At 48.8% G+C, this 140,933-nt stretch overlaps 7 protein-coding genes across 13 annotated transcripts in view; 3 read left to right on the top strand and 4 right to left on the bottom strand.

Annotated features, from left to right (window-relative positions):
- Nucleotides 1-5,621, top strand: part of CILP2 (cartilage intermediate layer protein 2) — a gene marked incomplete at both ends in the record, with an annotated part of 6,237 nt that extends 616 nt beyond the window's left edge. Inside the window, 7 exons of the mRNA XM_080928369.1 lie at nt 95-196; nt 369-641; nt 1,081-1,236; nt 1,972-2,250; nt 2,435-2,543; nt 3,025-3,182; nt 3,274-5,621. Coding sequence (XP_080784495.1) covers nt 95-196; nt 369-641; nt 1,081-1,236; nt 1,972-2,250; nt 2,435-2,543; nt 3,025-3,182; nt 3,274-5,621 — 3,425 coding nt within the window. The remainder of the gene's footprint in view (nt 1-94; nt 197-368; nt 642-1,080; nt 1,237-1,971; nt 2,251-2,434; nt 2,544-3,024; nt 3,183-3,273) is intronic.
- An 8,531-nt stretch (nt 5,622-14,152) lies between these two features.
- On the bottom strand, nt 14,153-41,436 carry PBX4 (PBX homeobox 4; the record flags this gene model as incomplete). Its single annotated transcript, XM_080928702.1, has 8 exons — nt 14,153-14,314; nt 15,603-15,709; nt 16,129-16,282; nt 19,171-19,306; nt 20,323-20,513; nt 20,796-21,034; nt 25,722-25,795; nt 41,294-41,436. 8 exons carry the CDS (start codon nt 41,434-41,436, stop codon nt 14,240-14,242), a joined length of 1,119 nt encoding a protein of 372 aa, XP_080784828.1. The 3' UTR covers nt 14,153-14,239.
- A 5,244-nt stretch (nt 41,437-46,680) lies between these two features.
- Nucleotides 46,681-49,720, bottom strand: LPAR2 (lysophosphatidic acid receptor 2; the record flags this gene model as incomplete). Its single annotated transcript, XM_080928933.1, has 2 exons — nt 46,681-46,994; nt 48,988-49,720. The coding sequence occupies 2 exons, from the start codon at nt 49,718-49,720 to the stop codon at nt 46,681-46,683; spliced, it is 1,047 nt and encodes a 348-aa protein (XP_080785059.1).
- A 1,890-nt stretch (nt 49,721-51,610) lies between these two features.
- GMIP (GEM interacting protein) lies at nt 51,611-64,360 on the bottom strand (the record flags this gene model as incomplete). The annotated part of the gene is made up of 21 exons (XM_080928591.1): nt 51,611-52,587; nt 52,693-52,759; nt 54,993-55,380; nt 55,649-55,845; nt 55,938-56,075; nt 56,166-56,354; nt 57,066-57,220; nt 57,300-57,377; nt 57,717-57,794; nt 57,866-57,972; nt 58,739-58,935; nt 59,135-59,272; nt 59,366-59,536; nt 59,619-59,699; nt 61,480-61,587; nt 61,676-61,740; nt 61,822-61,947; nt 62,321-62,378; nt 62,467-62,554; nt 63,274-63,404; nt 64,169-64,360. The coding sequence occupies 21 exons, from the start codon at nt 64,358-64,360 to the stop codon at nt 52,208-52,210; spliced, it is 3,132 nt and encodes a 1,043-aa protein (XP_080784717.1). The 3' UTR covers nt 51,611-52,207.
- Nucleotides 64,361-65,892: 1,532 nt separating this feature from the next.
- On the bottom strand, nt 65,893-82,431 carry ATP13A1 (ATPase 13A1). The gene is made up of 26 exons (XM_080928527.1): nt 82,042-82,431; nt 79,489-79,578; nt 79,209-79,399; nt 76,884-76,956; nt 76,549-76,704; nt 76,383-76,452; nt 76,197-76,303; nt 75,744-75,873; nt 75,590-75,645; nt 75,038-75,164; nt 74,830-74,967; nt 74,620-74,740; nt 74,080-74,237; nt 73,625-73,800; nt 73,439-73,549; nt 72,600-72,725; nt 71,732-71,840; nt 70,317-70,516; nt 70,140-70,236; nt 68,244-68,401; nt 68,059-68,173; nt 67,780-67,976; nt 66,712-66,854; nt 66,509-66,620; nt 66,283-66,426; nt 65,893-66,202 (listed from the first exon to the last, which is right to left on the bottom strand). The coding sequence occupies exons 1-26, from the start codon at nt 82,426-82,428 to the stop codon at nt 66,092-66,094; spliced, it is 3,603 nt and encodes a 1,200-aa protein (XP_080784653.1). The 5' UTR covers nt 82,429-82,431; the 3' UTR covers nt 65,893-66,091.
- Nucleotides 82,432-90,623: 8,192 nt separating this feature from the next.
- Nucleotides 90,624-118,515, top strand: LOC308429659 (uncharacterized protein; the record flags this gene model as incomplete). Its single annotated transcript, XM_080928590.1, has 10 exons — nt 90,624-90,694; nt 90,833-90,983; nt 96,932-97,058; nt 98,217-98,277; nt 98,910-99,571; nt 102,114-102,157; nt 114,370-114,496; nt 114,687-114,747; nt 115,129-115,432; nt 118,489-118,515. 10 exons carry the CDS (start codon nt 90,624-90,626, stop codon nt 118,513-118,515), a joined length of 1,635 nt encoding a protein of 544 aa, XP_080784716.1.
- Nucleotides 118,516-131,443: 12,928 nt separating this feature from the next.
- Nucleotides 131,444-140,933, top strand: part of LOC308429562 (uncharacterized protein) — a 10,513-nt gene continuing 1,023 nt past the window's right edge. The window contains exons 1-6 of one of the 7 annotated variants that reach the window (XM_080928456.1): nt 132,026-132,052; nt 134,048-134,252; nt 136,090-136,432; nt 138,614-138,740; nt 138,907-138,967; nt 139,552-140,933. The exon at nt 139,552-140,933 is cut by the window's right edge and continues 1,023 nt beyond it. In XM_080928456.1, the coding sequence (XP_080784582.1) occupies nt 136,394-136,432; nt 138,614-138,740; nt 138,907-138,967; nt 139,552-140,914 (1,590 nt within the window). In that variant the 5' untranslated portion in view covers nt 132,026-132,052; nt 134,048-134,252; nt 136,090-136,393 and the 3' untranslated portion in view covers nt 140,915-140,933. Of the gene's footprint in view, nt 131,570-131,922; nt 132,053-133,658; nt 133,790-134,031; nt 134,253-135,560; nt 136,433-138,613; nt 138,741-138,906; nt 138,968-139,551 lie in introns of those variants that run through there. The other 6 variants (XM_080928455.1, XM_080928459.1, XM_080928460.1 and 3 more) reach the window with 6 other exon arrangements.

Here is a 140,933-nt window from a genome sequence, read left to right as displayed (position 1 = left end):
TCTCAGATCCCCTGTTCCCTACCCCATAAAATGTGGTAGAACCAAAAGGGAGGTCTCAATAGTCCCTATCTCGTGCCTCCTCGAACTCCCACAGACGCCACCCCCACCGAGGAGCACACAGCAACCACCGTCAGGGGTCTTCAGGGACGGCCGCCAGACCCTGGCCAGCCCTCGCCAGCCCTGGAGGACTGGGAGGGTGAGTCACCTCAGCAACCCGCCTGTGTGATAGCGGTTTGGTGGGATTGGCGGGGAGGGTAGGGAGAGTGGAATCCTTGGACATCACAGCTCCTGGAGACCCTGACCTCAAGGCTCCAAGCTGGAGGGACTAGCGGGAGGTGAAACCCGGGCTCAGCGTACGATGCCCGCAGAGGCCAGCGAGTGGACGTCGTGGTTCAACGTGGACCACCCGGGAGGAGATGGCGACTTCGAGAGCCTGGCTGCCATTCGCTTCTATTATGGTCCCGCGCGCGTGTGCCCGAGGCCGCTGGCGCTGGAGGCGCGCACCACCGACTGGGCGCTACCGGCTGCAATGGGCGAGAGGGTGCACGCCAACCCAGAGCGCGGCTTCTGGTGTCTTAATCGCGAGCAGCCACGAGGCCGCCGCTGCTCCAACTACCACGTGCGCTTCCGCTGCCCACTGGGTAAGGGCGAGGCCCATAGGCTTGGGTAGACCGGTACAGTGCGACCCTGAGGAGCAAGGCCCAATGATGGCAGGGCGTGGGTGTGTAGAGTTGTGGTCTTGTCTTAGATGAGACACTCCCGTCAGCACCCAAAATGTGATGCTGCAGGGAGCTGGGCCCAGATTGTAGTAAGTAGTGCACTGACATACCAGGATCCCTTTGGCCCACCCGGAACAGCTCGGTGTTACAGGATGCTCTGAGCCTCATCCTCATCGTATTGTACTGAAATCCGATGGGGAACATCAGGGCTAATTAGGAGCGCACCGGGTGAACTCTGCAGAACTGTTGTCTGCCTCTGCAGTCAGGGAGGGTGTATGCTGGAGGAACCGGACTCAAAAAGTCCAGAAAGCCCGCTGCCCAAGGTGGGCAGATCCGCCTCATCTTCCTCCTTGCTCTGCAGAGGCGGCGTGGGGCGCCTGGGGCGCCTGGGGCCTCTGTTCCAAGAGTTGCGGGCCAGGCCGTCGCCTGCGCCGCCGCAGCTGTCAAAGCTCATCTGGGGACATGTGTCCCGGGAGTCCCCAGGAGGCACAGAAGTGTGTGAGATCCCGTTGCCCAGGTAGGAGGGACGGGGCCAGAGGAGGGGATGGTCGGGGTTGGGACCCACATAAGAAGGGGCCCAGAGGACTGGACCAGTTGAAGTGGAGGCCATGAGGAGGAGGGAAGGAGACTATACAGAGGTATGGGAAGACCTGAGGGTTATTTCCTCTAGTGTACACACTCTGGATGCACGCAGGCAGCCGTCAGTCTCTGCCTGTTCTGCTCACCCACGCAGACATGATGGCCAGGCCCTCCCTGTGCCAGACAGCAGGCCAGCCAGGAGGGGACTGGAAATTCCACTCGGGCCTGGGCTCCACAAACATGGTCTGTAGACAGCTGCAGCAGGCGCTCCTATAGTGGTGGGGACCCCACCCAGTGCCTCTGCCCTTAAGTTTCCACTGCTACTTTCCACTTTGTGGAGAAGCAGCAGCGCTGGAAGTGAGACAGATGTTGTCCAAGACAGCCCCTCCCTCCCAGCCCCCACCTAGGTATTTCTGCCAGATGAGCCCCTACCATCTTTTAAGAACCATCCTTTTTGGTCCCCTCTTGGAGCTTCTTCCCAGCATCTATGGACTCACCTTCCTCCAACTGCTCCAGCTCTGCCCGCTTATCCCGTCTCCAGATTCACCTAAGTCCAGCTACACTGAAGATTGTGGGCATTCATGGGAGGCGGGGTTACATGTGTGTCAAAAGACTGCGTGCAAAGCTCTCCCCAAGAGTTCTCTTTACCCTCACCGCTTCCATGTTCCCCCAGGGTGTAGCTCGGACACCTGCGGGTGCCCCAACCACACCCTCTTGGGCTCGGTGGTCACCCCTTCTGGGCAACCGCTGTCAGGAGCCAGGGTCTCCCTGCGAACTCGACCTGGCACCATAGCCACCAGTGACACCCATGGAACCTTCAGGGTGCGTGGAGTCTGCGCTGGCAGCAAGGCCAATGTCAGTGCCCAGATGAATGGGTTCTCTGCTGGTACAGCCCAGGCCCATGCCAACGGCTCCAACTCTGCCGTGGTCACCATCACCCTTGAAGAGTTAGGTGAGTGCTCCTGCCCCAGGAACAGTGAGGTACAGGAGGGATGGTCCAGGCCAAGGGGAAAACAAGCTGTGACTCACTTGTTGGCTGCACAGGATGAGGTGGGCTGACCCTGGCAGAATTCGAAGATAAAGGGGTCCCTGGGGTATAGCAAGGCCATGAGCTTGGCCAACTCTGACCCCCTCAGGGAAGCCGTACCTGGTAAAGCACCCTGAGTCTCGAGTTCGAGTGGCAGGTCAGAATGTGACCTTCTGCTGCAAGGCCTCTGGGACGCCTGTGCCCAAGAAATATTCCTGGTGAGTGTCTCCACAACCTCAGGGAACCAGGCCAGCTTTGGGTTGAATAGGACGTGGTACTTCAAGGCCTCCTAAACCTAAGGTGTGTTGATGATCACATGACCCCAGCACTGAGATCAGGAGCGGAGGCAGGAAGATTGTCGTGAGCTTCAAGTGGTATAGGTTACATAGTGTGTGTATGTGTGTGTGTGTGTGACCATTCTGCCAAAGAAGAAGAGCAGGCCTGGTGGGGCACGCCTGTAGGGGCTGAAGGATCAGGAGTTCGAAATCACCCTTTGTTACACGGCCTAAAATGCAGGGGACCTTGTCTCAACAAAACAAAAACCTAGGAGTGAATGCTGGCCTCTGTCTTCCCTCAAAGTGCAGAGGCTCTGGGATGAGGCTGAGCTTCAGGAAGCCCCTCTCCAGTTCTTCCCTCCTAGAGACACATGCCACCATTCTTAAGGTCCCCACGATGCTGTGCACTTACTGCCTTCTTCAGGTTCCACAACGGGACCCTACTGGACCGACGCCAGCAGGGGTCTGGGCCACACCTAGAGCTCCAGGGGCTACAAGAGGGGCAGGCAGGGGAGTACCACTGCAAGGCCTGGAATGAGGCAGGCACTGTGCGATCCCGCGCCGCCTTCCTCACGGTGCTCGGTGAGTGTGGTCCAGTCCCACCCTACCGGAGCCCAGCCCAAGCCCCCCACCTCAGCTTCCCTCCCATGACCTGCTTGTGTGGAATCCCCAGCTCCGGGCCAGCCGGCCTGCGACCCCCGACCTCAGGAACACCTGATCAAGCTTCCGGACGACTGCGGCCAGCCCGGCGGCGGCCCCGCGTACCTAGACGTGGGTCTGTGCGCAGACACGCGCTGTCCCGGCCCGGTGGGCTCCGGCCCGCGCTGTGGGGACGCGGGCTCCCGCTGCTGCTCCGTGCTGCGTCTGGAGAGCAGGGATATCCGCTGCTCTGGCTATGTGCTCCCGGTGAAGGTGGTGGCCGAGTGTGGCTGTCGCAAGTGCCTGCCCCGTCGGGGACTGGTGCGGGGCCGTGTAGTGGCTGCGGACTCCGGGGAGCCCCTACGTTTCGCCAGGATCCTGCTGGGCCGCGAACCCATCGGCTTCACCTCCTACCAGGGCGACTTCATCATCGAGGTGCCTCCGGCTACCGAGCGCCTCGTGGTGACCTTCGTGGACTCGAGTGGCGAGTTCGTGGACAGCGTCCGCGTACTGCCCTTCGACCCTCGCGGCGCTGGTGTGTACCACGAGATCCGCGTGCTGCGCAAGGTGGCCGCAGTGCTGCTGGACGCGGAGCGGGGAGGTGAAATCCCGCTGGGCGGCACGGAGGAGGCGCCAGCGCTAGGCGAGCTGGTCTTGCCGCCCCGGACCTTCCACCACCCCGACGGCCGTCCCTACGCGGGGCCCGTGGAGGCGCGTGTCACTTTCGTGGACCCTCGTGACCTGACGTCGGCGGCCGCAGCGTCCAGCGACCTGCGCTACCTGGACAGCGCGGGTGAGCTGGCGCCCCTGCGCACCTACGGCATGTTTGCCGTGGACCTGCGCGCACCCGGCTCCCCGGAGCAGCTGCACGTGGCGCGCGCGGTCGTGCGCGTGGACGCCGACCACGTGCGCATGCCCGGCCACGCCGAGGCTCTGGCCCTCTGGTCGCTGGACCCAGAAAGCGGCCTGTGGGAGGAGGAGGAGGCCGAGCAGGGAGGAGGCTTCCGGCGTGAGAGGGCGGCGGCGCGCGTGCGCAGGGAGGAGCGCGCGTTCCTCGTGGGCGCGCTCACGGTGCGCGAGCGCCGCCTGTTCAACCTAGACGTGCCCGAGCGGCGGCGCTGCTTCGTGAAGGTTCGCGCCTACGGCACCGACCGCTTCGCTCCGGCCGAGCAGGTGCAGGGCGTGGTGGTGACGCTGCTCAACCTGGAGCCCGCGCCCGGCTTCACGGCCAACCCACGCGCGTGGGGCCGCTTCGACAGCGCGGTCACTGGGCCCAACGGCGCGTGCGTGCCGGCCTTCTGCGACGCCGAGCGGCCCGACGCCTACACGGCCTTTGTGACCGCGGCTCTGGGAGGCGAGGAGCTGGAGGCCGCACCGTCGAGGCCACGTGCGACCGCGGCCATCGTGGGCGTGACACAGCCCTACCTGGAGCGCCTCGGCTACCAGCGCACCGATCACGACGACCCCGCGCTCAAGCGCACGGGCTTCCGCTTGAACCTTGCGCGGCCACGCGCGGGCCGCGAGTCCGAAGCGAACGGGCCCGTGTATCCGTGGCGCCGCCTACGCGACTGCGAGGACGCGCCGGTCTCCGACAGTCACTTCCGATTCTCGCGCGTGGAGGCGGACAAGTACGAGTACGACGTGGTGCCGTTCCACGAGGGAGCGCCCGCGTCGTGGACCGGCGACCTGCTGGCCTGGTGGCCAAACCCGCAGGAGTTCCGAGCGTGCTTCCTGAAGGTGCGGCTGCAGGGCCCGCAGGAGTACATGGTGCGTTCGCACAACGCGGGCGGCACCCACGAAGACACGCGCGGCCAACTCTATGGGCTGCGCGACACCCGCAGCGTGCGCCACCCTGAGCGCCCCGGCGCCTCGGCTGCCTGCGTGGAGTTCAAGTGTGGCGGCATGCTGTTTGACCAGCGCCAGGTGGACAGGACGCTGGTGACTGTGACCCCGCAGGGCAGTTGCCGCCGCGTGGCTGTCAATACACTCCTGCAGGACTATCTGGCCCGGCACCCGCCGCTCGCCCCCACCGACGACCCCGCTGCCTTTGCTTTGCTCGCTCCTCTCGACGCGCTGGGCCACAACTATGGTGTCTACACGGTCACCGACCAGAGCCCACGACTGGCCAAGGAAATCGCCATCGGCCGCTGCTTCGACGGCTCCTCCGACGGCTTCTCCCGGGAGATGAAGGCTGACGCGGGCACGGCTGTCACCTTCCAGTGCCGAGAGCCTCCCGCCAGACCCAGCCTCTTCCAGCGGCTGCTGGAGAACCCCGCATCGGCGCTTGGTGACATCCGTAGGGACATGGGCCAAGCCACTCGCGATTCCCGGGTTACCCAAACCCAGGCTGGGGATACTGGCCCCTTCAGCCCTGGACAGTGAGCTGGTTTACGACCTCACTCTTTGCCCTGTTTCGGACTCCTGTATCTTCGGAAAGCCTCCCCGCTTTGGCTCCTTGAGTCCCCTTCCCCCTTGTCCACTAAGAATTTGGTCATGATGAAACTAAGGCTGCTGGTGGAAATGTTTTGGCAGGCAGCTGTAGCTCTGTGACCAGAAACAATGCCCAGCTGTTGTTGAGGCCAGGGCCCAGGATGTGGCTGTCCACCTATAAGGCCTGGGCCTCAGCCAAGGCAGGTTCTGAATGACTTGAATGCCCTGGGTCGCAGCCTTTGTGGGATCCCCTGTCCCAGCTTTGGTTCTGAGGTCTTATTTATTGAGATAAAGTCCCAGTGAGTGGGTGTGAGTGGAGATACAGGTTGGCCCCAGGGAATGGGGAAAGGGTGCTTTGGGGTTGCTATGCTGGGGCAGCCTAGGGCTACAGGGGGTGGTTCCATGGTGCTTGGGAATGCCCTCTGGACTTGGAGGGCCGGTGCTATCGGCCTAATTAAAAATGCTATAATTCCCAACTCTTTGTGTCGATTGAATGGATGAAAGCAGGTGGGACTGAGCCAGGGTGTGATCCCAGATCCTAAGACAGGAGCGTGCAAACATCCATGCCAGCCTGGACTACAAAGCCAGTTGTTTCTGAAAACCAACACCCACCAGACAAGGAGAGAGGCTTGGAGACACACAGTGTCCTGTGTGTCAGCAGCTAAGGGATTTCTGTGACAGCGCGCCTCTCTCAGGAGCCTGGCTTCGAAGAATGTGACTGACTTTGTGTGTATATAGTGTGTGTGTGTGGTGTGTGTGTGTGTGTAAGAGAGCATAGTAGCTCCACAGCTGCTGGGGCCTCAGGGCTGCTGGACTTGTCTGTGGCTCAGAATTATGGGACAAGGAGGGGCCCTGAGGGGAAGTTCCGGGGGACAGGTGTAGCTATTCCACCACTGCTGCCTTGGATTTCCTGCTGTCCTGAGCACCTCCATGCTGAGGCCCAGCCATTCCTTAGCCAACCACAGGGGTACAGGCACCACTGGGGACTTAGTGGCCTCAGAATGGTGGAAAATCAGGACCTGGCAGACCTACTCATGCAGGTGGTCAGGCAGGTGGGCGCTCTACTTCTGGTCACACCTTTTCTCCAGAGTCCCTGCAGGACTGGGGCCTCTCATGCCCCTGCAACAGCTGAACCAGAGACATTGGTGGGTCCCTGGGAGAAGGGCCTTTTTGGTTTGAGACTTCTGACTCTGACGGTGACCTTGAATTCCTCATCCTCCTGCCTCCATTGCCCAGTACGAGGATGGCAGACATGCTCAGTTTATGATAGAACCCAGGGCTTTGTGTACTGGGCAAATGCTCTGCCCACAGAGCCTCATCCTAACTCCAAGAAAAGAAGAGCCTGAGTCCGACTTCCCTGAAGCACTGTCCTCTTCACTTGGGGCCTACACACCCCTTCTTCATCACCCACCTTGCAAGTTTGGCAGCAGATGATTAGCTGCACGAGTGCATGAACAGCCATGCGCACAGGATTCCCGTAGGGGTCAGCTCCTGCACCCCAGTTAGTCCCCAGGTGTCTCAGTTTGACTTGCTTCTAGACTCTGTTTAGGCCTGGCCACTCACAAGCTCCCGTGTGGCAAGCGCTTCCCGGTAGGTAGGGGCCATTTGTACCACAGCAGGAACACCTTCCTATACCTGAGGGATGAGGGTTCTAAGGGTCCAGCCCCTGGCTTCTGAGATGACCCCAGGGCTCTGCTGTAGCTATAGGTGACACTAGCTGCCTGGGGGAGGCCAGGGGTCATTCAGTGCTGCGGCTCACACAGAGGGACGGGGAGCCTGCTGTAAAGGCCAGGCCCCTGATGAGGTGTCCAGCCTTCTTGCCAAATACCTTTCATTGAGAAAGTGTTGGGGCTTCTCTAGCTGCCAGCTGGGCCAGCCAGCTGGGCTTTAGGGGGGATGGCTGGCCTGGTCCTGGTGTCTTTGTTAGTGTGGAGTGGGGTTTGTGGGAGCCCTTCTCTAGCTAGGCCCCGAGGGCTGCGGCCCTCTTTCTCTGTCTATTCAGTGACAGGACAGAATTCACCCCCGATTTTACATGAGGAAATTAAGACTCCGGAGAAGGAAGAGCTTCCCTGTGCTGGCAGCTGCTCTGCCTTCATGCTGTCCTGGTGCTGTCCCGGCCCTCCCTCTTGGAACCTCAGTCATAGTTTCTGGAAAATCCATCACCTCCCTCCACCCCCAGCAGGGCTGCCAGGACACACCCCTTGGCCAGGGAATCAGGGCCAAGATCCCCCAGAGACCCAGCTCCTGCCTCCCTGAGGTCAGCTCGGGGCACCGGAGGCCCAATGTCCTGCCCCCACCGCTTTAGATTTTATAATTTTAGAACCAGGGGTTCTTAAGATTCCTCACACCACAGCACAGAGAAAAATCTTGGACCAGTAAAATGCTTAAAACAAGTCTGAAAATAGAATCCAAGAGGAAGGACTGCAAGGGCGACACGCAGGACAGGCTGCTGGGACGTGGGATGAGATCACACTTGCTTTAAGGGTGCTTAATGTATATGTGCTGTGTTAGGGTCCCAAGACTTGTTTGTAGGGAGAATGACTGGGTCATACAGCTATCATGGATACTGTGACCTGGGGATAAAGTAGCTGGCTAATTCTGATTTTGGTTTGGTTGTTTCCTTAGAGATGGAACCTCATGTAGATCAGGCTGCCCTCAAATTCACTATGCAGCCAAGGATAGCCTGAACTTCTGATCTTCTTGCTCCGCCTCCTGAGAGCTGATGGCAGGTGTGAGCCACCGCTCCCTGCTAGGACTGTCTGGAAGATGGTTGGCCTTGAGGTCCGGTAGGAAAGGCAAGGCAGGCAGCTGGGCCAACATGTGCAAACTCTGGAGGGGCAAGCAAGCCGTCTCTAGATGGAGAAACATCTAGAGGCCAGTTTCTCTCGTTTTGGGCATCTGTGTGTGAGCACATTTATGGCCCTTACCTGAGGACGTGAGTGTGTAGTCACTTCTTTTTCCTCCTTCATGTGGGTTCAGGGATCACACTCAGGCCCTCAGGCAGTCTTGTTGGCCCAGCCTGGGTCACACAGTTTCTTAGGACAAGGCCCTCCCTGCCCCTACCGCCCCATGACCCCAAAGAGCTCTATCCAGCCTTTAGGACATGCTCCTCTGGTGGCACTGGGGTCTGTTCTCCTCACATAGCCCAGCACTCCCTCTCCCTCAAAGCTCAGTCCTGGCAGAACATATCTGGCTCTTCTGTAGGAGTCTCGTGGACCTGGCGTGGCCACCCACCACTTCCCCCACGGTCTGTCTCTCTCATCAGCCTCAGAGGTGGGTCTGTCCCAGGCTCAGACCCCAAGGGCTGGAGCTGGCCTGGCAGGCACTCGCTTCAGTGAGCAGAGGATGCAGAGACATCACTGGGGTGGGAACAGAGATCAGGCCAAGGTTGCAGATGGGGGCATTGGCAGGTGATAGGGAGGAGACCAGCATGGGGAGAGGGGACTCCCAGCTGTTGGAGGAAGATACTGGAAGACAGACATAGCCTCACCCAGGCCATAGCGCCAGGGGTAAGTCATAGCCAACCTGCCTGCCTGTCCCAGCCGAGGTCAGGCTTTCCTGGCCACTCCGTATCTCTGTCTCGTCCACTTAGAGATCTCTCCTTCACCACCCAGCACCTTCTGGTCTTTGAACCAGTGTTTATCATCCCAGGACACCTGCAAATGCTTTAGGCAGGGCACTGTAACCTCTAGCTCATGAGGAAATAGACACCCCAGCAGGGAGCCCCATGCCATGGGGCCATACCACACCCACCTGTGCCCCATAGTCAACTTAGCTGAGGATAGTAGATGGCTTGCCTCAAGTATGTCCTACAGAGTCCAGCTGTTCATGGCTGGGTGCTCTGGGCACATCCTACCCTCTCGAAGCCCAAGGGAGGAGTGGGCTAGGGGAATCCCTGGCTGCCAAGATCCCAACTGCTTTTGCAGTAGAGGCCTGAATCCCTCCCTATGCTGACTCAGCCCCGGAGCAGGCAGCACCGCCAAACCTCAGCTATGTCCTCAAAGGCTGTCTGGCCCCAGACGGTGCTGGAGCATGGCTGAGCTGGGCTGATGACCAGCCAGGCAGAGGTAAGGCCATAGCTCCCACGCCCTCTTCCTGCCTGAGGGTTTCTGGAGACATGACCTCCTCAACATACACACTGAGGGCCAGGCTATCCCAGTTTGCTTCATGGAGTCTACAGGCTAACCCATGGTCTTGTGAGGATTCTGTGTAGAACTCCAACACACACAGGCACACCCTACAGCAAAGAGCTACATGCAGAGCTATGCTTAGGTAAGAGCAATGTCCCCCAGGAACCTCAAGTCAAAACCTCAGAAAGTCAACGCAAAACAGACACAAAAACTGCTCCTTGTAGGAGCCAGGGCTAGGTTAGCAAGAGGGCCAGGGTCTGGGAAGACAGGGAATTTTTTTTTTTTAACATTATTTATTTAGTGCACTCTAGCTATCTTCAAATACACCAGAAGAGGGCATCAGATCCCATTACAGATGGTTGTGAGCCACCATGTGGTTGCTGGGAATTGAACTCAGGACCTCTGGAAGAGCAGTCAGTGCTCTAAACTACTGAGCCATCTCTCCAGCACCGGAATTTTTTAAAAAGACTTATTTTATGTATATGAGTACACTGCCGCTGTCTCAGACACACACATCAGATCCCATTACACATGGTTGTGAGCCACCATGTGGTTGCTGGGATTTGAACTCAGGACCTTGGGAAGAGCAGCCAGTGCTCTAACTGCTGAGCCATCTATCAGGCACGGGAATATGGATTTTCAAGGATGAATAGGAGTTTTCCAAAACCAGACCCAGAAGACTGAAAGTCTTGAAATTACTTTTCCTTTTGTTTGTAAGGTTTCAGGAGGGGGATGGGTGAGCACCTATCTGTGACCTTGTCCCTTGGGGTTTTAAGTGCGGTGTATGAGGCAAAGCCCTGCTCAGCAGACACTGCAGGGGTCATGGAAGCGACCTTAGGGTTCAAGCTGGCACTCCACTGGGTTCGGTTGGGCTAGAGCCTGCTTGATGTCTACAGGGGCAGGATTTGCTATGTGACTCAGGCTGCCCTGGAGCCCCTGCTTCAGCCGTGTAGGATCAAAGGTGTGTGCCTGTGTTTTAATGGCATCTCTAATTCACAGATGGGGAGACAAGACAGAGGCTGGGATGGCAGGAGCGGGTGGGCCAGTCACACGCAGCCTCGGACTGTACAAGCAGTGGCCACCGCCCCGTCCCAAGCCGACTCTAAGGTTTGAAAGCTAAGTCTGGCATGTTGGTGCCGATCTTCCCAGAGGTGGAGACAGAAAGACGAGGATTCTCCGTCCTCCCTAGGCCAGCCAGAGCCACATAGAGAGACACTGTTCAAAACAAAAACAATAAAGAAAAAGAAGTAACAGCTGAGTAGCTATAACCAGGCCTTCCTGGTAGAGGAGAGCATGCCTCAGACTGGACAGCCAGACCTTCTGGGAGGCCCCCAGCCTGGCCCCGCTACTGTCTGGCCAGGCTGAACACAAACACGAAGCGGCTAGCCCTACGGAATCTAGGTTGTGGTCAGGCTGTGGCTGAAGAAGCTGTTGGAAAAACACACGGCTCACGCAGCCAGGGCCCAGCTTACATTTCATCCGGCAGGAGCGGCTGCCTGGCGCCCAGCACTGAGGAATGTCACTGGCAGGCCTTGGCACCTGCTGCTGGCCTGGGCTGCTACAGGCCGTCTGATACTAGCCTCCTGGGTGTCCTGGGAGAACACGTCTCCCCCACACCTCCAATCCGTTTGCATGGCCTTGTTGAACTCATCTCTTTCCAGTCCTTGAATCCCCTTCCTCCAGGAAGTGCTGGCTTGCTGGCCTTCGAGCACCTGAAGGGCATTTCCACCTCCATGCTCTCCCCTCAAACACCTGGGCCTCTGCTGCTCCTCAAACCCTATGGGCTCAGCCCGACAGTCCTGCCGTACTTATCCGTGTGCTGGATGCTGACGTGTTTTCCTGACTTCTGCTCACAGACCTCCCCCAGAAAGGTTGTTCCTGAGACCTCCCCACGTTATAGATAGGGAAACTGGGGATCATAGGGCTTTCTTCCAGGTTTTAGATTGCTTTAGAATTCTGGAGACAGGATTTAGTTTTTTAGGTTGACTGCGCCTCCTGGTGGAAAAAAACTGCAGCGGAGCCATGCAAGGTCCCCTAAGGTCCCTCCTGCTTTTTGTTGATTTGGCTTTTGCTCATTTGCTCTCCTCACCTGTTGTCCTCCATGGCGTCCAAAGTCCCTTCAGAAGAATCAGGGGGGTTTGAGTGCGTCTGCACTGGGTCATAATGGACATTTTTGAAGGTAAAACCTGCCCTTTCCAGTAAGATCCATGCCCTAGCCCCCTCATTCTTGCTGTGTCCCCAGGAGGACTAACCGTTTGTAGTGGTCCTTGCTTCTTCTGGCCTCTGCTTAGAGCCCCAGTGATGGGCTGGGGGATGAGCAGCAGGGTCCTCAGGTCAAACAGTTTGGTAAAGGGAAGTGGGAACCCCTGAAAGTCTAACCACTCCCTTCGGCCAGTCCTGATTTTTATCACCCAGAAAGACCTGAGGCTGCGAGTGCAGGTCAGGGGTTTCATCTGAGGTGAGGTCAGGCCATGCTTAGGGAATCAAAAGGGTGATAGGCCAGCTGCTGTGCTGCCTCCATTTTGCCCTGTTGGAGGCCGGGAGACCCCAAGGCCTGTCCCTGCCTACGTGATGCAGTTCCTGTCACGCAGCTCACCTGAAGCCCTCTCCACTCACACAACTGCCACCATTAATACTCGTTTTCTGTTTACATGGCCTTCGTCCATTGTTCATCCTTCCTTGAGACCTTCCTGAGAGTCAGTCTCTGTCTCTCTGTCTCTGTGTGTCTCTCCTCTCTCCTTCCCTCTCTCTTTCTCCTCTCCCTCCCACCTGTTTCTGTCTGTCTGTCTCTCTCCTCTTTCTCTTCCCCCCTCTATGTGTCTCTGTTTGTGTCTTTCCTGTCTCTCTCTCTCTCTCCCTCACTCCTTTCTCCATTCAGAGGCTGAGTCAATTGTGGTCTCAGCAGGGCTCACAGGGACAGTGGGAGCTTCAAATGGAGGTCTGCCAATGGCTCTAGGATGGTGTTGGCCCTTGCCTGGCTTCTGGGCAGGGCAATTGCTCTGCTTCACCTCAGCCACAGAAGTATCCAGAATCTCAAGGTTTTCCCCTGCAGCATGCAAGTGGGTGGGAAGGTGCTCCGTCCCAGGCTGAGTGCTCCGGGGACTGACGGGAGGCAGTGCTCACTACCTCCAGCTTCTCTACACTTCAGTGGTGTTTGTCTCCAAACATACTTTCCTTAGTGGTATAGTAATTGGTTGTGGAAAAGGGTGAGGCTCTGAGAAATGGGAGGATGGCTCAGTGGCTAAGAACACTGGCTGTAGCCGGTGGCAGTGGTGGTGCACACCTCTAAACCTAGCTTTTAGGAGGCAGAGGCAGGAGGATCTCTGAGTTTGAGACCAGCTGAATCTACAGAGCGAGTTCTAGTACAGCCAGGGCCACACAAAGAAACCCAGTCTCAAGAGAACAACAAAACAATCAAAGGAAAAGAGCACTGACTGCCTTCCAGAGGCCCCGGGCTCAACTCCCAGCACCAATCACAGCTCCCGGCTGTCTGTCACTCCAGTCCCCAGGGACCTGGCACCACCCACTCACTCTTGGGCAACAGGTGCACACCTGGTGCTTGAACACAAATGTAGGCAGATTGGTCTACTACATAAAATATTTTAAGTGGAAATATTAAAATAAAAATGCAAAAGAGGCTCGGATCTCCAACATGGCAAAACCTTAAAGTGCCAGACAGAAGCCGGGAACGGAATCGGGTGGGATGTGGGCCCGCGGCACTGTGCAGAAGTGAATCCAGATGAGTGATTGCCAGGGCCTGGGGACACGCTGCCAGTGGACACAGCTTCTTGGAGGATGAGAGTGTCCAGCCACTACAGGTGGCTGCTAAAGCCACCATCAGGGCTCAGGACCAGCAGAGCGCAGCGTGGCACTCACATGGGCAGGGATATGGTGGTTCCCACTTGCCATGGGCTCTTCCCAGGATGTAGGAAAAGGGACTTTGTTACTGTTGTGATGGTTGCTGGTAGTGGGGTCACGGCCATGGGGACACTGACTGGCAAGTGGCTCCAGGGGACAGGAAATGAAGGGAGGGCCCAATGGTTGCTGCAGAGGGGAAACAGGAAACAAAGCTTCAAATTCTCCCAAATTCTCAAAACCCCCAAAGCAAACACAAATACCAAACTGATTCCCAATAAGCAGAGGCCATGCCACAGCCCCCAGGAAGACTTAGAGCTGATAAGCCATCTAGGTTGTCACCTGTCACTCAGACAAGCCTATATTGAAGACACTGCAGTGCAAACAGGTCAGAACTTTAATGGGGTGCTCAGAACAAGCCCCAGATGAACCCTCCACTGTCCGCCACTCAACTGATGTCTTTAAAAACATCACGACAAGGTGGGGAGGTGAGTGGTCTGGAAAGGGCAGAGCCATAGCCAGGGCTCCTGGGGTCACAGCAGGACACAGGGCCGGATGCTTGGCACTCAGCCAGCTTCCAGATGCTTAATTAGATGCCTCTGAGTCTCCAGCAGGCGAGGTTAGCTGTGGGGTGGTGGCTCTCTGCCAGCCATTGTGGGCCTGGAAAGACAGACAAGATGGTGAAAGCAGGTGGCCACCAGCTCCAGTGACCCCAGAGGTAGGTGTAGAACATGCTAGCAGAGCAGAGGGTGAGGGGGTGGGCACTGAGCCCACACCCCTCCATGACGTCTTGGGGACGTCAGAACCACTGGCCTGTGGCAGGGCCATGGCTCATGGGCAACAAGTGCTTGTCTGCAGTGCACGTGCCACAGCACACCTGGGCTACTCTGCCCATCTGTGTAAGGACAGCTGGGTGCGTGTGCTAAGCTCAAGGGGCATTGTCCTTGTACATCCTGTCCGGCAGCACGTGAGTGAGGCCGTGGCAGGCACGCACTGAAGCAGCTGGCCAGTAGACGTGTAAAGTGACCTTTAGCAGGAGCTGAATGAGCATGAAGGTGTCGGCACGGGTCTGCATGATGGCGCGCTATTCCTTTACGCCTTTGGGAGACAGAGGTAGGAAGACCTCTGTGAGTTCAAGGCTCACCTGGCCTAAAGAGTGAATACCAGGACAGCCAGGGCTATGCAGAAAGGCCACCTCAAACAAACAACAACAAGATACAGGATGTGCCTGGGTGGCATTTTACCTAAAGGAGACTTAGGTGGGGGTGTCTGCAGGGCATGACTCTGGCTCCGGGCTGGAATGGACAGGTATGCTTGGTTCAGAGCAGGGCCGACTCTCTCCCTCACTCCTGCTGCCTCTGTCTCAGAGCACCCTTGAGCTTCAAGTGTGTAAGAAGCAGGCCCAGACTCTGCTGTACAGCCTGAAGCTTGCATTAGGCTGGGACTCACGCGGGCGGCAGGCAGGGCCCGAGCGAGCAGGCCCACCCATCCCCATCCCCATGGACCCTCTTCTGAGCCCTAGGGTTGGTTCTGAGGTACTTCTGGGGAGCTACTGGGTTCAAGGGGCCATGGCAGGTGCCACTGTGCCAGAGCCCACTCTGTCTACGCAGGGCCCTCACTGGGCTACGGGAGGAGGCTGTGGTCTGATACCAGGACAGACTGGGAGGTCACAGGCGCTACAAAGGAGACAGCTGTCACCGTGGCAAAATTCTGGAGGCAGCTTGACTGTCTAGACCCCAGTTACCAACATGTATCCCAGCCTGGCAGATGCCCTTAGGTGTGAAACACCCTCACCCTACCAGATCCCCAGACCCTCAGTGGGTGGGTCTGAGCCCAGAGGTAAATGCTTCTGCCTTTCCTGGGGTCTCCTTCTCCAGAGACCCAGCACCTGGCTCCTCTACATCCCCAAAGCCCTGGAGGGGTCCCAGGGTGGCTTCAACTGACTCACCAGGGGCTGTAGGCAGACTCCCCCAGGTGGGGGCTGGAGGAAGGCCAGGGTCCGCAGGGTGAGAACCATGTCACTTCCAGTGGTCAGTGGGAAGGGGTCACAGGAACCTGTGAGAAATGGGCGGAGTCCATTTGGGGGTGTCACAGCAGAAGCTGAGTCAGCAGTCACAGGGATTTCTGGGTGGCATCTTCTAAGTCCCTCATTAGGAGAGACTCTAGGTCAAGTGGGGTGGCCCTCACCTTTAATCACCAGGTAGGCAGTGTGGTCTACAGAGTGAGTTCTGCAAAGAGAAATACTGTCTTGGAAGAGAGGGGAGACAGACAGACAGACAGATTCTGGATTTGACCCTTTAAAGCATCCATCCACCTGTTCTTCCCCAGGCCCGTGTGGGTGACGCTGGCCTATGAAATTAAGACACTCTTGTCTGTCCTTCCGTTGGCACTGGCTGTCTACAGGGGTTGGGTAGCTTGGGTCACACCTAACCCCACAGAAAGCTTACAGTTAAGGAAGGCCACGGTCTCATCACCTGGGTTGTGTGTAGTCTGGCAGCTGGTCTGACCCCCGGGACCCCGAGCCTTGGTGACTGGGGGTGTTTTCCCCGTGTACATGGTGGCTTCATCCTGAAACTTCCTAGTGTTCTTTTTGTACCGAATTCTTTTGTTGCCAAACCAGTTAGAGACCTGTGGATAGATGGACAGACAGTGACACTGTCCTGGTGTAGGTCATGCTGGGGACAAACTGTATGAAGACTGGATTCGGGACCTTCCCTTTTACTGCCCCACATGAATGATCTTGTGCTGGTTGTGAGAGACTGGAGGCTGACAAGATGACTCGCTGGGCAAAGGTGCTTGATGCCAAGTCTGATGACCAGAGTCTAGTTCCTCGAACCACATGGTAGAAAAGAGAGGAGTAACGCCAACGTTGTCCTCAGATTTCTCCATTTCTGCACTGACAGGCACCACACACGCACAGTGATTGGTGCATGGATTAATGCAAGAGGAGAGTGCATGAACACGCACACACATACACGCACACACACACAAATAAATACACAGATATAAAAATAATACCAACCCTAGTACAAAAAATAGCTCACTCTTGTTACCCTAGACTTTAGGAGGCTGAATCAGGAAGGTTGCTGTAAATCAAGGCCAATCTAGGCTGCAGTGAGATGCCAGCTAAAAAACTTAACCCAACTGAATGAAGCAGGGAAAAGGCCCAGAGAACTGCAGGGTTCCCTGCTCTGTGGGGAGGGCTGCGCCTCCTCCAGGGGCTTAGTGCTCTATAAGATGGTTTCTTGTTTGGTTTTTGTGCTTAGGTGCCTTGTCTGACTGCTTGTATATATGTATTATGTATGTATGTATATATGTATGTATGTATGTATGTATGTATGTATGTACATACACCAGGTGGATGCTTGGTGCCCCTAGATGTGAAAAGAGGGCATTGGATATTTCTGGAACTGAAGTTACAGATGGCTGTGTGCTGTCATGTGGGTGCTGGGAATTGAACCCAAGTACTTTAGAAAAGCATTCGGTGCCCTTAACTGCTGAGTCTGCTCTCTGACTTCCCTATAGGACTATGACGATGTCTAGACAACTACTATATGTTACTACTACTGTCTCCCTCCTCCTCCATCTCCCTCCTCCTCCATCTCCCTCCTCCTCCATCTCCCTCCTCCTCTATCTCCCTCCTCCTCCATCTCCTTCCTCCTCCATCTCCCTCCTTCTCCATCTCCTTCCTCCTAACCCTCCTCCTCTCCGTCCCACCCTCATAGAGTTTCTCTCTGTAGCCCTGGCTATCCTGAAACTCTGTGTAGACCAGATTAGCCTTGAACTCACAAGAGACCTGTCTACCACCTTCTGAGTGTTGGGGTTAAAGGATGATGCACCAGGCCCACCCCTATATTTTCTTTTTGAGATGAAGATCTAGCTGTGTCCCAGATAGACTGGGACTCCTGGGTCCAAGTGACCTCCCTACATGCTGGGACACAGGCTACTCAACTGTTTGTTTCAGTGTGGATGAGTCAGGGCGTTTGGTCACTGCTGAGTGGGAGTCGAGGACTTGGTGACTGGCAGGAAACTCGTCTCCACAGGGAGACCCCACCTCATCCTCAGCTCAGCTCCCCTTGGGGTTTCCTCAGCCTAACAGTGTTTGTTTCCTTCCTCTTGACTTCTGAGGTGCACCTCATGACCTACTCACCTGCACCCCAAATTCTAAACCTCATATAACTAACATGGCAGGGCACTTTAGTGGGTCCTACACCTACAAGGGGATGTGACAAAGTGGGGTGAGCTTCTAGCACGATGGAGATGGTTCCAGGGCCCAGGTCACCCAAAAGGAGAGCCCTTGGAATGTGGCAAGGCCTTTGAAGCTTGATTACTCTGTTCTCTGGAGGACCTGGGGGTGGGGTGAATCTGCCTGTCATTCACACTGCCCCTGGTGCCCAAGTCCCCAGGCGTCTACACTGTATCCAGGGGTGCAGGCCCTTCCCTCAGCTCTGGCCTTGTTCTGAGGACACCGGAAGCTCCCTGAAGAACAGGCAGCTGTGCCTGGACCCTCTATGGCGCTGGGCTCTGTCACAGAGACATAATATGAACAGCCTGGGCTGAGGGAAGCACCTAAGGGCGGGACACTCACCCTTTCCAACGGTGAAGCAAGGAGGAGTGGGGCATGTGACAGAGCTGTGGTGACTGATGTCAGAGTCTCTACTAATGGCCATCAGTACCCGGTGGCAGCGGCAGCAGAGCTATGCCCGCTATGGCTGTGCCCGTGTGACCTGCAGCCTCTGCAGACCCCGCTGTGCAGCCACGCCCTCTGCTGCTTCTCACTCTGAAGTCTTCAGGGCCGTTCTCTTAGCTCTCTGGCTTTTGCTCACGATCTCCTTTGCCTCAAATTCCAAGGAGGACAAAGGTGACTGTTGCCAAGCCAAAGGAATCTTACTCACCCAAGGGAGCTCATGCCACCCACTGCTCCTGCCTCAACCACATGGGTCCCAGCAGCCCAAGATACTACAATCTCTGAGAGCTCACAGCAGCCCCTTGAGATGCCAGGATGCGCTCACACTCCTCTTCTAGGAGAGGGAGCAGAGTCCCCAACACTCTAACTCACTGTGCACAGCTGGGAGTGCATCTGAGCCAGGCTGAGGCATGTGACCAGCCCCACACAGTAGGTAACTTCCCCATGAGTCCTCCCCACACAGTAGGTAACTTCCCCATGAGTCCTCCCCACACAGTAGGTAACTTCCCCATGAGTCCTCCCCACACAGTAGGTAACTTCCCCATGAGTCCTCCCCCCCCCCCACATTAAGTAACTCCCTTGAGTCTTCCTCATGCATGATGTAACTTCCCAGGAGTCCTCCCCACACAGTAAGTCATTTTCCCAGAAGTCTTCCCTCCTCCCACATTAAGTAACTTTCCTAGGAGTACTCCCCACACAGTAAGAGGTTCCTCAGGAGTCTTCATCATACATCAAGTAACTTCTCCAGTAGTCCTCCCCAACATTAAGTAGTTTCTCCAGGAGTCAGTCCTCATAAGGCTTAACTTCTGCTGGGGGCAGGAGGGCTCACCTGGGACACTGTGATGCCACCCTTCCTGGCCAGCTCTTCTTTGGTCTCTTCACTGGGGTAAGGGTTGCTCAAATGGGAATAGAAATATTCATTCAGCACTTCGGTGGCTTGCTTGCTGAAATTCCGCCGCTTGCGCCTACAGACAGAGATCCTCAGTTTGCAGAGCTCTCCTGCTGGGTAGAGTCACAGCTCTCCAATCTCCTGGCAGTCTCTCTCTCTCTCTCTCTCTCTGTGTGTGTGTGTGTGTGTGTGTACATGCTTCTGGTGTGTGGAGGCAGACGAGACCAAGGAAAGGACAGAGAGAGCCCGGTCTGTGTGCTTGTCCGGCAGCGGGCGTGGCAAGGCTGTGGGTATCAGTGTGAGCAACTGTGTCTGCACCCCATGTACTCTTTGCCAACACTGTTTGACTTGCTCTCCTGGCCTCACCATTTCCCCTCTGCAAATAGCAGACAGGGCAATATATGTCTGACTAAACCTGCTCAGCACAGCCATTGTTTATGCAGGGTCTCCCGGTCCGGGCTATCGCTTATTCTCCCATGCCCTTCCCCCACTGAACACGTCACCATTCGGGACCTTATTCCTGAAGGTTCGGGTCATTTTGGGGTCAAATTCAGGTCTTGAGACTTTTGCAGCAAGCTCTCTTACGCCCTGAATCACCTTGCTGGCCCATGCCTGCCTTTTAAGTGGGTTCTGGGTGTGCAAGCTCAGGGCCTTCTGTTTGCATAGCAAGTGCTTGATTGAGCAAGCTGCTTCCCCATCTTCATCTTCTGCAGTTTAGGAACAGCAATCAGGGGCTTGACAGATGTCCCAGTGGGTAAGGAACACATATGAAGACCCAAGTCTGGATTCCCGGAACCCAGGTGGGAGCCATACATGTTAGTGCATGTCTGTAATCTCGGGACTCCTGGGGCAAGATGGGAGGTACACAGGAAAACCCCCTCAGGCTGGTGGAGGAAGAACACCAGTGCCCGGGGTTGTCCTTTCACGCCCTGGGCAGACTTAAATTCAAGACAGAGCTGGGCTGGGGCTCAGTGGTAGGGAAGACATGTGATTAGCGCTTGCAAAGCCCCAAGTTTAATCTCCAGCAACACTGCAGCACAAACATCAGAGCTGTCCCCTCTGATCCTGCTTCTATTCCTAAGGGCCCCTGACCTGGCATCCAGGAAGCGTGAGCGTAGGGTCATCACAGCCTCACAGGTGCTCTGCTTCAGCTGCCTCTGGATGGCGCGGAACTTGCTGTGGATGGCGCTCACCATGCGCTCCATCTCCCTGGAAGACACAGGCCTCACCCTACTCTGTTCCCGGAGAAGGTTGGTGACATGCGTGGTGAACTCACGACAGGCCTGGGGTGGGAAAAGATGGGCCAGCCTGTGACTCAGTAGCCTGGTGGTGCAGGGCAGTAGGCTCCAGAGCTGACCAGGTCTGCCCACCCCCACAGCTCACGCTCAGGTCAGCTCTGAGGAGGGAGCGAAAAGCGCGCTTTCAGTGACACCAGCCGCCTCTGCAGCGACTGACTGCGGCAGGCTGTCTGTCCCTGCTCTGTCACAGAGGAGGGGGCTCCTGTCCACATCTGTCTGTGGCCAGTGCACACTCACATGACAAACTCTTGTGTGCAGAAAGATCACCTGTTCATACTTCTCTAGCTCAGAGTGGTAAATCTGTCGGATCTGGGACAGCTTGGCCCTGTAGTCTGAGTGCTCAATGCTATTGTCATTTGGACAGCCACCTGGTGTTGCTGTGCTGCCTGCCGCCGCTCCTTGTCCTCTCTTCTCTGGCCTGGACACACCCTCAGCCAGCAGCATGTTATCCAACCGCAGCAGCTGGGCATCAGGAGGGTCCTCTTCCTGACACTGGATGCTCATGGCTAGAGGGAACAGAGGCAGACCAGGATGTGCTCTCTGAAGAGAAAAGTGGCCAGGACCAAGTAGCATTTGCACCATGGCTGGGCATCAGTTAAAAATATTAATTATGTATATGTGCGTGTCTGTGTGTGGGTATGCCCATGTGTGAGTGCAGGCGCCCTGGGAGTCCAGGAAGACCATGTCAGAGCCCTAGAGCTGGGGTCACGGGCCGGTGTGTGCTGCCCAGTGTAGGTGCTGGGGAGCAAACTTAGTTCTCTGCAAGAGCAGGAAATACTCTTAACCTCCAAGCCATCCTCCAGTACCACATTGGATCAGGGACACCTAGTGGCCCACTGGGACATTGATCCAAGTGCACAGTCCTGGCTGAGGAGAGTACACTGAGACAGGGCAGCCTGCGTGGGCAAAACTTGACACAGCCAGGCAGGGTGGGTTTCAGGGAAGGTGTCTGGTATTAGGAAAGCCTTGAGTGAGCCACACATCCTAAGTGCTGGGAGGGGACACGCTGGTTTGGGTTCAGATGCAAGGGCAGGTGCAGAGCTGGTGAGAGGGCTCAGAGGTTAGAAGAGCTTGCTGCCGAGCCAAATGGCTTGAAACCAATCCCCAGAGCCCACGTGGTGGAAGGAGAGCCAAGTCCTGCAGCTCATCCTCTGATCTATGCACCTCTCCCTTCCCTCCTATAAAACAAATACAAGTAAAAAGATACTGAAGGCAAACAGCCTGTCATGGGACAAGGCACAGTATTGCACTGATGGGTGTTGCTATATACCATGTTTCAATGTCTCTGTGAATGTGTGTGCATGCATACATCTGTGTGTGTAGTGGGGTAGCACTCGTATAAATCAGAAAAGGAAATGCTCGATCCAGATGCTAGCTGGCTCCTGTCTGCAGTTCTGACAGTGCACACACATGGTGCTGACATAATCCATGCAAATACTAATACACATAAAATAAAATCTAAAAACAACCCACAACAAATAAATAAATATAGCCATCTTAAAAAAAAAAAAAAAAAAAAAAGACTGGTGGGCCAGAGAGATGGCTCAGTGGTTAGAGCACTGACTGCTCTTCCAGAGGTCCTGAGTTCAAATCCCAGCAACCACATGGTGGCTCACAACCGTCTGTAATGAGAACTGATGTCCTCTGCTGGTGTGTCTGAGGACAGCTAAAGGGTTCTCATCATATATATAAAGTAAATACATCTTTTGAGAAGAAAGAAGAGGAAAGACTGGGTGCTGCAGTGTGTACCTTTATTCCAAGTCAGCTGGAGAGACAGCGCAATGTCTGACTTCAGGACCAGCCTGGTCTATAAAGTAAGTTCTACACAGTGAGACCTTGTCTCAAAATTAAAATAAAATAAGGGAAACCCAATCAAGGAAGACATCTAATATCTAACTCTGACAGGTAGTATATATGTGTACACATGTACATATGTACTACATACACATACCCACAATAACACATACACTACACACCCTGCACATAAACACACATGCCATACACTCAGCAGACACACACACACAAACTGTAAAAAGAAAACCTTAAGGCCCGGTGGTGGTGCACATGGGAAGCAGAGCACCGGGAAGGCAGAGATGGCTGAATCTCTGAGGGTAGCCTGGTCTACAGAGTGAGTTCCAGGACAGAATAGGGTTACACACAAAGACCCTGTCTTAAGCCATCCCCAGGTTGCCGAGATGTTCAGCTGGTAAATAAAGGTACCTGCCACCCAGACTGAGGGTCTGTGTCCAGTTCCCCAAATCCACATTGTAGAGGAGAAACTAGGCTCTGGTGACATTGTCCCCTGACGTCCACACAGTATGCACCATCCCCATACAGAAACAATGAAGTAAACGGGGCTGGAGACAAGGCTCGGCTCGGCTCTTGCAGAAGACCCAGACTCAGTTCCTAGCACCCACAGTGCAGCTCACAACCATCTGTATTTCCAGTCCCAGGGGATCCAGTGCTGTCCTCTGGTCATGCAGGAGATGCAGACACATCAGTGTGGGTGTGTGCCGCCGTCCGTCCTAACCGTGACTGAGGAGGCCCTGGCCAATGGGATGTGGGGGTCAGAGGTCACATATGGACAAGTCTCTCTGAGGTGCAGTAGAGCTGAGACCCCTTTGCTCTCCTGCTTTGTGACAGGGTCCTCTGTGTAGCCCTCGGCTGTCCTGGTGATCTGTAGACCAGGCTGGCCTCCAATTCTACCTGAGTGCTGGGGTTAAAGACGTGCAGCACTGCCCAGCTTCTATTAATTGTGATGGTGTGAGGCAGTGTTTCACATAGCCCAGGCTAGACTTAAACTCTTAATCCTGCTGTCTTCACCCGCTGAGGATGATGGGTAGGCACTAGACAAGACAAGCTGGGTCTTCACTACACTAGCAAGTAGAGCTAGGATGTAAACAGCGGGAGAGGCTTCCATGTCAAACATGCCCCGGAAGCTCATGTTTAAAAAAATCCTCTAATTTTTCTTACTTCTCTTTAGCTGCCCCCCCCCGTGTGTGTGTGTGTGTGTGTGTGTGTGTGTGTGTGTGTGTGATATGTATAGTTGGTTCTTTCTGCTCACCATTTGGGTCCCAAGTATTAAGCCCGCTCTAAGCACAAAACCTGCAGCTGGCAGTGATGTTTTGGGAGGTGTAGAAATGAGGGTGAAAACCCGGTTTCTTTACATACCCTCTATAGTGCTGACAGGCTCCTGCCAGCATGTGCCTCCACCACGGTGGACTGTGTCCCCTAAACCGAGGGCCACAACAAACGCCTCACATGGAGCCAGTAAGAGGTAACTAACCCAGCGCAGCATCCACTAGGCCCTGGGTCCCTCTGGGCACTGACAGAGAGAAAGACGAATAAGAACACGGACCTGGACAAACGCCTGCACATGCCTGGCACTGGTGGCACTGGTGGCACTGTTTACAGTGGCTAAGCTCACATCCATTCAGCTCTCAGACACACAACATGTGGTCTGTGCACACAGTGGACTACGGCGGGCACTCAGTCAGTGGTCACTGGTCTAATGCACGAAGTCCTGCACGTTCCAGGTTAGCAATGCCTGTGGCAGTGAGTGGCATCTGAGCACCTCGGAGGCAGAGGCAGGAGGACTGGGAGTTCAAGGCCAGCCTCAACTACATAGTGTGAGGCTAGCCTGGGATAAGACTCGTCTCAAACAAAACAAAAAGCACACAGTGAGACCCCACTGGCCCTCTCAGTTGTGATATAAGCCACAGCAGACATGTTTGAAGCCTTTCCCTCCATGAGACAGACAGGTGCAAAAGCACCAGCAGCTTAGCCCCTCCCTCAGGCTCCACAGTGCAGACCTCTAATTCCAGTACCTGGGAGACTGAGGCAGGAGGATCAAAAGTTTGCGGTCCATGTTTTTGAGACTGCATGTTATTCTGTAGCCTTGGCAGTCCTGGAACCATTATGTAGACTGGCTTGGCCTGGAACTCACAGAGCCATGGCTGCCTCTTCTCCTGAGTCCTGGAATCAAAGGTGTGACTCACTGGGCTGCCTTTAGTTTCTTTTTTTTTTTTTTTGAGATGGGATTTCTCTGTGCAGCCCTTGCTGTCCTGGAACTTGCTCTGTAGACCAGGCTGGCCTCGAACTCATGGAGATCTTCCTGTCTCCACCTCCCAAGTGGTAAGATTAAAGGTGTGTACCTAAAGGGTGGTTTTACTTAATTCAAGGCCAGGGTCACCTTGAATTTGCATCTTCATGACTCAGCTTCCTGGATTGGTGACAGAACTGTGCTATGCTTGGCCTTGTCTGTGCATGTGTGTGTGTGTGTGTGTGTAGTGCTTGTGTAGGTGCACAGTGTGTGTAGTTAAGCCTTCATGTGTGTGTAGGCCCATGGTTGGCATCAATGCTCTTCTTGATCATTAACACACACACACATACACACACACACACACACACACACACACACACACTGGTGTTTTTCCTGCATGGATGTTAGTGCAGTCGGCTTGCAGGGTGGAGAAGGCAGCTTCGTGTCCCTCAGGTATGATATGGATGGCTGTGAGCGGCCACATGCTGCTGGCGCTTGAAGACAGGTCCTCTGTAAGAGCAGCCGATGCTCTGAGCTGCCGAGCCGTCATCTCCGCAGCCCTTCCGACTTACACATTGAGTTCAGGCCTCTCGCTTGGATCCAGAAGCACCTGACGTTGCTAGTCTAGACGGCCAGCTCGGTGCTGGATCCTATCTTACTCGGATTATAGGCAGCGACCAGGCCCGCCTCCCATTTACACAAGTGCTGGGAATCACAACTCTGGTCCTCATCTATTCGTGGAAAGTGACTTCACCATGGAGCTGTCTCCAACCACACCTCTTTTTCATTTAACTTATTTTACTATACTTCTGTATTTGTGAGGCGGGGCACGCACTGTGATGCGTGTGTGGAGGTCAGAGGACAGCTAGGAGGAGTCAGTTCTCTTCCTCCACCCTGGGGCTGGAGCTCAGGCCATCAGGTGGCAGGTAAGTGTCTTTGTCCTCTGAGCTGTCCAGCCAGCCACCTGCCCCCTTCTCAAAAGTATTTGCAGAGGCCGAAGAATTTCATTGGAATAACCCTGAACAAAATAAATCTGTTTTTTAAAAAAATTTTTTTGAAAGATGGCAAAGCCATGTGCTGCCAGAGAGCTGTCAACAGGTTACCAGTGCAGCCCACTCCAGGCCAGAGCCAACAGCCTTAGAGCCGCCTACCAGTCCTCCCCTTGATCTCGCAGAGCACGCTGAAGAGAGCCGACTTCATCCGATGGCAGTTCAGGGCGTGCTTTCTGAAAGAGGGAGAAGAGGTGTGGTGAGAGTATTAGCTCGTCAAGGGAGCAAGGGCCTCCTTCCCAGGAAATCAGGTCCAGCCAGCCAATCTGACACAGGTGCCACACCCTGGGAAGACAGGGCGAAGCCTGACACAGCACTTGGATTCATGCAACAGTGTCGGCAGATGTGAGTTGTTGGACGGTCTGGGGTGGGAGGTCCGTGGTGCTAACTGCCAGGAGGACACCCGTTAGGCCTCTGACACTGCCTCCTGCAGCCAGGCCTGCTCTGCCCTTCCCGTCCTCCATCATGTCATGACATCAGCACAGCTCTCCTCCCTTCACTGCTGACATCAGCTGTTGTTTCAGACTCGCTGAAGAAAGAAGCAACTAGCAGGCTGGAGAGATGGCTCAGTGGTTAGAGCACTGACTACTCTTCCAGGGGTCCTGAGTTCAAACCCCAGCAACCACATGGTGGCTCACAGCCATCTGTGATGGGGTCTGATGCCCTCTTCTGGGGTGTCTGAAGAAATCAACAGTGTACTCATACACATAAAATCATAAAATTAAAGACAGAGAGAGAGAGAGAGAGAGGAAGCAACTAACATGTGTCCCCGCTAGCTTTGAGGCTGGGCCTCCATCCTAACCAGGGAGGACAGAGGTGTGGCACTGGGGAGAGCACCTGTCTCCTTCTCCAGCAAACGAACTAACCATTTCTAATTAGGGATGGAAAACAATAAAAAATAATTTGGTTCACTGAAAGGCTGTACAGGCTTCTTCCGCTCCTCATTCTTCCCGTTTGTTTTTTCATGTGTGCTTCTGCCTGCATGCACACCCTGCCCCACGTGTATGCCTGCTGCCCACGGGACTGAAAGGTGTTGGATTCTCTGGAGCTGGATTAGATGTCTGTGAGCCACCATGTGGGCGTGGGGAATTAAGCCTGAGTCCTCTGGAAGAGCAGCCAGTGCTCATAAGAACGGGCCGTCCCTCAGCCCGCATCAGTGTCTTTAGACAACACTCTAGTGTCATACGCAGCGTTAACACGAGTACTTACCAGTGCAATAGCTACTTACAGCAGGCGGGATGGCTTGGGGAGGCTCTGTCCATCAAGCTGAAAACTAGGAATTCAGTCCCCGGAACCCACAGTGGAAGGACACACTGACTTCTGAGAACTGACCTCTGACCTGCACAGGTGATGTGGCAGGCAGTCACATCGGCACACGTAGACATAATTTAAAATGAACAACAACTGCTTACAAAACACCTGAACAGCTTCAGGTGTTTGAGTCACAGTGACCTGGATTGCACACAGATGTCCCACAGCTCATGAGAACCCTGATACCCTCCAGCTGCACATGTAGTGGAGGACGGCCATCAATGAGAGGAGAGGCCCTTCCTGTGAAAGCTTGATGTCCCAGTGTAGGGAATGCCATGGCGGGGAGGGACGAGTGGGTGGGTGGGTGGGGGAGCATCCTCATAGAAGCACGGGGAGGGAGATGGGAGACGGGTTTGCAGAGGGGAAACCAGGAAAGAGGATAACATTTGAAATATAAATAAATATCAAATTTTAAAAGGAGGTCTGACTAAAGAAATGGCTCAGTGGTTAGGAGCACTGACTGTTTTTCCAGAGGTCCTGAGTTCAATTCCCAGCAACCACATGGTGGCTCACAACCATCTGTAATGATATCCGATGCCCTCTTCTGGTGTGTCTGAAGAAATCGACAGTGTACTCACATACATAAGATAAATAAGTTTAAACAGAAGAACCCTGATATTGTACTTTACACCTCTGCCGCGGTGGCAGTCAGTCCTGGACCAGTTCTTGGGCACTGAAACATGTTTTACAAATAACAACAGATCCTTTACACAGAGGAACTCACATGCTGCCGACAACTCAAGAGCACCCACCTCGGAGCTGGAGAGTTTCCGTGGTTAAGAGCACGTTTTGCTCTTGCCTGGGTTTGATCTTCAACACCCACATGGAGGTTTACCACCTCCTGCATTCAGGTGGAACAACACACACACACAACCAAAAACAAAACACACCAGCAACCTCAAGGTCAGAAGTGACACTCACCCTCCTGTGCCTGATGGGCAGAGCATGAGCCCCACTCCCCACACCCACACAGCAGGCATTCTGGCCCCCAGCGCCATCTCCCAACCCTAATTCCCTCTTCTGAAGCCTGCGGGTTGGGCTTCATTTGTGGTTCAGCCACCATGCTGTGGGCAGCCATTCTCCCAAGAGCAGCCCATGCTCACCGGCTGCTGGTCCTTGCTCTCCCCGCATCCAGCAACCATCAATCTGTCTGTCTCTGGATGCCCTTCTTGTGGACTTTTTACACAGGTAGAATCATACAACACATGGCCTTCTGAGAAATGGCGTGGGTAACAGTTCACTCCTTGTCCTGGTTTGACTAGCACTTTATCCTGTGGGCAGAGGACTGCTTGCTCCTTATCCATTCCCACATCCATTTCTAGCAACTGCTTCTCTAACTGTGTGAGTCTGTGAGTGCAAGTGTGTGTGTGTGTGTGTGTGTGCTGGTTTCCTAACCCAGGCCCCTCCTCACACAGACTGGGCAGCCACCTGCACCGTGTGGAGCGGGGTCCGTTTTACTTATTACATTTAGTTTGAGACAGCATCTTGCCAAGCTGTCCAGGATGTCCTTGAACTCCCGTCTCAGCCTCCTCAGTCTCCCACTGCTGGGGTTACAGGCACAGACTACCACATAGATTTTGTGGGCTGTAATCACAGAGCTCAGGAGGCAGAGGCATGTAGATCTCTGTAAATTCAAGGCCAGCCTGGTCTTGGCAGAGACACAGTAGACCTTTAATCTGAAGAGTGGATCTGCAGGACCTTTGTGTAGGAATGAAAGGTTTTGGGAAAAAAGACGACTCCAAAATAACCAGTACTGCTGGGCCCTTGAGCAGTAACCATGGCGACTTCATCAGTGAAGGTGCAGCCCAAGAGCTCTAGGCAGGAGCCGCACTAGCACGGGACTGGTTAATAATCACTGGCTTGAGTTTGAGGACTTTCAAAGGTCACATGGGAGGCAGTGAAACCCAAGTGTCAAAGAGGAGGAGCAAAGGAAAAGTGTGGCAGAACAGGGGACCTCCTAGAGTTCCAGGGACTAGGTGAGGGCAGAACAGAGCGTGGGGGGAGGGGGAGGTGTGGAGGAAGCAGAAACAGCAGCCATACACTCAGCCATCTTGTCTTGGAGGAAAGCGGCAGGAGCCAGCATGAAATGTGTAGGCAGTTGGGTTTCTACTCTTAAGAGGCGTGGCCGAGTGGGGTCAGCAAACGCCCAGATGGAGCAAACACCTGCCTTCCACAAGCATACCAGCCAGTCCAAATCCTCCCCAACAACTCATCTCTCACAACACCCAGGCTTTTCTTGTCCTCAGTCACCATGGGGCCAGATCCTAGACACCGAGACCCGTTCCAACCAGGACTCTAGCGCCTCATCTCTAAGGCTCCCTGAGGCTCAAACCATTGTGCCCAATGCAGCCAGTTCATCCTGGGCCTCTGCCTAGACAGACAGACAGATACACAGACTGAGAAACAGACACACCCCTACTTAATGGCAATGGCTGTGTGACTCCTCTTCTTGGGAGCAGTAAGCAAACTTGTCCTTCAAACGTGCTTGCCCCCATGTGTGCCCCCACGTGTGTCAGCCTGCCACACTTTATTCAAACAAATCTGTTTCAAAACCAGTCAGGATGGAGGTGGGGAGGTGTTTCCGAAGCTAAGATCCTGCACTGCTCTTGCAGAGGACAGCACAAACTCTGTGCCCACGTTGGGCAATACAACCACCTGTAACTCCAGCTCCAGGAGACCAGACACCCTCTTGTGGCCTGTGGGAACCCAGCATTCACACGTCCCTACACCCCACAGAGACCAGACACATATGCACATAATACACACCAAAGTAAATAAACGTTTGTCTCTTTTTTTGGTGGTTTTGTTTGTTCTTGTTTTTGGAGAGAGGGTTTCTCTGTGTGGCTGTAGCATCCTGGATCCTCTGTAGACCAGGTTAGCCTCAAACTCAGAGACCCAGCCTCAGCTTCCAGAGCACTTGGATCAAAGGCTCGTACCAGCACTTGCAGCAAGATGGTCTTTTGTACGCGCACGCACACACTATTGGTGTTTTTGCCTTCATGTATATCTGTGTGAGGGTGTCAGATCCCTTAGAAACCCTTTTTTTACGGCATGTGGCCATGGCCACAGACAACTGTGATTTGTCATATAGGTGCTGGGAATTAAACTTGGGTCTTCTGCAAGAGCAACACAGGCTCTGAACCACTAGGTCATCTCTCTAGTCCTCGGATAAATCTTTAAAATAAATTTAAATTAACTATATGTGTGACTGTTTCGTGACACACATGGTGTCCACAGAAGTCAGAAGAAGGAACTGGATCCCCTGGAACTGGAGTTATTGATGTTTTTGAGTCCCCATGTGGGTGACAGGAATTGAACCTGGGCCCTCTGCAAGAGCGACAAGTGTTCTCAACTGCTGAGCTACCTCTCTAGCCTATTCTCTTTAAAACACTATCTGAGGAAGGCTGAACAGGATGAAGGGCTAAGCCCAGGCAAGCCCTAATGCTTGGCTTCCAGCAGGAACATTCCTGATGAGTCATGCCCTGAGTCCTTCACTGGAGGATTCTGGGAAGGACTCTACCTGAGCCACACCCTCAGCCATTCTCACTGGAGGAATTCTAGTCTGTACTTATCACTGGCCCATGTCCCAAGCAGCTGCCTACAGATCACAGAACCACAGTCTAGGGGAACAGCCTGTGAGTGCAGAGTGTTACTGGGAGGGATGACTTGGCAAACCCTAAGGTGATCAGTGCTGGCCTCACACTCTTACCTTGACTTGAAGTAGAGCCTGTGACCGGAAATAAGCCTGTAGTGTTATCTCCTAGTTCACTCGGCTGATAAGAAGGCTTGTTTTGAAAAAACCACAGCAGAGCACTGGGTGGCATCTAGGAGCTAAGGGTTAAAGGTCAGGGACATCAGTCTTATAACTGTAGGGAACTGAACTGTCAATCACTAAGAGGGTCTGAGAACGAGGCAGGAGCACTCCAGGCCACTGTGTCTGACTTAGGAGATCCTGTGCCCAGATTCTTGACACAATGAAATTCTAAGATCACAAATGTATGGTTTATTTTTTAGTTATTATTTTATTTTGGGGGCTGAAGAGATAGCTCAGAGGTAAGAGCATTCATTACTTTTCCACAGGATCCAGCACCCACACTAGCAGCTCACAACCTCTGACTCCAGTTCCAGGAGATCCAGTGTTTTCTTCTGGCCTCCCTGGGCGCTGGGCACACATGTGACACACATGTGCATGCAGGCAAACATCTATACACTTTAAAACAGAATGTTAAGGAGGTTTCATGATTATGTTTTTTTTTTTTTTTTTTTTTTTTTTTTTTTTTTTAAGATAGGGCATCTTTTTTCCTAAAACGAATGTAATTCTCTTGCCTCAGCATCCCAAGTGCTGGGGTAGGTGTGCCGCCACATCTGGCTATTAACTTATCATCTTTTTCTAGTACTGGGATGAAACCTAGGACTTTATGCCGCCATCCCCTTGGCCTGCACCTCACTACCATGTGTGTAAATTTCAGCAGCTGGTTCAGAAGGGATTTGTTCCACAGTAGCCGAGAGCTGAGGTCGTCAGCTGACTTCAGACCACTGAGTCACTGTGGGAGGGAGGAAAACAGGGTCAATGCTGAGCCGTCTTGCTGGCTTGGATGTCATCAAACTTGCACCCCGGGGTGATGTGCCTCCAAGTACTATGATGCCAGGATCCGACATGGCCTCAGTGGGGACACAATGACACAGTTCCTGTCCTTAGGACAGGGCCAACAGACAGGGACCTCCCTGAGTGTCTATGGCTGCCTCGATCATAAGGCTTGTTTGTATAATAATGTACATACTTACATTCCTCCATTAAGGAATGTCCTCCCTGTCAATGCTGACTCCATGATAATCAGACAGCACAAGTCCAGGAGCCAAAGGTGTGGCTAATGTCTTAGCAAAATGGTAAACTCTGGGAACTTCAGGACAGTCCTTAAGGCTATGGAAAAGATCTCTAAAATCGTGAGTTCAAAAAGATATAATAATTTCTCAACTATATGAAAAATAAGGATGAAATACAAATTACAAGGAGCTTCACAAATCTAAAGGAACAAAGGCAACTGCATTAATGAGCCATCTTGTCACAAAGACACAAAGGCAGGCAGGTTCCTGAGTTCAAGGTCAGCCTGGGATGCGGCAAGTCCAAACTCAGGTGTGGTAGAAATTGGAGATTTCAGGACTGGGTCCCTCTCTTATCTTAAATCGGCTGGATTAACAGAGGCAGACAGAATTCTTTTGCAAAGTTAAAAGGAAATGTTGTGCTTGCTGTCCACTGAGAAGTAAAAGCTGGGGTCTAGGGATGCTTGCTGATCATAGGATACACAGAGGAAACCTAGAGTCAGTGACTGGAGTGATGTGTAATGAAAGACCGGGCTTATGGTCTGCAAGACATGAGCTATCCAGAGCAAGAACAGCAAGAGAAAACTGTCTCAAGCTGAACAGAGACAAACAACAGAGAGAGAGAGAGAGAGAGAGAGAGAGAGAGAGAGAGAGAGAGAGAGAGAGAGAGAGCAGGAGCAAGCCGGCTGGAACGCTGCCTCCAGCAGAACCTAGGCCGACAGCTTGGATCCTTGATTTGACTTCGACAGACACCCCTTCTCTCAGAATCTGTCTCCAAGCCAGGGCTGGTCCTCCACACTTGGCATCTTATAAATTTTTAAACTTACTGGCTCTTTCATAAAACTTAACTATAAACAATTAAGTGATTTCAGTTTGTTTTGCAACACTGTTACTCTTGGGGAAGCCTGTTCAAGGACTGCCTGTCATGTGGAGCTAAGAACTCTGCACGTCTCTGAAATCAAGACTCCCAATGACTTAAAATCGGACCTCCCGAACAAAAGCAAGCTGTCACATAGTTACTTAGAATTGTTTGGAAATTACATGTAAAAATCAGGAGCTGTGATATTCTGTTGGTAGAATAGGGCTTCTGCGCGGTATAGTTCTGTTCCTTGGTCCTACACCGTGACCTGCATGCGGTAGCCCCTTCATGATGCTAGGCTCACAGACACTGAGTACTTTAGGGCTGTTGGGAACAGAGCACCAAGCTTCATTTCTCACCATTGTTCTGTGTGAGTCTAAGAAGTCTGGACATACAATTTTAGAATTGGTTTTGTTTAGTTTTTTTGAGACAGGGTTTCTCTGTGTAGTCCTGCTGTCCTGAAACTCATATTGAAGATCAGGCTGGCCTTGAACTCAGAGGTCGGCCTGATTCTGCCTCTGCCTCCTGAATGCTGGGATTAAAGGCATGCATCACCACCTCCTGACGAGTTTTAGTGGATGTGCATATACGTGAATATAGGTGTGTACATATGTGTGCATAATATATATAATTATGGGAGCATATGTATGTAAATATGTGTGGCCTAGGAGTCACAGAAGCTTCTGAGCTGCTGTGAACCTTCCAATGTAAGTGTTAGGAACTGGACCTGGATCTTTTGGAAAAGCAGCAACACCTTGAGCAGTAGAGCTACCATAGGATGTCAGTTAAGCATTAATTTTTCTCTTTCTTCTTTCTTCCTTCCTCCCTCCCTCCCTCCCTCCCTCCCCCCCCCCCCTCTCTCTCTCTCTCTCTTTCTTTCTTTCTTTCAGTGTTTTGTTGGAGACAAAATGCACGTAGCCCTGGCTGTCCTGGGACTCAAACTCACTCTGTAGACCAGGCTAGTCTCAAACTCAGAGATCCTCCTGCCTCTGCCTCCTGAGTGCTGGGATTAAAGGAGTAAGCCACTGCACCCAGCTTAAAGGGCTTTTTTGATTGTTTGTTTGTTTAAGATTTTTTTTTTAATGTCAGTACACTGTAGCTGTCTTCAGAAACACCAGAAGAGGGCATCAGATCCCATTACAGATGGTTGTGAGCCACCATGTGGTTGCTGGGATTTGAACTCAGGACCTTTGGAAGAGCAGTCAGTGCTCTTAATTTCTGAACCATCCTTCCAGCCCTTGGAAGAGTTTTTTAATAGCAGCTCCACATTAGTTTTAAAAGGACTCTCATAGTACTTGGGGTACACATTTCTTTCAAATATTTCACTGGAAAGGGTTCAGAGTCCTAATATGTATATTTGTCAAAGCTATTTCTCAGTGCAGGGGTGAGCCAGGGTCCTCCACAGTTATCCACACATACAGACACATATACACATAAATAAAAATAAATAAATTTAAAACCCAGGCATGGCTACATAGCCCAGGGTTAAAGGTCAGAGGAGGGCAGACTGAGAGCTCACTGGTCATTCCCGGGAACCAAAACAGCCCACTTCAGGAAGTTCAGTCAGGACCCCCATCAACAAAAGAAATGTTAACGCAGGACACCTGGTGTCTTCCTCTGGTCTATACACACACACACACACACACACACACACACACACACACCTCAAAAAAGGTTTTCCATTCTCATTTAGCAACTTCAGTTAAACAGCAGCTGAGACAGGAGATCTCCCCCAATGGCTTTCCCCTCTGAAGGGGGTTCATGTTTACTTTGGCATACAAGCTTTCGTGCGTGCGTGCGTGCGTGCGTGCAGCCTGCTGCTTCGTGTGAAGAGCTCTCTCTACACATCTCTCCTCAGTGATTAACATTTAACCCAGTGACTGTCAAGATAACTCTGGAGGAATGTGCTGCCAAGCCTGATCCCTGAGCTCAGCTGAGGAAGGAGAATGCCTGTGATTGTCACCTCACTTACACACACAGACGGCTCACAAATGACAGGAACTCCAGCTCAACTCCAAAGGATCCAATGCCTTCCTCAGGCTTCTGAGGGCAGCCCCAGCTCTCCCCGCCCCCACGCAGATACACTCAGACGCAGACACATAAACAAAAAAATCAATGTAACCCATTGTATTTATAGTTAAAAAATCTTCCAGATGGAACCCACTAAAAACATTAGCAGATGTCGGTCAGCCTCTTCATGAACCGCCAGAGAACAGAAGAATCAGAAAGCATTCTTAACTTTATGAAATAAAACTGGGAAACCCAGTCAGGAACAGTGGTGCATGCCTGTAATCTCAAGATTCAGAAGGCAGAGCAGGAGGAGGACCTTGAGTTCAAGGCCAGCCTGGCTACAGAGGAAGAACCTGCCTCCAAGCACCTCCTGCCACAGAAAGGGCAGCACACGCTGACCCTAGAACTGGGGAGGCTGAGGCAGGAGGCAACTCTGAACCACATGGTAATATCATGCCCTAAAAGCTAAAGCATTAAATAATATCTGAAAGACAATGGCACATCAGGCAGGAAGCTCTCTGGTAGACCTGTATGCAATGGATCAGACGGGAAGCAGCCGAGGCCAGGTCTGCCAATGACAGCACAGCCCACCCACCCTCTGCGGAGACGCAGCAGGGGAAGAGCTCTGTGCAGTGTGATGTAGAATGGTTTGGGTGACTTTGCTTCCTTGTGCTGCTAGGAAAGGAACAGAGGCCTTGTCACATCAGACAGGCTCTGTCGCTGAGCTACCCACGCCAGCTCTATATAGAAACCGAGTGCCAGGAGCAGCATGCTTAGGAGTGAGGCTTAACTAAGGAACAATGAGGCCAGGAGTGAAAAGCCTCACAAAAAGGCCCTGTACCCTTAGAAAAGAGAGCCCAGGGTAAGGAGGCAGTTCAGCTGCCTCAGCGCTTTCAGCCAAGCCTGAGAACTGGAGTTCCATCCCTGGGACCCACAAGGTGCAAGGAAAGAACCAGTCTGTAAGTTGTCCCGACTGTGCACATGCTGAGGCATGTGTGCACACACAAAGAAATAATGTCAAAAGGAAGCTGGAAAAAGACTAACTTTAGTATAGCCATGATAGAAATTCATAGAGGTTCCTCAAAAAATATTAGCATAGAATTACCATATGACCCAGCTACTGGGCATCGACCCCAAACAGCCCACACCCTACCACAGAGACACACGTGCATTCATCCATGTTCACTGTCGCCTGAGTCATGATGGCAAGAGGTAGGTGCCCATCAGTAGATGTATGGATAAGATAAATGTAGTGTAGGGCTGGCAAGATGGCTCAGCTTTATTTAAAATGAAAAATATAAAGGCTCCTCTTGAGAAGAGGGGGTGTTGGGCTGGTAAGGCACCAGAGAGCACCTTGCCTCTGAGCCATCTGGAAGCAGGAAGCAGCCCCTCACCAGGCCTGGAATCCAAAACTGCTTTGACCATTGACTGTCACCCACGTGACCTAGGGAAGTCTGTCAGACTGCTCACATAGACTAAGATAAATTGCCTTTGCCGCAGTGGGAGGTGCATAGGCACGTGTCTCCAGACAACCCATCAACCATCCAGGTTGCCTGGAGTCACCCCTAAGCAATTTCCAGACTTAGGGTCTCACACTGACATCTTAGCTTATTACGCTGAGTCTGCCAGCTTTTGCTGAGTGGAAACTTCTTGCCTGCTGGCAACCAGGGTTACCTTAAAATTTCAGAAATTCTGTTGCCTGAGGAGTTGCCAGTACACAATGTCCCTGGGGAGGGCTCAGAAGTTGCAACAGAGATTCAGGGAGACTATGACTCAAACAGATAAAGGACCTGGAGAGGCCTCAGTCCTGAGAGATAACCTTTAGAAACTGCTTACCAACGAATGGGGAACAGTCATGACACTGAAGAAACTGGAGGACAGAAATGCCTTCCATGTGCATGGGTCAATGCAGTGTTGTGAAAATACCTGTATTCTAGAGCAGTGTGGAGATTCGATGTAATCCCCATCAGAATTCCACCATCAGCCTTCACAGAAACAGAAAAGGCGATTCTGTCCTGTGTAGGCCTCTTCCCTGCCCTGGGGAGGGATCTGCAGGAAGATCAGGAGTTCAAGGCCATCCTTGACAACATAGTGAATCTGAGGCCACCTTGGGATACCTGAGACAGTCTCAAAATCTAGCTCCTGGGCTGGTGAGGTGGCTTCTGCAGTAAAGGAGCCTGTCACTATGCAGAGGACCTGAGTCAATTCCCCATTCCTGCAAGGTGTCCACATTTGAAAGTGCTCACATGCATACATAAAATAAATGACTGAATGTAAACAGACAAAACAGCCACTACCCCATCCCAAAGGGAAGGGTCTGCTTTAAAAGAGAAGGCCATTTTCTCTTCTTTTCCTACAAGCAGCAGCCTGCCAGGAGCAGCACCTCATTGATTTGTGTCTTAGTCACAGATCCTGTGTTCTACAACTATCTCTGGAGCTAGTTTGGAGGTCTAGTGGGGCATGCAGCTGCTGTAAGCTGGGGACACAACAGTCCTCCAGTCTGGGAGAGGCCAACGAGGAGCAAGATGGGAAGGGACAGGGGCTGAGCCAGCCGGTTTGGCCCATTCATCCCCAGCTATAAATGTATAAATGGGTCATAATCAGCTAACACTCACACCTACCCTTCCTCCCTCCCTCCCTTCCTTCCTTCCTTCCACTGGTCCTTCACTGTTTCTGTTCTTTCACATTTTATTATAGAAACAGGTACTCATATATATGGACTAGTGTGACCTTAAAATTCATCACACATTTACTTAATTTAAGATTATTTTATGTGCATGGGTGTTTTGCCTGCTTGTATAAATGTGTATCATGTGCATGTCTGGTGGCCACCAAGGCCAGAAGGTGCTGGGTTCCCTGGAACTAGATCCAGGTTCCCCACAAGAGCAACATGTTTTCAACCTCCGAGCCTTTGCTCTAGTCTCTACTTCAATTTGTAGCTTGACTTTCTAGTAAGTAACTCCCTTGACTTTTTTAGCTGCCATGTTGTTTCATTTTTGTACTGTACTCTCTCTGTGTGTGTGTGTGTGTGTGTGTGTGTGTGTGTGTGTGTGTATGTAAGTTAGAAGTTAGCCTGGGGAAGTAGGTTCTCTGCTTCCACCAAGTGGGTTCCAGGAAGTCAACTCAGGCTTGGAAACAAGTGCCTTTACCCACTGAGCAACTGCACTGACCCCCCCCCATTTCTGTCTTTAAGCACGCTTAGCCCAGCCCCTCATGTGCTGCCACACTGATCGGGGTTCACCCTGATATCATGTGTGAAGGTGACCCAGCTTCGAGGTCATGAGAAACAAGAGCTGGCTCTGCCCTGTGCTAGCTGGGACACTGGGTGAGCTAGCCAGGACCGTGCTGGAGGACTTGCCATGGAGGTGTGGGTGCAGGAATGCTGGGGGATGACCAGGGCTTTGAGTTAGCCACCCCAACATCTGCCCCATCTGCGAACTGCTGGAGCTCATGAAGGGACAGGTCCTGCAGATCCAGAGCTGCAGAATCTCCATTCACAGGGCAGCAACAGGAAATGGGAGAGAAGTCCTGGTGAGGATCCAGCCAGTATTGATGCGTGTGGAGGCAGAGGCCTTGAACCAGACCAGTGACTCATTGCAATGACCACTGCACGTAAAGAAGTGTGGACAGAGGGTGGCAGGCACACTGTGGGACACAGTGACACACTACTGCTTCCACGAGGACTATGGTTTTTGTTTTTTGGTTTTTGGTTTTTTTTGGTGGGGAGGTTTTGAGGGCAGAGGGCAGGTACAAAGGGATGGGAAGATGAGTAAGAGTGGGGTGCAGGATGTAAGGTTCCCACACATGGAGTTCTTGCTGGAGAGATGAAGCTGGTCCAGCTGCCGCACCAACCGGGCTGCCGGGCTGCAGCCCTCGTGCCGCAGCATCTCAGCTCCTCATTCGAGACACTGCAGCGCTTGCACACGTCCTTCCCACGCCTTCCCGAGCACTCCACTCCAGATTTCTCTATTTCTGTGTGGGTAGGTTCGCAGCACTGGACATAAGGTACACATGAATGGCCCAACGGGGATGCTGGGAACTAAATTGGGGTCCTCTACAACAGCCACAAGAGCTCTTAGCTACAGAACCACCTCTCCAGCCCCGCTGTGCACTTTAAAAAGTACATTACGTGCATGTGTGTACCTGTATGTGTACACCTGTATGGGTACACCTGTATGTGTACCGTGTGCATGCCTGGTGAGGCCAAAAGAGGATATTGGGTTCTCTGGGACCAAAGCTACAGATGACTGTGAGCCACCATGTATGTACTGAGAATCAAACCTTGGTGCTAACCACTGAGCAAACCCTCCTGTCACACTCCCATGTACTTTAAATCAGATTCAGTTATTGATAACATCCAATGTTTTCTCATTTGTTATACCCAGTTATGTTTAGAGAATTGTTGGGAAAGAAAGTACATGCTCTGTTAAGATGTATAAAATTTCCTTTCTTTTTTGGGGGGTAGGGAGCAGCCGGTTAAGATTAACTAGAGTTCCCTGGAATTTCCTGTGTAGTTGCCCAGGCTGGACTAGAACTCCCTATGTAACTAAGGATGACCTGAAATTCCTCATCTTTTGGCCATAGCCTCCCGAGCACTGAGAGAGCAGTAAGCAGGTGCCTCCTCATTCTGTCTGTCTCCTCTGAGTGGTGTGTGTGTGCTGTTTGTGGTGTCTGTGGTGAGTGGGTGTGTGTGTGGTGGGTGGGACATATCTGTGTGTGGTGGGTGGGACATATATGTGTGTGGTGGGTGGGTGTGTGTGTGGTGGGTGGGACATATATGTGTGTGGTGGGTGGGTGTGTGTGTGGTGGGTGGGACATATATGTGTGTGGTGGGTGGGTGTGTGTGTGGTGGGTGGGACATATATGTGTGTGGTGGGTATGTGTGGTGTGTATGTGTGTTCTAGCATCGTTTCTGTTGCCACGATAAAATACCCCGAGAAGAGGAAATGCATTTGCCACATACAACCGTACAACCCAAGGTTACAGTCCAACCTCTCAGGGAAGTTACAGAGTTGGAGGCTTGAGAAGGCTGGCTACACCACAATCAGTCAGGAGAAACAAGGAAGGAATACTGACCGCTTACTGCTTTCTCCTCATACAATTCAGGGTGCTCACAGGCACAAAGTATGTGTGTGTGGCATGCACACACATGTTCGCATGCTATGTCTTGAGAAAAGGTGCTAGTGTGTAGGCCAAGTTGTCCTGGAACTCACTGTGTATCCCAGGCTGCCCAGGGATTACTCAGAGTGACTTCCTTCAATGTATTCAATGTATGTTCTTTCGCTACTCTTCACTGTGAGCGTGCTTCCATGTGTGTGTAAGCGTGCAGTGGGACACTCATGGAGGTCAGAGAACCTTGCTTATCAGTTCTTTTCTTCCATTGCTTTGGTCCCAAGGACTGAACTCAGGAATCGGGCATGGCAGCAGGCATCCTGACCCACAATCCCATTTTGACAGCCCCTCCACAGATTTTCAGTCTGTTGAGTCGTAGGATGCTGAGCCCCCACAGCAGAGGGTTGGCTATGAGGAAAAGACGCAGCCAAGCTGTGCTCCTCTGGAGTGGAGACAACTAAAGACTGTAGCTTTCTCAGGACTTGGGTGATCTTTAGAACTCGGAGGTTCTATTAAGAAAAGTTCAAAAGAGCCTCTCAGATCTTGAAAGCTACACACGTGTCAGGGACCAATTTTCACAGTTTTAACAGATCAATATAAGCCAAGCAGTGGGGCACACACCTTTAATTTCACACTCAGGAGGCAGAGGCAGGAAGGTCTCTTGAGTTCAAGGCCAGCCTGGTCTATAAAGTGAGTTCTAGGACAGCCAGAGCCACACAGGAAGACTGACTTAAAAACAAAACAAAAACCTGGCTATGAAAAAAAAATTGATGTTTTTAAATGTTATATAAAGAGGTAGGAGACCAAATTTAGTGTCACACACCTTTAATCCCAGTACTTGGGAGGCAGATACAGGATAATCTCTGTGAATTCGAGACCAGCCTGGTCTACATAAGGAGTTCTATACCAGTCAATGTCATATAACAGATCCTTTCTCAACAACCAACTAAGCAACAAATGAATAAATTAAAAACTGAATGAAAAACTAAACAGACAAATAAATAAAAATAAAAGGTGGGGGGGTGTGGAGAGACAGCTCAGAGATTAAGAGCACTGGCTGCTCTTGCAAAGGACCCAGGTTCAGTTCCTAATGTTCACTTATGTGTAATTCCAGTTTCGGGGAACACAATGTTCTCTTCTAACTCTGCAGGCATCAAGTATGTGTTCAGTATGTATATATACATACATACATACAGACAGACAGACAGACAAAACATACATACACATACAATAAAAATAAATCAAAACCCAACAACAGCCCACAAGAGGTTGTGAGCTTCGGTGTGTAGGGTTCAGTGGGTAGTGAGTGGTTCTCACACCCGTTTCCCCTGCCCGCGCCCCCCAATAAGAGATCACTTATCTTTCCAATGTCTCGTGTTCCCAGGGCCTGGCTTTCACCTCCATTACTTTGATGCCCCCTTTCCTCACGAAGTCACCCTTCAGTCCAGGGCAAGTTCCTGTAGCCGTCATTCCCTCTGGCCCGAGGCCACCCCGCCTATCCATCACTCCAAGCTCAGCCACACCTGTCCCCACCCTCGACCCACCTCCGCCCCTCCCTTACCTGGCCTGAGCCTCGTCCAGGCTCTGGTCGGTGATGGCCATGATCTGCTGCAGGACGTCGCTTGTGTCATGGCCCAGTGGAGCTGTGGACGGCGGGCGGCGCGGGACGGGCTGTGGCGGCGCGGGACGCAGAGGGGCGGCCATGGGCTACAGGGCCCGTTGGGGAGCTTGCGCAGCGGCCAACGGCTGCAGACCCAGGGGCCACGCCTCCTCCAAGCCCACCAGCCAATCGCCGCTGCGCACTGCCCACGGACACACCCTTTTCATCAATTTTTCACAGTGCACCGCCCTCTCTCTCTCTGATGAGGTGCCCCAAACAGCCTTCTGCTGAGGGGTGAGGTTGTTTAGGAAACAGGAATTCTCTCCTGAACTTCCCATCACCTCAGGACACACCTCCTGTGGGCGCTTTCACCAATCACCAGGCACTGTTTTCCCTCTCAGTCATCTAGCTAGAAACTTACTTTCTCAACTACCAGTGAGGAACGGGTTGAGGGTTGCCATGGTAACGACTACAGCCAGCATCTGCTTAAGTCTGGTGTACTCTCTGGCTCCCTTCTCCTTACAGGCCCTCCTCACCCCTGGTCTTGGCTCTGCTTACAGTATCACTTCTCCACAGGGCCCAGGTTCTTCACAGCCGTGCACATCTGACTTTCCTTCCTCAGAGGTCTGCATCCTCACTGCTCCCCATCTTCATACCTACCTCCCTCAGAACTTTTCAGTTTGTGGGTGGGCATGGTGACACATGCCTTTAATGCCAGCATCATGGAGGCAGATCTCTGTGAGCTCGGGACCAACCTGGTCTACACAGTGAGTTTCTGGATAGCCAGGGCTATGCAGAGAGACCTTGTTTAAAAATAAATAACTTGAGACAGATTCTCATATAGCCCATGCTATCTTCCAGTTTGTTATGGAATGACAGTTGACTGAATTTGTTATGATTGGAGCATGATTTCGAGCTTTCTTCTACCTCTGCCTCTTAAGTGCTGGGCTGAGTGATGTGTGCTGCAGGACCCTGTTTGTGTGGTGATGGGGATGGACAACATGCAGACAAAACCCGACCAAGCTAACTGCATCTGCACCCAAGTTTTCAGCTTCTTAAGATAGTGCCTCACATGGCCCAAAATGACATCAAATTCACTGGAAACTGAGAGTGCCCTTGACCCCCTGCCGCCCCTTCCCCTCACTGCCCTGACGGTTCCTCAGAATTCCCACACTTGGTCCTGCCTCTTCCTCACGGCCTCCCACACTGAGTTCCAGGCTCCTCAGAACCGCTGCTCCTTTGCACAATCCCTCATATCTGGAGCTCTCCCAGCAGCCCTCAGGGTCCCCACTCTTCCTGTGGCTCCTCAGAACTCTTTCCACCAAAAGAGCATCAATGTTCTTGTTATGCGACTTTTCCTGGGGAAATCACTCTGGATAAGAATTAACCTGACCAAGGAAACAATTCAGTCGAGTGTAGTTTTGTGACCCGGGGACTTTATTGAGGTTTTTCACAGGTACATGCCCAGTAACAGCATTTAAACTTCATCATTCCCCTCCCCCCACCATCACTCTAGGCTTATGATCTTTATCCATAAGTCCTGTGTTTCTACAAAAGCATATTAGTGGTCCAAACTTGTGAAGTCATGCGTAAATGAACACAGCTTTTGATTCAACATGGCAGTGACCATGTCCAGCCTGGAGGAATAGCTATACAAGGTTTCCCATAAGTCCTGGGCCCCTCAGACATAGTCTCCTTTGGCTGGTCATCAGAATCCTGTTAGAACCATATGGACCTTCTATGCCCACCCCAGCTCTGAATAAAGACACAGAGACATATTTATTTATAAACGCCTAGGCCTTATAGCTAGGCTTATTCCTAACTAGGTCCTATAACTTCTGTTAACCTAGTCATACTATTCTATGTCTGCCTCATAGTCTCTTACCTCTAGTACCAGGGTCTGCTTCTTCCTCCGAGTTGGGCTCCTAGAGCCTGATTCTTTCAGAGCTAAATCTCTCCCTGGCGTCCTGCCTACCATCTATCTCCTGCTTCCCTGCTGTATTCAGCTTTTAAAACCAGTCCGAAGGTGAGAGAGGGGTGCTTACAAAATCAGCATCTGAACACTGCAAAGGCCTTCTTTATAGTGCACAGAAAGAGCGTCCCTACACCACCTTTCTAACCTCTCCATCTCCCTTTCTTCAGCTGGGGGGAAATGGAACCTGTAGACCTGTGTACATGGCAGGAAGGAAGCTAGAACCCAGCACTTTTCTCCACTGGAGAAGTCAAGTCTATATATTGTTTTATCAAGATCCAGCACAGGAGTGACCTCAACCTGTTTGCTCTTTTAAACATTTTGTCATTGTGTGTGTGTGTGTGTGTGTGTGTGTGTGTGTTTGCACACCATAGCACATGTGTAGAGGTCAGAGAAAAAAAAATTCAAGACTTGGTTCTTTACTACCATATGAGTCCAGAGATGGTTTCCAGGCCTGGCAGGAAGCACCTTTACCTGCTGAGTTCCTTAGACCCAGTCATTCCTCTGAACACCAGCATTCCAGATCTTTCAAAAGCTAGCACAAGGCTAAAGAAAAAGACTTTGCTGAAAGCCAACCCTCAGGGTATCCCAAGACAAAGAACTCTCATAGGTCTTTTGTCTCTCTCCTTTGGGATTCCTCAAAAAAAAAAAAAAAAAAAACCCAAAAGACACAGATCCCTCTCCAGAGTCACAGAGTCTCCCAGAATGTTTGCTCAGACAGAATTCAGGTGAAGGCTAAGGCTTGGTGAAGGAAGGGTCAGCACAACTGGGAAGTCAGTCATCTCCTGCTGTCACTGAAGAGGAGGGTGTGGAGGGTTGGACACCTCACTGGGTACCAGGCAGGAAGTTCAAATGTGAAGCACAAGGGAAACCCTAACTTGGCCCCAGCCACAGGAAGTAATAGAACCTTGAAGATGGCCCAGAGCGTGGCCGTGTACAAAAGGTCAGACGGGGCACAGCACCGCCACACAGGCCTGATCTGGGGGAGAAAGAAGACTGTAAGTTCCAATGACCTAAAAGAGACAAAAACTCACTGCCACCCAGCAGAGAAGGAAAAGCTGGGTTGGAGCTGGCTTCTGGAGGCCGTCAGAGGACAGCCACTGAGCTGGCTTCTGGGGTCCCTAATTCAGGATTTGATTGGCTGTCCCCATACCCAAAGTGACAAGGGTCCAGTAGGCCTGGAGTTTCATGGACACCTGGCTGCAGGAGTTCCTAGGCTGTCTGTCACCTTGGAACATGAGGTGTGGTTTTGCCAGCTGCAGTTTCTGTTGTTATGTGGCATTTAGAATTATGGGAATTTTTGAGGGTGTATCTAGAGTCCCATAGGTGGTGTGTGTGTGGGGGAGGGTGTATCTAGAGTCCCATAGGTGGTGTGTGTGGGGGGGAGGGTGTATCTAGAGTCCCATAGGTGGTGTGTGTGTGTGTAGGGGGTAGTGGTTGTGGTTTGTTAGTAGTTGTGCTCAAAGAAGAAACAGGAAGAATGGAATTAGATTCAAAGATCTCAATATCTTTCTCTCTCTGTTTTTCTTTATCTAGTGATGGGGTGAAACCAGGGGGATAAAGGGTGGGGAAAAGAAGAACCCACAAAAAAAATTTAAAAAACAAAGGCCTGCTACAACCCAGCCGTTCAGTTCAGTTTTGCACTGTTTTCCTTTTGGACATGGTTCATGTGCTAGAAGACCGTGTTGGTAACTAGCCTAGAGTGTGCAAGGCCCCAGCAGTGGGAAAAGCCGGAATGCTTACTGTAGAAAGACAGAGGCATTTTCAGTTTAGAAATGATGTTTTAATGCCTTAAGAATTTGGCCTCAGATAAGACAGAGGTTCAAATTCCTGCTGTTACTCTGCATGTGAATCTGAAGTGAGAACATAACCCTGACTCCTCTGCTGAGGCATAGCCGGGAATCAAGTTAGTGGCTCACTCTGCCTGCCAGGAGGCTTCTCTAGGCAGGGAGGAGGCTCTTGGGGGACTCAGAAGTACAAAGTGTAGGTAAGCTTATGACTTAATAATTCTAGGCTCCATGGAACACTAAAGCCCCTTCCTTGTGGAGTTTTCTGGCCCCCTGGCATATCTGTGCTTTTCCAAGCTGTGCAGTCAGACACAGGGTACATCTCAATATGGCCTGTCATTCCCAGCACTCAGGGAGGCAGGGTAGGAAGACAGTTAAGAGTCTGACGTTATCCTGGCTGCATAGTGAGTTTTAGGATGGACCGGGCTACACTGTGAGATCCTGGGTCCAAAAAAAGGGGAGGGGGCAGAAGGAAGAGGCAGGATTACACAAGCCAGAAATCATCCTAGGTTCTTTAAGAGAGAAAGAGATAGGACACCTGGAGAAAGGACGGAGACAAAAGGAAAGAAACATTTGTAAGACTCCAAGAAGAGACAGAAGCCAGGCATGGCAGCATATAGCTCTAATCTCAGCATATAGGATTCTGAGGCAGGACAATGGATTTCACGACCAGCCTAGTCCATGTAGCAAGTTCAAGGCTAGTCTTGGCCATGGGATTCTGTGTTGAAGGATTCATAACAGATAATTCCAGAACACTGGAACAGACTGACTGAATTAATGGCAAAACACCAACCAACCAGCAGAAATAAAACAGTCCAAAATAAACCAAAACCCAGCTCTGCAACCTCAGAGTGGAAAGGTTGCCCTGGATCATTTGTTCGTTCATGCTAAGGGAGCCACTGAGCCCTCAGGCTGCTCAGCACTTGTTGTTTTCAAAAGATTTATTATTATTATCTATAAGTACACTGTAGCTTTCTTCAGACACACCAGAAGAGGGCATCAGATCCCATTACAGATGGTTGTGAGCCACCATGAAGTTGCTGGGATTTGAACTCATGACCTCTGGAAGAGCAGCCAGTGCTCTTAACCACTGAGCCATCTCTCCAGCCCGCCCCTGCTCAGTACTTCTAAGGAATCAGCTTCAGTACTAGAACCATTAAAAGTTCAAGGCCATCCTCAGCTACACAGTAAATTCAAGGCCAGCCTAAGCTACATGAGATCCTGTCCCCAAAGCAAAATAGAATGACAAAAAATAGCGTCAGGAAGGCAGTTCCCCCACAGTCTACCCTGTAACAGTTAATAATATAACCCAGGATGGCTCTCACTTCTACCCAACAGCTACAGCACCATATAGGAAGCAGCAGTCTGCAGACATACCAGAGATACACGGTAAAAACATGAAAATGTCTGTTAAAAAAACATAAAACCTGAGATGATTGAGATGATTGGCCAGATTGCCAAGTCCCATTTGGATGCTCTCCCGGATGCATGGAGATGTCCCCAAATCCCTGTGTCCTGGGGCAGGGAGTGTTGAAGAGCTGGCTGGAGTCAGGGGCTCTGCTAATGGCCCTGGGCTGTAGATGAAGGTCCTAAAGGGTGGAGTCCATCAGCGGGTGGCCGTTCTCAGGAAGCATGATCCGGGTGCTGGTACCTGTCCGGGCAGAAGACGAGTAACGGGCAGGCTTGTGGCTCGACCAGCGGAGACACATGCAGCAGAGAAGACGGCGGAAGGTACGACGCATCTCGGCGTCTCGGCAGGAGTACACCGCGGCATTGACCAGCGAGTTGGCCTCAGCCAGGAGCAGGAAGTACTTCTCCACAGCCAGAACGTTGCAGGATTTACAGTCCAGACCGTCTAGGAGCAGCACTACCTGGCCGGGTGTCCAGCATACCACAAATGCCCCTGTAGGACAAAGGCACGTTAGTGCGGGTGGGAGTGGAGGGTTGACGATGTGAGCCACCAGGAGACTGGCCCAAACAGCTCTGTGCTCAGGCAGTGACCACAGTGGCATAACCACCCGAGTTCTCTGTATGGGTGACCTGCTAAGAGGGACAGACACCTTTCTCTAATTTGCCTGCCAGCATGACATGTTTTCTAACTGGGACAACATATTCCAGGACCCTGGAGCTTTCTATAAATTTGTTTACTAAGGGATGAGACAAAAATTCATCATGGGACAAGCTGGCTGCAGAGTAGGGGGGCAGGTATTACTGGGGAAAAAAAATCAATCTTGGTTGGGAATATTGTTCCTTCTGTATCCCAAAGCGAAAGTAACCCTTACTAAAAGTCATGCAGAGGGACTGATGACCCAAATTCAATTCCAAGGGTCCACGCAGAGTAAGGAGAAAACTGATTCCCAGAAGCTGCCCTCAGATGAGTTGTGGTGTATGAACACACACCCACAAAATAAATTACAAAAAGATTTATCTTATTTACATGTGTGTATAAGTGTAGGCCACATGCACGTAGATGCTGCTCTGGAGGCTATAAAAAGGCATCAGATCCCCTGGAGCTAGAGTTTCACGTGGTTATGAGCTGCCTAATGTGGGTACTGGGAATTGAACTTGAGTCCTCTGGGAGAACAGGAAGTACTCTTAATCACCAAGCCATCTTTCTAGTCCCCCAAATAAATAAACCCCAAAGGGGAGCTAGGTGTGGTGGCGCATACCCATCAACCCAGGGAAAGAGAAGTAGGAAGATCAGGGCTTCAAGGCCTGCCTCAGCCACAGATAAGAGTTTGAGGTCCACCTGAACTTCACAAAACCCTGCATTAAAAAAAAAACAAACCCGGGGGCTGGAGAGGTGGCTCAGTGGTTAAGAGCACTGACTACTCTTCCAGAGCTACTGAGTTCAAATCCCAGCAACCACATGGTGGCTCACAACCATCTGTAATGGGATCTGATGCCCTCTTGTGGTGTGTCTGAAGACAGCTACAGTGTACTTATATATAATAAATAAATAAATCTTTAAAAACAAACCCAAACCCAAAGCCCAATGTGATAGTGCATACTTTTAATCCCAGCACTGGGGTGAGGGTGGGATATCAGGACAGGGGCCTGGATCTGTGTGAGTTTGAGGTCAGCCTGGTCTACCGTGTGAGCTCCAAGCCACTATATAGTGACACCCAACCTCAGAAGAAAGCGAAATAAACAAAAGTAACAAGGGCTAGAAAGATGGTTAAGAACAGGGACCAAAGTCCTGTCCCCAACACCTACACCAGACAGCTCAAAACTGCTTGTAACAGTTCAGCCTCTAGCCTCAGCATGCACCCACACACATTTGCACAATCCCAGACACAATCTCATAGTCACACAAATATACAGGCACAAATAAGAAATAAATCTGAAGAAAGGCTGGGGATGTAGTGACCCACACCTTTGATCCCAGCATTTGGCAGGCAGAGGCGGGCAGATCTTTTTGTATCTAGGGTCAGCCTAGACTATGGAATGAGTTCCAAGACAACCAGGGATTCCTTATCTCACAAAAACAAAATAAAACAATAAAGCAAAACCAACCAGGGCTGATGATGGCAGTTGGTCGGCAGAGCGCTTGCCTGCCCTAGCCCTTGAGAGACAAGGCAAAGGATCAGGAATCCAAGGTCATGAAGCCAGCCTGGGCTAAGTGACCTGCCACAAACATAATCAAACACAAAAGACCAATAAATAGTTTTCTTTGATAAACAGATGAACATTGAAGGCTAGCCTTTCCTCCTTTTTTGTGTAGGCTGGCTGCAGGGCATCTTTTCCTCTTTGGAATCTCTGCTTGGTTCGGCCATAGGATTACATCTTTAGTTGTCTTTTCCTTCCCCTGAATTGCAGGCATCATCTCCCTGGGAAACAGCCCTCCTTACTGCTAAATCAGGTTGCTGTTTCAGGTTACCAGGGCCCCCACTCACCCAGAATGATGACCACTGTCTTGACTAGGCTGAGCGTTGTCTCTCGGTATCGGGGATGGCAGCTCACGTGCTCCGCCATGCGCTCCACCCGTCTGCGCACATAGAAGAAAATTCGTGTGTAGACGGCGACCATGAGTAGGAACACAAGCAGGCTGGAGAGGGCCCACACAGCCAGGTAGGAGCGGCTGAACAGGGGCACCATTCGTGAGCAACTGTCCAAGTCACAAAGGCAGTGCCAGAAGTGTGCAGGCAGCAACCCCAGACCCAGTGCGGCCACCCACACGCCCACAATGAGCGTGAGCACACGGCCCCGGGGCAAGCGGCTGTGCAGCTGCACGGCCATGACACTACGGTGTCGCTCTACAGCAATGGCCAGCAGTGTGGCCACTGATGCCGTGAGGCTGGTGTCCAGCAGGCCCTGTCGCAGGAACCAGCCTTTGATGGAGAGCCTGGCGGTGCGTGGGCCGGTATGGAACATGAGGAAGAGGTAGGCCATGCCAGCGAAGAGGTCAGCCGCAGCCAAGTTGCCGAGCAGGTAGTATATGGGCTGGTGGAAGCGTCGGTTGGAGGCGATGGCTGCAATTACCAGCAGGTTGGTCAGCAACACCAGCACACTGACTGCCAGTCCCAGGGCCACCACCACCACATCTTTGGGGCGCCAGTGAAGGCTGAGCTCCTTGCCGCTGTTATTATAGAAAAAGCCGATGGTTTCATTGTAGTAGCACTGGCCCATGATGGCCGCCTGTGGATACAGAGAGACTGATGAGTGTGGGTAGCCCCTGATGGAAGGACACTGGAACAAAGCAGTGGCCAGAGACTACAATCAAGATTGGGTGAGTGCAACCTTCAGACTTAGAGGCCCTCTGTGCAAAAAGTCTGTGGTAAGAGCCAAAGTGACCTTAAAAAAGAGAGGTCTGTTTATCCACTCATAAAGCAGGGTCTCCCGAATGCATTCCAACTGGCCTAGAACTTGCTGTGAGATCAGGCTGGCCTCAAAATCACAGAGATCCGCTAGCTACTGCCGATTGCTGCCACAACAATTAAAAAAAAAAAAAAAGATTCTCCGATCGGCTTTCCTTTTCCTTTTTAAAATCTTAAGAACCCAGAGCAAATGCATCCGCATAGTAATCCAGGCCACGTGCCACTAATTGGTGACCGGGTTGGACACCTGTGGTTTCCGATGGGTGTGGGTGGGTTGGCTGGGGCAGCACAAAGGCAGTGTGAGCTGCAGGGTCCTTGCACAGTGCAGAGGCCAGGGGGCGTGTACACACGAGAGCCAGGTCCGGAGGACAGTGCCAAGGCACGGAGGGGAGTTCGCGCCACCAGAGTAGACAGAGAGGCGGCCCAGAAGTTGAGGTACAGGCAAGATTCTGCGCAAGAGTTCTGAAAGCAGTCAAATCCTGGGTGGGACCGAGGGCCAAGGAGGCCTCCAGGACAAAAGAGGGTATTACGGACAACCCTGGGCTAGGAGAAGGGTGGTGGAGAAGAAGGGCGCGCCTCTCTTTCTTCGACCGTCTGCACCCACCCTCAACCGGTTGGCGTTCGTCTTACCTGGGCCTCCAGTCAAGAGTCAGATGGGGCGGGCTCGCGGCGGGTAGGGGCAGGACTGAGACCCATGGCCCTGCAACCGAGTGGTTGCGCAGGGCCGTCTGGTGTGCCAGGAGCCCCTGGCTGAGGAGGCGGGAGAGGCGGGGCCTCAAGGCCACACCCCTACCTGCTCTTGCCCTTGGCCTTTGCGGGAGGGGGTCCCGCCCCCAGGAGAGTCCCACCTCCATGTCGGAAGTTTGGTCTGAAACTGTGGCAGTTGCACCTCCTCCACAGCCCTGTTTTCCCACTTGGGGCACTCTATCTACTCCGTGCCCCCCCCTTACACTTCACGTGCTTGCCTTTCGCGCCTTTGGGGGCTGAGTCACCTAGCAGTTGGAAAGATCCACAGCGGGGGGCCTCTGAGGGCGCCCGTTTCTGTCCAATCGTATACTGAGCTGCAAGCCCCGCCCCACTCTGCGGTGGTCAATCTCCCCGCTGGACCCTCTCCCCACTGCTTCCTCTGGTCTTGCCCCTCCCTACCGCTGGCTCTGGTCTGCAGCCTCCTCCCTTGACCTCTCCCAGTCCGCAGCACACAGCACCATTGTCCCGATTATCTGCACCGAGTTGTAGTTGATTGTGTAGAACCGGATCAGGGACACAGAACTCTGGCAGGGCCTGGGTGACTCATCTTGGGCTCCAGGCCCTACACTAATTGCCTGTAGGTTTCACACGGTGTGTTTTAGAAGCCTTGGTTGGTTCATTTGGCCAGTAATAAAGGGGGGAAGGACTATTCTCTTAATGGTGACTTCTTTTGTCAGCCCTCCAGCACAAAGATGAATGTGTAAGAACATACAAGATTTATCTTATTTTATTTTGTTTTCCAAGACAGGGTTTCTCTGTGTAGCCTTGGCTGTCCTGGAACTTAGTCTGTAGACCTGGCTGGCATCAAACTCAGAGATTCTCCTGCCTCTACCTCCTGAATGCTAGGACAGTCCGTGGTTTTTTTAAATTAGAAATTTATTCTTTTTGTGCATGTGCATAGGTCAGACAACTTGCAGGAATGGGTTCTCTCCTTCCACTAAGTGGGTCTGGGAGATCCAACAGAGGTCTCTGAGGCTTTACAGCAAGCACTACAGGGCTCAGCCATCCTGCCAGCTGCAAGATAATTTTATCTGGAGGTTCTAAGAACACAGACTTGGCCAGCACTTGGGAAGCAGAGGAGTTCTGGCTTACAAAGAGAGCCCCAGACCAGCCAGAGCTACACAAACAGACCTTAACTCAAAACAGACAAACACACGAAAGGAAGGAATAAATGAAGGTGACAGGGTTGAATTGTTTCCTGTTCACTCGGAGTCTGTCAGGATGCAGGTGTAGCAGGGCCAGGAGCCATTATGACTGAAATAGTCAGAGACTGGGGTGGACCCGAAGGATCTACTGACCTGTACTGACCAATCTCCACCCCAATCACCTGCATTGCCTTGCTTGTTTAAATCCCCTCTGGCAGGGAGATGTTGGGACACTTCAACCAAGTGTTCTAGGACTCCCACAGGTGTGTAATCTTTATTACCTGAACTCTCTGGTAACCCCATGTCTCCCCACACTCCACTGAATTGGTTTGGTCACCAGGTTGGGTCAGGTGGAGAGACATATAGGACCATCAATTCAGTTTGGGGTCCTTCAGGATGATGGGTGGTCAGAGATGCTCCTCAGACTCCTCAGGCTCTGGGTCAGCACAACAGGTGGTCCTAGACACAGCCTCACTGTCCAGCTTGGAGAGCAGCCGGGCTGTCTCCTGGGTGATCTCAAAGTGCTTGGGCAGAGGGGTCCGGCGCAGGGTGCTGCCTTCAGGGGAGGCAGCAGCCGGACTCAGGCCTCGTCCCCTCAAACTACCTCGGTGGACTGCTGAGACAGTGACAGGAGTCTCCTCACACAGCTTGGAGGCCACCAGAGCCAGGCTGGAGAGTTGATGAGTAACTGGCCGTACACCTCCTCGGGGATACTTCACTGGCTGGCGGCTGAAGTGGCCCCGGGATTGTGCTCCTAGGAGCAAGTCCTCAGGGCAGTGGCTGGACCCTGTGAATGATAAGTGCTGAGCACCCCCATGGTCTTTGGTATCCCCAGGAGTGACCCATCAGCCAAGAAACCCGGGGCGCAGCGAGGACTCCCCAGTACACTCACCGTCCCCTGCCCCATCTCTGCTGTCTTCTGCCTCCTCCTCTCTTTGGTTCCTCTGCAGAGTTGTAAGCTGCAGGAAGAAACCCAGAATGTGACCCCCAACAGCAAAGTCCCTGGTTAGGGATTTCTGAAGGAAGTTCAGTGAGTTAAGAGGATTCACTGTGGAAACATGAGGACCTGTGTCTGAAATATCTAGCATCTTTGTAAAACGCCAAGCATGTCTGGGAATGCTTGTAACTTCTATATTGTGGGGTGGAGACGGGGTCCTGGGAGCTCTTTGGCACAGCAGTTTAGAGTGAACCTGTCTCAGAACACAGTCTGTACATAGCCGGTGCTTACCTTTGCTCTGGGAACTTAGCAGAGCCACACCTTATTTTCTGTTGCTGAGAACCAAACCCAAAGCCTCCCTCCCACATGCCAGATGAGCACTTCACCACCGAGATTCACTTGCAGGTTGGTTCCTCATTCCTTCCTGCTCTCTTACCCACTCAGTACAATACAGGGCTGCAGATGGCTCCCACCCCAGGGCCTTTGCACGGGCTGTTCTTACTGCCTGGTACACTTATCCCCAGATTTGACCATGCTTCATTCTGCTCTCATGTCAGGCCAGTCTTTGCTCAAATCCACCTGTCCCAAAAGCCTTGCCCATATTTTATGTCCTGCTGCAAACTCCTCTAGACCTCACCACTGGCAGCCCTTACTTCCTCTTTCCTTCTTCAAAGGACCTTGTAATGTTGCATGTGCCCAATTTTATGCTTATTTTTTTATCTTTTCCCCCTAAGATTCAGACACCAAAAGAGGGAGGTCTTTGAATATCTATCTAGCTCAGTCATGTACCCGTAAGGCCTGGCGCTGGATGGTTCTAACAGTGGGTGCCGAGCTGGCCCACAGGGTCTATTCTCCTGCCCGAGCTTATCCCTGTGGCCAGCACACGTCAAAACTCAGGCTGGGAAAAAGACAACATCAGTTTAATCTCCAGACTGTACAAGGTAGACGGAGAGAATTGAGTCCTCCACACTTATGCTTGTGTGCCCCCTCACTAAATAAACAAGTTACAACCCCCCAGAGTTTGTGGTAAATATCCATCATATCAGGTCTTCTGTGGTGAGATGGGAGACACTCAGGAGACTCACCAGACACTCAGAAAAGAGAGAGAGCTGGTTCTGAAAGCTGCCCTCTGATCTCCACAACATCATGGCACCCCTGAACTCCCGCACATTTCTTTCAAGACAGGGTTTCTCTGTGTAGCCCCAGACTGTCCTGGAACTCACTCTGTAGACCAGGCACGCTTTGAACTCCTAGAGATCCTCCTGCCTCTGCCTCCCAAGTGCTGTGATTAAAGCCATCACCACGCCCACCCTAACAAATACTTTTTAAGGAGAAAAAAAGATGCTCAGAAAGATGCTCACCCAACTGCAGTACTAGTACTCACAGTACCAAGGCAGCAAGATCACAGAGAAAGACCCTGTCTCAAAGTCGGATAAAACAACAGAATCAACAGGCAAGTAAGTCAGTGAGTCTGGGCTAGAAAGATGGATGGCTCCTCCAGAGGACCGGGGTTCAAGTCCCAGCACCCACATGACAACCCAAAAACTGTAACTTCAGTTCCAGGGGGTCTGACACCCTCAGAAACACATGCTCAGGCAAAACACCAATGTACATTAAAAAAAAAAAAGACAGGTGTGTCATCCCAGCTATCTAATAGGTGGAGGCAGGACGGTCTCGAAATTCAAGGTCACCCTAGTTCACAGTGTGAATCCAAGAATCCAAGGCCAATCTGGCAATTTAAGGAGACTCTGCCTCAAGATAAAAAAGAAAAAAAAAAAGGGGGGGGGGAGCTAGGTAGGTAAAGGCATCTCCCACCAAACTTGGCAAATAAAGGAAAGGGCAGAAAGGAAACTACTCTCACACGTCTGTGACCTCCACATGACCCCCCCCCCCCCCCGCAATACATAAAATAAGATGTAATAAAAGAAATCTGATCTGGCTCAAGTGGCTAGAGGTACTAAGTCTAAGGACCTGAATTTGATCCCCAGGATCCAGGGGGTGGAAGGACAGATTGTCAGTCGGCCTTCATGCTCATACCGTGACACGTGTGTGCCTGGATACTCTCAAAACAAATGTTTCTTAAAAACCCAAAAGAAACTTAAAGAGAGCGCTTGGGGTGTGACGTAATGGAGAGCATGTGCCTAATGCACGCTCCTAATGCTCACCAAGCCCTGGGTTCAATATCTAGTTGTGCAAAAGGGGAAATAAACACAGACAGGGCCCTTCCCATATCTGTGGGGCAAGCCTGCTCCTACCTCAGGAGGTGTGACCTCAGGACACTTCTCCAAGGCATTGTGGTGTTTGGGGTCTGGACTGGAATCTGAGGCTATGGTCAGGTGCTGTGTGTCTTGGGCAAGAAGTGAGGCTGGGTGCTGGGGACTGGATTCAGGGGGTGCAGGAGCCAAACCAGGGTCTTGGGCCAGGGGCTCAGAGGCCTGAGGAAGTTCATCCATTCCAAAGATCTGCTCATAGTGTACAATGAGGAACTCAACAAGCTGAGCTTGGTGACCAGAGTCCAGCAGACAGGCCACAGGGCTGGCACTGGTGGCCCTGGGTCCATCTGGTGGCCGCAGCAATGTAGGCCCAAATACAATTCCCAAGTTGTTAGCAGACATCTTGTTTTCTTCAAACCGAGCAGCCACCCTGAGGATGTATAGGGGGAAGAGTCAGGCATGGAATTAGAAACATCAGTGGAGGGTAAGGTAAACTAGACTGGTGACACGGCCAGGCCAGAGGAAAATAGTCTCTGGTCACTGCTTGAAACTAGCTTGTCACAGTGTGGGGCTAAGTGTGGGTATCCACACTTCGGAGCTCAGAGGAAATATGAAAGGTCAGAGGTTAACATGAACCACATAGGTAAGCAGTTACATGTAAGCAGGCCATGGTTCAAAACTTAGGGACCCATGCACACCTGAACAGATGGGCCACCAGGTGCCGCAGGGTGCTGTAGTTAGAGTCAGGCAGCTGCACCAAGAGGGTCTTCAGCGAGCAGATAATCTCAGGGCTGGGGCTGGGGGTCCCAGGGTCGTCCCCAGGGTCTGCATGCAGGGTCTTTGCCAGAGAGATGAAGGCGTCGTAGAAGTGGAAAGGGACCACGGGATCAGTGAGCTGGTGGGGACAGGAGTGTGGGTGGGCTGCTGAGGGTCCTCAACCAGAGGCTGCATGGCTCTGCCCACCGCCCCTGGCCTGGAGCCACCTACCTCCTGAAGAAATCGTTTGAGGACACTGGTGATATCGTGAGGAGAGTTCCCAGACAGCTCTACCAGTGCTCGGCCATTCTCAAAGGCCTGGCACAGCCGCTCCACACGTACCCGAGACCCACTGACCCGATAGATACCCTGCAGGGTAAGGGATACCCGGCTTGTGATGTGGCCATCAGTGGGGACAGGCCACTTGTAGGGTCAATCAGGAATAAAGATGCCACCTACCTGCAAGCCCAGGGCACGGTGCTCTATCTCAGCTGTGCACCTGGTGACCACAAAGGGTACCTCCTCAGGGAAATCTCTGGGGAGCTGGAGGAAGTCAACTCCAAAGAGAGGCATCCGGGCTGGAAGCCGCCGGTGTCCACAAAGGATGAGGAGGGTCTCCAGGCAGCGCTTGTGACAGGTCAGAAAGCACTGGGGGAGGGGGAGGGGGAGGGCACAAGTTAGGACTTCAAGAAGACGAGGTTATCGTGAGGTTTGCAGGTCAGCGGGAGATGAGCAGGCCATCAAGAAAGCCAGGGAGTAAAGGTGCTTGCTGCCAAACTTAACAACCTGAGTTCGATTCCCAGGGCTCACATGGAGGAAGGAGAGAAATGACTCCTTTAAACTAGCCTCTAGGACTAGAGAGATGGCTCAGTGGTTAAGGGCATTGACTGCTCTTCCAGAGGTACTGAGTTCAATTCCCGCAACCACATGGTGGCTCAGAACCATCTGTAATGGGATCTGATGCCCTCTTCTGGTGTGTCTGAAAACAGCTACAGTGTACTTACAAAATAAAAAAAGAAATCTTTAAAAAAATAAAAAAATAAACTAGTCCCTAACACCCATACACACCATGGCACTAATGCATCCTGCTCCACACTAAAGATACACAAATGAATACTGAGACTTCGGGAGAGAGGGAGGGAGAAGGAGGGAGAGAGGGAAGGAGAGAGGAAAAAGGAGGGAGAGAGGGAGAGAGGGAGAGAGGGAGGGAGGGAGGGTGAGAGGGAGAGAGGGAGGAAGGGAGGGTGAGAGGGAGAGAGGGAGGAGGTCTTCAGCGAAGGCAGGCCCTAGAGCAGAAAGGCTTTAGGGATCTTGTGTCTAAAGTCGGCAGAGTCAGTAGGCCCTCAGTTGAGGCCACACCTCCTCACACTCTGTCCCGCTGACCATGAAGGCTTCACATTCTCTGCACTTGGCGGGGCCCCGCAGCCGCCGGAGCCGGTGGGTTTGAGCGGCTGTGGACAGTGTCCACTTCCTGAAGGGGCTGCCCACTCCATTCTCCATCACATCTCCCAGATCTGCAAGGAGGGAGGTCAATGCCATCAGGGTCACCCCTTGTCTCTGAAAGCCCCCCTGCCCACCTGTGTCCAGCCTTACCAGGGTCTCGCTCCTCAAAGTCATCCGAGGACTCTGTACCTGTGGATGATGCCTTCACAAGCCGGCGGGCACCAGCACCTGGGGTCAGAGGAGCACAGAGGTAGGATTATGGTGGTCATGGACCAGGCTAGGTCAAAGGAGACAGATTTGGTTTTCAGGGCTTTCAAAAACTCCCAGAGATATTCTTGGGAGAAAGGGTCAGGGAGCAGAGGTTAATAGTTTAGGAATGGGCCAGGTCTTTGTCTGGTGGTTCAGAGGAAATTCCCACTAAGACAGTAAGTACATCCACACTTGAGGATCAGGGTGTGGGGAAGGTCAGAGGCTAAGAGGTAGGCTGAAGATTAAAGGTCAGTGTTTGGCTAGGAGGTAAGAGGGCACAGGGGTGTGTGCTAGGGGAAGGTCAGGGCCTACCCTCACCTGGGCTGGAAGTAGGGGAGTCCAAGGACCGAGACTCACTGCCACCACCTACACTGTCCACATCACTGCCTGGGATCCCTGTGTGAGGACAGGTCAGTCAGGCTGGCCCAAGACCAGGCCCTTTACCCACCAGGCCTCAAAGAACTTACCCTGGCTGCCTAAGCTGGCATCCTCCCAAGGGCCAGGCTCAGAGGAACCCTCCTCCAGCCTTGTTGGCGGGGTCCCCGGAAACTTCTTTTTTGTGTCCTGAGGGAAACTGGGTGAAGAGAGGGTTGAGGGCTTGGTCCCCTGGGTGACAGCAAAGGGTCCCAACCCCAAGGATGTAGGTCTGAAAGCTCTGGTGTCCAGGACCATCTTGGTCCTTTAAGTGTCCTAGCCCCACCATCCCAGGACCCTGCAAGCACCCCAGTGAAAGCCATTGAGTCACTTAAAGAAACAAACACACGAGGAGCCTGGAGAGGTGGCTCAGTGGTTATGAGCTCTTGGTTGCTCTTCCAGGACCCACATTGGTGGCTCACAGCTGCCTGTAACTTGTCCCACAGGATCTGATGCCCTCTTGTGGCCTCTGAGAGCACCTGCACACAGGTGGCACACACACATACTGTCACTAAAAATAATTCTTTAATTAAAAAGACACTAAGGGGATTGATTCTATGACAGCAGGGTTACCTAGAGATACCCTGTTCCAAATATATCCCAGGCTCAGGCAGTCATGGTGCACGCCTTTGACCTGAGCACTTGTGATGCAGAGGCAGGAGGATCTCTCTGAGTTTGAGGCCAGCATGATTTACAGATCGAGTTCCAGGACAACCAGGGCTATATAGAGAAACCCTGTCTTACAAACAAACAAACAAACATCTCCAAAACACTGAAGTAACTGGAGACTAGTTAGAAAAGTGAGGGTTTAGCTGGGGCGGGAACGTGAGGAGAGACAGGACCGGAAGCCAGCATAAGTACAGCACATACATATCCATAAGCCTGGCGTGGGTTCTGGGGGTTACAAGCCCAGCCCTAGGGCCCACCTGTGCATCACGGGCGTGAATTCCTGGAAGCAGAAGGCGGGAGATGGCGGCGGTGGGGCTCCAGGTTGCAGCCCACGAACAAACTCCTGGTAGCGCTGGCCAGGTTCAAAGGGCACACAACACTCAGCCAGAGCAGAGAAGGAGCGAGGTCCTCGCTCTGCTTGCGCCCCTCGCAGCTCAAACAGGCCCAGTGTCACCTGCAAGGATGGATACTTGACTAGATTCCAGGGGGCTGAGCCTAACCCTTACCGATAAGTAAAGCCAAAGTTTGAGGGCGGGGCCTGTCACTGTTAGACTGTAGGACTGGGTATGACCTGCAGTAAAGATGGTGTCCTGAGGCCTTAGGGCTGAGACAGGAACAAAGGGAAGGAGTATGACCGTGGAGGAGGGCCTTACCCGCCTAAGCACTTCGTCTCCTTGTAACACCAGCTTGCGTATATGAGACACTATCCGCCGCTTGGTGGTCTCCAGATCCTGCTGGCGCGTATTGGCCTCCCGCACACAGGCCTGGTACAGAGCCTCCGCCTCATGTGCCTGGGGAAACCAAGACAGAGCGGCTTACACGGACGGGAGCTGGAGAGAGGGGAGCGGACAGATGTCAGGGAATCTTGGTACTGTGTCTCCGACCTTGGCCTGTGCCTCCTCTCGGGAGCGCCGTCTTCGCTCCTGTTGCTTGTTGGATCCGGGAGATGCCTGGGGAGGAGGGTCCTCAGAGGCCCCCTGGGAGCGTGCCCTCAGGTCCTCTCTGCGTTGAATATACTGGAGCTGGGAGCGCCTCAGTGCCTGCACCGCCTCATTCTTGGAGGTAAGAAGACAGTAAGCCCTTGGCCTGCAAAGGACTCCATTCTCCGGTGCAGGGCCCGCCTGCGGCTGGTCTTACCATGCGTTTCTGCTCCTTCAGCCACTGGTCCTTGAATTCCTTCCTCCACTTCTCAATTTCCATCCTCTTGGCTGCCAGAGGCTGTGGAGTGGAGGATGGGCACGGGCAGGGAAGGCAGTAGCACCTCTTCCTACCTATTGTCCTCTGCCTGACCCCAGACACGAGCCCTTTTCTGAATCAGGCCTTTTCTACCCTCGGTCCAAGTACGTGAGCAGAGAGTTGTGTGGTCACCCTCTTGTGTCTTCAGGAACCTAGACATCCTGAGGTTTTTATTCCTGAGAAACACCCATCCTGCAATCCTGTTGGTATACTTTTTCAACTTAAAACTTTTTTAAAGAAAGATTCGTTTATTATATATAAGTACACTGTCGCTGTCTTCAGACACACCAGAAGAGGGCATCAGATCTCATTACAGATGGTTGTGAGCCACCATGTGGTTGCTGGGAATTGAACTCAGGACCTCTGGAAGAGCAGTCAGTGCTCTAACCACTGAACCATCTCTCCAGCCCCAACTTAAAGCTTCTTAATTGTCATTATTGTAAATTGTGCATATGTGTGCACATGCATGTGGGTGCCTTTGGGGGAGAGAAGCAGTAGCTCTCAGGAAGTTAGAGTCCAGGTGGTTGTTCACTGCCAGTCCTGGGTGCTAGGAACCAAACTAAGGTCCTACCGCTGAGTGTCTCTAGCTTGTGTTAAAGTTTTTATTTATTTATCTTGTATTTGTGGAGATAAATTCATGCCAGGGCATGTTTGAGGAGGACAGAAGGCATGTGGGAATCAGGTCTCTCCTTTCTCCATGTGGGTTCCAGGGATCAAACTCAGGTCACCATGCTTTGTGGCAAGGACCTTCAGCGGATGAGCTAACTCCATGGGTTCTTTTTCTTTTTCTGTTACTGGGGATTTGAGACAATGGCCTTGCTACCTAAGTATTCTGCTAGTGTGCTATATTTCCAGCCCTTCCTTTTAAAAAAATTTATTTATTTACTATTATGATGTGTGTATGAAGGCATACACCTATAGTGAGAATTCGAGAATCTTGCTTTTTTTAAAGAATTGAGAAATATTACGAGAATGTGCTTTCATTTTAATCTTGGGTGTGAGGATGTGGGGCTGCCTCAGACTGTCTAGAGCAACTGAGTAGGATTTGCTTCCTGCTCTAGCAGAGCACTTGTGGTTTGTCCATCTGCAGATAGTTTCTGTGTCCGTATGATGTGTGAAATTCTGGGAACTTTTCAGATGGTATATAAATGCTAGGGCCCCAAAAAGTGGGGTCTGTGGCTGTTGGTCACTTTAGGGGGCTGGTTGTGGTTTGCTGGTAGTTGTGCTCAGAGAAGAAACAAAAGGAAAGAAATTAGATTCAGGGATCGGTACCTCTCTTCCCCTCTATCTTTCTTTCCTAACTAGTGTTAGGGAAAAAAGAACGGGGTGGGGTACGAGGGTGCCAGGATTAAAGGGTGGGAAAAAAAGAACCCACAAAGTAGCAAAGACACACTACAAACACCTTTACCCTCTGAGCTATCTTGCTCCCCCTGAAACCAATCTTTTGATTGTTTGTTTCTTTGTTTTTAAGATAAGTCTTACTATATGACCATAGCTGATCAACAACTCAGACTCCACAAGTGTTGGGATTAAAGGTGTGCACCACCAGGCTAGGCTTAAAATCACTGTTTTGTTTTTGTTTGTTCAAGACAGGGTCTCAGAACAAGGTCCAGAGATCCACCTACCTCTGCTTCTCAAATGCTGGAATTGAAGGCATGCACCACTATGCCCTGAGAAACTGGTATTTCTAAGGAGGGGCTCCAGCTTCCTCCCAAATGAGACTTCAGTGAGGCTTCCTCCAGGGTGGTAGGGGAGGGTTTACCTGGTAGTAGTCTCTTTTCTGCTGGGCCACTGTTTCCATGGCCAGGGCTCCCAAGCTGAGGTCATGCTCCAGAAACAAGGTGTAGATGTACTGGAGTGGCATTTGGCTCTGGGGTGGAGTGCAGGGCTAGCTCAGGAACTGAACAGATAGGGTGTAGGATCTGGGGGAGGTGCTGGGCTCTGGGGAGGGCTGGTACCTGCTGGAGAATGGACACCTTGCCAGCTTCAGCAATCTTCATGATACTCTTAGCAAACTCAAGCTCTGGGGGAGGAGACAGAGGTCTACAGGCAGCTGGGGTTTGGATCCCACTTGCCATCAGGGGGTGGGCAGAGGAAGCCTCACCATAGTTGGCTCTCTTGTCTGTCCAGGCTAGCAGCTCCTTGGCATAGCGGCTCCAAGTTTTGGCATACTCCAGGGCAGCATCCACACCACCCTTGGTCCGAATGAGTCGCAAATCCAGTTCTTCCTCTGGGACAAACAGGGAAACCCCTGAGCCCAGCCCCCCCTTCCCCCGTAGAAACCTTCCTTGAACCCCAAGACTCCCCAAGCCCCGTGGAAGCCTTCCCTGAGCCCAGCTCCCCCCCCAGAAGCCTTCCCTGAACCCCAAGACCAGACCCATGGCTTCTGTCTCACACCTTCATGCCTCCCTAAAGCTCCCTTTGGAATCATTGTCAACATCATAATTTACACATTCTCTACTCAAGATTCCTTGAGGACAAGGGCACGGGTCCATTGTGGGCTCTGCCCTGTCCCCTGCATCTGGCACAGAACAAGATCTGTGATGTCTCGATAAAGGAATGACCTCCTTACTCCCCCACCCTTGTCTGAAACCCTCCCCTACCTGTGAGGGGCGCAGGACCTTCTGGGGAGGGATCACTCCAACAACTGGCTTCACTGTTCTGGGGTAAGAGGATGAGAGAAGGCGTTCAGGAGCAAACAAACAGCAAGCCGGCTTGCCTTACTGAGCACCTGGATCCTGTCCCCTACCTCCTCAGTCACTACTGTGGTTGTATCAGCCTTGTCAGCCTCCAGGTCTTCTCTGAGCACAAGGTCTCCAGCCAGGGGATCGAAAGTCCTGGGGATGGGAAAGATAATGGCGTCAGGAAGCCATTTCTGTCCAGACTGCCCTCTGTTGGGGAAAAGTCCTGGGATACTAGGACAGTCTTTGATTTGATATAATCTGTGATTTAGAAGGTGTGATCTGAGGATTTATGGGGAGGTAGGGGAGGGTGTAGCTTGTTTTGTCTCATGGTAGGCCTGATTCTTTGCCTGTGCTTCCTAAATGCAGGAATTACATTTGTGCAGCACCGCCCTGGTTGGTCTCTGCAGTACTGTGAATGGAGTCCAGGGCTTTGTGTATGCCAGACAAGCATCCTATAAACTGAACCTCACCTCACCCCCACCTTTTGTGGTACAGGCAGGATTAAATCCTGGGTACTGTGAATGCTATGCACCTGCTATATCCCCATTCCCAGGTGAGGTCCTTTCCTAAAAACAAGACTTGAAAAAAGGTTGGAAGGACCATAGGCAATTTAGGGGTTCATAGAATTCCCTCTTATAGCCATTTCCACCATTTTTTAAGGGATCATGAGATTGCATGTGTGTGTCTCAGGATCACTTTTGAGATGGACCTCAAATACCTGTGTATCTAGAATGCCAGAGGGCCCAGGTGTTTGGGGGGGCTCCTGTCTTAGGTTCAGGAGGGTTGAAGTCATGGTGTCTGGATGTGAGGCAGCATGGTGCCCAAATAATTAGGGAGCTCAGCCAATGTGGTGACAGAAGTCTCAGACTCACACGTTCCCCAATGATATCTCCAGGTTGTCCAGGCTCTGGAAGATGTCACTGTATCTCTTCCTGCCCTCAGGAGCTGGGGTTAGCTCTGGGGGAGGGAAGTGTAAGAAACATGAGCCCACCAGAGTCTCCCTCTACCCACAGTTGTGGCAAAGCAATCAGAATGTACCTCAACTACTCTCAAGCAGAGGTGGGAAGGAGAGGGAGAGAGACAGACAGACAGACAGACAGAGAGGAAGAGAGAGAGCGAGCAGAGAGGGGGCAGAGAGAGAGGCAGAGAGAGATAGAAGCAGAGAGAGGGGGGGGCAGACAGAGAGGAAGAGACAGAGGCAGAGAGAGAGACAGAAGCAGAGACAGACAGACAGACAGAGGTAGAGAGACAGAGAGATAGAGACGCAGAGAGAGAGAGAGAGAGAAGCAGAGAGAGAGAGAGAGAGAGAGAGAGAGAGAGAGAGAGAGAGAGAGAGAGAGAGAGAGAGCATACACAAACAACCTAATGAGTCCAAGAGTAGTGAGGGATAAGAGAGAGAGTGAGCTTCGGTGGGGTCATTTCTGATCCCACAGATGGATCCAGGCAAAATCAGAGAAGCGGTTGCTCACAGCCACAGGGACACCACACAGAGGAGGACCCATAAGCAAAGGAAGGAAACAGATGCACAGATGCAGCTGCCATAGTAGAGGGCTGGCTTGACAATGGAGCCACATGGACCCCAGGCCAGACAGATGGAAACGCACGTGGGACACACAGGCACTTAGCTTGCGGTATAAACACACGCGAGTATGGCTGAAACCACGAGGGACAGGACTGAATGACACTCGACACAAAGACAGCCGGAAACATAACACAGCTCTAGTCACAATTCTGCCGCCGCCCCCTGGCCTGATGCCTCGGGGCTACCTGCAGGGATACTGGCCATGACACCCTGCCCCCATCCATCGTACAATCAGAAGCAGAAGCGGCCACTTCCCCTTCCTGGGCCCCTTCCCCCAGGCATCCGGGGTGCCCGCTCCGCCGGGCAATCTGAGGGTCGGGGGCTGGCATCGCGAGCACTGCGCGCTTTGGGGATTTCCGAGGTGCTCGGGGATCCATCCCTCGTTCCTTTCCCTGCCAGTACTCCTTTCCCGGCTGTCAGATAGCTCAGTGTAAGTTGGGCTCTCTGGTTTAGGAGCTGAGGAGCGGTGGTGGGAGTTCCCCCTCGGTCTCCAACCCCCTACCTGTCTCCGCTGAGTCCATGGCGAGGCCCCGGGGCAGGGGGTGGGGTGGGGGAACGAGCGGTGGCGCCGAGATAGGGACAGGGCTGCGCGCCGCCCGCCGAGACCAGCCCCGATTTCCTGCCTCTGCCGACCTAGTGCTGTCGCCCCGCCCCACCTATGCCACGCCTCGAGTCGACCACGCCCCTCCCGGAAGCTGCCATTGCTTTTCTGGCTAGCCTCCAGAGTTCATCCTAGTCTTTGGAGACTCAGCGAGTCAGGGGTCTCTTCAGTAGATTTCTGAGGCACCCTAAGCCCCTGTAGCACTGTTCCAGCAAGATGTACCAGAACCTTCCTCACCCAGTGATTAGACTTAATTCTCAGCCCAGGCTTTTAGGTCCAGGGCGCCCCCTGTAAAGAACTTAAGTTATGAAGCCTGCAGTGAACCCCAAGTCCCCTGGGACAGGTCTTTTTTTTTTTTTTTTTTTTGAGACAAGTGTCTAACTCTTTGGCCTGCTTTGGTCTGAATTCGGTGTGCTGAATGCTAAATCCCCTGCTTCTGCCTGCTGAATGCTGGGATTAAGTACATGCGCCACTGAGGCTGGAGAGATGGCTCAGCAGTTAAGAATATTGCACTTCCAGAGGTCCTGAGTTCAATCCTCAACAACCACATGGTGGCTCACAACCATCTATAATGGGATCTGATGCCCTCTCTTTTGGCACAGCATTAAGAGAATATTCATATACATGAATCTTCTTTTAAAAAGTGCAGGGCTGGAGAGATGGCTCAGTGGTCAAAAGCACTGACTGCCCTTCCAGAGGTCCTGAGTTCAAATCCCAGTAACCACATAATGGCTCACGACCATCTGTAATGGGATCTGATGCCCTGTTCTGGAATGTCTGAAGACAGATACAGTGTAGTTACATACATGAAATAAATACATCTTCAAAAAAAAAAAAAAAAAGTGCAAACCACAGTCTGGTTGGGTGAGGCTCCTGAGGTGGATGTGGTTGGGTCCTTTTCAATGTCGTCAGTGTTTTAGGCAGGGTCACAAACACCTTGCCTATGACCGTCATGCATGTACAGAGACTATCCAGGGGTGACTGACATGTGATAGGAGATGTTGGCCACCACCTGAGTGAGATCATGCCTTCAGGGACAGTGTTCCGTGTCCCTGTGACAGCGCTTCAGAAGGCACATTGTTAGCCTCTCAGGATCTGACATGTTAAAAACCTAATAAATACAGGATGTGCATGACACTAGAAAACCTGAGTCCTTGGTCCAGGCTTGGCCTACGAAGTGCTGAAAGCCAACAGAGGGTATCTCTCCCCTCTGGGCTCTTCTTCAGTGACTCTCTGGTCCCTCCAATTCCCAGGGGCCCTGTTGCACAGATACGTGGAAGCAAGCTTTATAAAATTGCAGACGCCGATTTATTTACCAAAGGACTAGCCAGGGCTCTTCTATTACCCGGCCAGCGGATGCCCACAAGGGTCCCAACTCAGTCTTCCAAGAGCAAGGCAGGCAGGGCTGCCTCACTGTGGAGATGGGAGCAGTGCTCCCTCCTGGGGCAACGGCGACTTTCCTGCTCAGTAGCAGCCAAGGCAGGCAGTGGATACCAGCACCATCTTCTCAGGAAGGCACTCTCAGCTTCGGAGTCCCCAAAAAGAACTGTAGGACACGGTCAGCCAGGAGTGCCAGGCAGAAGTCCAGGGCCAGGACCTGGCCGATGACCAGTTTGAACTGTCAAGGAGGAAAGTTGAGCTGAGCCTGTGGCTGTGCGGGGCCAGGCTGAGCCAGGGCCACTGCTCAGAGCCACTCACCTCCACAGGGATGTCCACAAGACCAAACTGGCTGTTGAAGTCCGGTGAGGAGCCGAGGAGCAAGCCGATGATGGCCAGCAGTGATACTGCCAGACTCCACACCAGGGGCCTGTTCTCAGGCAGGCTCTCCATGAAGGGTGGGCCCTGGAATGAAAAGACTCAGCTGCCTGGGGAAGGCTGCGCAGGGTCAGGTCAGCTGGGAATAGGCAGCCATGCAGGGCCTCACCTTGTAGTTGATGGCAAAGGTGGCCATCTGCATGGCCATGGCCATGATGTACACAGTACTGTTGACCAGGGTCGGCTCAAACTCTTTGTACAGGTCTACAAACTGCTCCTGCCTGCAGGGGCACATGGGTGTCAGTACCCTCTCCTGCTCGGGCACCCACTGTAGCTTCCTGCTGCCTCCTCTCTTCCTGGAACCCCACTTACTTCTCAGGGCTGCGTGCCTGGGCCTCACGGTACAAGTAGACCAGGCTCAGGAAGTGGACAGAGAACTGCAGCATCACCGTGAGGATGGTGTAGAGGTTGAAGATGTTGGGCAGGGGCCGCTCTCGGGAAAGAGTCTTGAGAGGCTGTGGGGCAGGACTGACAGTCAGCCAGCTTACTCACTCAACAATGAGGTACTACTCCTGCCTCAGCCATCTTGTTTGGTCCTGACCCAGGGGCTGCCTATGTCCAAGACAGTCTGTATTCCATGGTAGCAATGGAAGGCTCTGTCAGGAAACACATTTACTCTCTACTACCAAGAACGCAGTCCCAGCCTTGGCCTGGAGGTTGGTCTATCCAGCCTGCTGCTTCCTACCTTATTAGGGTGGGATCTGAAATGCCCCCAGAAGACCCAAGGAACATGTTATGGTAGGGCTTTGGAGAGTGACCTAAGGCTCTGACCTCATGCCCAGACATCTAAATGCTGAGATGGCAGGGCCCACATAAAGGGAGTGCAGCCTTGGGAACAATCCTAGGCTTTCTGCTTTTACCTACTATGAGGTGAGTAGCTCTAAATATGGCCTGAAACTTCTGGAAGCCTAAGCCAAGGCCGATCTTTTGTTTCAAGTTGTTCTGTGAGCCTTTCCTCACCTTGATGGGAAGTTGACACATAAGCCCTCTGGCCCCTAGGACCTCTATTTCGCCACCTCAGCGACCAGTGCAGACTCCTGGTGGTAGCAGTGCCCTTTCCTCAGGAGGCCTCCCTTGCTGTCCCTGAGGCCAGCCCCTGAAGCCTGTGACACACTTTTACCCTCACAGTGCCGTGTGTCCTCTGCTTGCTTTCATTCATCACTTCCTTTGCCCTAGAGCTGTGACCTGCCTGCAACCCAAGCTCGGGGACAGTGGTGTCCTAAGTTGTATTCCCTGCTATCCCTGGCCTGTCTGTATGTCCTGTGCAATCTCAGGGACACTTTTTGCCTCTAGGCTTTGTCTACAACTTGGGTAATAAAAATTCCAATCCATGAGTTCTTGAAATGTCCTATGGCTAGCCCGAGGTGATCCGGGGCCCACCTTGGAGCGGGAGATGAAGAGGAAGCAGCCGGCCAGCAGCAGCCCCTGCAGGGTGGCCTGGAAGTCGCTGAACTTGACACCTTCCAGGTAGAGGACACTTTGGCTGTATGCCAGGATGAGGGCATTGAGGGCCAGGATCTTGAACATCTGCAGCGTGGTCACCAATGTGCAACGGCCCTGTTTGATCACGTGGCAGACTGTGGGGAAGCGGGGATGAGTGGGCAGGGTTGTGGGCGAGCATGGCTCTAGGCAGGGGCGGGCTAGAAGTTTGGGACTCACTGCACTGGATGGAGGAGAGCTTGGAGGTGAAAGGTGCTGCAATGCTGGCATCCCCCAGCTTCACAATAGGGGTGCTCTCATCCTCCAGGTCCCGCAGCACCTGGCTCAGGCGATCCTGTGGGGCAGGAAGCAGGGGTTAGCCCTGGCTAGCAAGGGTTGTGGATGTTTCCAATCTGAATACTCACCCTGTGGGAGGCTGGTGGCTCCTCAGGAGAGAGGAGTGCTGACTTCTGTTTGGTCGACCTGGAGGCTCTGGGGCCACTGTTGCTCAGGACCGGGCTGTCCCTTGGCCGTCGCCGCCGTTCTACAGCCCTCTCGGGGGCATTGGCCAGGAGTGCCACACCTGGGAATGCATTGGGAAGGAGTGATGTAAGGATCCAGGGTCACGTATCCGTGTTCAGTTGCAGAGCGAGACCCCAGAATGCCTACCTGCCCACCTCCCACCAGTTCCAAGGTACTCTCACCTCACATGACCACCCTATGGGCCCCTCAGAGACTGGCCACTTTGTTTTGCTGATGAATGGCTTGACAGATTAAAGCATTCACCAAGCAATACCAGTAAATGGTTTTTTAACACACTGGCTGTAGCTCAGTGGCAGTGTCTGCCTATTCACGCTCAAGTCCCCAAGGTCAACCCCAGAACCAAAATTTTATTCTCTTGAAACAGGTTTCTCTGTGTAGCCCTGGCTGTCCTGAAACTTACTCTTTGGCCAGGCTAGCCTCTAACTCAGAGGTCTATCGACCTCTACCTCCCAACAACTGGTATTTGAAGGCATATACTGCCACAGCCCAGCCAAAACCATTAAAAAAGGCAATAATTTCTGTTTCTAAGAAGAGAGCTAGCATTGCCTGCATAAAGCTGTGAGCACTTGTTATTTAAAAGAAAAATAAGTAAAAGCTACAAGATGAAGACACAATTAGATGTGTCAAAACCATGCTGGGCAGGCCACCTGTTACTCCAAACCTCTGGAATCGGAGGCAAGAAGATCTCGAGTTCTAGATATAGATCCAGGCTCAAAAGAACACAAAAAATCTCATCAAAACCTTAGACAGGGCTGGAGAGATGGCTCAGTGGTTAAGAGCACTGACTGCTCTTCCAGAGGTCCTGAGTTCAATTCCCAGCAACCCCGTGGTGGCTCACAACCATCTGTAATGAGATTTGATGCCCTCTTCTGGGGTGTCTGAAGACAGCAACAGCGCACTTATATATAATAAATAAATCTTAGAAAGACAGTGGTGGTACAGGCCTTTAATCACAGTGCTTGGGAGGCTGAGGCAGTTGGATTTCTGAGTGCAAGGTCAGTCTGGTCTACAGAACAAGTTCCAGAGCAGCTAGGGCTACACAGAGAAACCTTGTCATGGGGGGTGGGGGGTGGGGAGATGGAGTGTGGGGAGAGGGCGGTGGTGGGGGGGGGGGAGGCCCAAGGGCCAGTCTTATCAGACCCTAAAATGAGCAACTGAAAACTTCTGGCCTCCACAGAAACCACTTGAGAGAAAAGTCTATGAGGGGGAGAACTCCAGACAATGCAGGTAAGATGGACAAAAGCAGAAAGACAAAAGCTTAGCTTTTGGGGTCCAGGACTGTCAACACTTGTCCCGACAGTGACCTGTGGCAGCCATGCCTGGTTGTGGGAGTCACATAACAATGTCCCCAACTATCTCTCTCCTCCTACCCTCTGCTCCTCATGCCGACACCCTTCTCTGACCTTGTAGCCCCCTCAAGATTTCTTTTTCAAAGATGGGGCTGGGGGTGTGGGGGTTTCCATGTAACTAGGCTAGCCTTGAACTTACTACACAGGCAAAAATGAACTTGAATCCCTGATTCTCTTGAGCTTTGGGATGACAGATCTTTGCCCAGGGAGGTCATTAATTTAAAATTACTTAATTTTTCTGTGTTCAGGACGAAGCCCAGAACTTTGTACATTTAAGGAAGACAACTACTGCTCAGCCACATCCCTGTCTCTCATTGGAGGGTTCTAGGTGCCATACACTAAGCCACACCACTAGCTCCCATCGAATGTGCCAGTCTCTGAGCAACACTAGTGATGAAGGAGACAAAGCTCCCAGCTACTGGAGCTCACCCACGTCAGCATGCTTCAGTGCGCCCACATCGTTGGTGCCATCTCCACACATAAGGGTCACATAACCCAGCTCCTTCAGGCTAGTGATGACAAATTCCTGCATGACAGATACAACATAGACGGGGTTGCAGCCATCCCCAAGGCCCCCAGTGCCAAACCCCAGGGTCTTGCACATACCTTCTGCTTGGGGGCCACACGGGCAAACACTTGCACATGAGGGATGAGGCGGAGCAGTTGCTGGGGATCCACAGCCTGCAGGTGAGCCAAGCCATCACCTGTGAGGCACAGTGCGTGCTCCAGGGCCAGTGCCTTGGGGGAGCCCAGGGTCAGAGGTAGTATGATGCTGCTGTCAATGGAGCGCCACTCACACGGCTGGCCTGTGGGTCACATCTATGGTTAGGGTTGTGACTTCTGGGCCGACACCACAGCCTCACCCAGAATCTGGCCCTGCTTTTGGCATTTCACAGGGAACACACACAAGACCCTGAGATACAGGAGAGAAACTTGAGCCTTGCTCCAGTCACTGAATGATCCTGCTGTTTGCAAACACAGAAGGTGTGGTCTCACACATAAAGCCACCTTCTCCTGACACTGGTCCCACAACTAACACATCTCTCCACTACCAGCCTGAACTCCAGCACTCTTGGAACCAGATTCCTCCCATGTGGCTTAGCATGGGACCACTTTCATCTTTGAAGCTCAGATCCGGGGCCAGGCTGGGAGGTAGCTCATCAGTGCACCTTGCACGGACTTCCCAACCTGGCTGACTCAGATGGGGTTTGTTTAATCAACCTGCTGGGCCTGCCCAGAAAGCAAGTTACCATCATCACTTTAGAGTCACCTGTCCACATGCTTTAGGTCCAAGAACATGGTACATGAGGGTAGAATGGAGGGACACCTGGGGCCAACAACTGAGAGGCAGCGGAAGGTTCTAGAAGTCTTTTTAGCTGTGTACATCAACTACCTTGTGTGCATCCTGCCACCCTGTGTTGGGGTACCCACTGCTCCTCACACAGGTCCTGCTATGAGACATATCAAGAGACCTGAACAAGAAGTGGGTTTACTTACCTATGCAGGAAGGGCTCTAAGACTGGTCTTATATGCAAAAACTGGCCTGGAAGCCACTGTCTAGCCCAGGTGGGTCTGGAAGTAACAGCAATCTTCCTGCTGGGCTAATAGGAGGGTACCCTCACATCTACATAAGTGGACTCAGTTTTGAGTCCCCAGCCTCCATACTTAAAGCAAGTTCAGTAGTTTAACTCTTCTATAGTGTGCACAGAAGTTGCCCATGGCTCAGGGTTGGGAAGACAGATGTATTAACAACATGCCATACCCTTTTACCTAGGACCTGTCACCCTCAGCATTGGGCAACTGGTGCCCTTATCAGGTGTTGGGAACCTGGCAGTCCCTGAAAACTGGCACAGGAGTGACTTGCTGAGCACAAGGTGGGCAAGGAGGCATGAGACCTGTTGTAAACAAATATGGCAGACCCAGAACTATGACTGCCCTCACAGCACCATACACCACACTGCCCAGTTCTGAGGCCTCCTAAGGTGGGTTGACATCAATTATGATCAGCTACCCGGCCCTACCTTTCTCCGAGGGAGGATGCAAGATGAGCGTGTGGGCCTTGTCAATGAAGTGCAGCTCCTGAGCTACATGGCATGCAGTGAGCGGGTTGTCTCCTGTGATCATGACCACCTACAGGACAGGGCACAGGGCTCAGCGGGGAACACCTGGTGGGCAGAACTCTTACCTTGGCCTCACAGCTCCTCCTAAGAAAAGTATGAAGGAAAGGCCTCCTCTAAGGAAAACCACAGTCTATCAACCCAGGGAGTGCTATACAAATGGCAGGGCCGTGCTAACCATGGGGCAGGCACGCACCTAGGGATGTTTACACACTAAGCACATGCTGAGTCCCAATGCACTGCTTCTTAAAATAATTTACTTTTTGTTATGTAAGCCTTTGAGTATGAAGGATGAGGTTATAGGTATTTTATGGGTGCTGAGATCTAAACTCTAGGCCTCATCACTGAGTGACAAGTTCTTTTAACCTGCTCTTCCTTAAAGCACAAGTTAAAAATTAGCCTTGGCTGTCAGTGCCCAGGGTCTGGTATCTGTTTGTATGAAGAACATTCTAGTGATAGAAAAGGGAGGGAAGGAGGACGTGACCTATGGTGATTCACTGGGGACCTCTCTCTGGGACTGCTCATGAGGACAGGCATGGCCTCAAGATCTCTTACCTCAAGCTTCAACCTCCTAATCACAGAGTGTGAGGAGCTGACAGGTGCGGTGTGTTGCAGAGGTGCCATGCTAAAAAGCATTTTCTACCTAACCCTGAGAGTGCCAGCTGTACCCACGCCCAGCTTAAAACCTGTGGTTTCCTCACTATTGAGACCCAGAGGGTGGCACAGTCCTCTGTGGCCCCCTCTCTGCCCCTACCTCTCCGTTTGCTCATACCCGGTGGGATGCATTCTGGATCTCTCGGATCACAGCCTTTGAGTCAGCTTTGAGCGGACAGGAGACCACGATGAAGCCCACAAACTTGAGGCTGCACTCCAGTGCTTCCCGCTTGACCTCCCGGGCCTGTTGACAGATGTGGGATACCTTTACCAGCTGTCTTTCAACCAGCCTCTTCACATCGTCCAGAGTGGAGCAGTGAGGGAAGCAGGTGAAAGTGAGTGCTGGGGGAGGAGAGGCCCTGTCCTCTAAGAAAGAAATGTCAAGAGTCAATAGGGGAGAGGCAAGACAGGTGCAAAGTGGGGTACAGCTTCTGACCCCAGTGTACCTACTACATCTCATGACTGTGGACAGGGACCATGCAAAGCCACCACCCTTAAGCAACCCAAAAGTACCAAGAAAAGGAGGTGATGAAGATCACAGAAGTAAGAGTGAAGATGGGGTCCAGGGTGGACAGGTCAGGTTTGGGACAGACAGGCTCGGGACAAACAGGGTTCTCCAGAATAGCAGGAAGGCAAGCGGGAGGAATGAGGCTGAGTCCTGACTCGAATCATAGTCAAGGTTGTCAGGGGACATTAAGTTCTAGAGGGATGTTTGGCTATAGGGGTGAGCAGACTGAACCAGAACCAAGAAGCAGGTGAAAGGACAATGGGGAAACATGGAGGTTAGGAGTGGACAGGTATGGACCCACTAAAGCCTCCAACTACCAAGTGGCAGGGACAAGAATGGTGGGATCTGGGATGCGTCAGGTCTTCGCTGAAGGGGTGCCCAGGACATCACAGAGCAGAGGAAGAAGGTGGGGTGAGCTAACAGGGCTGCTGAGTGTGGCAGGCCCTTACCTGCTGATGTGTGAGATGTCCTAGCTCCTTGTATCCCAGAGCCAGGACACGAGCTCCTTCCCGAGAGATCTCAGTATGGATGTGGTGGTAGTCAGGTGGGCACTGGGAAAACTGCAGGGAACAGAGGGGGGACGTCACTGCTTGATCCCTGCTTGCCCCTTAACCCCAGGGTTGGGGCTGGCTCACCATAGAGTGCAGGGTTTCAGGGGCCCCCTTCACAGCCGCGATGTAGCAGAGGTCAGTGGAGCCGAGCTTCTCGTAAGAGGCGAGCACAGACATTCGCTTTAGGGCACTGGCAAAATGAAAGCGCTGGTGAATTTTCAGCCCCTGAGTTTTAATACTTCGGGGGAATACTTTCTCATCTGGAAACAAATAAGTACGAGTCCTGAGGGGCTTTGCTCCAGAGAGGTAGCCAAGCCCCCCCCCCGTCCCCCGCCCCAGCTTTCCCACCCCAGCATCCCCAGAATCCTGCTGGTCACAGCAGGTACAGGCAGCAAAGGCTGGACACCAACAGACCCAAGAAGATACCAATGTGAAGCTAGCCTGGCCATTAGCCTGGAGGAATGTTACCATCCCATCGTGGGCCTGTCTGCCCAGGGCAAGAGGCCAGCCATACCAGACCTTGGACGCTTGTCCCTCACCTTTGGTAAGTGTCCAGTCTACAGCTGTCAGCATGGCCTTTTCCAGGGGGTCACCCACTAGGGTGCCATCATCCAGCTGCATGAGCGAGTGGCAGGAAGCCAGGGCCCGGTGTGTTTCTATGGGAATGCTGGACACTGGGGTCACCTCCTTCCCATCTCTGCAGAGACAAGGATAGTTGGTTACAAGATGGATAGAGGTGGGTGGGTGAAGGGACCTGGGAGCCTTCAGTGAACACTACCAGACAACAGCCCAAGCTGCTAGCAGTGTGCAATTCACTAAGGAGACCTTGGTAAGAGTGGTCCCTTGTAAGACTACTGGACTCAAGGATCACTCCTGAGGTCACAACAGATAAGGCAACAGGTCTCTGGCTGGCTGTTCTGGGACTGAACCAATTTCCCTACCTACTTCTGATGTCACTCATACTGATCATCACATAGGACCCTCTGTAATGGAACCTCAGAAGCAGGGCTTCAGTGGAGGCTCACACCAAGGTTGGGTCTATTTGCTGGGGGATTTAGACAGAGTTCCTTTATGCTCACCTCAGCCCTGCCACGCCTCGCACCACCAGGCTGTCACTGGTCAAGGTACCCGTCTTGTCAAAGCAACACACTTCCACCTTGCCAGCGAAGGGGATCCGGAAAGGCTCTGTGCAGTACATGTCTGGGGGTGGAGGGTGGGACCTGGGGTCAGGGGTCCCTCCAGGCTTCTGCCTGTTCTATGCAATGCCCCACCAACCACTCAGCACTCACAGAGCTTGGCCAGGGCGATGAGGGAGGTGTTGACAGCCAGGGACAGCTCAATGGGCAGTTCAGGGGGTACAACCGAGGTGAGGATGAGGGTACACTCCAGAAAGAGCTTGTAACGGTTCCTGCTGGGGTCCTTTGTCCCTGTGGAAACAGGGCCTGGCAGCCTGGGGCAGGGATGAGGCTGCAGAACAGGAGCTTTCAGGGTGCTTACCTTCAATCCACACATATGCAGCTGCAGCAATGGCGAACACCAGGAGGAAGAGGATGAAGATAAAGGTCTCCAAGTTGTTTGCAGTGACCCTCTTTACCCCAAAGAGAATTGTACGCAGGAGCTTGCCCTGCAAGGATAGGCAGGACAGTCTTTCCTGAGAGGCCTGTGGGGAACAGTGGCCTCTGCTCCCTCAAAGTGCCGAACAGCAATGCTTGCCTCAGACCATGAAGTAGGCAGAAAAGAATTAGGCTTCCACCAAGAGTTAAGAAGGTCAGCCACAGGGCCACAGGGCCGCAGGGCCACAAGGGAGAGCAGGAAAGTACAAAGAAAAAAAGCCAGGCTTCCATCAGCCCTTAAGGCAGAACCCTGGAGCATTTAGCAAAGCACCTCACTTAACACCCGTCTTCTGGGTATGGTAACAGCCAGACTACCTTGGGCATATCCACTGGTATCTCAGCCCAGAAAAGCAGGCCTGCATTAGCGTTAGGGTTAGAGTTCTGGGAGGAGCATTCACACATTTTGGGTCCTCTGACATGGAACCAAACACCATACCTGGGACGTGTTGAATCCAGTCCTTAGGACAAAGGCCACGCATCCGTTGTCGACGGCTGAGGGAACAAGAAGAGAAGCATTTGGTGTTAGCATCCATGTCCCTCCTCCATACTACAGCAGTGCAGCATACCCAAGACACCCGTGAGGCACCTACGCTTCAGGCCCGAGGTGGCCTTCTGTGGGGGGATGTGCTGTACCACCTTGGTGCCCCCAAAGATGACATGCAGCCGAGCGTCGGCCTGTAGGTCTAGGACACGGTCTGGGCTCAAGTCTTCAATGGGCTCCTGAGAAAGGAGACATAAGATTGGGGTAAGAGCTGCACTTTAGCCTCCGCCAAGGACTTCCCTGACTCCAGAGTGCCCCCACCTACACCAGCAAGCACCATTCACCTTAGCAGGTGCCTCCTCAATGAGACAGAGAGAATCCTCCTGGATTCTCTATGCCCATCCCGACAGAATATCCTGGTTTCTTTCTACCTGGCTCCCAACACCTACGACAAAGACTCCAGCCCACCTGCCTCTGCCACTCATGTTTGGCAGGGATTGCCTGGTCACTGGCCTCTCCTGCCCTATGTCATTCTTCATGAACTGGAGATCCCATCCATCACCTTCATTTGTGGCACAGATTCCCCAGTGAGCATGGCCTCGTCCACAATGCAGCGGCCCCTTAGCAGTAGAACATCGCACGGCACCAGGTTCTCCTGGGGGGAGCGGCCTGCAAGGTGCAGGCAGGAGAGTCAGCAACTGGCTAAGGTGAGGTAAGATTCTGCCTGAGGTGGGGAATCCTGCCTTACCGATGGACACAATATCCCCAGGAACAATGTCATCGCTGGCGATGGGCCTCCACTTTCGGCTGCGGTAGACCTGGGAATATGAGCAGGGGAAGTCTGTCAGCATAGCATACACATGGTGTCCACTCGGGTGGGCGGGGTCACCACCCACCTGTCCCATCAATCACACCTGTATCATGTGGGGCTTGTTGCCCATCTTTCGGATCTCTGACATGTTCCTCATCTGCTGCTGCACTAGGGAAGCCTCGAAAGCCACCAGCATGGACAGAGTGAAGACACTGTAGTACCAATACTCATCTAGGCACCAGAGCCCAACGCAGAATACCTGTGAATCAGCAGCCCGTCAGGTCTTGCCTACCTGTCCTGTGACCAGAAATACTGGCAAATACTAATGATCCCCAAGGACAGGGAGAAGCTGTGGGGTTTGGAAGTGGCAGCCAGGTTCATGCTGGCTGTGACAGTCCCAAAGAAGGAGCTGGTGCAGGGCCAGAGCTGTTGTGTTACCTGAAACACGAAGAAAGGGGCTGTGGCTCTCTCCTTGAAAAGCTCGGAGAAGTCAGGCACCACCATCTCGGCCCTGCAGAAAACCATTCCTGAATTCCTGGGGGAGGCTGAAGGTGGAGGTCCTGCCCTTGTTACCTCCAACCAGAAACTTCTGTAGTTTTTTCAAGACACAGGGCACCCGAGGTGGGGGGACTTCACCCGACTTTGTTCCTCCTCACTAGCTCACCAGCCAGGCAGTCCTTCTGCACTGACACCCTCTGCTGACCCTGTGGCAGGCTCTTTCCAATACCACCCACCCCAGGGGCAAGATGAGTACAGCGGGATAGGGGTGTCTGGGAGAAGGGGACCCTGGTGACAGCCCATTCCCCACTGGATCTGGATGTTCAAGTAGCCAGGCTATCTTCAAACTCCTTACAGGGCTGAGGAGAAACTGTCAACTCCTGATATCCCTGCCTCCATCTTTGAGTGCTGGAGGGACAACAGTGTGCCAATGTGGTGGCAGGGATGGAACTCTGGACCTTGTCCTTGTTAGAACTCTAGCCACCACCCCAGAACTGGGATCCTCCCCCCTTTTCTTTCCTGAAACAGGTTCCCATTATGTATCTTTAATTGGCTTAGAATTCCAAATACAGAGATCCAATTGTTTCTGCCTCCCAAGTATCAGGATTAAAGATGTACACTGAAATGCATGGCCCTCCTTAACAAGTATATTTCTTTTGTATATAAGAGGGAGGGTGGCATGCCTGTGACAGTGTATATGGGGCAGTCAGAGAAAAACTAGCAGGATATGGTTCTCTCGTTACACTGTATGGTCCTGGAATCTAACCCAGGTTATCAGACTTGATAATAAGGGTCTGTACCCACTGAGCATCTTGCTGGCCTTGGGAATGTTAATTTTTTCTTAATAAGCCCTAGGGTTCAAGTAGCTTGTCTCCTGCAGCAGCATGTAGTCACCTAGTCTGACTTAAGCCTCCTCTGCGCTACTCTCAAAATTCCAGGACACTCACAGGCTTCCTCACAAATGGTGGGATCTGAAAAGACGAAACCACAGAGTGTCCCATACTTCATAAAATCTGTCCCAGGCCATTACTGTGTTTACCAGTGTTGCAGAGACCAATAATGCTTCTGGCTCAGTAATGGATGTGGTAACATTTACATTTACTGAAAAGCAACTGAGTCATGAAAGAACTTTAGAGGCAGCTAAAGGTGTGACTCAGTGGCAGGGCTCATATCTGGCATGTTCCAGGTACCAGGTTCCATGTGCAGCCCCAGAGAGAGAACAATCTACAAGATCTCTATAAGTTCCTCAAATACCATGTGCGCCATGATGCCAAATGATGATGTTTGGTGCCCAGCTTTGGGCTGTCCTCCTGCAGCTGCATACTGGCACCTTTGCTTTAGTAGAAGGCCAAAGAAGAAACTCTATATGAAGCATCTGTTGTCCTTCCCAGTATCAAAGAGGCACCAATGTGCTTTGGTTTGTTTTCCTTTTGCAGTGTTGGGGTAGAATCATTCTAGTCCATTAGGCAAGCACTTAACCACTGCACATCACACTTCTGATATGCTGAGATGCACATAAGCATAAACAGCTGAACAGAAATTTCAAGTTAGAATCTAATTCTTTGCTGGGTGTTGATAGTGCATGCTTTTAATCCCAACAATCAGGAGGCAGAGCCAGAGGTTATGTGGACCTCCAGAACAGCCAAGGGGTACACAGAGAAACTGTGTCTCAAGGTAAGGGAAAGGGAGGGAGAAAAATAAAGGAAAAAAAAAACAAACAAATTAATTCCATGATTGTGGGGGAGGGCGGGTCAAAGACAGGGCTTTGGTAAAGTGCTTGCCTTAAAAACACGAAGACCTACATTCAAATACCAGAATCCATGTAAAAAGCCACGCATAGTGGCTTAGACTTAACATCCCAGCACTAGGAAGGTAGGACTGCAACAGGGCTGATGCTGCTACTTAGTAAGCCTGTTTAAGCCAACTTCGGATTCCATATGTATTTGCACACACATGCATAAGCCCTTTTCCCCCAATCGAGGAAAGAATTACAAAAGCCAGGAAACAGACAAATGTCATTAAGGACAGGGCAAACCTCCTAACCAAGGTCTCAGAGAACAAAACAGAGGGTTCTAGCTCCTGGCCTCTGAGGGCCCTGTTAGCAAATCAGTTTGGAGGAAACCAGAGCAGAGCAGGTTTGTCAAGTGGAGCCACCATCACTTAGCATTCTGGGTTAAAAAGCAGAGCTTTCAGCCCTATTGCCTGGGCTCCGCGACCAGGAGCACAGCAGGGCAGCAGTGGGCCACAGGGAAGACAGGGACTCACTTGTTGCTCCCAAACTTCTTTTCTGCAGCTCGGATCTCTGAGTCTTCCTGGAAGCCTCTGTTGCTTTGATAGTAAGAGAAGGCATTCCCCACTGGGAAGGCCACTGGGAGGAACTGCTTTTTCTCCAGGGCATCATAGGAATATTTGATCTTCTGGAATTCAAATGACAGCACCTCCAGCCCATCTTCACCCTGTGGTGGAAGGTGTGTTTGTGGCAGAAGCCCCCTGACCACAGGAATGCCTGTTCCAGCTACCCTGCAGGATATATATCCCTCCCTACCTTGTCACGGTGCAGGGCCACCAGCTCAGTGGAGCCATTGTTGGGGGTTGGCACCACCTTCACGAAGGTTACTTTGTTGGGATCATACTCCTGTCAAAAACCAAAGATTGTTTCTGAGTTCTTCTTAAGCCTAAAGAACATGCCCCTCATAGGATCAGAGGAGTGTAGGCATGTTCCTATGCTCTAGTGCTGGCTTGGCCATACCCTACTTGATCACTAGTTTGCATTCTAAGGTTGAAGTCACAGGAAAAACCCACCACTCAGGCTTCTGGACCTGAGATCAAGTCTACATGGTTTGTTCTCCATCCAACCACCTGCTGCCACACTGGCTCTCTGGCGTGCTCGCTGCTCCCCAGTCAGCTTGCCTGTGTCTGAGCTGAGTCTTAATATCTGAGCAGGTCCTACCCACAGCCTGTGGACACATGAAGCCAAAGACAGCTAAGGATGTGATAAGCATACTTAAAACACTATGAGATATTTCTTTTTCTTGGCAACTTTGTTGTGAGGTTCTTAGAGAAATTATGCTATGATTACATCGTGTTGTGATATTAAGGGAGGTCATGACTCCCTCCACAACATTTTCTTTGCACAAAGCACATAGACTGAGACAGCTAGCTCCCCTGACCCTTCAGGCTTTTGCTTAAATGTCACCTACTCAGGAGTCCTCCCCAGGTGGCCACATCTAAAGTTCCTGAGACTCTTATTGTTAATCGATCTTTTACAGTAACAAATGAGTCCACCTTCTTCCCCAATGGTTTTATCCAAGCTACTTTTGTGACACAAAAGAAACGTGTCACCCCCTCCACCACCCCCCACTCCCTCGTGCTGTTTTTGCTTGGCTTTGCAGTGACTGGAGGTAGGGGTAGGGCTAACACAGTAAAGGAGCAAGGAGCCCCCCCCCCACTTTACAGGTTACCTCAGTCTCCTCAGTGGCCCTGGAGGTAGGTGTCTCAGCTTTCACTTTACAGTAGGGTGAAACTGAAACCCACTGAGCCCTAGAGAGAAGCAAACCCTTATCTGTCTCCTCACCCAAAGCTGCTTAGCTCCTCCCACTCCTCCTTCCTAGAAGAGGAAGTTCTCAGCTATAGGCAGCTAGCTACAGTCCGAAAAACACAGTGAGAATGCTAGGGATTGAATGTCCTGCATAGGGACACACACACACAACCCTGAGTACCAAGCTCAGAAATTTAGGCCCCTCTGCAGGATAAATATTAATGAAGAAAAGAGGGTCCCTTCTCTTGGTACTAAGAATTTAGTGCACACACTCAGCCAGAGGGTGTGTATGAGGGTATTCAGGTTTTCCCTGCACTCACTGACACTGCCTCCCTTTTCTGAAGACCACCCCACAGCAGGTATTGGTGCCACAGGCTTCAAATTTGGTGTGATCTGTAGTGTGGTCACTGGGTGTTACCTGACAACCTAGAATACCTTATAGTCAGTGCTTCCTGTAATGACACTGTATTTAGAATTCTGAATTTAGAATCACTGCACTTATCAACCAACCAAACCCTCCACAACTCCCATGGAGTGAAACACCAACCACTGAGCACACATTGAGAGACCTATTGATCCAGTTGCACATGTAGCTGAAGATAGCAGTGTCTGGCATCAATGTGAGAAGAGGCCTTTGGTCCAGGGAGGGCACATTTTCCCAGTGTAAGGGAAGCCAAGGCAATGGGGTGGAGAGGGTGATTGGGAGGGAGTGCACCTTAGTGAAGACAAGTGGAGGGGGTGGGGACAGGGGATAACACTTCAAATGTAAATACAGAGAGTATCTAATAAAATTAAAAAGTAAAAAAAGAAGAAGAATCACTGCACTGTCTTGCTGCATATCCTGACAAGCCCTCATCTTAACCACCCTTACCTCACAGGTGTAACTTGAGACTCTAAGCTATTACAAGTAGCTTCTGGCCATCTTCAGCGCCAGGATGAACCAGACTCTTTGGGTCTAGCAAGGGACAGACAGAGGCTGAACATTGGGCCGTGGGGCTTTGCTTCATACATCTGGGGAATTACCCCACAGATCTAGCCTAACACACACACACACACACACACACACACACACACACACACGGAAAACAAGACAAAACACAAAAGTAGAAGCCAGAAATGGTGACACAGGCTTTTAACCCCAACATTCTGAAGTCAGAGACAGGCGGTTCCGGAGCTCTGCACGCCCCAAGGCTGCATAGTGAGATCCTGTCTCATAGGAGAAAAGAGAAATAAAAACAAGGTAGGAGACAATGGAGAAGCAAGGCAGGGCCGTTCCAAGAGCAATACACCATATGGGAGCTAAAATAACAATTCACACAAACAGTATATGAGTCTTGCTGCTCCAGGAGTTTTCTTGTGAATCAAATTAACCATGGCACAACTGCATGGCCAGTCACAGCGGGGTCAGAATTAGTCCTGTGCCATAGAGCAGGGGGCGCCGCTGGAGGCAGCTGGAAGGCTGCAGACCAGACTGGAGACACGCAAGCCCCCTGCAGCCCGGAACCCCTGCTAGGCCCTATTGTGCCTGGGTCCCGATCGGGGTCGGGCGCGCGCACTTACCGGGGTGCAGGTGAGCGCGCAGTGCGCGTGCACAGACCAATGCCCTGACAGGACAGTGAGTGCGTGCGCGAGGCAGATGGTGGCGAGTGCCAGCAGTGCGGCCTCGGGTATCTGGGTCCAGCTGTTGCCCCATCCCCAGCAACCGCTGGCGGCGGCGGCCAGCCAGGCTGGGTACAGCAGCCCGGCAAACGGCAGCACGGTGAGGCGCCGCAGAAGCGCCAGCCTCCGGTATGGCCATACCGCGGCCACCAGTTCGTCGCCGCTAGCTATGAGCGCTGGCCCGGAAGCGAGGCCCGGCCGCGATCGCGGCCCAGGCTGAGGAGACCCGCTGCCCCGGGCCCCGCCAGGCCGTGTTCCGCAAGGTACCGCGTTACCCACCACCGCCATCTTTCCCAGCGCTGCGCTGGCTTCCGGCAGAGGAACCGCCCACTTCCGGTATGTTACTTCCGGTGTGGCCTGAGCACCACCATGAGTGGCCTCAGGAATAGGAAGCACCTAGATGGATTAGGAAGTGTCTGCTCAGGGCACAGCCTTGTCAAGGTGTGGCTGGAAGGAGATCAAAAGCGCTGCTATGACAAAGAAGGTCTCAAAGGTCCAAATTCGCTTGCTAAGGTCGGCCACGGCGGACTAAGACCGGAAAAGATTAGGCAGGCAGGGCGGACTCGACATCACCAAGAGAACCTGAAACGGATGAGCCCGGCGCTTCTCACCAACTTCTCGGGCATCTGTCAGTCACTAGGAACGTGAAGAAGAAAAGCTTACCCAATGATATAGCTTTTGGAGGTGGGACCTCTTGAGGGAGGGGTTTGGTAGGAGGCGGAGCTTTTTTGCAAAGTAGCGGTAAGGTGCCTTTCCCCTGAAAGCCTTACAGTAATAAGTACAAAAAATAGTTACGTTAACATAAATGGAAAATTAGATGTTTATATGAATGTATTGTGATATTTTACCCAGATATTCTGTACAAGTACTGCTATTTGAACACAACCATAAGAGGGTTTTTGAAGATAAAAAAAAATTCTTTATAGGTATGTATTTACCTACCTGTGTGTGTGTGTGTGTGTGTGTCTCCTGTGTGCAATTCCTACAAGGGCCCTAAGAATGGGTCTGAATCCTGGATTTGGAGTTACAGTTTGTTGTGAGTGTGGGTCCTGAGAATTAAATACAGGTCCTCTGGAAGAGCAGTCTTTGCTCTTAATGGCTGCTGCCTTTGAATCCTGAGTCCTGGCATTAAAGGCGTGTGCCACCCTGCCCAAGTCCAATGTAGATTATTTTTATTCTTTTCCAATGTTACATTGCTTTATAGTACAGATCATCTCATGTGGGAGATGACAAGTTGAATTTCATCCCTGGAACTTAATGAGACTTTTTCCAAACTTAAAAAAAATAATAAAAGTTTTGGCCAATTCAGTGTTAGAGTGCTTACCTAGCATGCTTGAAACCATGGATTGATTGTAAAAACAAACAAATGGAAAATCCCACATAACTCCCTGCCTGAAGCCTGAAGTTGCATAGCAATTTTTTCCTCTTGGTTGAAACAACTGGAGGAAATCGTGATAAGAGGACTTAGGGTGTTCTAAAGACAGGCTGTGTCTCTTCTCCTCTTCCCTCTACCCCACCCCAGGGGATCTGTCTATAGTCCTTGGGCTTAGCAGCAAATAATCTCGCCTGATGAGCCTGCTCACTGCCTGACTCTACAGAGAGGTCTATTAAGAGTCAGGAAATATTAGAAACAATGACTTTATGAAATTCCTAAGAAAATGGTTGCATCTAGAAAATATCATCCTGAGTGAGGTAACCTAGTCACAAAAGAACAGACATAATATGCAGTCACTGATAATTGGATACTAACCCCAGAAAGCTCTGAACACCCCAGAAAGAACTCACAGGCCATATGAAGCTCAAGAAAAACAAAGGCCAAAAAATGAAAGCCTCAGTCCTTCTTAGGAAAAAAATAAATGTATAGCACCCTCTCAGAGTGTGGTACACCTGGACCTTAAATCACTAATAATCCAAGAGCTAAGAATATAGCCTTGTGGCAATTTTTGGTATTCAAAGATCACTATGCTTAATCTATACTCACCAAGAAAACTGTTTGCATGTTATGTCTGTTCTACATGTACTTTGTGCTTATGGTAACTAGTGGGATTTCAGTGCATGCTATCAAACCTCTAAAAGAATTAAGTACTGACAAAAAGTATTCATATAGTGCTATGCCAAAATGCCTTTAAAAATATGTATATGTATTCCTCTTTTTTAAAATAAAGTTGTAAAAGAGAGAGAAAAAAAGTGTCAGGAAATAATTCAAAATCTGAAGAAGTTCCTGAAACTTAGTAGGCACACACACAAGGTTCACTCCTCCCCAAGGTTACATAAGCAGTCAAGTTGATTGCAAGTTGTGTGGAGAACTCCAGGTATGCAGCTTGGAATCATCACCCATTTGGGGGTGCACTTTCAGTGACACACTTCCTACCTTTCAGTCATCCTTGCAGTGCAAGCAGCTACTCAGCCACATTCCTAAGATAACTTCACTAAGCTCTCTAATTCATTAAGTTGAACTTCATTGTTTTTATTACATTCATCTGTCATCTGGGGGGGTGACATTTGTTCACATCTCTATAGGAATAGTGTCACACGGCATAAATGGTGCCTACACAACAGGGACTGACAACCAAATATAGGGAGGGGTAAGTGCCTGCTTCCTTCATGGGCACTGAGACTTGGACCTGGGGCTGATTCTCGTGAAGGGAGAACATCTGTGGGTGAATTCCGTTGGGGCTAGTCTTCGCTGTGGTGGAGAACGATACACTTCCCTGTGGTAGTGGTGGTCGCATGCTCTGTGCAATAGAAGATAGAACAAGCAATTATGTCAGAGCCATCTGACATCTGTGGGGGGAATCCCACGGTGTCCTGTCTCCTCAGTGATCTACCTCATGAGGTTGTCATATGATCTCCACACACATGTGGACACATGAATTTGTGTGCACATATTTTAAAGATACACATTTATTTATTTTTTTAAAGATTTATTTATTTATTATGTATAAATACACCGTAGCTGTCTTCAGACACACCAGAAGAGGGCATCAGATTTCATCACAGATGGTTGTGAGCCACCATGTGGTTGCTGGGAATTTAACTCAGGACCTCTGGAAGAGCAGCCAGTGCTCTAACCACTGAGCCATCTCTCCAGCTGGAGCATACACATTTATACATACACACAAATATATACAGAAAAACAAAATACAAAAAAATGTATTAGTTACTTTTCTATTTCTGGCCAAGGCAACATAAGCTAATGCATTTAACTGAGTCTATAGTTTGAGAGAGTTACAGTTCATAGTGATGGAATAAAGGCATGGAAGCAGGACTAGCTAAGGGCTCCATCTTAATCTGCAACTAGGAGACAGAAAAAGGACACTGGAAATCTTATCTTTTGAAACCTCAAAGCACCCCACCACCACTAGTGACACACAATCTCCAACAAGGCCACCTCTTCTAATCCACCCCAAACTTCCACCAACTGAGGACCAGATATTCAAACATTTAAGCCTGTGGGACCATTCTCATGCAAACAGCAACATAGGGGCCTGAGAGATGTCTCAGTAGTTAAGAGCATATACACTGCTCTTGCAGAGGACCTGGATTCAGTTTCCAAGATGGGGTAGGGTGAATCTGACACCCTTTCATATCTTTATGAGCACCTGCATGCATGTGGTACACTCACACAAAGTGAATAAATATTTTTGAAAGTTAAAAATAAAAGCCGAGGGGTTGAAGAGATGGCTCAGCAGTTAGAGCACTGACTGTTCTTCCAGAAGTCCTGAGTTCAATTCCCAGCAACCACATGGTGGCTCACAACTCTGTCACACCAGTTCCAGGGGGTCTGACACCCTCACACAGACACACATATAGGCAAAACATCAATGTACATAAAAATAAGTGGAAGCATATTGGTGATGCATGCCTTTTAATCCCAGCATTTGGGAGGAAGAGGTGGATGTATCTCTGAGTTTAAGGCCAGTGAATTCCAGGACAGCCAGGGCTACACAGGCAAACCCTGTCCCAAAAATAAATAAATGAATTAATAAATAAGATCAAAATAAAGAGTTGAATACACATCAATAAGCTATACATTGAAAATATGATGGAACAACTTAAGATGGCCCTATTAAAATTTAAAGTCTTCCTTAATTGATTACACCTTTGTTGTTGGTGTTATGACTGGTTCTGAATACAGGACACACTGATTTTTTTAGATTACCTAGCCTAGGGGATTCCCCAGCAATAGGATTCCAGCACTCGGTCATTTAAGACATTAGTGCTAGGCATCTAAACCCAGGTTCTAATGCTTGTATAGCAATCGCTTAATCCATGGAACCACCTCTTCTAGTTTTAAACTTGATTTATTTATTTTGAGACAGGTCAAATTAATAATTCAGGATGGAATAGAACTTGCTATATCGACCAGACTGGCTTTGAACTCACAGAGATCTACCAGCTTCAACCTCATGAGTGCTGGAATTATAGGTGTTCAACACCATACTTGGTTTATTAAGACTGTAGCGCAGTTCTGGGCAAACGGCCTGATGTGTGTGCTGGGAACCTGAAGTGGAAACTTTGATTTCTTTGGAAAGTCAGTTGTGTCAGATGGTGTTTCCTGGGGCAGACAAGAAGGGGTGTTCTCCTGAGTGGGACACAGGTGAAAGGCTCTGCTAACACAAGCACTCGAAAGGACCCCTGATGAAGGATTCTTTGCCAGTGACATGCATGTGTTGGTTCACCCTACACTGAGTGGTTGAACTCTATTTGTCAGGAGTTCATAGAGAGAAACACATCAAAAAAATTTCTTGTGATGTCCCTGTGGCTTCTTGCAGCTTCCTCAGTCTTGGGCCATTTGGCAAAGTGACCTCAGCTGATCCAGACTCACGTGGAGGTTAAGACAGACTCATGTGCTGAGGCAAGAGCCATGGAGGACATGTGAAGTTGAGTGTTGAGGGGAGAATAAAAAGAACTCAATGAACAGAGATGGGGTTGGCTTGCTTGCATAGTTCACTCTGCAACGCTTCTTGGTCTCAAGGTTCACTTTGTTGAGATAGGCACAGTAAAGAACTTCTGGTGTCCCTGGTGGTCCTGGTGGTTCCTGCTGACTTGGCTGAGGACTGGCTGTCTCTGCTCGGCTGTGCCACCACTACTGATCCCTGTTTGCTGTCCTGACTGTATCAACTGGACGGCTGCGGTGGGTGGGGCAGGTGAGGAGTACTGAGTTTTTCGGCTGAAATAAGTGAAGCCCTGGGAACGCAAAGTGAGACAGTAGGAAGCTTCCTAGTTTCCAGAAAAAAAAAATCAGGCCTCTTCATGCAACCCACACCACAACCTCCTGACCCCCAAAGTGGCATCAACTATGCCCCAGTCCATCCTCTGCAGGTAAGATGTGACCTGTGGTCACGTAAGCTCCAGGCAGAAGCAGGACCGCCCCAAATATGTAGACAAAGTCTCCCAAGCCCTCAGGACAACCCAATAGGAAATTGGGTGTCAGACTCCAGACCATTTCAAAAACTATATAAAGGGGGTTTTGCTCAAGAGTAAAGAGTAAAAATTGTGCAAGAATCATTCTATTGTCTGAGAGCTTTTTGTTTTTTGTTTTTGTTTTTTAAATATTTATTTATTTATTATCTATAAGTACACTGTCGCTGTCTTCAGACACACCAGAAGAGGGCATCAGATCTTATTAGAGATGGTTGTGAGCCACCATGTGGTTTCTGGATTTGAACTCAGGACCTCTGGAAGAACAGTCAGTGCTTTTATCCACTGAGACATATCTCCAGCCCCGAGAGCTTTTGTTTTAAGATCTGTTAACACTGACATTTGGGAAGAGATTTCCTCTCTCAAAGCTTCTTGAATTCCATGCCGCAGCCTCTTGCTGACACAGTTCAGCCTGGCTAGGTGCCTAGTGCAAGTGGTAGAGACCCAGCAGTGGAGGCAGTGGAACCGATTTCCCCCTCCCTGCTCACCTGAGCTTTTGCCCAGCTGGATCCAGCAGTGGAGGCAGCAGAAGCCACTCCCATCTTTGACTAGAGATCTGTGTGGGACTTTGGCTCAAGGTCCACATACTGGTGTATTTGTGAAGTGTTTGTCAGTGGATCTAGGTGCTGCTCCTGACTTCTGTGTACTAAACTGCTAATTTTCTGACAACACAGATGGTATTTGCTCCAAAGAACAAATTGTAAACAGGTCCACTTCCCTGGACTTAGCATTTTGAGTCCCAGATATTAAGCACTGAATTTTTTTGCACTGTTGAATTTTGGTTTGTTTGTTTGTCTGTTTGTTTTCAGACTGTGACTGTGTCCTGATCTTGGAGTAAGAACATATTTAAGTTGCTTTTTGATTTTACAGAATACTGCAATTATGAGACTTTGGATATTTTAGACCTTATATTTTAAAGAGACATTAGGCATCTTAGAAAAACTGATTTTTTAAGTTAAAATTATTTTATTTTACTTATGTTTATTGGTGTGAGAGTGTCAGATCCCCAGGAATGAGAGTTACAGACAGTTGTAATCCACCACGTGGGTGCTGGGAATTGAACCTGGGACCTCTGAAAGAGCAGCCAGTGCTCTTAGCTGAGCCATCTCTCTGGCTCCCAAGACTGAATTTTTGAATTTAATTTTATTTCTTGTGTAGTACTGTTTTGCCTGCATGTGTGCCTATACATCATGTGTGTGCCTGGTGCCTTCCAACACCAAAAGGGGTATTGGAATGCTTGGAACTGGGATGACAGGTGTTTGTGAGTTGCCATGTGGATGCAGGGAATTAAACATGTTCTCTGTCTGCTCCCCACTGTGGAATCAGATCAGGTGAATCAGGACAGATCTCATTCTGATAATTAAGGACACTGGAGACCAACCAAACCACCAGCTGACTAATCACCAAGGTCTTCAGAGAAAATTGTCCAGAGATGACAGAATGTTTCCTGACTTTAAATTATACAAGGATGGCCTGGTGTGATGGCACACACCTTCAATTTCAGCACTCAGGAGGCAGAGGCAGGTGGATCTCTATGAGTCTGAGGCTAGCCTGGTCTACACAGTGAGTTCTAGAATAGCCGTATTTACATGATGAAACCCTGACTCAAAACAAACAAACAAACAAAAAAATAAAAATAAAAAATGTAAAAAATCAACCAAACCAAACCAACCAAGCAACCAAAAAGAAGCCACACAGGGTATGGTAGTGTGCACCTGTAAGCCCAGCACTTGGGTGACCGAAGCAGGAAGAACATGGATTTGAGGCCGGTCTCGGCTTGAAAGACAACAAGCATGGATTTACCTTTGTCAGCCAAAGGTGATTCAGAAGTTCCCAAGCTAACTGAAGCCAAGAGGCTATGGAGACACAGTTCTCATGGATGCTTAGCTGGCACTGACAATGGGTTTTAATTTTGGCTCTTAGGCGTAGTCTGTTTATTATGTTAAATCTTGTCTTAGGAATACTTACATTAAAAAATATTTGCGCTCTTAAAGAGGGAGAATTGGAACCATCATGGGAGGTGAAAAAATATTCTATAATGATAATTTTAAAACTCTTTTTATTTACATATATGGGTGATTCCGTATGTGTGAGCCACCAGATGTGAACCCAAGAGTCCTCTAGAAGAGCAGGGGTGCTGACTATCTCTCCTGTCCGCTCCTGCCCCCACCTCCTTCCCTCTTTTCAGTCAGTCCAGATTGTGGTCCAGGTAATAATGCTGCCCACTTTTAGGAAGAGCCTTCCTGTATCAACTGCCCTATTCAAAGCCATCCTCACATACATGCTGGGAGATGCTTCCTATTACGCTGACAACCAAGGCTAATCATCACACCACTGAGTGCCACTCTCTGTTCTCTTCAACGACTTCATTATCTTTGCCTGTGTTTTTCCTTTTTATTGTTTCTACTGCCAGTACTTTTTTTTCTTCTTTAGTAAAAAATGGGTAATTGCCTAGCACTCGTGAATCAGAGGCAGATAGACCTCTGTGTTTGAGGTTAGCCTGGTCTACAGAGTGAGTTCCAGGATAGCCAGGGCTACACAGAGAAACTCTAGCTCGAAAAGCCTAAAATTAAATATAATATTCTAGTAGTTTAGTGGCTCTGTGTGTGTGTGTACGTGCATAGAACACATTTGTGGAGGTCAGAGGACAACTTTCCTGAGTTGGTTTTCTTCTACTATGTTCAGGCTTAACCTATTAAGTCATTTCCTTGGTCCACCACCGCTTCAATTTTTTTTATTTTTATTTTTTTGCTTTTGTTTAAATTGGAATGTCTGCAGCGCCCTGGACAGAAGAAATGGGGGTGGATGAAAGAACAGAGATCTTAACTGGAAGCACACGTGCTATGAAAAGAGAGGAAATGAGTACTTGTGTTAATGTGCAGCCCATGACAGATGTATAAACCAAAGATGTTCCTTACTCAAATTCCTCACACCTGGAGAACATAGGTCTGGCTATAATTTGACACTGGATGGGCTGTGCACCTTTCTAATTGAGAGGCAGCAGGATTACTCAATGCACACTCAGTGTGTACAGTGAGAGTGTGAGCAGTGGCGACTCGATGTTTGAGTACAGCTTTACCAGGGAGAAGCAAGTTCTGTTTAGAAGCAAATCTCCTTGGAGGAAGACCAGGTCAGGCCAGGAGTGGAAGCCTCGCCTAGGAGGGCGGGGCTATGGCTGTCATTTGAATTTCACGCCTCGGTCTTTGGAAGCTAGTGTCACTCAGGCTTTGTTAGCCAATCAGGGCCTGGGACCGTGCCCTCTAATCAGGAACACAGGAGAGCGGCAAGAGGCGGGTTCTTCTCGGCCGCCATACTGTGGGCTCGGCTCCGCAGCACAGGGAGGTGCGGTGTGCTGTGCTGTGAGCGCCGCTGCCGGGACCTGTGAGGAGAGCGCGGGCGAGTCCGGAAGCCGCGCCATGGTGAGCACGGGCGGCTGTCCCTGCCCGCTGTGGTGATCCTCCCCGAGCCTGGGGCGGGGCGGCAGCGCCGTCCAGTGTCGTGTGGCGCTGGGCCGTGTCCGCTTCCCCATGGTGTGCGCCTGCGCAGAGTTCCGAACCCCTCTACGGAGGCTCCGCCTTGCGCAGGAAAGGGTCGGTGCGCTGTCTGTCGGGGGCAGGCGTTTTATATGGTGCCTTGGGTGTCTCATCAGAAGGTTGTAAAACAATAGATTATCTAGTTTCTGTTACTTTCTAGAAGGTCTGAGTTTTCATTTAACATTTAAGTCACATTCAACTTGAGTTAATACTGTGAGTTTTAAACTTTTTTTTAAAATTATTTTTATTTTTGTGCATTGGTGTTTTGCCGGAATGTATGTCTTTGTGAGGATGTCAGATCCTCTGGAACTGTTGTTGAACTGCCATGTTGGTACTAGGAATTGAACCCAGGTCCTCTGGAAGAGCAGCCAGTTCTCCCAACCATTGGACCATCTCTCCAGCCTCAACACTGTGAAACTCTATCCATTTAATTTCTTTGTCTATAGACATCGGTTCTGCCAATAACTTTTTGCTCCTTCACTGATATTCATACATTGTCAAAAAAGGCACATACACACACACACACATGTGTGTGTGTGTGTGTGTATTACACATGTGTGTATTATAATGTATATACACTTTAAGTCTGTGTGCTGTTTTTTGAAATTGTGTGGACCATTTTCGATTTTTCCTGCTCTGCACATAAACTTGAGAATCAGTTTCTTATTTTTTTTCATAAATTGTTATGATTTATAATGTGATTATTTAATTTTTAGTGCAGTTTGAGCAAACATGACATTTCAGTTCTGAAGCTTCCAATCGCCATAACTATGGGATGTCACTATTTTGTGTCTGTTTTTTGCTTGTTTGGGGTTTTGTTGTTCTCTCTCTCTTCTTTAGGCTTTGGCTGACCTGAAACTCACTCTTGTAGAGGCCAGCCTCGAAATCGTAGGGACCCACCCGCCTCTCTCTGCCTTCCAGGATTAAAGACATTTTCCACCACTGCCCTGCATCTTTTGTTTTCTGTTTTTGTTTTTGTTTTTTGTTGTTGTTGTTATTAAATGTTATAGTTCTTCCTGGATTGGACTACCTTTAACCTAGCACTTGGGAAGAAGAGGCAGGCACATTGAGGCTAGCCTGGTTTACATGGTTATAGTGCTCCAGGTTAGCCAGGGTTACATGGTAAGACCCTGTCTAAAAGACTAGGAGGTGGATGGCCTGTAATGATGGCTTAGTGCTTACGAGGGCTTTGCTCTTATAAAGACCCCAGTTTGGGTTCCAGCACCCACCTCTGGTGGCTCACAACTGCCTATAACTCCAGTACCAGAGTAATAGTGCCCTCTTCTGGCCTCTGAGGGCACCTTCTTCAAATGCACACATACCCTAGACATGCGCACATACACTTAAAATTTTAAAGTGGCTTAGCAGTTAAGAGCTCGAATTGCTTTTGCAGAGGATACTGATTGAATTCCCAGCACCCACATGGTCATTTACAACCTTCTGTAACTAGTCTTGGGATCGGGCTCCTTTGATCTCCACAGGCACTGGTGCCACACACATGCTGGCAAAACACTGATATATATCAGTAAGTCTGAAAAACAGAAAGAGTAAGGTCCTTGGTATTCTCTTCCTCAGAGGCCATCACCGCTCTTGGAAATGTTTGAAATTTGAACTTCCTCTTTGCTCTTAATAAAACGTTTGACAGGTTTTAAAATAATTAAAATCTTTTTAATTAGTTCTTGCCTAAAGGACTTTATTAAATTTGTATAGATTTCACTGTGTCTGTTCTTATCTGTGTTGCCATACTGGACATTGCCACCCAGCTGTTCACGGCTGTCTTAATGGAAGCTGATGGATGTTGTACTCATCTTTAACTATTCTGATGATTTGGTAAGAGTTACTGATTCTAATCTTATTGGTTCAGCGAGTTTTCTTAATTCTTGGAATTTATTGTGAGACAATAGTTTATTTTTTTCTTTTCGATGTCAAGAGAAGGAGAGAGAAAAGACACCCCAGCTTCACCGTGGCTGTGCATACCTCTATTCCAGCCATTGGTAGAGGCAGACGAACGTCTGGGCTTGAGCCTATTCTCTAGATCGACTTCCAAGACAGCCCAAGATACACAGAGGAGCCTTGTCTTAAAATAAAAAACATCCCTTCCCCCCATTTTTATGTTCTGTTATTTTTCTTTGAGACAAAGTCTTGCTGTGTAGCTTTGGGTGCCTAGAACTTGCTATGTAAACAAGACTAGCCTCAGACTCATAGATCTGCCCATCTCTGCCTCCGTAGTGCTAGGATTGAAGGTCTCTGACACCATCATTCCCCTGTCATGTAGCTGTGGCTGTCCTGGAACTCTGTAGACCAGTCTGACCTTGAACTCAGAGACCGTCCTGGCCCTCAACCCAAACATTCTTTTTAAAAGATTTATTTTATTTCATGAGTGTTTTGCCTCCAGGTTAGTGCACTGTGTGTGGCTGGTGCCTGTGGAGACCAGAAGGGCACATTGGGTCTCACAAAACAGGTTACTGTTGATTGTAAGCTGCCATGGAGAGTAAATCCAGGCTTTTGTACATTGAAGCATATGGTTTAGCTTAGTTTATTCAGCTTCAATTACCATTTTTTTTTTTGGTATTGTTTATTTGTGTGTTGTGTAAGGAAATCAGAGGGTGTCAGGACCTCTAGAGCTTCAGGTTGATTTGGGTGCTGGGAATCATGTCAGCTTCTTTTTAAGAACAGCATGTTAACTGCTGAGCCATCTCTCCAGCTCCAGCAGTTTCATAGTCTTGTGTGCTTGAATATTTCACCAGCAAGGTTGTGTGGTAAATGAAAGATTTCATAGAAGATTGATCTCAAGTCATCCCCCCATAATGTCTGAACTACATGTTTATCTTTCTCTGCATGATTTCATAATGTTAAAAAGTGAGCGTTTGCCTTTAATCTCAGCATTGGGAGGCAGAGGCAGGTAGACACTAGGAGATAGAGGCCAGCATGGTTTATATAAGTACACTGTAGCTGTCTTCAGACACAACAGAAGAGGGATCAGATCTCATTGCAGATGGTTGTGAGCCACCATGTGGTTGCTGGGATTTGAACTCAGGACTTCTGGATGAACAGTCAGTGCTCTTAACCGCCAAGCCTCTTTCCAGCCTGCCCTCAGATTTTTTCTGAAACTAACTTTTCGGCATGCCTTGATGTTGAAGACCCCAGTTCCTAAGAGAGAATTAAAAAAAAAACTTACCTTTTCATAGTTTGTATGTTCTTGAACTATTTTAGCTAAGACAGCCCAGTCTTGTTGAAGGTTTTTGATATTTGCTAAATAGCTGTTTTTCCTAGTCAGTTTAGAAGAAGGATCTTACGGAAAAGGCTGGCACTACACTTCTGCCAGCCTTCCTTCCCTCCCAAGATGGAGATCTCACTGTTTGGCAGAGTCTGCCTGGGATCTCTGACCTCAGGTGATCCTTCTGGTTCTGCCCCAAAGGAACTCCAACTGCTGCACTGAATGTTTTAATGTTCTCTTAACTGTCACGTGGCAGCAGCACACTCAGTTACCATTCAAGCACTCTGTTCAGGGATAATAGCTGGCTCAGAGAAGTGCCTGCTGCCGCCGCCATCCTACTCCCCAAGCACATGAATATAATTACACCTTGCCCCCACCCCCAGTTCGTATTGAGAAAGGGTCTCATTCTGTAGTCCTGATTGGCCTAGAACTCACTGTTACGCTCAGGTGGCCTCACACTCTGAGATCCACTTGCCTTTGCTGAGCACTCAGATCAAAGTCTGGGCCCCAGGTAATTAATTAGTTAAATTATTTCTATATAAAATGTAACCTTATTTAATCTTTCCACGGCCTTCCTGGTGGATTTAGACCCTGGTGGGTGTGTCTGTCCTTCCAGGCTTCTCGATTGGTTCTTGATGGCCTTGCTTTGACACCACTCTGCAGTCCTGCAGAAATGCCCTGGTGGCGGTGCCTCTGTTTGGAATGATGAACTTATTTAATGTCCTTGAGCACTCACTGGACTCAGTTGGGGCCCAGGTTGGTGAGTTCATAAGTTAGTGAGTTGGCTGCATGTGGCTGAGGTCCCCTTTAGGATGAGAAATGGTTTTTTTTTCTTACAACTTTATTTTTTAAAAAAAGAGAGATACATGTACAGATTTTTAAAAGCATTTTGGCATAAAAATATGTGAATATATTTTTGTCAGTACTTGATTGTTTTTAAAGGTTTGATAGTATGCATTGAAATCTTACGAGTTACCATAAGCATAAAGTACATGAGAAGTGTTTCTCTTTGGTTGTCTTGGAGCCAAGACCTGGAAGAGTAATTAAATTCTTTTTTTTTTTAAAGATTTATTTATTTTGTGTATGTGTATGTGAGTACACTGTAGCTGTCTTCAGACACACCAGAAGAGGGTATCAGATCTCATTTTAGGTGGTTTTGAGCCACCATGTGGTTGCTGGGAATTAAACTCAAGACCTCTAGAAGAGCAGTTAGTGCTCTTAACCACTGAGCCATCTCTCTAGCCCCTAAATTCTTTTTAAAAACGACTTGAGATTTATTTATTTCTTTGTTTATTTTGAGTCAGGGTCTCACTCTGTACCCCTTGCTGTTTGAGGACTTGTGTGGACTAGGCTGGCTTCCAGCTCACAGAGTTCTGCCAACCTCTGCCTCTTGAGCTCTGGTTTTAAATGTACCTTCCATCATCTTGGTTTATAGCTATAAATACTGATTATAATTAAATTTGTGATACTGGAGAAATTGGACTCCACTTTGGGGCTTTTTGTGTCATTAGTAAAAGAATTTCAGAATGCATTATGGAAGCACAAGAACAGTTTTATCCTTTAAAAGAGGAACCTCAGGGCAGACGAGCATCCTGGAGAAGAGAAGAAGCCATGCTTGTTGAAGCTGGCGTGGTGGCCAGAGGCATGGCTGACAAGCAGTGTGGTGGGGGGAGGGACGTTTTGGAGGAGTTAAGTAAACACAAAATGTGTGTGGGAGGGAGAGCTTAGAAAAGAGATAAAAAGAGAAACAACGACAACAAAACCAGCCTGCTATGACTGCTATTGCTGTCCCTTAGCCAAAGTGTTGCTTTTTGTTGTTGTTGCTTGTTTTTTGTTTTGTTTTTTAGTGTAGAATAGAGTTTATTCAGGGCATGAGGAGGGGGAGTTGAGAGGGAAGTAGACACAGAGAAGGGCAGAGAGAGAGGATAGAGGAGTAGAGAGAGGCTAGCCATGGGCACCCTAGAGAGGGAGGAGAGGAAGTGGGAAGAGTGGGGGAGGGGTGAGAGGACAGAGCATGAAGGCAAGAGCAACAGTACCCCAAGTGTCTTAACCCACCAAACTGGAATGTAGGCCACACCCAAATCTGAGGTACCGTCCCCATGGCTACTGTGACATTTTGACTGGAGTAAGTTGTGTTTGAATCTTAATTATTTCTTTCTCTGTTAGCACATAGGATTGGCTCATTTCCCCATTCAAGTAGTGACAGCATTGTGAGTACAGCTCGCCAGGGACGCTCGTTACACACTGTCCGTCGTCTTCTGAGAGTATGTCTGAGTTTATAACAGATGGATCCATAACTAGTGGGCTCTGCCCTTCCCTCGTTCTCCCCACCCAGCAAAGCTTAAACTCGGGGCACATCGACCTGTAAGGACAGACGGCTCTGTTTTGTGTACAGGTGGTTGGATTGTCTAGGACAGAAATGGGGCTTGGGTGGGGCTGCAGTAGCTCCTCCTCCCCGGCACTCAGTGAGAGGAATGTTTTATATCACTGGCTGTTTCTGTTCCACATGTTTGCATTAGCATGTCTCTGTCATGTGAGCAGACATGTGAACCTCCTATCAACCGAGCATTCCTTTGCAGTCCCAGCAGTTCTTTTACACACCTTTGGGATGTTTCAGGATATGGTGAGCTTTGAGGACGTGGCTGTGCACTTCACCCAGGACGAGTGGGCTCTGCTGGATCCTTCCCAGAAGAGTCTGTACAGAGATGTGATGCTGGAGACCTGCAGGAGCCTCGCTGCTGTGGGTAAGGCTCCTCTTTCTTTCCCTTGGTTAAATTAGTTTTCCTGTTAGGAATGGTCTTCTGTAGTGTGGGTGTAGAAAGGGAAGGAAGGATATGGTGAATATGTGGCATCACAGTGGTGGTGAGGTGGCTCACCAAGCCACCGGCACTCTCTACAGGCTGGAGCCAAGGGTAGGAGGGAGAGCCGGCTCCCACAGCTGTCCTCTCATCCCATCTGTGTGTACTCTGTGGCGTGTGCACTCCATACTGCACACATACCCACATGCACACACGAAAATCCCTGCTTTTGCAGAATTTATGCTTTAAGAAAAATGCCATGGTTACAATGTACACTGAGACTAGAAACTACTTTTCAGTGATTTTTAAAAAAGGTTTATTTATGTATATGATACTGTCACTGTCATCAGACACACCAGAAGAGGGCATCAGATTTCATTACAGATGGTTGTGAGCCACCATGTGGTTGCCGGGATTTGAACTCAGGACCTCTGGAAGAGCAGTAAGTGCTCTGACCACTGAGCCATCTCTCCAGCCCTCAGTGATTTTTTTTAAAAATAAGTTTTATGATTATTATTATTATTTGTGTGTGCCTTTGTGAGTACATGTGCACTATATGTGTGTAGGAGCCCTCGGAAGCCAGAATAGGGCATCAGATTATCTGGAACTAGATTTATAGGTGGATTTTATATAGCCATTTGGGTGTTGGAAACCAAAGCTACATCCTCTACAAGAACGGTAAACATTCTTAACCCCTGAGCCATAACTTCAGCCCTTTTCTCCTTTAAAAACAAAAACCAAAAACATTTGTTTTAAATTATCTGTGTGTAGGGCAGGTTTGGGGCCTGTGTGTGTATGAGGACAAAGGCCTCTGATTCCTCTGGAGCTGGAGGTTCAGGAGGTTGTGAGCTGCTCAGTGTGGGAAGAGGGAACCCAAGCTGTATTTGAGGATAGTAAGTCTTTTTAACCCCTTACCTCCAGTCACTGGTTTTCAGAAACTTCTCATGCTTTTTTTAGCTGAGGTCTCAGAGTGTAAGGCAGCTGGCCTTGAAGTCACAGATACTACCATTCTGAGTGCTGGGGTTAAAGGCATATACTTTCACATCCAGTTTTATTTTTATTCATTTCTAATAATTTATCATAAATTTTGGGACTGCTTTTTAGGGTATGTATGGGAAGAACAGAATGTTGAAGATGACTGCAAAATTTTTGGAAGAATTCAAAGGTAATTTTCATGTATAAGTGGAAGCAACTGTCTCTTGTAGAAACCTTAATGTGCCATGTAAATTTAACAATGAGCAAAAGAAATAACAAAAGAAATTTGTACATCATTAGAAACTTCTCAGCAAAGTTGTATGCTTCAGTGTAAGAGGGCTATTCAGTGTTGGCAGCACATTTCACTTGGACCCAGTGTTAAATTATTAGATTTAACAGTGTTAGGTTATTGCTCTGGGGAGGCACATTGTAGAACCATTGATCCATGTAGTTTCACACCACTCGAATGTGGCAGAAAGTGTACACTTGGCACATCTTGACAGCAGTGTCTGACCTGTACCTCGATAATAAGCAGTCAGTAGAATGTAATTTGGTTGTTTTTGTTTTTGAAAAAAGTTCTCACCATGTAACTCTGGACCAGGCTGGCTCTAGTTCACAAATATCCACCTGTCTTTGCCTCTCAAGTACTGGGATTAAAGACATGAGACCAGGAGAGTGTGATCTCGGGATGAAAGTAGTCAGGGGCACGCAAACCTTAACCCTTATGCCATACCTCAGTATAAGCAAGTTTCCTATTACGAGTAAGCTCCATGAACACAGTGTTTGTGAAGAGGTTTTTACATCTCATTCCTTCTTTAATAGGCATGTCATATCTGACTCTGAATACATACCTGAAGAGCAGGAGGGGTACGGACACAAGCCATACAGGTCTGGTTCTCTCGCAAGCATTCAAGGACACATGGGTGCTCACACTGTGAATGGGCCTTGTGAATGTGAGGTATGTTTAAAATCCTTTGGTTTTCCAAGTACATTTGGAATGTATCACCAACCCTACAGTGGACAAAACTTGTGTGACTACAAGGAATTCGGAAAGGCTTCTGTTTACCACAGTTCACTTTACACTCATGGAGAAACTCACACTGTAAGAAAATGTTACTCATGTCAGCAGTGTGGGAAAGTTCTGAGTTCTTCCAGTTCCCTTCAAAGGCATGAGAGAATTCACACAGGAGAGAGACCTTATAAATGTCAGCAGTGTGGGAAGGCTCTGAGTTCTTCCACTTCCCTTCAGAGGCATGAGAGAATTCACACAGGAGAGAGACCTTATAAATGTCAGCAGTGTGGGAAAGCCTTCAGATGTCACAGTGCCCTTCAGTTACATGAAAGAATTCACACCGGTGAGAAGCCCTATGAATGTCAGCAGTGTGGGAAAGCCTTCACATGTCACAGTTACCTTCGATTGCATGAGAGGACTCACACCGGAGAGAAGCCTTATGAATGTCAGCAGTGTGGGAAAGCCTTCAGATGTCAGACTTCTTACCACAGACATAAAATTATTCATGGTGGAGAAACATTCTATGAATGTAAGCAATGTAGTAGGCTCTTCATCTATCCCTCTTTACTTCAGATGCACGAAAGAACTCACACTAGTGAAAGACCATATAAATGTAAGGAGTGTGGGAAGTCGTTTCTTTATCCCTCGTTACTTCAGATGCACGAACGAACTCACACTGGGGAAAAACCCTATGAGTGTAAGCAGTGTGGTACCGCCTTCAGACATCACTCTTCCCTCCGATTGCATGAAAGAACTCACACCGGAGAGAAGCCCTATGGATGCCAGCAGTGTGGGAAAGCCTTCACTCGTCACACTTCCCTTCGGTTACACGAGATAACTCACACTGGAGAGAAACCTTACAAATGTAAAGAGTGTGGGAAAGCCTTCAGACATCACTCTTCCCTTCGACTGCACGGAAGAAATCACAGTGGTGAGAAGCCCTATGAGTGTAAACAGTGTGATAAAGCCTTTATACGGTACAGTTACCTTCGATTACACGAACGAACACACACAGGAGAAAAACCGTACGAATGCAAACAATGCGGGAAAGCCTTCAGCCGTCACAGTTCCTTTCAGAGACATAAGTCTATCCACGCGGTGGACAGCCCCTACGAGTGTCAGCAGTACCTAATCCCTTTACCCTTGTTTCCTCCAAACACACCCGACAACTCATTCTGGTGAGAAACACTAAGCATGTGAGCAGTGCTAAAGTGTTCATTCTTGTCCATCTAAAACACGTGAGAGTAGACATGTCACGGCATAAGCCTCATTCTCATAGGTGATATGGTTTAGACCTCAGAGGCTCGAAGGGATTCATGCCGGGCCCAATTTCTGCAAATGTGCAATGTGTGGTAAGTCCTTCATTGGTCACTTTCCTTTCACAGAAACAAGGTAGTTCATGCTGGGGAAATGCCTTATGACTAGAAACAATGTGGTTAGTCTTTTATCCCTGATTGCTTCAAACACATGTAAAAACAAGGTGCCAAGTGCTGTGAATGTCACTAGCTAAAGCCTCCAGAGCTGCAGGTTCTTTCAGTGTCGCGAACGACATCTCGCTGGAGGAGAAACCCTTGATGTTTAGATGTCATTGCTCCCATAGATCCCATGAGTGAACTGCTTTTGGAAACAATGCCTGTGAGTGGAAGCAAAGCACCGGCAAGCTCAGTTGCTTTCAGAGCTGTGGGACAAAGCCTTATACATGTAGAGAACATGGTAAGTTTCAGTTGTCAGTAGATGGACAGACATTTTGTCAGTAGTAGTCTGCCTGTAAGTTGCCTATGCTCAATAACCCCAGTTAAAATCAGTGGTTCCCCAGGCTTGGGTGAATCATTTCCACATTCCTTGGATGGAATCATTTCTTTGCTTTTAGCCTTAGTGCCCTGTCTAGGGTGAATAGACATTTGTTCACATGCAGCCAGAAAATGTTCACACAGCACTTGGTGTCTGAATATGAGGCACAATGGAACCAAAGATGGGTTTGACAGGAGCACTGGCCTTGCCTCTGCTGTGGGTGCTGAGACATGGCCTCTGAAGGGAAGCTTTCTGTGGGTGCAGTGTCTGCAGACTGAATTTGGAAACATCTGTCCTTTGCAGTGTGCCCTCATGTGGCTGTACCTGTTGCATTGTCTGTACCTTGCAACTCCTTTGTAGTATGGAGTGGCCCAGTTCTGTGACAAATGAGGTTTGCTACGTGAGTGTACGGATGTCCCAGTACAGCTGTGAGGTTAAAGAGCATATGGCAGTTAATTAGCATAGGCGGGACAGATGAAGTAGGCATCAGGTACTTGGCCCTTGCTGCGGGTAATAAGACAGGCAGATAAGGCTTAGCTGTCTGCTGACGTGAACTTCCCCTCTAATAGGTTACTTTGAGGAATAGATGCACAGACGCTGTCCACTGTGCTGACCTCTGAACTGGCAGGAAGAGTAAGAGGAGGGAGATCGGGGGAGGATGAGAATGAAGGAGATGCAGCTGCTGCCTTCTGGTTTCTTATACCTGGAGTGGCATAAGGAAAACAAGTCTGTCTGCTCAGCAGTCCCTCTGGGGCCCTAAGACCTGAAGCCCGTGTGAAAAGGGAGCGAGTAGATGTGACCCAGCTGACCCTGTAGTCCTGACCTTTAGTGCAGAGGAGTGGGAAATGAGGGGTACACCTGGGGATGGAGGCCTAAATAGTAGCCCCATAAAGGAGGTTGTGATGCTCAGCAAATATTCTGCCTCTTAAAGGCTGTAAAGCCTGAGGAAACATCAGTGAAAGAAGATAAGATAAAGCCAGTGCAGCTAAAATGTCTGAGCTTTCCCTAGGGTCGTTCCCACAGGATAAGCAGTGTATTCTCCTGCGGGAAAGGATGTTTGTGTGTAAATTGTTTGTTCAGCCCAGAGACCTGTCAGCAGCCAGGCGCATCCACTGAAGAGGCAGCAGTGTGCTACAGCTTGAGCCCAGAAACTATCAGACCCTGGCAGTCCGTGGGGATACAGCAGGTGAGCATGGCTGGGTTTTCTCTTGGCCCTACACCAGTTGGAGAGCAGGAGCCACCTCCTTCCCCAGCAGACCTGCTGGAGGTGAGGAGATCTGTAGGTCCACAGCTACACTCAGGGCGAGGCTGCAGGATGGCTCATGAAAAATGACAGATGTGCAGGATGATGTACAGCCCATCTTTTCAGCTGTGTCCAACATTGGCTTGAATTTATTCTTCATCTTGAGGCAAATTCTTATACAGCCTGAGCCCCTTTTAAACTCACTGTATAGATGATGATGGTCTTGAAAGTCCTGATCCTTCTGCCTCCTCTTTCCAAATCCTTAGGCTGCATGCATGGGCCACCCCATCTGGTCTCCTGTGCTTCAGAACTAACCCAGGCATGTACTCTTAGGTCAACATTAAGAAGACACTTGGTACAAGTTACAGTCTTTTCATGCCATTGGATCTTGTTAATATTTATTGACCCCTTAGCTGCTGACTTCTGAGTTTAGCTGGCACTTGTTTGGTAGGTTGCGAGCCTTCAGTGTTCATGAGATCCCTTCTCCAAATCCCCTGTATAAAAAAGGAAAAAGGTTTTACGTCGTGCTGTTATAATTCTAGCCTGTGAGTGCTCCACAGATTTAGAAAAGCATCCAGGTGAGCTGAGGGAGTGGTGATCAGAAGGGAGGTACACATGTGCATGGTGTACACATGATTGTGTGACACCGGTGACCCCAAACGAAGTGAATGAAGGAAATCCTTCACAGCCTGTGTCAGGATTAATCATTACAAGGTGAGTTAAAGAGTTTGGATGAAGGCGCCCTGTGTGCACGGGAAAAGATCCATTTAGTAGATAGGCTATTTAGTTCAGATGCAGTGCTAGGGTAGCCCATTTCCCCAGGAGGCATTAGCCATGGATGCTCCTGAGGTCCCCTGAACAAGTCAGACCATTGTCAATGCTACTAGTTGTCCCCAGAACTACATATAAGACTTACTGAAGACACCACATGCTTTAGTTGCTGACTGTAGAGAAAACAGTCTGAGACTGAGCTGGACGCTCCCTCTGGACACTGCATGGTGCTATATCAAGGAAAATGCTCCTCCCAGGGCTGGTGAGATGGCTCAGCTGTTGCTCTCAGAACCGACATAATGTGAGCAAATCCTGCAAGTTGTCTTCTAATCCGCTCACTCGTGCCATGATGTGCCCCTTCCCTCCACAGTACATACATAAGTGTGGTAAGATGCAGTACTGCAGCCGCATGTCTCAGTGACAGTGACAACTGCTTTCTGGTTGCATCCAAGGCTTGCTCTTCAGGGATCAATTTACATGTGTTAGACCCAATCGACCCAAGCCACAGTCATAAGGCCCTAGTGCTTTGCCAGATGGATATATTTCTGTGAAATGACTGTCTCAAGTTCTAGTTTATGTCTGTACGTTATTGGCTCAGTCAGTTTTGAACAGAGAAGCTTCTTTTTGCAGTAGGCAGTAGTTACTGATGAGACTTATCACCCCCTCCTAGGTTTGGCACATTCTAGAAAAAGGGGTGGAGTACACGATGGCATGTTTTGGAATGCTGTCTTCTGAGTATGCTGTTGCCTATCTTTTTGAAATCTCAGTACCTGTGATGACCTACAGGAGGCCTACACAGAATCTAGACCTTTCAGTGTCCGTGTGGAGGTGTGGGCATGGAGCCCTGGGGTCTCCTGATGATTTACTGACAGTAATACTTCACTTCAAGGAGGGGTCATGAGATCTTTTCTCTCCCTGAATATCTGTTGTTTTGTTTCTTTGAGAGTCTCACTATGTAGCTCTTGCTGTCCTGAAACTTACTATGTAGACCAAGCTGGCCTCGAACTCACAGAGATCTATTCACCTGTACTGCGTACTGAGATTAAAGGTGTGCACTACCATGTCCAGCCTATTCCCTGAATACCGTTAGGTAGTTAATGGTACTTACACAAGGTCTCTTCCCTCCTCTGGATATAAAACCAGATAGTTGTTCCTGTTAGAGGGAGGAACATTTTCTTCAGTGGATTACCTACCCATACGCTTCCCATGCTTTTGTCAGTACCCCTCACCCATGCTCCTGTAAGTAACCCTAATTAAAATAATTAGTTCATCAAGCTGTACTTGTGTCAAATCTTTTCCTTGTGTCTGTGTTTCGTGCCCTTGTCTGAGATGGACAGACATTCAGACCTCAGAAAAGTTTCACATGGCCGTACTATAATGTGTTGACAGGCGGCCATGTAGCGTACGTTTGTTGAGAGTGACACTGAGAGGGAGCACACTCTCTTTTTTTCAGAAGCATGTTTATCCCAAGTTTTCTCTATTCCTTCCTATCCCAGGGTAGGTTGGTTGGCCTGTAATGGAGAAAGTTGTTCAGCAGTAGCTACGGGTATTAACAAGCATGGTAGCATCTCTGAACAGAGAAGGGTAAACTGTTCCAAGATGGCAGTGGAAATAAAAAGCCAGATCCTTTTCCTTCGTCTCAACAATGCTTCCCCAGTGAACTTGAGCTGGATTTTTAAAGCTTCAGTTGTTTCCTTCCTTTCTTCCTTCCTTCCTTCTTTCCTTCCTTCCATTTATCCATTTATTTTTTTCCCACAAACTTCAATATTTATCCATTTTTTTTCAACTTTTTTCTAACATATTACATTTTTTATTAGATACTCTGTATTTATTTACATTTGAGATGTTCTCTCCTTCCCCCTGTCCCCCTCCCACCAGCCCCTCCACTTGTCTTCACTAAGGTGCACTCCCTCCCAATCACCTTCTCCACCCCATTGCCTTGGCTTCCCCTACATTGGGAAAACGTGTCCTCCCTGGACCAAAGGCCTCTTCTCACATTGATGCCAGACACTGCTATCTTCAGCTGCATATGCAACTGGATCAATAGGTCTCTCAATGTGTGCTCAGTGGTTGGTGTTTTACTCCATGGGAGTTGTGGAGGGTTTGGTTGGTTGATAATGTTGTTCTTCCCATGAAGTTGCAACCCCTTTCAGTTCCCATTTATTATTTGGTATTTATTTTTATAAAAATTTACATCTTTGGGTGTTTTACCTATATGTAGGTCTGTGTACCACGTGTGCCTGGTGCCCAGGGAGGTCAGAAGAGGGCATTGGATTCCCTGGAACTGAAGTTACAGATGGTTGTGAGCTGGAAATCAAAGCCAGTACTTTAAGTGCTGAACCATTTCTCTGTCCCTTGCCCACCCTCACCCTCCACACCACCATTTGCTCTGTGACTCTTCTGCTGGATGTTGTCAGTGTCTCATGGTTTGCTCTCCACCTACCGATTCTAACTTTGGCTTGCTGTTTATTCTTGTATGTTTGTTTGAGACAGAGTCCCAGTATGTCATATGGTTTTGGCCGGCACAGAATTCATGATGTGTATCAGTCTAGCCTGGAACTTGCAAATATCTGCCGACCTGCAGATGTTTTACTTTCGTATTAAATCTTATTTCTTGAGCATGTGTTTGTGTGTTTGTGCATACCTCAGTGTTCAGAGATCATGTGGGTCCTGGGGACCAAATTCAGGCATAAGTATTAGGGGCAGGCTCTGTGCCGTCTTCCCAGCCCCTGGGGCAGGCTCTGTGTCTTCCCAGCCCCTGTTGTGTATTGTTCTTGCTTTGTACTTAAGCTACTTCATGGAAATTAAAAGTGCGGTATTTTCACTTGTAATTCAGAGTGTACTGAATGATCTGGAGAGCTCAAAGGTGAGTGAGCGGCAAGCCTTCGTTCATCCACATCTGTTTCCTATGTCTGTAGGGTCTCAAGTGAAAAACTCTCCAAATAAAGGATGATGATGCGGGCAGAGGGCGGCTTTCTTTGAAAACAACAAAAACAAACAAAAAGCAAAAACTTTTCTTTTTTCTTTTTTTTTTTTTTTTTGTTGGAAGAAAAATGGTTTGAATATGAACATTGTGAAAAAAATCCAGACTTCCTAATTTCCTTCAAATGTATGGGGAAACTCATGGGTGAGATTTTAGTGAAACTAGGTTTAATGAACATAAAAGAAAGATAAAAGCCCTTTTTTTTTTCTTTTTTGATATCCAAAAGGATTTACCCTGAAGAAAATTTCTGCGTATATTAGAAATAAGTTAAAGCCTTAAGTATCCTTTATTTCATTTTATATTTTTTGAAACAGGGTGTCTACTACGTGGCTCTGGCTGTTCTAGAGCCTGCTGTGGAAGCCAGGATGAACTCTAACTCACAGACTTCCACCTGCCTCTGTCTGAAGTACTGGGTTTAAAGGTGTTTGCCATCAAGCCTGGATGGTACTTTTAACTACTGTGTGATATTTAGATAAAGTTTCAACAAAACCCAAATCAGTCTATCTGTCTGTCTATTTGTCTATCTGGGTGTTTGGTCTTTCAAGACAGGGTTTCCTTGGCTGTCCTGGAACTTGCTCAGGAGACAGGAATGCCTCTAATTGAGAACCTCCCATCTCTGGCTTCCAGGTGCTGGGAATTAAAGGTGCACTCCATCACAGCTTAGTTCAAACACTTCTTAAATTCATTCAGGCACACATTGGTGCTCTTAGCCACTCCTTTTAATTGTTACTGAGAGCAGATCAGTGGTTCTATGGATTTAGTAATAGCAGTGTTCTGAACTTTGACCTTAGGAAATTTAATATGTATCATTTTCAAGTCTCATCTTTTATAAATCTTTTTAAAAATATGTTTCTATTTTATGTGCATAGGTGTTTTGCTTGCATGGATGTGAGGGTGTCATATCCCCTGGAACTGAATTACAGATAGTGTTGAGCTGTGATGTGGGAGCTGGGACTTGAACTTGGGTCCTCTAAGAAAGCAGTCAGTGCTCTTAACTGCTGAGCCATCTCTCCAACTCATCTTTTATAGATCTTTAATAATTTATTTAAGCCATCATATTTTATGTAAGACAACTATTCAGGAAACATTCAGCTGTGTTAAATGTTCTTACACAAATACTTTATTAAAGCAACTACATGGTGGCTCATAAGCATCTATAATGTGATCTTGATGGTCTCTTCTGGCATGCAAGTGTACATGCAGACAGAGCATCATACTCACAAAATAAATACACCTTAAAAATCAAAGATTCCAATGACAAACTAAAGTTCTGTGTCATCAGACTTTACCCCGAGGGAGCAGTGGTTTTATCGGACTTAGAGAACATGGGTGAGAGGTTGCTGATTGCTGATAGCAGTATGGGTGACCCAGAAGCCGCCATACTGGAAAGTATTGACATACCATGGCTTCCCTGTAGCTGCAGAGGTAGTTCCCCCTCTCTGGACACTCAGATGAGGGTCCAGTGATTCTGCCCATGTTCCCCCTCTGACCCCCAGCACACCTTTATAAAGATGGGGTCTCAATGTGTGGCCCTGGCTGGCCTGTAATTCACTGTGTAGTCTAGGCTGGTGGCAAATGCATGGAGATCTAGCTCCTTTGTCTTCTGAATGCTATTGTGTATGTCCTTGTAACTGAAAGGTAGAAGCAAAAAGCAAGAGTGTGTAGTTGGAGCTTGTGAAGCAGAAACAGAAGCAGATAAGCATTAAGCGAAGGAGTCCTGGGAAAGGAGAGAACACTATCTTTAGAGAAAAACAGATTTAGAGATGCTGGGCAAAGGAGCAGGCTTTAAGACCCCCCCCATAGTTTTTCTCTCCAGCCACCACTGGCTGCAGCTGGCCTACACTCAGCTATCTATTCTTTGGGTCCTTCCTGAAACTCTTAAGCCCAGTTATACATTTCTTTTGTAGGGTGCCAGCCTTAGTAATGGTGTTTTGTCACGATATAGAAAAGAAACTGAAATTTGGCATACACATAGGCAAGACACTCATACACACAAAATGAAAATAAATAAATCCTCAAAAAATAGAGAAGAGCTGAGTGGCCATGGCTCACACCTTTAACCCCAGCACTCAGGAGGCAGAGGCAGGAGAATCTCTGAGTTCCAGATCGGCCTGGTCTACAGAGTGAGTTCCAGGACAGCCAAAGCTACACGGAGAAACCGTATTGTGAACAACCAAGAGAGGACGGGTGGGGAGAGCTCAAGGCAAGGCCTAACCTGTATTGGGATAAAGGCCTCATTGTCTTGTTCTATTCTATGTAAGAGAATAGTTATATTAGTTTCCAGAACAGAATAGTTACTGTTCTAGTCCTGTGAATAGACAGCCATAATGAAGAAGGCAACTTGTAGACAGCATAGTTCAGAGGTTTAGACTCTGATCTTTGTGATTAGAAGCATGGCAGCAGCTAGGTATGGCCCTGGAGTAGTAGCTGGTAGCTTCTATCCTGCCTGGAGGCGACGAGCAGGCTTGCCGGCAGACACACCCACACACCCACACCCAGAGAGTGTTGAGGCTAACAGACAGACTGGACTGGGTGCTGGCTTTTGAAACCCTAAAGTTCACCCTGAGTGACATGTCTTGTCTAATGAGGCCACACTTACCTTTCCTAAACTATATCTTCTGGGAACCAAACATTCAATCAAACATATAGGAGGCCTGTCATTCATACTACCACAAGTGTCTCTGGACAAGAAGCTACCCAGCTAAGCTTCTAACATGTAAAACAGAAAAGCCTAAGTTATTTTCTACTCCCCAAACCACGGCAAAGGAAAACTGCTGGGAATGTGATTCAGTGGGCCCAGATTCCATCTCAAGAAGGCAGCAGAATTTGGCTATGATGTCTTTATAGTTCTGGCTTTAAAGTCATGGATTCCTCCTCTGTAGCTATGGAGAGCCACGAGACCAGGTGTATGCAGTGTAGTCCCTGCACATACCGAGAAGCCATTGTGAGACATTTTGAAATTGAAGCCTGGATCTCAGTGGAGAGCCTAGAGCTATGAGACATCTGCCAAGGAGAGAAGACATTCGGACCTTTGGTGTTGAGTGTGAAAGTCTATGGCGACTTGGCGTAGGACTAAATGCATTTTGCAATAGAGTATGGTCTGTGGGGGCCAGGGAGTTGGGAGGGGGGTTGAATGAGAATGGCTCCCATAGGTTTTGGTCCCCAATAGTGGAACTGTTTGGGAAGAATTGGGTGCAGCCTTGTTGGTAGAGGTGGTCTTTGAGGTTTTAAAAACTTGTACCATTCTCACTGTGTTTTCTGCCTCCTACATGTCGATCAAAGTGTGAGTTCTCAGCTACGCTTTGGCTGCCTGTGACCAAGCCTTCACAGAACCAACATGGACTGTTACCCTCTGGAACTCTAAGCCTGGTTAGACTGTTTTATAAAGCTACTTTGATCACGAAATTCTATCATAGCACTAGAAATGTAACTATGCCAGGGAGCGAGTGCTCTTAGCCACTGAGCTATCTCTCCATCTCCTGTTTTTATCATCTCTAATTATGTGTTTGCATGGGTATGTGCATTTGTACTGGCTAGTTTTATGTCAACTGGACACAAGCTTGAGTCATCAGAAATGGAGCCTCAGCTGAGAAAATGTCTCCAGGAGCTTGGCTATAAGCAAGTCTGTGGGATCATTTTTTAAAATTAGAGTTTAATGGGGGGTGGGGGGAGAGCACACAGTGGCTGGGGGCCATCCCTGGACTGGTGGTCCTGGGTTCTGTAAGTAAGGAGGCTGAACTAGTTAGTCATAGGGAGAAGCTGCAGCCCTCCATGGCCTCTGCATCAGCTCCTTTCTTCAGGTTTCTGCCCTGCTTGAGTTCCTGCCTTGGCTTCCCTCAATGGATTGTGATTGATTCAGGATAGTTAAGCAAAATAAAAATGTCTTTCCAAGTTGTTTTGGTCACAATAGTGACGCCTAACTTGGACAGCATGTGAGTGCAGATGCTCACCCATCCAGGCCAGAAAATTCCTTGGAGCTGTATTTGCAGACAGTTTGGAATCACACGATGTGGGTTCTGGGAATTGAACTTGGGTCCTCTGTAGAGCAGTTAGTGCTCTCAACCTCTTGAACTATCTCTCCAGAGTGGGCTGATTGCACTCCTGGGTCCGTGGCACGGGGGCCATTATATTGGACACCGAGTTGGTAACTGGACGGCTTAGGAGAACCATCTGAGTTCACCGAGACAGCAGGGCCCAGCTCTCCAAGTGCAAGAACAAGTTCTGCTTAAATGTAAATCTCTTCTGTGCTGGAGGAAAAGGCAGTCCAGGGCAGAGCAGCCCGTTCGTCACTTCAGCTCCTGCTGTCACTCAGCAGTCGCTGGGCGGCCCTAGCCAATCAGGGCCTCCAAGCTTATACGGTTCAACCAAGGGCGCTGTAGGGCGGCGGGAGGCGGGTTTTCTCTGGCCGCCATGCTGTGGACTGAGCTCCGCGGCTGAGGCAGGCCCCGTGGGTGCGTGTGCCGCACTGTGGCCGCCGCTGTGAGGGGAGCGCGGGCGAGCTCGGAAGCCGCGACATGGTGAGCGCCGGGCCGCTGTCCCAGACGGAGAGGAGCGGCAGCTGTTGGTGACTCTCCGCCTCTGCGGAGATAGGCCCGCTGCGGTTGGCTGCGACTAGGCCGCTAGCGCTGTGTAGCTCCGCCCCTCGGCCGTGGCTGAGCTCTGGGTGCCGCAGGGAGGCCCCGCCCTCCTCGTGGTGACGTCACGGCCACAAAGTGGTTTTGGTGTTGGACACTTGCTAAACTCAAGGTCCTGCCCATTCCCTGAGTTATTTTCACCAGTTGGTGGAGAGTAAATTTTGTGGAAGTTGTAAACGTGTATTTGCTTATTTATGCCTATGCTGGATAATATTTGTGAAGATAATTACCCTCCTTGAGTTTAATTTGCTCTTCTTAAAAAAATTGTGGTTTTTGTGTTTTTATACTGTTTTGTAGATATATTAGTTTTCAAATATTCATACACTATCATGACTATTAAATTTTTTGTAAAGATAAAGTCTGTTATTTGTGTACTATTTATTTAGAATTGTGTTGAATATTGAGTTTTTTCCCCCTTTACATGTAAGCTTTAGAACAACTTTCTGCTGTTATACAAGATGATAGTGTTCTTGTTGGTATCATGTTTTGCATTTATAGTTTAAATTGAGGAAAGAAAGATCCTGGAGTTTTATTTATCAGACCACTGCATTTTTTACTTATTTTTCTTCTGAGACTGGATCTGTTTCAATGAGTTTCAACCTTTGGGCTGAGACAATTGGAAAACAATTCCCAGTGGTTTCAGGAACTGAGATACTGCCCAGTAATAACATTGTAATTATAAAGTAGCAACAAAAGTAATTTTCTAGTTGGGGGTCACCTCAACAGGAGGAAATGTATCAAAGGGCATTAGGAAGGTGTGAACACTGTGTACTGGCTGTCTAGGAGCATCAGTGTAGACCAGGCTGGCCTTGAATTCAGAGCTCCTTTGTCTCTGACTCCCAAGTGCTGGGGTTAAAGACCTGTGCCACCATGTTTGGCTTAATTCTTTTCTGAAAAAGAAATTTTTCTTTATCCAAGGATCTTTGTTGAATTTATTACATGCCTCTCTTTGTGTGTCCTTTGATCTGTGGTGCTCCGTACTCAGTGTGAAATTGCTAACCATTCATTTGCCCATTGCTACTATGCTGGAAAATGTATTATACTTTAAAAATGTTTATTTTTGAGATAATACAATTAAGCATTCCTTCCTTCAGTTTCCTCCCTTCAAACCTGCTGCCATAATTGTCCCTGTCCTCTCACATTTATGATCGCATCTCATCCCATTAATTGTCATTGCATGCCTGTAATGTAGGTATTCCCAAGTGTAACCTGCTCAGTCCATGGAATGTTACCCGTGTGTGTTCTCAGAGCTGACTGCTTAGCATTGGACAAGTGATTGGTGTGCTCTTCCCTGGGAAGCACATCTCTCCCGCTCCCAGATTTCCTTAGTTAGCTGTAGTTCTTTGTGTAGGCTGAAGGGTGTCCATTGGTACCTTCTTTGTTCAGCCCATGTTTGGAGAGACTTCATGAGTTGGTGAGATATTCCTAGGAGACCCAGTCTTACAGGAAACTCTCTGATCCTCTGGCTGTCTACAATCTTTCTGCCCAAGACTTATCTTTTTGATCTCAGTGGCTCCCCGTCCCATTCATTCTTCCCAGTTAGAGCATCTTCATCTGGCCTTCATATCTTTCCTAAGCCCCATGAGCTTGGTATGGCTGGCTCAGGCTGCTTGGCTGTGCCTCTTGTGGCTCTGGCGGACACAGCCATTTCCACTGTGTCTCCCTCAGTCCTTCCTGGCTTCTGTAAACCTCTGGAAGGTGAGCAGTTTCCACTCCAGAGGTACTTTCATGCTCTCTGTTAGGCCGTCACTTCACACCCATGGGACCAAATTAGTTTTTTCCATTTGCATTGTCTTGCCATTTCCAGAAGTTTCTAGCTCAGCATTTGGCTTTGTGTCCACTTTTCCTTAAGAACTCCAGCTCCTCACAAGCCTTGCCTCATTTACCTCAGTGATGTGGGTAGACCATGTTCTTTGCTTTGCTCTTCTTTCAGCTCCTTTACATGGCTTTATTGCTTTACAAGTGGACTTCAGCCCATTTCTGCACCCCAAGTAGCTCAGCAAAGCCACTAAAGCTTTGCAGCACATGAAGACTGTTCCTGAGTCACCAGGGAGCCCAGTCCTGTCCTGCCTGGGGAGCTGGGCATCCTATAGTTCCGCCCCATCTCTCAGTAGCACTGTCCTCTGCATTTCTTCTCTTGTCTCTCAGCTTCTAATGTTTTTGGTACCAGGAAGGGCTTTTAAGCTTAGGTCTAACTTGCATGCTTTTCTCCTCATATCTTACAGTCTTTAAGAGGTGTTGGTTAGTACACAGTCTTTCCTGCTTTCTTTTCCAAATCAGAGGCTAGCCAACACGTGTCCTTTCCATGTTAAAATTCCTCCTCCAGCAGCCATGTCACTCTCAGACATGTTTTCTTTTTCTTTTTCTTTTTTTTAAATTTATGTATAGGAGTTACTGTCTTCAGACACACCAGAGGGCACCAAGATCCCATTACAGATGGTTGTGAGCCACCATGTGGTTGCTGAGAATTGAACTCAGGACCTCTGGAAGAGCAGTCAGTGCTCTTAACCACTGAGCCATGTCTCCAGCCCCAGGGGTTCCATCTTACACTATCTATCCCATGACACATGCAACGTCTACCATAGCACCATTTAACATGTAGGGAAGGGCTGCCCTGTCAGAATTCCTTCAGTCTGGTCAGCCTTAGCTGCAGGTCTTCTTACCCATTGCCAAGACCATGAAATCACTCCTCCCACACTCACTGTATATGTCATTTCCTTGTTCTGTTGTGAAGTATGATGTGTGAGTTTCTCCTGCAGAGACATAACACAAATTCTGCTCACACCCATATAGGGAACCAAGGAAAAACCAAAGTAACACTTCCACTGGTGTGCATCTTGGTGACGCAATGTAAACTGTTTACGTAGAGACTGGGGGTTTCCTAGAGGAGCAGGGATGAGGACAGGTCAGCAGTGTCATGGAAAGGCCCACGCTGACTCATGAAAGCTGCACTTGGAGCACTGTGCAGGGACTGCAGGCTACTCCACGCTGGACAGGTCTCTTCTCTGCAAGTCATTTGCCACTTCTATAAATTAGGAAGTGGCCTGTGGATCTTGTAAATTCCTGCTTTCCCAAAGGGGTGAAATTACTTCCCAGTTCTCCTGCATTTCCGTTTTCATTCAGGAAGGAGTGTCTGAAGTTGGCGAGAAGGGCTATGTGACAGCTTATAGATCATTTCATCTTTAAATTCATTTATCTTAACTTTTGTTTTTTGTTTTGAGGTAGGTGTCTCTGTGAAGCCCTGGCTGTCTTGAAACCAGGCTGGCTACGAATTCATAGAGATCTACCTGCCTCTGGCTCTTGAGTGCTGGGTTAAAGGCGTGAGCCACCATGCCATGCTCAGTCTCATTTACCTGTTTAGCTGTGTGGTACTGCACATGAAGTGTCTGTTAGAGTCGCTTGTTAGACCCCCTAAGCCACAATTTTGTTACTGAAGGGTGATGGGAGTTTAGAAAGTTTCCTAGTATTTGCATAAATCATTTATGTTGAGTGATTTATCCTTTATATTCACGTGAACTCTATCAAAATACCAAGTTACCTCATGCGGTCAAACTTTAAATGTTGTGAGGAGGAAAATCTGAGGATGAACAGGCTCCTGCATGCTAGTATTAACACTGTTCCGGACCCCAGGGGGAGGCCTGTGAGACAGGAAGTAGAAGTCACTGTAGACAGAGGACTGGGGCAGAGCAGCGGCACATCCTGTGTCCTGAGCCCAGTGATGAGAGATGCTGCTACGGTGCTGCTCCTTCTGCTTCCCTGGGTGCTTGCATGATGACTTCCGTGTGGTGATGTGTGCTTCCCACAGAGCGGGATGAACCTGTTGTCAGTCAAGTGTGTGCAATGTTTAGGCCTCAGTGAGCTTTGAGGACGTGGCTGTGCACTTCACCCAGGACGAGTGGGCTCTGCTGGATCCTTCCCAGAAGAGTCTGTACAGAGATGTGATGCTGGAGACCTGCAGGAGCCTCGCTGCTGTGGGTAAGGTCTTCACTCTGTAAACTAAGGACCAAGTGTCTCTTGGTATGGATGCTCTTCCGGGATTGGGGCCATTGAAAGGAAAGAATATGGTTAATAAATCAGACATTTTTCTATGGATATTGAAGTTAGAAACTAATTTTTTCAATGATCTCTAATAATTTACCTGAAATTTTCTGGGAATGCTTTATAGGAAGCAGATGGGAAGAGAAGAATGTTGAAGACCATTATAAAAATCCTGGGAGAAATATGAGGTAATTTCTATCAAAAGTTGAAGCAAAGGAATTTGAAGGAATTTTAATGTCCCATGAACATTTAAGAAAACAAAAAACAGCTTTCAGTTGTTTCATCATTAGAAAAATTATACCTATATTATGGTACTAAAGATGTGTGTTGGAATATCAGAGCACTGATCAGTGTTTGCACAGGGTTTTCTCTTGGAAATGCTACTAGGAACTATGTTTCTGATTATAGCTCTGTGGGAGCCACACTATAAAACCATCGACCCATTTGGTTTCACGCTGTTCAGATGTTCCAGAAAGCACTTGGCCTGATTTTGGGAGCAGTGTAGGACCTAAATCTCATAAGCAGTGAGTAGTAAAGCACTTGTCTCTAACAAACTTGTTCCTTTTCAGAGACTCCATGTTAGAGACCCCCTGTGAGAGGACAGAAGATGACCAGGTTGAAGAAACTCTGACATGGACAGAAAGTCTCCATACAAGCATGGCAGATTTTCCAGGACTTGCACCATGTGACTCCAATGTCTGTGGGAAGGCTTCCACGAGTCATCCGTCCTCTGATAGGCCTGCCCTCGCTCTCCCTTGTTATAAACCACATGAGCATGAAGATTCTGAAGCCAAGCAATATGACTTGAACTCTCTCACCTGCTTTCAAAAGCGTATGAAAGCCCATACTGGGAATGGGCCTTGTGAATGTGAGGTATGCTTAAGATCTTCCTGTTTTCCAAATCCATTAGGAATACATCAAGAGGCTCACAGTGGAAAAACACCTTGTCAATACAAGGAGTGTGGAAAGACCTCTGTTTATGCACATGGAGGAAGCCACACTATGAGAAAGTTTTATGAATGTAATATATGTGGTAAAGCCTTGAGTTCCTCTACTGCTCTGCAAAGACACAGAATAATTCACACTGAAAGACTCTATGAATGTACATATTGTGGGAAAGCTTTTAGATATCCCAAATACCTTAGATTACATGAAAGAATTCATACTGGAGAAAAACCCTATGAATGTAAGCAGTGTGGGAAAGCCTTTAGATTTCCTGGTGCCTTGCCGTTACATGAAAAAATCCACACTGGAGAAAAACCCTATGAATGTAAGCAGTGTGGGAAAGCCTTTAGATTTCCTGGTTCCTTGCCGTTACATGAAAAAATCCACACTGGAGAAAAACCCTATGAATGTGAACAGTGTGGGAAGGCTTTTAGGCGTCAGTATCATCTCCAGTCACATGAAATAATCCACACTGGAGAGAAACCCCATGAGTGTAAGCAGTGTGGCAAAGCCTTCAGACGGCACAGTCATCTTCAAAGACATGAACGGACTCACGCTGGAGAGAAACCCTATGAATGTAAATAACATGCTAAAGCCGTTACACTTCTTAGTTATCTTCTGTTCCATGAGAGAATTAATTTATACTGGAGAAAAAAACGCTGTCAGTGTAAACAGTGTTGGAAAACCTGACATTTACACAAAATTGGTCTTGTTAGCTGCAAACCTGATGAAGTAAGTAGACACTGTGGTGAAGTCTTTAGGTGTGATTGTCATTGTTAGGTATTACACTTGACAGTGACAACTCGTGTTGGAAGGAAATCCTCTGAGTGTAAATAGCATGGCCAACAGATCACAGTGCTCTCCTGTTGAAAGTATTTAAATCCTAACCTGAGATTTCTACCCTATCTTTGCTATTTTAAGTTCCCGGATGAAAGATACACACAATCTTTATATTTATAATAAGCCTTAGAGAACAGAAGACACTTTCTGTATTGTTGGAATCTAATTTTCTATCGAGAAGCCTGAGTATTGCTTACTACCTACTATGATCCATCTGGGCTGTTTTAACTCGAATTGGCCAACCCTCAGGGCTGTGTGCTCCTGACTCCTAACCCATGGTGGCTTCTCTTTCCTTCTGCACTCTTCTCCCTCTTTGTGGTCCCTCTCTGACCCTAAGCCCACAAAACCTAAACCTCACCTATGTTCCTTTTACCCAACTATTAACTATTAACATCCTTATTTACCAATCAAAACTAACCCAACTATTAACTATTAACATCCTTATTTACCAATCAAAACTAACCCAACTATTAACTATTAACATCCTTATTTACCAATCAAAACTAACTTGGAAACAAAAATCACTGTCTCATCTCTGAGACAACCAATCTTAAAGGTCCCAAATTAGCATTCAAGTACAAACATTAGGCCACCCAGCTACAGTGTTCTTCAGATATGATATAACTCATGTGATATAACTTCAGATATAACTCTATAAATATAATAATATATAAAATTCCCGTTTGTGTAGAATAGAGCTCTTCAGTTCTTCCATACTCAATAAAACTCTAAGAATGTAAACAGTTTGCTGTCACGTTTCCAGCAACCATGTCATGTGGGGCTTTTAACTGGGGAGACGTGAAATAATATTTACTTACCTCAGATGGGAACCAAAAAATCGTCTTCCAAAGCCTAGCTTGGTAAATTCTGTTGGGGTTGCTTCTAGGACCACGGACAAGTCACAAGCATGTGCACCAGCAAACCACGCATGCCAGCTTGAGTGTTGAGCACACTCTGGGAAGCCGGCTGGGCGGAGTCTCTTCTCTCAGTAGTTGTTTCTGGTCCGTAGCCCCGAGGAGGTGCTCTGAGTGCTTTAAGCTTAGCTTTCTGGGACTTAGAAGGTAATTAATTTACTTCCCCAGTCTGATGAGCCTTTCTCCTTTCTCCTAGGAGAAAGTTTCAGTTTAGAGGGTATAGCTGGACAATAATCCTAACTTTTTTTAAATTACATTTTGAGTCTTGGAGGGTGACGCTGATATCAGAAATGTCACTGGTTATGAATCTCTGAGGCACACCATCACTGTGAAAGAATGTTTGCTCCCAGGATGAACTGCAGATAACACTCACAGTGACCCATGTGCAGACATTTATGAGGCACTTCTACCAGTTAAAACAGTAGCAGTTACTTTGCAGGTGGGGCCTATGTGTCCAGCCACAGGACTTGTCCTGGCTTATGGTAACAGACATGAATTTCGTCCTGTAGAGTTGCCTTAAATCCAGTGAGAAAGCTTGTTGTACCTAAGATAGTCATGCCGCTGTTATACCATAAGTACATGCCTAGATTTTTGGTACCACAACACACAGGGTCTACAGCTGAGCAACACTTTAGTGAAAATTCTCTTTCTGCAACCTGCATAACACCAGTCACTACGAAAGCTAACTAGTATGAAGGAAGCCTCTGGCTCACATTCGTGCTGGTTTTTTCATGTCCTACTGCCAGAGAGCTTGTCGTCAGCATTAAGGGCTTACCCTCTATTTCTGGCATAAAGCCAAGAGCAGTGACAACATGGTTTGTGGGGCCAAGGATTGTCCTTGGCCAACAATTCATACTGAGGTGGCCTGCCCTCAACTGTGAGATGCTCACCAACTGTATGGCTTTGTGCCATTAGGGTGCATCCTGTACTTAAACAGCTAAAAAGTTGTTTTAAAACTCCAGTAAAAAATTAACTCGGGGCTGGAGAGATGGCTTAGCAGTTAAGAGAACTGGTAACTCTTTCAAAGAGCCCTGGTTCAATTCCCAGCACCCACATGGTAGCTCACAAGTGTCTTTTAACTCCGGTTCCAAGGGTTCTGACATTCTTACACCGTCATACAGGCACAACGCTAAAGCGCACCAAAGTAAGTTATATAAAGAGTTGAACCTAATCCCAGTGTCTTTTCAGTTAGGTGAAAGTCCCATTGTTCCTGGCTGTTTTTCGGTCCAGGTCTGTGCATTTGTGTTTGTGAAGTGACTACCTCATTTACTGACAACTTTCTGATTTGGGTGAAACCCCGGTAGTGCCTTCATGTGTTCCTTGCTTACATGGAAATGCTTGTAAGATGTTCTGAGGCAGCATCTACTGAGGTGAGGGCATATTTATTTACTTATGTGTGTCCTGTCAGAGCCTTTATCTACCAAGCCCTCAATCGGGACGAGACTTCACATGCAATAGTACCTTCTGCTTTGTATATAAAGATATCTGACGAAAAGCAATGTTCCTGTTTGCATGTTTGCTTATAACTGCTGAGTGTGCCTATTGTGGTAGCTGCTGCTGTTACGGCTCCTCCAATCTGCCAGTGACGTCAGACTGAAGCCCTTTAGCCTTCCAGTTTACTGAACAGCAACAACTTGAGGGATTTTCTAGGCTAGCTTCATGGACTGAGAAACTACTGAGTTCTCAGGTTCTCCACCATGTACTGGCCTTTGCTGGCCAACACAGCCGCACCATATAAGTTCATGTACTGAGTGTCCTTCCGACATATGCGTCCTGTGCATTTCTCCGTGTCATGTGCACACATCTGAGTTTAACCCATGGATGACTGTGCCGGGCTGGAGCGACAAATACCTTACCAGAAAAACACTTTCTAGATGCCTGCTATGAGAGGACTTAAATCACAAACAAACAGGTTAATTGTGAAAACCAAGGTGTCTTCAGGACACTTTGTTACTCTCCTGTTTCACACAAGGACTGTTGTGTTCATTGCAATATCAGTTCTATTAATGACATTTTCTGCACTTTAAGCAGAGAAAGGAAGGACAGATTAATCTTAATGTTCCTAGGACAATAAAGGAGCAAAGAAAATACCTGGAAGGTTACAGGATAGACTGATAACTGGGGAAAAGCAAAGAACCTTGACTGTCTTAAGGGTTTGTTGGCTGCGGCAAAACATCATGACCAAAAAGCAAGTTGGGGGGGGGGGTTAGTTCAGTGTACACTTCCACATTGCTGTTCATCATCAAAGGAAAGAGGTCAAGAAGCTCTCTTTCTCTATAGAACATACCATGGACATGACTTGGTTGTAAAAATACACCCACCGATGGTCCATGTATATGGTGGTGGGTTTTCCTTTTCCCCATCTGAGAGTCTTGGTCAGATCTTGATTCTGCTTTCTGGGCTGGGGCATCTGGCTTGGGCCCAAATCGTTTTAGTTAAACATTCAGCTCCCATGTGTCTGGTCTCGCCTTCTATCCTGTGGTGGTGGCGGTCATAGGAGAGCACCCGAGTCCTCAGGAAGAGGACTGATGGCAGCTGGCTCCTCAGCAGTGGCTGAGGACGGTCCAGGAGGAATCACACAGTCATCGGACCTCCAACACTTGAGTGCTCCTCAGAGGAGGACCTCAACTATGTTGTAGGGTGTTAATTTGCTTGTTTTTAAATTAAAACTAGCAGTAGCTACCATAGCTCTTAAGACAGGTGGCTACAGTGTCCACTCCTCACAAGGGGTTTTCATGGCCCCTAAGTCTGGGCTAAAAATTCCTTTTGCTTGGAAGTCCTAAGGTTGGAGCAGATGTCAGAACTGTTTCTTTTTTCTCTTTCTTTTTTGGTAAGATTTATTTGTTGTATGTATGTGAGTACAATGTAGCTGTTTTCAGACACACCAGAAGAGGGTATCAGATCCCATTTTAGATGTCTGTGAGCCACCATGTGGTTGCTGGAAATTTAACTCAGGACCCCTGGAAGAGCAGTCAGTGCTCTTAACCATGGAGCCATCTCTCCAACTCCCAGAGCTGTTTCTTAAAGCCTCAAACGCTTTTGTTTAGTCTTAGTTCAGATTAGGGCTCAGTGTCCCATTACAGAATATTTGATCACACTGCGAACCCCAAGATTTATTATTTACTTAAAAAAAAGCTTTTTTTTTTTTTTTATTTTTTTTTAATTTTTTTTTTATTTTTAGTTTTGGTGTTGCTCAGTCTTCCCACCTTTAATCCCTCTGGCTGTATTATAGATATGCCTGTAGTACATACTTTAAATCCAAAACAGTGAAGGTAAGGCTAGTTTGTAGAAGGAAGCAGCCATGTTTGAAGGTGATGGCTAATTGAGTGACAGACGAAGTGATGAGTCAGAGAAAGACTTGACAGAATGGGATATGCCCAACGCTCAGGAGAATAGAGAGAAACGAGAGACGACTTAAGAAAAAGCAGGAAAGCGGGGAGGAGAAAGGAGGTTTGCAGCTGGGAAACCAGGAAAGAGGATAACGTTTGAGATGTAAATAAAGAAAATATCCAGTTTGAAAAAAGAACAGCACAGAGAGAAAAGAAGAAGATCAAATCAGTCAACGTGGAGAGGAGTTTGAGCCAGAACAGAATGAATGAGCCAGCAGGGGTCAGAAAGAACAAGACAGCGTATGCTTATTGAGAAGTAAGTATCAGAGGCTAGAAACATTTTAGGCTTAGATTAGCAGACTGAAGCAGCAAGCCTTGAAGACAATTACAACAGGCAGATAAAAGTTACTTTTGCTGTCCCTCTTTGTGTTGGTGTGTAGAAGCCTTGCTGTTTCCATAAACTCTGGTACCAGAGGCAGCAATATCCAGCTGCACCCAGGAAGTCTTGAACCTTCTCTCAGTCCTTGGTGTTGGAGCCTGAAGGATAGCAGCATTCCTCCTCTGAGACAGGCTCCTGGCTTCCCCTCAGTCAGTAGCCAAGGTAGGTAGTCTTTGTAGGCTTAGATTCTTCATAACCTACTTTAATGCTGTATCCTCTCTTCTAGCTGACCAGAGGTAGTGGGAACAGAAGGTTGGGCAAAGGGGGATGTGAATCTGCTTAGAAATAATTCTTCTGGACAGTTCCAGGCTTTGTTGTCAGGATATCAGCAGTTCAGTTCACATGAGTCAGCAGTGGTAGCTCCTTGAATCCACTTGTAAATACTATTCATGAATCTGCACTGGGAGCTCATCCTAGAAGAAAGTGCAAGGCTCTGCCAATCACCCCAAACTGGAATATCATGAAAAGTTCTTTGTACGTTTTTTCTCTCTACAAAGTCAGGACAAATGATGCTCAACCAATGTCACAGTGTCAACAGTAAAGACCAGTGTCAGCAAACACCAATGAAGACCAGCAAAGAGTGGCAAGACAAACCAATGCCACACAGCATTGTCCAGAGTCTGTTGGGTTACACTTGTACCTTTTCCAAACATCATGTGTTCTCTCAAGTGTCCGCTCCAGCAAAACACCACATGTCTGTTCTCAGCAAAACATCCTCTCATAAGACAGTCTCCAGAAAAATACCACATAATATGGTCGAATCTACAAAGAAACCTGGGATCTCTACTTCGTATCCTCCTTTCTGTTTAAAAGTTGTCTTTTTCTCTAACATTAACAATCCACATACAATACAAACAATTAGAAGAACCACAAAACTAGAACATTACATTATACCATAAATAAACAGCTTATGTACAAGATAGTCAAACAATAGTCTTAACAAAACCTTAAATTCCATCAGATATATAATACTTCAAACAAATGGGTCAATTTTCTCATGTCCTTGAGCTGATGGACAGGCAAACCTGTATAAGACAGAATATGAGTATAGTGGATAGTTTCTACTTTTGATGGCTTGTGTCCATGGATGGCAATCATGTAACAGTTAATTCTGAGTTATCAGGCACAAATTCAGCAGTCTCTTTATGTGAAACAACTCTTTCTGCATATGAAGAGTCAGTAATGATGTTAAGAGATTCAGGATAGAGGAGAGGAGAGAAGGAGCTGAGGAAGCAGCATGGAGGCAGATGTAGATGTTCCTCTCTGAGCATCTCTATATGGACACAGGATGTTATGAATATTTTATAAGGAATGGGATTGTACAGGATAATCTGACTTAACTAGGTGGGCAAATTATATCATACCAATTGGATCAGAAAAAAGAGATTCAGGATAATCTAATCCATAAGGATTGCACACAATTATGATTTTAATCTGATTTATATGTGGACTTTTGATCACCTTGCTTATTTTATCTAACTTATAATGTGCCATCCCCATCTTGTTTGCATCAATATTAAAATGTTGGTGCCTCTGGATTGGTATTTTCTTTACATGGAACAGTCAAATTAGATCTTTTTATAAGCTGTTATGTTTGCTTTTTGGATATTTGTTATTAAATTCACCCAAGTAGTTACTACAAGCTTTTTGTCAATTTTCACTGATCACTCATCATGGCATAATTCCAGATTTGTAAGAGGTACTACATTTTTGGCCAGATCAGTTCCTGAAAATTGACATAGTCTTATTCTACCTCTTATACTTAATTCAGAAATCTTTTCTATATGTCTTCAATTCCTTGCTTTGTTTATGACCTAAGAAAATTCATGCCATAATACCATCTTTCCTTTGCATAATGAGCCCAGGAGGAGAATGAGCCGAAGGTTAAATGACCAGAATTCAATCACATTTAGGATCAACTCAATCCACATGTGCATCTTGAAGTCTTGGTTCTACAAGAATTAACTTTTTCTTTTATTTTGCTTCAGCTGTTAGACACCTTGAGACATCTTAGACTGTTTAAATTTGAATCTCCTTGTAATGTTTGAAACAAATTACCTAACTCATAACTATAACTTAGTCTAGTTGTAGACCTGAGTTAATCACTAAGACTTTGCAATTGTTCCCTATGGTTCTCTACCTTCTGTGGTCGAATTTTTTGTTGACCGATTTATAACCAAAATAACTAAGTGAATCTCCTCTTTGTATTTTTTTCTGGAGCAAGCTGTAACCCCCCCAGCATGGCAGAATTCTTTGTGTTACTTTAAACATATTCTCTAAAACATCTTTGTTAGAATCAGCCAAAAATTGTCATCCATATAATGATAAATGATAGGTCAAGGGAATTGCTTTTGAATTATTTCTAGTGGTTGTTGCACAAAATACTGAGATAAAGTTGGACTATTTATCAATCCCTGTGGAAGATACCTTCCAGGTATCTCTATAGTGGATGACTATGGTTTAGATTAGGTACCAAGAAAGCAATCCTTTTCCTATTTTTCTCATGCAAGGGAACTGAGAAAAAACAATCTTTCAAATCAATTATTATTATAGGCCATGATTTTGGTAAAAAGACTGTAAAAAAACTCCAGGCTGTAAAGCACCCATTGGTTCAACTACCTTATTAATTACTCTAAAATCCATTATTATCCTCAATTTTTCTGATTTCATTTTTACAACAAACACAGAGAAATTCCATGGGCTGGTAGATGTAGGCTTATGTTAAGAAGATACATGATTGGACAGTGGGGAGGTAGGCGGGGAAAGGGGCTGGAGAAGTGGAAGAGGAGGCAGTAGGTGAAGATTGACAGAGGAGGAGATGAAGGGAGATGTGTATGTTTCTCTCGGTGCATCTCTAGCTTGATGAGGTTGTCATTATTATCTATAAGGGTTTCTATGTGTCTAATTTATCTCATATAGAAGGGCAGTTTACATCGTTGTCCATTGGTTGTAAGCTTATTGTGTAGAGGGTTTATGGATTGAGAATTTAACATATAAACCTGTTTGATAGGTTGATGGATGCGAGTCATGTTTTTACTGGGAAGTGGAGGACACTGTGGAAATGCAACATGCTGGGGAGATTGTAGGCTACCCAGGACTAAAGTGGCAGAGAGGGCAGAGTGAACTGCCTGAGAAGGGAGCCATGTAAAGTGGGTGGCTTGTGGATCATGTGATAGCATGCGTGTGTGCTTGGCTTTTCACTAGAGTGGTGTCCATGGAGTGAGACTGCAGTGCTGATAACAACAGAGCTTTTAGTATTTACAGTAACAGGTAGACTTTTCTATATATAGAACCTCCATCTTCTCACTGTTGTAGAAGATCCCTTCCCTGTAAATTTATGGGTATGTTAGCCACATAAGGTCTCAACTTCCCTGTTTGACCTTCTGGTCTCACACTGGTAATTCATCAGACACTTTGTCTTATATATAATAGTTTACCAATTTCTATAAATTGTGTGTAAACTTTCTGAAGTGGACAATCTGGATTCCAAGAGTTTTTGGAAAGTGTATCAATGTCAGCTCCTGTATCCACCAAACCTTTTATGTCAACACCATTGATTTGTACTATTAATTTGGGCCTCTGATCATTAACCACCATTTGCCAGAACACCCATTTTCCAGTTCTTCCAAATGCCCCTGTCCTTTCTCCTGGAGCTGCTCTGCTCTTGATGTAAGGAAACAAGTTGAGCAATTCTGTTCTGTGCATCAATTTGCATCTTCTTTTCCACATATGCTATGATTTTTATTTCTTCCTTGCTATCCTTGGTTGTGGTAAATACAAAAAAGATTCTGTTGCTATTGGCACTGCAGTCTCACTTTGCAGGAGCCACGCCGGGAGCTGCTCCAGTGCTGAGCAGGAGTGTAATTCCCTAAGCAGTTACTTCCCAAGCCTAGTACCCACACATCTCATTCCAAGGGCCAGATAAAAATGTGACTCACAATCAAACTTATGTGACTTATCAAACAGGTTTATATGTGAAATTCTCAATCCACAAACCCTCTACACAATAAGTGGACAAAGATATAAACTGTCCATATAGATGAGATAAATCCATAGAAGCCCTTAGAAATAATCATAACAACCTCATCAATCTAGAGATGTGTTGAGAGAAACATCTATGTCTGCTTACATCTTGCCTCCTCTCCAGTCTCTGCCTCTCTTGCCTCTTCCACTTTTCCAGACTTTTCCCTGTCCCACTCTACTGCCCAATCATGTATTACCTTGACAGCAACCTAAAATCCTCATCTACAATGCCTGGATGCACAATACATCCTTGAGAAATTCATCCATTTCTTTCTAAGATTATTCCCATTGTCCCTGAGGGTAAACCAGTAGTTGGCTTGTAACATTCAGCTTTTGGGGCTAATGTTTGAGGGTTGTTTATGGACAGCTTCACAGTTGCACTTCCTTCTGTAGTACAAATAAGATCAGAAATGCTCCATTTTGATTTTCTTGACCACTTGGTACAGAAAAGGCTCATGTTGTTTACTGACAGGCTGCTCAGTTTGTTTCTTGATGGTAAGAGGTTACCTCATATGTCTCTCTTGGACCAACTATCCTAGACCAGTGTTTGCCCTTCACACAGCAGCTACAAGACACTGGAAGCTTTGTGGCCTCATCATAACCACAACTTGCTTTTTTTCCCTCTCAGAGTACCATATTCTCTTAAGTCAATGTACCTGCTATTTTGAGCTCTGAGTCTTCTAGTCTTACAATTTCTTTGGAAGTGACCACACTCACTACAATGAATGCACTGGACATTTCGATCTCTGATATTTCTAGCTGTGATTTGGCCTATGATATTCTTTTGAGAACCAATACCAGTTGAGTCCTTTATCCATTTGGCTACCAGGGCTCCTCCTGCTTGCAATGGTCTGATTGCTCTTACAGTCAGTATTTGCATTTTCAAGTGCCAATATTTTTATCAATGACTGTCTAGTTTCAGTATATAATATGGCTCTATTTACACCTGAATCTAACCTCTGTAAGGAGTTTGTAAAGGCTTCTGCAGAACTCTGTATTATCTTAGGAAATGAGGTGGTTCCTCCCCCTGCCCCAACTCCTCAACCGTATCCCAAGTTCTTTTTTTTTTTTTTAAATATTTTATTTATTTTATGTATGAGTACACTGTAGCTGTCCTCAGACACACCAGAAGAAGGTATCAGATCTCATTACAGATGGATGTGAGCCACCATGTGGTTTCTGGGATTTGAACTCAGGACCTCTGGAAGAGCAGTCAGTGCTCTTCACCACTGACCCATTTCTCCAGCCCATATCCCAAGTTCTTAAAGCTGCAATACAACATTGTTCAATAACAACATCATCAGACCTGATTTGTTCTTGTAAGTCAGCATAATGTTCTTCACCAAGCAATTGGTCTTTAGTAACATTTATCCCCCTCGCTAAATTACATTGTTGTATTTTTGTGGCTTTGTGCCTCCACCAGGACAACCATTGTAATCTAGTACAGCTGACACCAGTCCCTTCCAATCTTGGGGGGATAATCCATTGTTGCTTAACCCAGTTACTTAGCATTTCTTTAAGAATAGGAGAAAAGAAAAGGGAGATGTGAACCTGTTTACAAATAGTTCTTTTGGGAGATTCCAATCTTCTACAAAGTTGGGCTTTCTTAGCCAACACTTTGTAGCCTAGGGTCTATAATTCTTGCAACAGTCTCTCAGTGGCCCTTTTCGAATGTGTTTTCTCAGGAAACCTCTAATGGAAGGACTGGAAGTTTGCACTTAGTGTCTTTTAATCCAGGCTTGTTGCCTGTTGAAACCTCCCACTGGGCCTGTTCATTTCAGAGTAAAGATGGGTTGGCTCACCTCTGCCAAGGGGGGCTGAAGAATGCATCTTTCAGGTCCAGGTGTTTATGTTTCTCTGGAAGAATCAGATTCATGAGGATTTGTAGATTTGTATTAAGGTGATACATGATTGGATCAGAGAGAGATAAGTGGAGGAAGGGTTTCTATGGGTCTTTTTTTTTTTTTTTTAAATCTCATATAGAAGGGCAGTTTGTATCTTTGTCCATTGGATGTAAGCTTATTGTGTAGAGGGTTTGTGGATTGAGAATTTAATAAATAAACGTGTTTGATAAGATATCAGGCTGGTGTTGGAAGAAAGGAACACGCCGGGGCGGTCGTATCCACCTAGGACGGAAGCAACAGAGTGAACCTCCTGGGAAGAGAACTGCGTGGAGAGGGCAGCTTGCAGAACGTGTGACAGAGTCCGTGTTCTCGGCTCCACACTAGAGCTGCGTCAGCAGAGTCAGACCTTGGGGGCCAATAAAAGGTTAAGCCATCCTTTTAATATTCACCGCAACAAGGATCTGAGATCTCAAGTTTCTTCACAGGCAGGAGAAGCATATTCCAGGATGACTGGCAAGGCACCAGGGCGTCTGTCTCTTTAAGCCAGACAGTAAGGACTGCAATTTTCCCATTTGTTCCCAGGGTCATTGCATATTGTCCAATCTGGATGGAGGGAGCTGACCTGGTTAGTTGAACAACTATAGATGCTTGGTGTTGGGCTAGTCCTGGGTGTACTGGCTGGTTTTGTGTCAACTTGATACAAGCTGGAGTTATCACAGAGAAAGGAGCCTCAGTTGAGGAAATGCCTCCATGAGATCCAGCTGTAAGGCATTTTCTCAACTAGTGATCAAGGGGGGAGGGCCCCGCCCATTGTGGGTGGAGCCATCCCTGGCCCAGCCCATTGTGGGTGGTGCCATCCCTGGGCTGGTAGACCTGGGTTCTATAATAAAGAAAGCTGAGCAAGCCAGGGGAAGCGAGCCAGTAAGTAACATCCTTCCATGACCTCTGCATCAGCTCCTGCTTCCTGACCTGCTTGGGTTCCAGTCCTGACTTCCTTTGGTAATGAACAGCAATATGGAAGTGTAATAAACTTTATTAAGCTGAATAAACCTCTTCCTCCCCAACTTGCTTCTTGGTCATGATGTTTGTGCAGGAATAGAAACCCTGACTAAGACACTGGGGAATTTGTTTCTGACAGAGGGTTACCAAATTTTGGTGGATAACTGTAAGTCTGTGTCTCATCACCAGAGGAAGTAATGGTGGATTCCAGTTCATGCAGGACCTACTTATACCTCACAATTTTTCAGATTTTCTAACTTTTTTCTAATAACTGGGGCTAACTGGGTGACAAAGAAAATCTTTCTTGTTTATTTTTTTTCTTCAGGCCAGGGCTTCTCTGTCCTGGCTCTCCTGTGGAGGCCAGGCTGGCTTTGAGCTCACAGAGATCTGCCTGCCTCTGCCTCCTGAGTGCTGGGATGGAAGGGAAACTTTAGCAGCTGCCATTAGTCCTTTAAAGGACCCATTGAAAGTCTTTTAAAGCCCCGCCCCCGGCCAGTGTTGGACAGAAGGGAGAATCCCATTAAAGCCCCGCCCCCGGCCAGTGTTGGACAGAAGGGAGAATCCCATTAAAGCCCCGCCCCCGGCCAGTGTTGGACAGAAGGGAGAATCCCATTAAAGCCCCGCCCCCGGCCAGTGTTGGACAGAAGGGAGAATCCCATTCTGTTCAGACTGTGTGGTTGGCAGTTTCCCCTCTCCCAGCCCCGAGCATATTATAAAAAAAAACTTTTAAAAGAGAATGGTGTTTTTTATGGATCATTGGTTTAAAGGGAGATATAAATCATAAAGGAGAAAGAAACGGAACTTTTTTTCCCCTGCTCTGCATGGAGCAGAGCAGGCGGAATGTTTACCTAAGGAAATTATATATGTATACATATTCTCTGTATGAATACTTTGCCTGCATATATGTATATGCTTGTGTCATGTTTGTACCATGTTTGTGTCAAGTGCCTCTAGAGGTCAGAAGAGGGAGTAGGATCTCCTGGAACTGGAGTTCTGGACTGTTGTAAACCATCATGTGGGTGCTGGGAAGCAAACTTTAGTCCCTCTGAACAAGTAGCTAGTGTTCTTAACCACTGATCTGTCTTTCCAGTTCCCTATGTCTCAACTTTTGGTATTTATATTTGATGTTTCTTTGTTGATTTGGCTTGATCACCTGCCTTCTCCCAAGAGTATTGACACCGCTATTGGGTTGCAGTCTATTTGTACCTCTATAGCCTGCTAGCGTCTCTTTCCTGAAATTAAGTGTGCCAGTGTTTGGTGTACATGTGCAGAATCCCAGTTTTCTCTCGAGAGACTGTTTTCTTTAATCACCACACTATGACTGTGTTTGTTTCTTCTAATGAATTCTCCTTAGAAGCCTTTCTTTAGACGGTGCCTTGTGTCCTTTTAGCTCTTCCTCTGTGTGCTGATTGTATCAGTTATACAAGAGGTTTCGGAGGCGTGGTTTTGTTTGTTTGTTTGTTTTTGAGTATCACTATGTAACCCTGACTGTCTGAAAATTGCAATATATATAGCATAGAACCCAGAAATATGTAGACCAGAGCCTCTAACTCATAAAAATGTTGTCTCCGTCACCGGAATGTGGGGATTGTGTGAAAGCAAGCTTGGCTTGTTTGGTTACTCCTAAGCAGTTGCTTGTCTTTCTGCTAACGTTTCCTGCAAGCTCTCTTTCCACCCTTTGGTTTCTCTATTCCGTGAAGAATTATTGTGGTGACAACTTCAGGATTCTGGTTTCTTTAAAAACACAGAAATATTATAATAGTGTCTTTTCAGTTTAAACTCAGGAGTGGAGAAATGGGACACTTCAGATTGTCCCAAACAGCTGATTTGCCCCGTCTCTAGCAGAGTACGGTTTTGCCAGCTGCAGTTTCTTCAGTACTGAGTTATACTTCGATGTCTGTGTGACATTTGGGATTCTGAGAACTTTTCAGAGGGTATGTAAATGCCAGCTCCCCAGGAGGTGGGTGTGGTCATTTGGTCACAGGTAGAAGCTGTGGTTAAAGGTTTGGTGATTGGGCGAAACAGGGGTGGGTGGGGTAAAGTGTGGGAAAAGAAGATTCTACAAAGTAGCAAAGACTAGCTACAAACTGCAGAACCACTGAACTATCTTTCTGGCCACCTCCCCATGTATGTTTTATTCCTACACACAGATTGTGGAGCAAAACTTGACTGCACTTCTCCTTCTAGAAATGGACCGGCCAACATACATTTAGCTGATTGGCTCATTTTAAATGATAGCAAAGATCTGACTGAATGAGACATGAATAAAACCTTTGAAGCCTCTATGAAGAAAGCTCTCAGGTCCTTCCTGGCCTTGTTAGTAGTGACCTACAGCACAGAGGACAGGAGGGAGTTAGATCAGTCAAGCCTACCAGGTGCGTGGTACATGCGTGAAGTTAGCACTGTAGGTGCTAAAAAAGATTCAGCCATGAGGCGGCTTCTCTTGGGCAAGAGTAAGTCCTTGGATCCAAAGTGGATGAACTCCTAATCAGTTTGGTTTGACCCAGGACCACTCTCCTTACTATCTACCTACTTAAAATGAGCTATCTCCTGCTGTCCCTCACTGTTCTAGTGTGGCTTAGTCATTTCTGTGGCGTCTCGGATGTAGGCATCTTCAGTGACACCCTCTGTTGACTTGCAATAGTCTGTGATTGTTACTGAAAGTTTTTCATGAAATATATCCTGAATTTCTGGTTCTTTTGCTTCCACTTCCTTTGTTGGGGTTGCAGGAAAAGCAAAACCACATCGGTCTTGGAATGGGCTCTCTTCTCTGGTTAAAAAGAAAATGTGCAACTTGTCAAAATTTGAGCAATCTTTGGCGTCACCTGCTGAAATTCCTGAAATTCGGAGGACATCAAGTCCTGTTTCAGTTTGATATGGCCCTACCAAATTGGGCCCAGTTAGGGCAACGGACTCAGGCCATCCACGAAATAACATCTAGGGAACTCCTGTCAATCAGACTTGTGGGTCTAGCTGTGAGGCAAAGTGATCCCTGCCTTAGGCATTGTGTGTAATGGACTGTGCACACTAAGATTCCAAGAGGAAGAACCTTAAGTACCTACTGAGTGCAAGACGACAGCAGAGACAGTTCTGGGAGGCACAAGAAAGTCCTACTTCAATCAAATCTTGAAGCTGACTTGCTTGAACTTGGCTGAAAGCCAGAGCTGGGAAGGGCTGTGTGGACCACGTCTTTTAATTTCAGTTCATCCACTTAAGGGAGCTGTCATTCAGGTCTCACTAGCCAATCAGGGCCCTGGGGGCAGGCCATTCATTCACAAGAACCAAGGGAAACTGCTCTTGTCACTTGGACCATCGTTGGCAGTGCTAGCCAATCAGAACCTTCAGGCCAGACCACTGACTCAGAAGCGCCTAAAGGAACTGCTTCATCCTTGCATGCCAGCCAATTAGAGCAATGGACTCGGGCCATCCACGCAGTAACGTCTTAGGGAACGCCTGTCAATCAGACTTGTGGTGCAGCTCTAGCCAATCAGAGCTTCGGAGCAAGGTGTCCAATCAAGAGCACCAACCGTAGGCGAGAGGTGGGTCCTTTCCGCCGCCATGCTGCAGATTCTGTTCCGAGTCTTAAGCAGGCATCGCATGATCCCGTGTGCTGCGGTGTGATCGCCGCTGCTGGGAGCTGTGGGGGGAGAGCGGGGGAGCCCGGCAACCGCGCCATGGTGAGCGCGGGGCCGCTGTCCCCAGACGGGGAGGAGCGGCCGGCTGAGCCGCGTGAACCGGGGTGGTGCGTCCTCCCCGGGGCTGGGGGAGGGGTGGGCCCGTCCAGCTGAGCGGACACCCTGTGCGTTTCACGGGGCAACGTGGGGCCCATCACCCGCCAGTCCTTGTCTCGGAGGACTCTAGTCACTTCCGCTTTTCCGGCCATGTCTGTGCAGAGCGCGGGGAGCGGGAGGCTCCGCCCAGTGCGGGGTAGCTTCCGGGTTGGTGACGTCACCGCCCAGTGCTGGCGTCCTGTTTGTGCTTTTGGTGTCGCACTTACGCCTGCTGCGTTCTCTGCGCTTTGGTCTAGATGTTGTGGTCTTTGTAGGTTTAGCATCAAGTGTGAGTTAATTTTGTGAAATTTTATGAGTCTTTGTCCAAAGGTTCTTTTCGTATGGTGTTCCAGAAACAGTTCTAGAAAAGATTGTGCTACTTTATCAAAGGTCAGCTTGTCTCCTAATTTTTTTTGGGGGGGTCTGTTTATTCTTTCTAAACAGTGTGTTTTGTGTATGTGATTGGAAATGTTACGTGCTTGTTGTGGGTTCGTCTATATTGTGCTAACTTTTGGCTTTTTTTTAAAGTATTTACATATAAATTTTGTAAATTATGTTCCTGATAAGAATTTTTTTAGCATTTTGCGGGAATTATCTTAAATCTGTAATTGAAACTGGGAACTTACCATTTTAGGATTGTGTCTTCCAGTCATAAGGATGTTGTACCAGAAACAGTCAAACACGTTTGTTTCTTAACACAGTGTCAAAATTTATTGAATAGAAAATAAAAAGGTGTCATGCCTTTGGTAGTAATCTGGCCGGCGCTAAAGCAGGTTCTATTTTTCCAACTCCTAGTTACTAATATTTCTTCCTACCACACAGTAAATATATAATTATATGCACACATGCTATTTATAGAATCAGCGTAAGTTAAAGAGGCTGCGGCAGAGCTCAGAGGGTGCTAGAAGTTGGCTGAGAGTGCAAGCAGTGTTTTAGTTGATGAGATAAATTAGAACACAAGACCAGTGAGCCTCGGGGAGGGAGCTGTGAATGGAGCCTGGGGATGTCAGGTTTGGAAGTGGCTATGTGGTGTAGCTGTGATATGAAAGGCAGACCAAGGTGAGGTCCTGGTGGACAGTCCTCAAAGGAGTCCTATGAGCCAAGGATCTAGCCCCCGACTAGAACCTTGGCTCATATACATCAGGTGTTGGATGGCAGGTTGTCCATCCCTTTTTGAGGCCAGGCAAGGGAACTGCATCCTTTTGTGTTCTGTGTGTGGTGTTTCGCATGTGTGTCTGAGCAGCACTGTGTGCCTAGTGCCTGCATAGGCCAGCAGAGGGCATCAGGTCTCCTGAAATTGTAGTTACACATGGTTGTAAGCTGTCATGTGTGTGCTGGGAATTGGACACAGGTCCTCTGGAATAGCATCTATATCATTTACCATTAAACCACACCACCTCTTTAGCCTTGCTTTTCTTTTAATTAGCATGTGCTTTTGAAATAGAACTTGTATATGCAAGTTGCTGGAATTGCACATATAATTTCATGTAAGAGTCATGTACCATAACACCTATCTGAAGTTGTTTTTTTCTTTAACAGTTTCATACATGTATAAAGAATGTTCTGACTATGCTAATTCCCGCCCTTTATTTCCCTCTCGTCCTCGTCCTCTGCTGCTTACGATTTCCCATCCCCCTGCCCCGCCCCATCATTCATGTTTCCTGTCCCCCTACCCCTTCATCTTCTTTATTTTGAAACCCACTGTTTTAACCAAGACCCTCTGTGTGACTGCAGGTTCCAACTTATCCATTTGAGCACTTTAGTGGGTACACAGTGGAAGACAGTGACTTTCTCCAGAATCGCTCAGTATCTGACTCATGATCCACCTTTGATGGGTCAGTCTTGTGTGAGGTTCATAGCTGTCTGTCTGTTAGCAATGTTGAAAAGGTAGCATTTTTCTTCCCATCTCACTGTCTTCTGGGCCTTACAGTCTTTATGCCTCATCTCTCGCAGTGATCTCAGCGCCATGGGAGTGGTGGTGTCGGTGTCCTGCTTCTGATTGAGTGCTCAGGTGTCAGTCAGCTTCCTCTCAGCGCCTTGAGTAGCTGCACATCTCCACACTCGCTGCAGAAGGCTTTCTCTACTTTAGACTGGAGCAGTTGTCTGGGTATCAGCAATATTTAGAAGGTAGCCATGTGCCAGGACAACTTAGCTAAATGGTAGTGCTAAGTTTATTCCTAGCCCCAGACGTGTGTTCTGGGCTTAGTTTACTCTGCCAGGCATGGATTCTCTGAGGGAGTGAGCCTCAAGTCCAGTTAGCAAGTCAGCTGCTCTTCTCCTCAGAACAGTTGCCACTATTGCATAGGCGACATGCCTTGCTTGGCAGGTTGGTTTTGTACGTTGGAGAGGTCTGGGTAAGATATGTGCCTGTCATTTCTCCCCCAGCAACCTGCACAGTGCCCTGGAGCACTATGAAAGCCAGCCAACAGGGAGGAAACTTTCAGCTCGTTGCCAGTTTGATTTCTTTCCGTATTTTAACCAGTGCGTGAGGTGTCTTCAGTAATAATGGCCAACTCTGGAGGGCAACCAAGAAGAGCACAAGAACCTATTGTAATAGCCAGGAAATAAAAACAGCTTACATGTCCAGCTGGTGAGTAGCTATTAAAAATATGTATACAAAAAGGGCTTCCATTCAGCTGTGAAAGAAAATTATGAAGTTTGCAGGCTAGTGGATGAAATTAGATAAAAATACTGAATCAGTTGATAATTTGAGCTGGGGCAATGAGAGCCCTGTGGTCCCTCTCCCATGGGTGTTAGCTTCACACACATCCTTAGATTCCTGTGCCTTAACTTTAGAGCTTGAAGAAGTAAGGAGAAGGGCCTCCAGGGAGTTCTGCTAAGGATGGAGGGAACAGCACAGGTAACAAACGGGAAGACTAGGGTGAGCAGTGTGAGCTTGGGGTGCAGTGTGGACTGTGGGGGGTAAACGGGAAAGGAAGAAGAGTTCATGAGACTAAGGCCATATGGACACCTACTAGCAAGTGAAATTACTTACAGAAGTTACTTTTGTTTGTCTTTTTGCTACAGAGTTAATAAAACAATTTGATTTTCAATACTTGTGAGGCTTCAATTTCAGCACACTGAATAATTCCTCATTGTACTGCCTTTATTTTTATCTGTTTTTGTTTTCTGGAGATGGTCTTACTCTGTAGCCCAGGCTGACCTAGCATCTGTAGTTGCACAGGCTGGCCTTGAAGTTGGAGCTCTGCTGGCTGTCCTCTGACAGCCGGGCTTACAGGCTTGGGCCACCTTCAGAGTCTCCCTTGCTACATTTCAGCAGCTCTCTACACTTAGAACTCATAGTGTTATTGTTTTGATAATTAAAAAAATTCAAATTATTTTTGCATAAGAGTATTTTGCTGTATGTATGTCTGTGCCCTGTGTGTGTCTGGTGCCCATGGAGGTCACAAGAGGGTGGCAGACCCCACTGGGCAGGAGTTTCAGAATGTCATAAGCCACATGTAGGTGCTAGGAACAACCTGGCTTCTCTGCCAAGGCAGCCCAGTTCTTCCTTGAGGTTCTTTTGTTCCTTTGTCCAAAAATGGGTCTGTGTGGGTTGTTCCTGGGTTTTCTGTTCCTGGGTTTTCTCATTGCTTACAAATGCGAGTGCACTGTCAGGACTGTGGAAGTTTTAGAAGAAGTCCTGTATTTGTGTGTGTGTTTCAGAGTTTGGTTGAAACTCATTCTTTTCACGTGCCACGTACACTCATTCTGGTTATAACGGAGTCTGGGTTGGATGTTAGGAGGAATGTGTTGAATTTCTAGTGCAGGTGGAATAATGGCTTACAGTGTGGAGGCTTCTTGTTTTTCTCTTCATTAGGAAGGTTTGATCTTTGTGTAAAGGCTTTACTCTCCCCCTTTTTTATTAATGTATGTACAATGTAGAATGGCATTTGTACATCAGTTCATTGCTGTCGTAGGAAGATGATGGCCTTGGATTTTGCAAATTATCTGTGTGGAAATTGTGTTGTCACAGCATCCCCTTCTCTCTCCCCCATCTCAGTATCTCTGCATCCGCCTTTTATTGCTATGTCCCTGCCATAAGAATTGGTATTATCTAACTTTTCAGGATCTAACTTGTTGATCTGAGCCTTTGGAGCCCAGGGCGCAGCAGAGCTTGTATCAAGGTTGTGTGCAAGGGTTGGGCCAGCTGTGTGATGGGGAGGAATGGCCAGGGTTAGATGTGGAAACCAATAGTTAGAGAAAGTGCAGTTGCTGATGATTGTGCCTGAGACACATTTAGTCAGCGGTAAGACTAGTGCGAGAGGAGTCTGTGGGCAGAGAAAGGCAGGCCTGGAAGTTGTGAGGGTGCATAGTGCTCAGAGGCCACACAGGTCCTGAACATTGCTGGTTGCTTGTGTGATGTCTGATCTTTTCTGTTACCTTGAATGCCTCTGGAATCAACTAAGAGGCCTCTGTCTGTGCAGGTCTGCCAGGAAATTTCAGGGAGGATTAACTGAGGTGAGAAGACCCCATCGTCTTAGACTGGGTGGCACTTTGAGAAGTCCAAAGAAGGAGCAGTGTTCTTCTCTGCTTGCCTTTACTTCTTGCTGGGAAGTGCATCTGTCCCATTGCCACTGCTGCTGCCACCCTTCCTGACACTGGAGCCAGCTTCTTAGGCCTCCTAGTGTGGACTGAAGACACTGAAGAAGCTGCCCGGTGTGTTCTGAGCCTTTAGTGCCAGATCGAAGCTCCTGAGGTTCCAGCCTTCGTGGACGGAGCCTCTTCATCATGGAGACGGCCATTGTTGGACTGTCCAGGCCTGATCAGGTAAGCCACTCTAATGTGTACTCATATCTATTAATTCTTCCAGTTCTCTTTTGCTAGAGATCTCTGATTCGTTCAATGGCCACCTATGTCCTCTTTTCCTTATGAGCTCACCTGAAATACTATTTTTAAATCGCCATTTTTTATAGTCTGCATATATAAGCCATGTTAAAAAATACTTTCTTCTTTTTCTTAACCATAAAAGGCCTAAAATAGTGGCTGAGAACAGTGTGTCGTTATTGAACATGGTGTCAGCACTGACACAGCTGCTGTCAGAACTGCGGGAGTCCTGCCACAGTCCCTAGATGTTACTGTGAAAACTGGGGTCTTTTTTGGAGTTGCTAATCCTACTGAGTAAGAATAAGACCACAACTGCAATTATTGAGCCATATTTTAAGCAAACTTTATTAAATACTGGCCAGGTCTGTCCCGGGGATTCCCTGGCATCAGAGTATACTAGAAAGGGGCTCATAAGGGCAGATCCACTTCCTGCCTATGTCCAGTCCGTGCAGACATACATCCTAATGTACCTGCTACATACCTTCTTACCTATTCTCTCCCACCTCTCTGTGATTAAAAGGAGTGTAAAAGAAGAGCCTCAGGGCATGCAGGCTTACATCTTAACATTTGCCTGGAGAATGGTGATGGAGAGGAAGAGATAAACCATGCCATTTGAGTTAAGCCAGCACAGCACTAGCCACTGGGAAGATAGGGAGGGGCTTGCAGAGAAAAATGGAAACAACCCAAAGTACCACAAAAGGCATTTTAAAAGGCTCCATCCTGCAACTCAAAGAAACAGAATAAAGAGTTCGAGAAAAATGTTAGGTCTCATCTTAGTATTCAGAAAGGCAGACAGCCCTGAGAGGCCCTGTAGCTGCTCTGTGGCAGAGAGGGCGCTTCTGATGGACAAGCATCATTCTCACTAAAGCAGCAATTATTCTCATGAAAGGAGTAATTATTCTTTTGTCCTTTAGCCTATCTTAAAGCTAATTAGCCTTCCCAGTTGTCGGCCCCTTGACCAAGCTATTGACTGGACCAACTGTACTAAGTTCTAAGGTTAGGGACAATGGCATGTCTGTCTCCACCAGAGTTAGACTTGATTTGACCAGAAGGAACCAGCTTTCCATTAATGGTGTTCAGTACTGCTCTAACGTTTCTTTCTGTGAAGAATTATGAAACTCATAATATGTCTGGCATTTCTGGCCTCCAAGCCAGCACAGAACCAAGGACCCAAGCTTATTTTCCAGAACACAAAACACTCCCCCATCTCTAAACTGCTTGTACTATTTTTTTGTTTTGTTTTGTTTTGTTTGTTTCCTGTTTTCTTCATTTCTTTCACTGAAGAGGTATCTCTAACGTTTTGGGATTTGGGGCAACAGTTTACTTGGATTCTTTGAGGTTGTCCAGAGTAAGGTTGCCCGATGTAGCATTGGTGTGTCCGTCCCTGGACCTGCCTAGGGAACCTCCAACCCGTATTAATGGCTGCATTTGTACAGGTTTAAGGAAAAGACGTCCTCTGCTGAAACCTGGAAAAGGAAATGAGGGAGGGTTGACAGTGGATACAAGAAGTGGAACTGGAGTCATGTGAACAGAGGATAGGCACTGTCCTACCAGGAGCAGGCGTGGCTTTTATACGGAAGGTTGACATTGGAAGACCCAGTGGCCCTCACACTACCCGAACTCAGTTTTGGAAGGGTGTGTCTGATCCATTAGGAGTTCCTGAGTTTAGAAGTGATTAATAGGCTATCAGAAGGAACCTGGGCGTGATCTGTACAGCTCGTGCATGCTGAGTCAGCTCTCTTTACCGTGTATGTTCAGGTGCTCTCTGACAGGATGCTCTTACCTCAGGCCAGCAGAGGCCAACTTCGAGCCTGAGTTTCCAAGGGCGGCGGCCTCCTGAGCCCCAGTGTCAATGCTGTTGAGTGTTTGACATGATAGTGTGTCCCTGGGACAAGAAATGGAGATAAAGAAAGGGAAGGGGGTGGAAGCAGCGCATCTCCTTCCTGGACACAGCAGTGAGAGCCGTGGGCTGTCTGGCTGTCTCTGAACATCACTCAGTGCTTTCACTGCACTTGTGTGTCGGAGTAAGTGTGCGGGAACCCGAGTTACACGGCCAAATTGTCAGTTGTGGACGGATGTGTGTTTCTCACCCATTCTTTCATGTCCTGACATGGAATGTTTTAGGGTTTGGTGAGCTTTGAGGACCTGGTGGTGCACTTCACCCAGGATGAGTGGGATTTGCTGGATCCTTCTCAGAAGACTCTCTACAGAGATGTGATGCTGGAGACCTTCAGGAACTTGACTGCCATAGGTGAGAATGTCCTCTTACATCTGCTCCGTAAATTAGAGAACAAGTATTTCTGGTTCTGGACTGTCACTGCAGTTTGTACGTGGAAAGGGAAGAGTCATAGTGATCACATCAGGTGCAGTTACAGTGCACATTCTAATGATTTATACATTTCTGGTCTGTGTTTAAGGGTATGAATGGGAAGACGAGACAGTCGAAGACCATTGTGAAGATCCTGAAATTAATCTAAGGTAATTTCATGCACAAATGGAAGCAAATGTCCCTTGGAGAAATTTTAGTGTGCCATGGAAATTGAAGAACTAACAAAAAAGCCCGATTTAAAAAAAATTTTTTTTTCAATTTTACTGGATATTTTCTGTATTTACATTTCAAATGTTATACCTTCCTCCCCCACTCCCCTCCCTCCTCCCTCTCAACTTGCTTCCATGAAGGTGCTCCCTCTCCCAATCACCCTCTCCACTTTTAAATTCATTCATTTTTATCCCAAGTATATCCCTTTCTCTGAGCTTGAGATCTTACAAAGTCTTTTGGTACCAGTTCTGGACCCTGAATTAAGGGGTGCTGCTCTTTTGAGGATGGGGTTGTGAAGGCACACATTTTGCTAGTTTTAGATAGCGGGTTGTCCAGGATGGTCTAAAAAGCAAACAGTAGGAAAACAACCATCACTAACATTCTTGTCATTTTTCACAGTAGTTATATTTGTAAATACTGATGATATGAAGAAGGTGGTGGAACAACCTTTTCCATATACCAACCTCAATATGAGCAGCAGTGTGGGTAGAGACATTTTCATGTGCTGTTCATCTTTTCATAGGAACATCGTCTCTCACTCTGAATGCACACAGTATGAACATGAGGAACATGAAGAGAAGCCGCCTGACTCTAATTTTCTCACAAGTGTTGAAGGATGCATGGAAACTAAGACTTCGAGTGGCCCGTCTGTGTGTGAGGTGTGTCTGAAGACCTTCGGACTGTACCACCTTACTTACAATGGACATCACAACTATGACTACAAGGAGCTCAGACGACGCCAGACAGAGGAAAACGATGATGACGGTCCTGAGTGTGATAAAACTTCCGGTTCCCTTCAAAAAGAAGAAAAAATCCACACTGGAAAAAAGCTCTATGTGTGTCAAGAGTGTGGGAAAGCCTTTAGGTACCCCAGCGCTCTTCAGTTACATGAAAGAATTCACACTGGAGAAAAACCCTACGAGTGTAAAGACTGTGGGAAAGCCTTTAGAGGTCTTAGTGCCCTTCACTTACATGAAAGGATTCATACTGGAGAGAAGCCCTATGAGTGTAAGCAGTGTGGGCGAGCCTTCACATATCTTAGTGCCCTTCAGCTGCATGAAAGAATTCATACTGAGGAGAGACCCTGTGAGTGTAAACAGTGTGGTAAAACCTTCAGATATAGCAGGGCCCTCAAATTACATGAGAGAATCCATACTGGAGAAAAGCCCTATGAATGTAAACAGTGTGGGAAATTTTTCCGAAGTCACAGGACCCTTAAGTTACATAAAAGAATTCATACTGGAGAGAAGCCCTATGAGTGTAAAGAATGTGGGAAGGCCTTCAGGTGGCTTACGTCTCTGAAGCTCCATGAAAAGATCCACACTGGAGAGAAGCCCTATGAGTGCCCAGAGTGTGGGAAAGCCTTCAGGTGTCAGGCTTCATATCATAGACATAAAATAACTCACGGTGGAGAAACACTGTATGAATGTAAGGAGTGTGGGAAGTCCTTCATTTATCCCTCTTTGCTCCAAGTGCACGAGAGAACTCACACTGGTGAAAAACCCTTCGAGTGTAAGCTCTGTGGTAAAGCCTTTAGGTGCCAGTCCTCACTTCGGTTGCATGAGAGAACACACACGGGAGAGAAACCCTATGAGTGTAAGCACTGTGGCAAAGCCTTTTCAAGTTACAATTATCTTCGGTTTCACGAACGAAGCCACACTGGAGAGAAACCGTACGAATGTAAGGAGTGTGGTAAAACCTTCACACATCGTTCTTACCTTCGATCACACGAAAGAAGACATACTGGGGAGAAGCCGTACCAGTGCGTTCAGTGTGGCAGATCCTTCAGCCGGCATAGTTCCTTTAAGAGACACCAGTCTGTCCATGGAGAAAGCCCATATGAACAGTATCTAATTCCATTATCCCCATTTCCTTCAAAGGAGTGAAAGAACAGATTGGCAGCAA

The sequence above is a fragment of the Micromys minutus genome (assembly GCF_963924665.1).
Source record: "Micromys minutus genome assembly, chromosome: 14".
In the NCBI taxonomy this organism is placed as follows: domain Eukaryota; kingdom Metazoa; phylum Chordata; class Mammalia; order Rodentia; family Muridae; genus Micromys; species Micromys minutus.
This window is presented reverse-complemented; position numbering and strand designations above follow the sequence as displayed.

Excerpts from the sequence above, each read along its gene's own strand:
- ATP13A1 (XM_080928527.1), bottom strand. The coding sequence starts at position 82,428 with ATGGCGGTGGTGGGTAACGCGGTACCTTGCGGAACACGGCCTGGCGGG. Across the intron at positions 72,726-73,438 it reads GACATCTCACACATCAGCAG|GCCCGGGAGGTCAAGCGGGA; the intron begins GTAAGGGCCTGC and ends ATCTGTCAACAG. Across the intron at positions 67,977-68,058 it reads GCTCTCCTCCATCCAGTGCA|TCTGCCACGTGATCAAACAG; the intron begins GTGAGTCCCAAA and ends GCTTCCCCACAG.